Source organism: Strix uralensis, chromosome 5 (genome assembly GCF_047716275.1).
Source record: "Strix uralensis isolate ZFMK-TIS-50842 chromosome 5, bStrUra1, whole genome shotgun sequence".
Taxonomy (NCBI): domain Eukaryota; kingdom Metazoa; phylum Chordata; class Aves; order Strigiformes; family Strigidae; genus Strix; species Strix uralensis.
This window is the reverse complement of record NC_133976.1, coordinates 51640101-51761996: the sequence shown is the minus strand read 5'-3', so window position 1 is coordinate 51761996 and position 121896 is coordinate 51640101. Positions and strand designations below refer to the sequence as shown.

Here is a 121896-nt window from a genome sequence, read left to right as displayed (position 1 = left end):
GGTCACATGTGCCAAAAATGTAATACTGACATGCCTAATAGTTAACATAGCTGACATAAAGCAAAACATTTTCATTTATTTTACACAAAGCAGAGGCCTTGTCAGCTGGCACTGGCAGCCATTGGGAATGATGCTATTTTTATATCAAGAACAGGGTAGAAACAGCACAGTAACAGCATGTTGCTTTGCAATCATGCTGTTATTTCCTATTTCCTCCTATTCGAGGAAATGGCATACAGCGCCTCCCGTGTCACCTGCAGACTTTCCAAGGTCTTGTGCAGAGTTTCACGTGGGTACCTGGAACTCGGTCTCTACTAAGGCTAACTCTGTTCACAAACAGCAGGTTCCCCCCCACTCCCAGGAGATAACTTTTGCCTGCTTCTGGCATGGGCTGAATAACCCCTGCTAACACATTGGCAAACCAGACATAAAAAAAGACATCTCACTCATCATCACTTCTCTCAGTTGTTCATAACTCTCATTTTGAAGAGTGTATAACACACCCTGGCAACTGTTTTAGCACCCCAAAATAGAAAGGCAGAGAGGAAAATACAATGGTGCTGTTTAACTTAGCACAGAAAGAGAAGCGTCACTCCCAGCCAAGCAGTGGTCACTATGCGGTGTTAGCAATCACCGCGTGAGACAAACGACCCTTACCAGCAGCGTACACTGAAAATACTTTGTGTTGGTGCTCCCAATACCTCCGAGAACCAAAGTTGTACGAATGTGCCAGAAACTGGCTGGAGGCATCCAAGACTTCATCTGCTACTGCACTGCAACTCATTTTGCAACACGAAAACCTGCTTTGAACTAGCTAGTTCAGACACTGCTAGCTGTGCAGTTTAAACGTGCTGGTAAATGCTTCCTGGGTGTGTGTGTGCCCTTGCTCTACTTGTGCTACTCCAGAAGAGAACCGCAATCAAACAGCAGGTTCAGCTGCCTGTGGCAACTAGCACAGAGTTGATGTAATTGAAAGGAGAAATTTCCATTCCGTATCCTCCTCAGTTCCTGTTTGGACTGTGGCCTTAGGTGACAACTCATTCATTTTGTGAAGTTACCTAGTGGATCGATGCTACGTTACCTTTTCTGTGCAGCCTACCAGATTCAGACAGCAGTAAAGCAGAGAGGCTGAGCTCCCCTGCCTTAGGACAAGCTTGAAACTGGCCAGCACTAAGCTGCTGAAAGCCGCATTGACACACTTTTGACAGAAACTTTAGAAATTGAGCTTGCGTTTGATGTAGTTGTGATCCCTTCAGTTGCTGAGTGTGTGGTTCTACCTGTCTGTGTTTGTCAATCTGGAAAAACTCTTTAGTTAGTGTGGCTAGAATGGAGTCAATCTAATGGAAATGAAAGCGAGTCAGGACTGAAGCCTAAATATATGAGAACAATATACATAAATGTAAAATCTCCTTGTAGCCCAATCAATTCCCTCTGTATTTTTCTGTTGAATACCATTTTAACAAGTTGGTACTGGTCTGGGAAACATCCTTTTTCCCCATTGCCACAGACACATGGTTAAAGGGGAAGGACACAGAAGATCAGTATTATAAGTACGAGATGCTTTATGTATGTACGTGCTGAACAAATAGAGAACACGCCTCTGTGATCAGCAGTCGCATACAACACCTTTGCCCAAGTAGTAGCTTCACAAACTGCCTCAGGCTTTATATCTACTGATGTCCTATGTGCTAAAAATTACATTCCGGCCCTACTGAGCTCAATGGTAAAAACCCCTCTGAGTTTAACCAGGGAAGACTCTTCTCACAGCACTATGGCACTTAAAAGCAATATCATCTTCTGATTTTGCAATGCCAGAAATATTATTTTTCTCAGGCAATCTACACACAGCAATGTATGGTTTTAATTCTCCACCACAAATAGCACACTGGTCGGTCACAGGCATCTCTGCTGCAATTGTATGAGATGATGAAACTATCTGGATGCTTTCAGGCTCTGTGGACTCAAAGGCTGAACAGAGCTTGTACTCCCAACACCAATTTCCCCACTTGGCCTCTATCCTGCTAGGTTGGATTCAGGTCAAGGTGACATAAACTAAGCATGGATTAAACTACAGGTATGACGAGCAGCATGTGTGTATAACAGCAAAACCCTTCTCTAAAGATATGCCACTGGGCTACAGGAGCTTGAGGATTTCTCTAATCTAGCAACTATTTTCAGCTTGCTCAACTGAGGCAGCAAGGAGGTCTACACGAGCTTTCAAACTCATCAAGACATTTTCTGACCATTCTTACACAGTATCTTCCTCCAAAGAGTTTATCTGCAAAATGCATTGAAATATTTTCCTGGGCTTCCTTATGTATTTTACAGCTCTTTGTATGCTATTTTCTTTGTGTGAGGATGAACCTTGCTGCTCTGTGAAATGCTGATCTACCCAGAACTAATATAAGATGACATTTAAAGAGACATAAATAATCTCTAATATTGTCAACCAAAAACCTTGAGGTCTCTGAATAAAATCTCTTTACTTTTACTTGAGCCCCATGGTGAATTTAAATAGTGTACCTTAAAGTGACTTTACTTTTTTGTAAAATAAACTACTGGGATCTGTAGCTGAATATCTATTTCTACAAAAAACCTGTGTTGTGGAAGATGTTTCAAAAAGGGGAATTTGCCACTGTTGGAATAATCCAACATATTATAAAGGTAGTATACCCGCTCCCTTTGGGTACTGACTTAATTAGAAGAGTAAGACTGACATAACAAAGAGAAAACAAGTAAACAAACCCCAGTATGTGTTTCCCCTCTCTCCTCAACAGGACGGCTTCTTTTCATATTTACTTTTTTTTTTTTTTTTTTTAAAAATTCATCTTCTAATATTTATAGACTTTATTCTGTAGCTGTTTCTCCCTCTTGCTCTCTAGGCTCATCTCTTGATTGACCCGCTTCTCTCTCTGCTGTGTCCATAAGCCCCACATACCTGCTTTCTATTCCGCCCCACATACCTGCTTTCTATTCCTCCTTCCTTCAGCCATCTCGTCCTTGTACCCTTGAACTCCATCTTGCCTGTTGCTTTTTCTCTCTCTTTCCTTGTTCTCTACCAGATTCCCAGGTCTAGCCCATCGCTACAGCAGGTCTATTTTTAAAGCAAGCAGAGGTAGGAGCAGGTTTTCAGCACTGCTTCTCACATTGCTGTGAGACATGGATAGAGATGGTCACTGTGACAAAGAGCATCATTACCACCCATACTTCAAAAATGTTAGCTATCAGGTGAGTAACTGGAATTACCTGACTCAGTGGGCCTCAGAGGGAAACAAGTACCCTTTTTTGATCAATGTGAAAAACAGAGGCAAAAATAAAGTAACACAATTTCCACCATCTTGAGTCATCCTCTTAGAACAAGATTCCACACTGGAAATGATTCCACAAAAATCGCACCATTACTCAAGTTAGCTGGCAAGAGACACCCAACCCTGTCTGTTGATTTTAGTTACCTAAATAATTTGAGATTTTCTAATTATTTTTTATTACCCCCCCAGAGCTCACATTGAGCGACCTAGATTCTGGACATCATGTTTCATATGTAAATTAATTGTTTTCCAATAGATTATAGCTGTGTAATCCTGATGTGAACAGACATTAACAGAACCAAAGAAAGAATCTGTGCCATGTTTCCATTCCTGTTAATGAGGATGTACAGGGGAGGAAAATTTCTGTTTGATCTTAGTTAGCATTAATATTTGTAGAGCTGATAGGGAAAAAATAATTTAAAAGTGAGCAAATCTGATACAGAAAATGAGTCAGGTATGGAACTTCATAAAACTATTTTAAAAGATTTTTTGCATTGTAAAGCTGTGTAGAACTACAGGTTGGTTTTTTTTTTTCATCAAATTTTAGTTCATTTTTGAAGGTGAACTTTTAAGTTGTAACATAACTCATTTCAGTATAGGTATACATTGATATAGATTGACTAGACTGTTGCTATTTCACTTCTAATATTGCAAAGGTATTGGCCACAAGCACAACATACATGTAAAACCGTACAGCAACATCAGTCTGCACAGTCAGACTTCCAGTGAAGTACTGAACTCTTGTCACTGTAGCTATGGAAGTGGCTGTAGAACGTTTTAGACATCTTCTTATTAACTGAGTTTACAACCACCCCTAGGGGAGCTAACTGTAATTGTAATCTCCAGATCTGTACAAAACTACTGGCAAATGTAACATTTGGCTTTTTTTCTTTTTCCTTGGGGATATGTGTGTGTCATCAGCAACATCCACCTTCTAATCTACTAATCGAAGCCAATTTTAACCCTTATTAAAGGATTGTTAATCGTATTAGGGGAGTGTCAATAGCAGTCTGGATGATCATTCTCCCGCTCTAGTCAAAGAGATTTTAGAGAGAAATTGAGGAAGTTTACAAGATCACATTTACAGTATTTCAACTGCTCTTACAAGCCGATTTCTGTCAGAAAACAGCGACCATTGCCAAGGACGTTGTTTTCCTTCGTGCATGGCATTGTAAGCCTGAGCGTTCCGCTTGGCATTAGCAACTGGACAACAGCTCCCTAGTACCGCTGAACACAGAGCAGAACGCGCACTTTTCCCCTCAGTACAAGGCGCCGGACTGCCATCAGACATTAACGCACCATCGCGCTTTCGTTTCCGTCGGCGCCGCGGGGTCTCCTGTTTTCCTCTCTCCTTCCGGAGCGAAACGGCAACGGCCGGCACAGAACTTCATGAATCCGGTACAGAAGCTTAAAGCCGCTATACAAAACCCGCATTTTAAATACGGACGTCCACCGGAAGGAGGTGGCTTTGCCGCGGCAGCCTACAAACCGCCCGCCTCACCGACACGGCCCAGCCGCCGCCGCCCTCCGGCACCGCCCCGCGGAGGGCGGGGCAGAGGGCGCGGGGGCGGGGCACGCGCACGCGCACGCGGGGCGCGGAGGTGGCGCGAGCCCGTTTCCCCGGCAACACTGCACCGCCTCTCTCCCCCCCCCACCCCCCGCTCGCCTCCGCCTTCCCCGACCGCTCCTGCGCTCCCAGGATGCTCCGCGCCCCGCGGGACCCCGGCGGGCGGAGGCGCCGGCGAGAGGTGAGGCGCCATTTTTAAATTCCTCGAACCGGTGGCGGCCGCTGCCGGCTGAGCGGACTGGGCTGTGAGGGGCAGGGCGTCGTTGAGGAGAAGGCGGGCAGGCGGACTGGGGCCTTCCTGCTTGGGCTTCCTCTCGCGGTGTACGGTCTGGGAGGCTCTTCGGCCTTTGCTCCGGCCCGCTTTGCTCCTCCCCTGTGCCGTTACCGAGCAGAGAGCTGCAAAGCCGGGAAGAGAGGTCGGCAGCCCGTCTCAGAGTGCGATCGTCGTTGTCTTGTGTCCCGTCTGGTGGTAAGAGCCTGCTGCGGCCTCTGTTGGGTGGTGGGTTTGGGAATCGCCCGGCACAAGTCCAGGATGGTGACGTTCAGGGGTGGGAAGAGCCCGCTCACCGCCAGACTTTCAAATGTTAACGTTTGCATGCTTTCCACCAGTGAACTTCAGCCATGTGCAGTTTGAGAGTAGTGATTATTTTTCTGTGCTTCGGGATGTGTGACACCCGTATTAGTATTGTATCTCTGACCAAGCCCCTATGTCCATAAGTCATAGGAAAATTAAAAATGTCATGGTGACTTAGCTTGCTTTGCCTCTCACTGGCTTTGTCCACATACTGTAAGGTGTATATAATCATATTTCTGCCTACAGGAGGTGTAGGATATTTATGCTAACATGAGACCTATGCCCTGTCTGAACATCTCTATTTTTAAGTCAATATGAAAGGGAAGTGATTTTTCAGAAGAGTTTTGGTTATGGGCTATAGAATTATTTGTTACAAGCAGCCATCCATATGCCCAAGTAAAACTTTGAATGAGATTCTAGTGACTAAAAGTTTATCATGTGTGCTTGAAGCTCTCTTGTCATGAGAAAACAGTGGAAAACCTACATGGCATATGTAGACTAGTGTTGTGGTTTAAACCCGGCCGGCAGTCAAGCACCACACAGCTGCTCGTTCACCCTCCCTCACCGTGGGGAATGGGGGAGAGAGTTGGAGGGGTAAAGGTAAGAAGACTCATAGTTTGAGATAAAAGCAATTTAATATTTGAAATAAAATTACAATAATAATAGAAAATACAAAAAAGTAATGCACAGTGTGATTGCTCACCACACACCCACCGATGCTCAGCCCGTTCCTGGTCAGCAATTCCAGAGAAGCAAGAATCCCAAAACCACAATCTCAGAAGTGAGCACAAGCTTCCTGGTCAACCCTCCTCTATATACTGAGCATGACATTGTATGATACAGAATATCCTGTCGGCCAATTCGGGTCTGTTGCTCTGGCTGTGCTCCCTCCCAGCTTGTACACCTGTGCACTAGCAGGACATGGGAAGTTGAAAAGTGTTTGCTTTCTTTAGCAACAACTGAAAACATCAGTGCATTATCAACGTTCTTCTCATACCAAATCCCATGCTGAATCCAAAACAGAGCACTATTCTAGCTACTAAGAAGAAAAAATTAGCTCCATCCTAACCAAAATCAGGACAACTAGCTGTTCTTGAATACAACTAGATTTACTAATTGTAGCTCCCATACAAAATTTCAGTTTGGTCAGTAACTGCTGTCAGTTTGACTTAGTAGTGTATGTTGCTAAAGGAAAAAATTTCCTTTATCCTAAATTAAGATATAGTCTTGTTTGTTGCTTTTCACCTAATGATTAACCATATGTCTAGTATAAGACAGAAATTGAAAGCGTGATACTGTGCGCCATGTAAAGGGATAGGCACTGAAATAATGAATGCTTAATTGTTGTTGGAATTGGTACTTTGAACAGTGTTGTGAAGGAAGTGATAGTAGTTTGAGTGAGATTAACGTCTTCCGTAATGTAGACGTCGTACAGATGTTCTCCAAAATTTCTGCACTGAGGTAGGCAAAGATATTAAGTGTTTATTTTCACTGGATTCTCTACAGTGACATCTGAGCAGTATCCAGATTATGGAATTTCCTATAATAAAGGTTTTCATGTTTCTCTTTGATATTTTCTCTCCTATATATATATTTATTATATTTTTAAGGTGATTACTTTGACTATTGCAAATTGCTGATGGTGGATTAGTAGACTGTTAAAGTAGTGAGAGATATGCTCTCATATTTCTCAAATTATCTATTTTTTTTAATTCATTTGATGTTCATAGGAAATCTGATCTCTCATGTGCTGCATAGTCATTTAAGATAGGATTTGTTTCACTTAACTTTGGCTGTCTAAAAGCTAGGTATCTACTCCAAGGTTATGATTTTGAGAACATCTGAGCTCATGATGTGACAGCTCTGCTCCTGAAAGGAGAAAGCCTTGCTCCTCCTCCTGCCTATTTACTTGGCTCTTTGTTCCTTTCTCCTAGCCAGTACCAGCTGCCTGCTTTCACTGGTGATGTAGTTTGTTGGATTTTTCCATGAGCTAGCATGACTCACTGACCTCACAGAAAAACTATTGAGTGTTTTCTGCTTGTTTAAGTGTGTTGGCTTCTTGAGCTAAATCAGTTCATGGGAGGTTCTGATGAATGTCAAATCTAGAAATGGGGATGAAGGAAGGAGGAGTGGAACCTCCCCATTCCTGGTAACAGTAAGCTCTTGTATTGGATTACACTTTTTCATTAGTTCATTATCTAGTCTTACTGTAGACTCTTAAGCAGGGAGGAGAAGGGGTAGTGTTTGAAGAGTCACTTTCATGAGGCTGTGTTTCACTTCTCACTTATTCTTTCAGGCAAATAGTTTATTTGCTCGCAAGACCTTGGCTGATTCGATTAGAAAAATAGAAAAGAAAGACTATATGAAGAGGTCTAGAGTTCTGACAGAAGCAGGCAAATGGATTAAACCGTACATTGTGTGGAACAGCTGTTTGGCTTTCAACAGATTTTACTGATAATTTTACTGCTTGAACAAAACACGGCACAAGGCTAAATACTGTTATTTTTTTCATCAACAGTTGCAAAATTACATTAATTGTATCACCTAACTGTTTAAAACAGTGCTCAAATCTGATAAATGTATGTGTTTTAAGTGGCTGTGGTATGGAAAGCAGAGCCGTGAGTGAGTTATAGATGTCACTCAGGTGAATTACCAATACATGCTGAAATCATGTAATTTGGTTATGCCAGGTAAGCTAGAAGGAAGCCTTGCTGTTGTAAATAACATGGAATAAAAATTGTAATATAAATAAATAAAATTATATTGATATCTTCATATTTTTCTCTAAACGCAGGTATTCTTACCATTTTAAATGCTTGTAGAAGACAAAAAGTTAAAATGATATAGCTGAAAAATCTTGTAAAAGAAGAAAAACCCTTTCATGATGTGTGGATATAAAGGAGAGAGATGTGAAGTAGGTCTTTAAGCAATGTTTCTCTCTGTATGAAAATAAACAATTGGAGAAGAAAGGCAAAACAAAGGTGATTCCTGGAAAACTAATAGAGTTGTTTCACTTAGCTAGATATTCTACAATAAATATTGCTATTTTAGCTACTGAGTGTGCATTTTCTAGATTTCAGGGTTCTGCACCAATACCTTTATATGTATACCTGCACAAGATGATGTTAAGATTTCATAGTATGAGTTTGGGGCAACTGATACAAGCTTGCAGTTCTGTAACGTGATAAAATTTGGCAAATATGGAGAATTAATTTTAGATATGATGTGGTTTTAGTTTCTTTAAAGTATGTTTTATGGTTCTTCTACTTCTTGAACAGATCTCCAAGAGAGGAAGAAATTTCAACTAGTGTTCCTTTAAAATATTTCTCAAAAATTATCGGTGTAGTCTTGTGTAATTTTGAAGATTATTTAAGGTCAGTTAAATGGTCAGTTAAGGTCACAGTCAGGACTGTGAGCAAGTACTGTAAGCCATTAGCACAGAAGAAATTCTTCTTAGTAATATACTTATATTTGTAGCCCTAAATGATTTTGACTGTTGACAGTTCACTGCCAGGAATTATTTTATGATTGGGGGGGCGGGAAGTTTTTTATTTGTGAGAATGTGAATAGGCTAAGTATGACAAGTTGCTATTAATGATTTCAAGGAAAGGGCTCTTGTGAAGTGATGAAATCGCTATGTTATTGTAGTTTGTTTCACAGTTGTCACGAGGAATGCAAATCATTAAATTTGCCACTAGATGTCCCTGCAAGCCAAAATAGTTTTGTTTCCTTAAATATATACTGCTTAGATTTTTACAGTCTGAAACAATTGTTTTGTAAGCTACATTTTTTTCCATCTGTTCTTTCCTGTTTTCTTTTTCATTAAGTCTTCATGCAGATGAATACATGACCAGGTGTGTGTCTTGCTTTATAGTTTGTGCACTTTTTGATAGTAGCGAAAGCTGTGAGGAGAGAATAATAGACTTCCCACCAGCAGCAGCTTGGAATTGAGAGTACAAAAGGTTGCACTTCCATTTATCTTTTTCTTTTGATTGATATGTTCTCAGAAAACGCAGTGGGTTTTTGGTGTCTTTGACTTTATATCTGTTATGTCACTTCAGAAATACTTCTTACTCAAGTAGGCTGCAGGATTCAGCCCCACCTTTAAATCCTGTGTTCCTAATTCTGAGCTTTGGCTTACAGTTTGATAGTTACATTTGGTATCTGTAACTCATGAAAGCAATGGTGGGGTGTTCTTTGGTTTTGGGCGTTTGGTTGGGGTTTTTTTTTGGGGGGGGGGGGGAGTGTTTGTTTTTTTGTTGTGTGGGTTTTTTTTTTTTTTTCTTCACAGTGATCATGATAACCCTTGGGTTTTCTCTGTGTACCAAAACTTTCTGTCCTCTCACACCGTTTATTGTCCTTATGATCACTGACCAGTTCTCCTCATACAGCTGTTGGTTTAACAATTGAAAATGTCTTTATATAAAGAGTTTGGAAATTGCTGTTGTGCTTTGTTTCTTAACAACCAACAAAATTCAGGAATAAAAAATAGATATTGTATTGATTAGAAGGTTTTTCAGAACTTGTGCTATTAACATTTGAAATCAGTGTGCATATAAGACACTCACTGAGGAGAGTGTTCTTTATACTGATTTCTTTCCCCTTATTCTCTCAGCAAATTTGGGTAAAGCAGAATGCAAAGCTGCTATTGTCACTTTGCCTATACTAGTGTTGTAACTGGTAGATTTTCCTCTGACCTTTTCTCATCTTAGTGATGGAGGAAGGAAAAATGGGAAAGAAAACTTAAATGTAAGACTTTCTTGATGGTATTATGTCTTTTAGTGGAATGGGCACTGACATGCAATGTTCATTTTCCTGTATGGAAGATAGATTTTCATCTCGCTTATAGTTCAGGGGTTTATAAAATCAAATGATAAGTGTTTAAGATAGATTCATGAAAGATTTAGAGAATGAAATGGTCGAAAACATTATATATTCAACTGTATATGTAAAGAAGGTGTATTTGCAGTGATGGTAGAGATTCAACATTTTTCCTGTCTGAGTTTTACTTTGTACAAAGTTACTTTGTATTACACTTTGTACACCGCAACCATGAAGTTCTTGAGCAGCAGTCCAGTTATGTCAAAAGCTAAAATGGCAGAGTAGTTGGTTTCAAAGCTTTGTAACTTCCCTAAAATTCAGTTACACTCCTCCCTCCCCCAGATCCTTTAGAAATGTCAGTAATGATCAGATTAATACATCTTGCCTCTAATATTGGAAAGAACTAATGAGGCATATTAGAATACTTCCTCATTTCTCAGCATCTGTTGATTTGCAGCTTTCTCACACCAATGTGATACTGTCACATTTAGCAAAACTCTTTCTGGAAAGGTCACAAGAAACCACGAGATAGACTTTGAAAACGAGGAAGTGGCATGTATCAGTGATATATTTCAGGGCTGAATTTTGGGCAGGTATTTTCCAGACTGTCCATGCAACCTTAACTCTTCTCCAGAGAGGGCTTGGTAGGAATTCAACAGTGAGAATTATCTGTTCTCCTTCCAGCCGAAATGGTGGTGTACTGAGTAGTACAACTTGTTAGGACAGCGTGACAGACTGTGACTGTCATAAGTAGTAGTAAAAGCTGTATGTGTCTGATGTCTGTGGCCTCTGTTTGAACTCTGGTTAACAAAGCATGATTAGGGCATTGCTAGCATCACAGTTTGATTTTCAGTGTACAGCATAAGAATAACATTTCGTGTAATCTATCAGATAGAAGTGCTTGTACTTATTCTGTATTGACTTAAATAATCTCCATGTCCAAGTTTATTCTGTGACCCTGGAAGGGCTATTACTTTTCAGGGCAGGCAGAATGAGCAGAGGAGAGTTGCCCTTTCAGTAGAGGTCTCTAACCTAAGTTACAGCAGAGTCCAGATTCTTCTGTACTGAAAGGAAAAGTAGCGTGTGAAATCTTTGAACTGTGAATGTACTTGATTGCTGATTACATGTCCTTGTATTTGTCCAGGTGATTTGATCTTCTGGGATGTCAGCAGAAAAGTGGATGGTGTTGTAGGTTATACATTAATTTCTATTTTGTCCTCTCTATACTCATCGTGAACAGTTGTCATAAAATGGATGCTTTGGGCGATCGCCTTCCTCCCGTGGTTGGAAATGGTGACACGGCTAATTCACAAGAATTACAAAAACTTCTGATTGATGTAAACATGCGATGTGAATACCATAAAGCACATTACGAGAATATAAAGGCAGAACATCTAAGGTACACTAATTCAAACATGTTTCTTCATTTGAGCTGTTAAAAGGTGAAGCTAAATGTTAGGTGGAAGAGATTCGTGTGTGTGTGTGTTAGCTATATCTGTATTTAAGGACAGATTTGAGTGTTGTTCATATTAGAAAATAATTCAGAATACCTTAAGACATTGCAGATTATATTTCTGCAATACTTTTTATCCTTGTAAATATGGGATAACTTTTCAGTATGTTACAGAAAGAAGATATTAATAGCTTAGTTCTAACTTGGTATTTGTATGTTTGCTTCTGCACCTGAGTTTTTTGAGCTTTAAGATATAATTTTAGGGGGTAAATGTAAAATAAGTATGTATTTTATCTTGCAGGTTACAGGAGGAATATACAAACTCACAAGATGAACTGAATCGGTTGTTAGTTGAAAAGCAGACTGTTCATGACAAATTTCAGTTTCTTCTTGCTGAATATCAAGAGGAGTTGCTGGGTAAAACACAAGAGCTGGAAAAACTGAAGATGCAGGTGAGATAATTTACTGGCAGGACTTAATATGAATTTTAATCCTGTAATAGGGCTATGCATATATTTCTGTTTATGTAACATGTATGTACCTAGCCTGAATGTATTTCAGATATCTTGAAATTCACCCAACCTGAGTAATGTTTCTTCTCTAGAATGACTATGGATTGAAATTACTGTTTTCTTGTTTAACTGCATCTTCCGAATCCTGTTGTTATGTGCTATGTTAATAATAAGACTCTCACTCTCTGTGTGTGCTCTTCTGGTATGAGGAGAATCATCTGTCCTGGAGGATAACTTTAATGCCTAAACCTCTTAGGATAAGTGACTGGAAAAACAGCTATTTGTTTCTCTTCATGATGACAGCTTTCTTCATCTTAAACAAAACCCAAAACAAACACAAAACCAAACAAAAACCCTGCAACATTTAAGATAACTTAGATGACACTTTCTGTAACTGCTTGTTTCCTTAAACTAATGGTGAACATGTTCTTAGGAAACAAATATAGCATCTAACAAAGGATCCCAGACTCTGAATGGAGGAGATGTGCCAATGTTCCATAACTAGAATTAGTTTTTAGGGATATAAGGCTACAGATAAGTGGAAAAAAAGTAGGATAAATTAGAATATGTCACAGGTTGTGGATGAAATTTTTTTTAAACAGTTTTTCTTTGTAGATAGTTTGCTGTGTTAACCATATCCAAGAAAACTTAACAAAATACCATGCAGCATGGATTTTGAGGCAGGGATTCCTTCCTGATCTTAGTTTCATTTCAAACCAGTACCCATGTATCTGTTGGAGAACATGTATCTAATGTGTTTTACAAAGAATTGGTTTGGTATTGATTATTTTGATTCTTTGGGCTTGGTTCACTTATTGTTTAAGTTTTCCAGACGCTAATTCTTTATCTTTTATGTGAGACCACTTTTCCTTCCCCCCTTCCCCCACCATGAAGATAAATCTCTTGGCAATTCAGCTTGACATTTCTATTGCTTCTACCAGTAAAAATACTGGCATTCTAAATGCTTCTGTTATCTTCCCAGAATATTTTTAGTTCACTAATATCATGGGGTTTTGCTTCTGTAACTACTACTGAAAATTCTTTAGAAAAACATAGACAATTAAGCAGGATTTCTAAAATCATATTTGAAATACTTTATTCCTGGCTATTTGTCCTATCACAGTGTAAATAAATTAATATGACTAGTTATTCATGATACCTTTCTGTCTTAAGGTGCTAACTCCTCAAAAATTAGAACTGTTAAAAGCACAAATACAGCAGGAATTGGAATCTCCTATGACTGAACATTATCAGAAGCTAGAAAATGTAAGTAGTAAGTATTGAAATTCTATTTAATTTAGAGTAGTGATCACCAGTTCATAGTTGTTCCTAAAACTTTAGGAAATTAAAACTGAAAGGGGAGCAAGGTATGACATTCTTTGTCTGGTACTGTTGCCCCAGGCAGTGAAGGTTGAAAGCCTAGAAGAGGGAGAAGAAGGGATTCAGTTCATCAGATATAACTTGTGAAATGATAGGAACATTGCATGGAAACTTGAAGGAAATAAATCTGAAAACTTCTCTGACTGATGTTTTTTGGTTTTTTGTCTAACTTAGGAAGTGGAAAAATACAGAACAGAATATAACAAACTTCGTTATGAATATACTTTTCTGAAATCAGAATTTGAACATCAAAAGGAAGAACATGCACGTATTTTAGAAGAGAAGAAAATAAAATATGAGGCTGAGGTACATAGAATGTTACGGTAGCTTACAGTGTATCTGATGACAAAGCTGCTTGAACACCATGAAAACGTTGGTACTTGATGGGTTGTCAGTTTGACACCACTTCATAATGTAGTATTTGTTTCCGTTCTCTTAATTCTCAAAATACTTTTGTGACTTAGCCTAAAGCTGTCTCTGTAGGTTTGTTCAGTGATGTGTCGCAATATCATTTGTGCTATTAAAAGTAAGAATAGATTTGCCTTCTGATAAATGACAGCCAGCAGCTTTGCTTAATGCCTTTTTTAATTGCATTTGTGATGGAATTTGAGACATTACAGTAATCTGAAATTAATAAGTTATCTAAGCAGCTGATGTATGTTTAGATTTTAAATTATTTGTGTGACAACTAATCCAAGAAGAAGGCAGCAGAAGATACTGTTAATACCAGACAAGGGTACATTTTTCAATTAAGTTGGATCATGACAGTGGTGGTCAAAAAGGTAATGAAAACTTTAGTAACTTTATTTCAGTTGTATTAACTCTTGAATAAACCATTCATGAATTTTCAGAATTGGACTTTCAAAAGTGTAGCTAAATAAATTGACAGCTTATTTATGTTTTAAATATATGCAGTGGTATAAATGAGTGTTGCATATGTCATTTGCATATTCATTTAAGTATTTGTCTGGGAGCATATATCCTAAGATGCCAGATTGGAATGTATTAGTCTAAACACGAGACACAAATCAAAGCAATCATTGCTTTCAAAATCAATCCAAATTTGCAAATGTATTGCATTGAAAACAGAAGAGTTGTCCTTCCTGGAGTTAAACCCACATGCTGCTCTACAGCCTGCCTCTCTTGTGGGCTTGTTGAGTTTGTGCTAGTCCTGCAGCTAATTAGCACACTTACAGAGAATGAAACTACCTCGAGCCCAGGGTGCAACGTGATCTCGTTTCTCTTTCTTAAAGCCTTTTTAAGTTTCATGCCATTTAGCACACGGAGGCTACAAAAACATCCTAATTCCTAAATGATTCCTTGGGCATGTCATGCAATAAATGTTCGAATCTCCTCATAAAAGGAGTTTGGAGGGCTTTTGCTGCAGAAATTGGCTTTGCTCCGTAGAGATCACTGATGCAAGTTCTAAAAGCTGTGCTGCAGATCAGAGTTTGGACTCTCCAAATACCAAGAAAACTCTTACATACCTTATTTTCTCACTCTTTTGCCCCAATATTACATTCAGTCCATGTAACTCATTTTGAAACACTACAATCTATATATTTATAATCTGTTTGTTAGTTACAGTCTTGAGATTAGTTTGTACCTATCATACTACCTTATAACAAAAAAACTTTTTTTTTTTTTTGCTTTATTTTCTGTCTGGCAGGGCCCAGTCATGTTGGCTGTCTTGAGTTACTAGCAGATTTGAGTTCTGTTGTAGTTATAGAATTGTGGAATCATAATATAAGTTGGAAGAGACCTCTTTCTAGTCCAACATCCTTCTTAAAATATTGGAGTGTAATGAGATTGAGTTGCTCAGGGCCATATAGTCATCTTGAACATCTGTGAGGGTGGAGATTCCACAGCCTTTCTGGGCAAACTATTCCATTATTTAACCATCTTCACGGTAAACCTCTTTCCTAATATCTAATTGGAATTCACATGTTCCAAATTGTGTCCGTTGCCTCTCTTCCCATCACCATGCAACTCCTCCTCTTCTTCAAGCTGAAGAGGCATAGTTCTCCTTATAAGTCACTTTCCCCAACCCCCTGACCATCTTGGTGGCCATCCACTGGACTTGCTCCAGTTTGTCATTATTCTTCATGTACTGGACACAAACTCCAGGTGCAGTCTTACAAGTACTGGAAGGGGACAAAGGATCACTCCCCTGGATCTGCTAGCTATCTTTCTGCCAATCTGCCAGGATGCAGTTGGTCATCTTTGCTGCAAGGTACTCTGCTGACTAATGTTCAACTTGATGTCCACTGGGACCCACAGATCCTTTTCCATGGAGCTGCTTCCTAGACAGTTGCCCCCAACCTGTACTGTTGCGTTGGGTTACTCCATCCCAGATGCATGACTTTCTTTTGTTGAAGAGGTTCCAGTCAGCCCATTCCCTCAGCCTGTCCCGATCCCTCTGAATAGCAGTTCTGCTTTCCAGCACATTCACCATCTTGCCCCAGTTTGGTGTCACCCACAAGCTTGCTGAAAGTGTACTCCATTCCGTCATCCAGGTCATGAGTGAGGACATCAGTAAGTATTGGACCCTGTACTGGTCTCAGAATGACCCCACCAGGTGGTCAACTGGGCTTTGCACCACTGATCATCACTCTGAGCCTGGCAGCCCAGCCAGTTTTCCACTGTCTGGGTTTTGACTGGGTTAGAGTTAATTTTCTTCCTAGTAGTTGGTACAGTGCTGTGGTTTGAATTTAGTGTGAGAATAATGTTGGTAACACACTGGTGTTTTAGTTGTGGCTAAGGACCGCTGATCCTAAGTTAAGGATTTTTCCATTTCCCATGCTCTGCCAGTAAGCAGCTGCACAAGAAGCTGGGAGGGAGCCTGGCCAGGACAGCTGACCCAAACTAGCCAAAGGGTTATAGCCATAGAGCATCATGCTCAGTATAGAAACTGGGGGGAGTTGGCCAGGAGGGCAGATCACTGCTCCAGCATCGGTCGGTGGGTAGTGAGCAACTGCATTGTGCATCACTTGTCTTTTCTGGGTTTTATTTCTCTCTCTTTTTGTTATATTCCTTTTCATTACTGTTGTTGTTATCATGTATTATAATAATATTTTATTTTAGTTATTAAACTGTTCTTGTCTCAACCCATGAGTTTTACTTTTTTTTGATTCTCCTCCCTATCCCGCTGGGAGGGGTGAGGAGTGAGCAAGAGGCTGCATGGTGCCTAGTTGCTGGCTGGGGTTAAACCATGACATCCACCCACTTTATCATCCACTTTTCCAGCCCATGTTTCACCAATTTGGTAAGAGAGAAGATTATGGGGGACTGTATGTATCAAAGACCTTGTTAAAATCAAGGTATACAAGATCTACTTCTCCTTGTCTGCAGTGCCAGTCACCTCTTTCTAGAAAGCAGAGAAGTAGGTCAGGCACGCTTTGCCCTTGGTAAGCCCTGCTTTCCATCACCTTGTCTTTCATGTGTTTAGAAATGGCTTTTAAGAGATTTTGCTTCATAACCTTCACAGAGACTGATGTGAAGCTGACTATCCCATAGTTATCTGGATTCTTCTTCTTGATCTTTTTACTGCCCTTGATGATGGGTGTGCTGTCTACCTCTTTCCAGTAATCAGGAACCTTCTCTGATCACCATGACTTTTCAAAGATGATAAAGAATAGCCTTGTGATACCAGTGAACTCCTTGAAAATGCTTGGATCCATCCATTCCAAGGACTTGTGTGTGTCCAGTGGATTAAATGAACCCTAACATTTTCCTCCTCTACTCTGAATACTGCTTTACTCCACAGACTGCTAGGGGGCCTTATCAGTGAAAACTGAAGCAAAAAAGGCATGGAAGAATGGGTCTGTTGGTTTTCCTACTATAAGAAAGAAAATAAATGTGAATGTAATTTCTTAATATTTTAAATGCACACGGCTTGTCTTTCCTGAATTGTCAACTGCTGTATTTGTTGCCTGACACCTAAACAATGTAAAAGCTTTTGTTTTTCTGATTAACAACTATCAGATTGCAAGGCTGGATAAAGATAAAGAAGAACTCCATAATCAGCTGCTTAGTGTTGATCCCACGAGGGACAGTAAACGCGTGGAGGCACTCTCTAGAGAAAAGGCACAACTATATCAGAAATTAAAAGGCTTAGAAGCAGAAGTAGCAGAACTAAGAGCAGAAAGAGACAATTGTGGTGTGCAAGCAGAAAATGCTCAAAGAGTACAAGTACGACAGTTAGCTGAGATGCAGGCTATGACAAGGTCTCTAGAGGTAAGATTTTGTGGGGTTTTTTTGTTTGGTTGGTTGGTTGGGTTTTTTTAATTTTGCCTCCTTGTAGAGTGTAGTAAGAATAATGCTTGGCCTGATAGAACTGTCACTGAAGTGACTGATAATTTTGTCATTGACTCCACAATTTGAATTTGTACATTTCAGATTTAAAACCAAATTCTAAGTACATTGGGAGTCATGTACTACCAAGTCAGCTTTGAAAAGGTGGGGAGCTCAACCAAGAGATTCTGTTGAATGATCTCTGTTCTAAAAATGCAAGTGATACCCATGTTTGCAATCAGTAAGATGCACATGTCAGCACTTGTCTGGAGTTAGAAACTGATGATATATTAATAATCTGCTACAGTAAATTTTTTATTCTTTTCAAAAATGTCATATGATGCTCCCCTATTTCTTTAATCCCTTTCTCATGTGTCATCTTCTTTCTTGCCTACCCCTGTCTCTCCTTTCTCGAACACATTACTGCAATTGTTTAGTTCTTGGCTGTTGCTGTCCCTTAAAAAAACTTTGGTATTTCTGGCCTGTTGTACATTTTCCTAGGGTTCCACTGTATTCTTCATCTGTGGTCTTCAGTCCTCCTGTCAGTACTTGCTTTCTCTCTAGGTAGTGAATCTTTCCACGCAGATTTCTTGCACAGTTGCAGCATATGGGTAGATGGTTCATTTTCCTTTTTACTATTATCAGTGCTGTATACCTTTGTTATAAAATGCTCTGATCACAACTTAATAAGAAAAGTGCTGTAATATTCTTAATTTAGAAAACTTAAGAAGTCCTGCTGGAAATAGGCCAGTTCAGAAAAGGGAAGGTGAAATTGTAGGTTAGATTACCTTTTTGATGCTTACTAGAGCTCAGGATCTTGAGTCTATAAAACTCACAGTAATTGCATTTTATTTCCTCTCCATGATGTTAATTCTTCAGTTAGTGTAACTGCATAGGCCAACATATAACAATTTTTGAGCACCGCTTATAATCATACTGGTGTTTACAGCCCAGTAATTTACTGATAGGAATACCTGCTGCCTCCGAACCAAGTCAGATTACCTCAGCCTCTTGTGAAGTAGGACTGAAAATGTGTGTGATTCTGTGCAGGCAGTGTTAGTAAAAACAGTTGTGGCTTTTGAGTAAAATTCAGGACCTTTGTTGTATTGGAACATATTGTTGAGCAAAGATAACTATTTATATATTACATTATTATTATATAATATATAAGGTCAGTAAAATCTGAAAGCCCAGATCAATTGAACCTTTCAAGTGAATAGCAAGAGACAGCCCTGCTCCAAACATCTTACTAATACCTCCTTTATTCAAGGCAGAAAAGAAGTCTGCTGAGCTACAGATTGATCGAATTGAGAAAGAACTGCAGATGAGTCATGAGCAAAACATTCTCTTAACCAGCAAACTTCACAAATCTGAACGAGAAGTCAATTCCTTAGCTGCTAAAGTAAGTGCTTTTTGGTATCAGAAGTACATTTTTCATATCCTGTTATGTTTAAGTTTTTCTGTTTCTGTTTTACAATAAGAATAAAGTAACTGTCTTCTGCTGTGACTTAAAATAGGTTTGGATTTTTTTCCCAATTTCAGTTGGAAGATACAGAATATGTGACTTTACAGGAAAAGCATCATCCCTAAAAGTATCTCTAGAGATTGAGGTTATGTTCTTTTTACTCAAGAAGGATACACTACAGGAAGAAAACTTTAACTTCTACCATAGTTGTTCTTTAACAATCTCAGATTTAGTTCAAAACAGGCTTTACAGTGCACATTTATGAGTGTGAAATATTTCATTTTGGTCCTTAATCCAAAAAAGTTCTAATTTACTATAAGAATAGGATATACCTATACCAGTATTTAAAGCCTCTTTATACAATGTGTAATACTTGTCTCACATGAACAATAAATAGGAGGGGAAACTTCTGTTAAAGTCTTTTTAAATTAATTGTCTATCAGAATATATAGAAGATTGTTACAGTCTTTACTTTTTATATCAACTGGTGTTCTCTGCTCACCTCCAGAAGCAGGAGAAAATTAAAATGTTCAGTGTGTTTCTTGTAGGGAAGAAAGTAGAAACTAATTTCTAAACTAACCTCCACCCCCTTCTGCACCCATTCAAACTTATTCCTGAGCACAGGTGCATGCATTCATCTTCCGGATTTTATGCCTTAAAAAAGCCACCTTAAATCTTTGCAAGTTGCCCCGAAATGTTCTCAACTTAGTATTTAAGCAACCAAATCCACTGTGTAGTTACTTAATAAGCTACTATGTCATTCTTAACCTTTTGCCACTTGCATATGCTAGCAGGTTGTAATTACATTGTCATTGTGAATGGATTTTCATTATAAGTCCTTTCCTCTAGATACTTAATTCTCATTGACCATGTAATTACTGCGTACAAATGCCTAAACTATAGAAAGTTTCCATGCAAGCCATAATTGTCTTTGATTTGATGTTCTTAAAGCTCCTGCTTTTATGAGGCCATTTGATGTGTATGTCACAGTTGTAGAGAAGTATTTGAATTTAAATGCACTTTTAAAACTATGAAGACCCGGATTTTGAGAAAGTTGTGTAGCATTCCAGGAGGTCAGGGGTTAAAGTAAGTAGTTACCAAATTGAAATTACTTGGGAGAGCAATTGATAATCTGGTTTTGCACATCACTGTTTTGTTTTACTTAGGGAAATTAAATGTAAGTTTATTTTAGCTTGACTCTGAAGGATCTTTAGTCAGAAGTGAAGTATGTGTAAACTGACACGCTAATGCTTGAGTTAGCAAGGCATCAGGGTCTTAGCAGTTTGGATCAGTGTCATAGCAAGATATTTCCAAGGAGTAGTCTTTTCAGAAATACCCCAATATTTGGAAGCTAGGTTGTAGAATGTGTAGTATTTACTCAGAAACCAAGCTTTCACAGGCAATCCTGTGCATATATCACCAAGGCTTCTTAAAAGAGTAACTTTTATACATTGTAGCTTGTAATAACTGGCTGGTTAAAGATGAAATACATGTCACTAGTCAGACAGCCTGGTTCCTGGAATATACATTGTGTTTGAGCCACTTCAATTGGTGCTCAATAACATGGAATATATAAAACTTGCATTTCAAGATGACTGACAACTCATTCAATAATCTTCAGTGTGTGACTTGAGGAATTAATAAAAACCTGTAATAGCACTGATTATGATTTAGAAAATCAGATCATGCCAATACAGTTAGTGTTACAGTATCTATATAATCACCATTAAAAATTACCGACAAGAGTGGATATTCTAGATTGGCTTCAGGAAAGCAGTGGATGAAAAGAAAAAATTTAGGGTATGTTTAAAGTAAGTGTAGTCCATGATTATTTGGCAGATTTTCTTGTTAGCAAAGTATCACATGAAAAACATACAGTGAAGCTGCAAATATATATATATATTTATTTTAGTTGATTTGGGTTTTTTTTCTAATTCATAGGTAGAAGAACTTAAACATTCACATAAACTGGAAATAACAAATGTCAAACTGGAGGCAGCAAGAACAAAGAGTGAGGTAGAAAGAGAGAGAAACAAGATTCAAAGTGAAATGGATGGTAAAACGTGCAATTAATTTCTAATTATTTCTTTTGTAACTTCTAATTAGAATACTACAATTATTTTTCCTCCAAACGTTCCCCAGCAGCCTTCACCTTCTACTTCTGGTCTAGGTCATAGAACTGACAGTTCATTTTATACCTGAAATAACGGTGTTGTTTCACTTGATCTACTAGGTCAAGAAGAACAGTTACAGAACAATTTTGCATTTATATAAATTAGTGAATTTGTGACACAGTTTGAGGGTAATCTGTTTCAAATTGTGTACTTCATATGTTTTTTTTTTTTCTATTATTGCCAAATTCTCAAGTCTTTCACACTCTGCTTGAAACCTTAAAGTACCATAGGGCTTCAGTGGTTGTTTTGTTTTCTGATTCTGTGTCTGTGGAATTGATAACAATTGGGTAAGGCTGCCATGTGAAACAAAATACAATTTCTAGCTTTATGCTTTGAAGAAAATAGGCAGTGTTCTAAGCTACCTAATACAGCTGAGTATGTAGGCAACTTGAAGTAGCTTTCTGGAATGAAAAGGCCAAAGCTTTCCAGTACTAGTTATATGTTGATTTAAATCACTACACATCTTTTGAGGGGACTGTCCTCTCTGATTTGCCATAACCCCAAAACAGTACCTTCATCTTCCTGGAATAGTTGTTTCTGTTCACTTGCTTTAGTATTAAGTTCTCTAAGAGCAACTAAAAAGTGGTGTTTTCTTTATTGACTTACGGTATATTGTGAACTAAAAGTGTTGGACCCTATGAAATATGAAACTAATTGCTGACAAGGTTTAAGCTAACCTGAACTTGCTGTGGAATTCAATTTGTATCGCTGAATTAGCTAAATAACCAGGAATCATTGTTAATGCATGTTGGCTTATTTGCCAGTGAACACAGGTGTCTTGATCACACACTTTTAATTTTCATCTTTTGTCCCTGCCTATAGAGTCATAATTTTGGAATTGCCTCATTTGGTAATACGAGTGGATTAAAATGCAAGATTTATTGCAGCCAGGTTACTATGGTTTCACTGGTAACCAGTTACTGTTTACCATAAACTTTTCCATTAAAAAAATAACAGATTTTCTCGCTTGACCTTTTCGTAGCTATTGTGGAACACTTCTAGACAGTGATTCCAGTGTAATGCTTACTCTTCAGAAGTTTTTGAAATGTTACTGTTACACTAAGAAAGGCCATGTCTCTTCTGTTTTTCTTGGCTTTTTTCCCCATACATTCATTTTAACATGTGACTTGTGATTTTTAGCTCCCTTCTATCAATTTATAAAGTTATTACTGGATTTCATCAGGTTGATATGAATAATGACATTTTAACTTTTTTTAATGTATAATGCAGGATTGCTGTCAGACAAGGAAATTCTTAAGGCAGCTGTTGAACGTCATAAGGTGCTTTTAGTAGAAAAGGATCGGGAGCTAATTCGTAAAGTGCAAGCTGCCAAAGAGGAAGTTTTTGAAAAAATTGCAGCCTTACAGGATGAAAAGTATGTTTGTTGATTTACTGCTCAACTTCTAAAAGAGGAGTGTTTTGAGTAACTTTTAAAAATATCATTCTTAGCAACTAAACACTTCTGGCATTTTGTCATGATTCTTGTGTGCATGTTGAATGATGTCTCAGGTTAGAACTCGAGAACCGATTAGCTGATCTAGAGAAGATGAAACTGGAACAAGATACTTGGAGACAATCTGAAAAGGATCAGTATGAAGAGAAACTACGTGTTGTACAGATGGCAGAAGAATCTAGCAAAAAGGAACTTCAGTGTTTGCGGTAGTGTGGCTTTTCTAACCTTAACACAAATTTCTCTTTTTTTTTTCCCCTCCTAATTTCTTTACAGTAGTCAGTATAAAAGTTTGCTATTCATAGATACATAAATGTTCATTATGGTAAATTAAACAAAACTATCTTTTGCATTGTGTAAAAAGAGGGAAGAATTAAAAATGTGCCATTTAAAAAAATTGACATTTTTCATCCAAACCTTTAAAAATTATATGACTTTTATGAATATTTTAAAGACAAAATTTTGTAATACTCAGTTTTGTTAAAATTGGGTCCATGTTGGCTGCTGGCATAGCATCAGTGTTAGAGTAAACCATTTCTCTTTCCACAATGGCACCATATCAGCAGCTGGCAAACTGGGACCCTAATACAATATTTCTTTGAGTTGGTTATTATAATAATTCTCAGTGAAGTTGTTTTACTCTAGTATTTGTATGAAGGTCTGTATGATAAAATGAGCAGAAGTCATACTCCAAAAGCAAACACATCAGTGTATTTCTTACTCCCATATGAATTCGAATAATCAATAAAAATATATTTTTAATCATTGTTTACTTAAATATTTGTCAGCCTTTCAAATTATGCAATATAATCTATTGTCAGATTGATTTGTCCTAACTTCTAACATCTATATTTTAATTAGATAAAAATAAGGATGTCTTATACAATTTTAGATTAAAAATTCAACAGCAAGCTATTCAGACAGAGGAGCTGGAAGAAAAGAAATGTGAAAGTGCTGATCTGAAACAGGTAAGGTTATATTGCATTGTAATGTTTTATAGAGAAATACAATCCTTCCTGCAGTTACCATGTCCAGTGTTTGAAGATTAGATTGAATTTTTAAGGCTTTTTCTTCCCGAGGGACAAAATGCATGCAACAAATATTTAAAAGGGAAGGTGTTCAGAAATCAGTCATGGTTTCCTAGACCTTTATAAATGGATTACAGCTTTTTGCTTCATGCGTGTTGTTGGGTACCAAGGATTTCAAAGCTGAATGTTTATAGACTGGTATATTGAATACGCTTATGCACTGTTTAGCTAGAGATTCAGTTTCCATGGAGACTTATAAATTGTTTCTAGGTAATGCTTTGCATTTACACTGCATCTCTCATCTGAGGTTCTTCAAGTGCTTAACAGATGTTTCATAAATGAATAAACTAGTGTAAAGAGGTATATTTCTATTGCAGAGTGAATTGATGGCAGTGTTGAAAATAAACCCTAATTCTTTTAACTCCTGCTTGCCCATGATGTTATTTAGTAGGTAAGAACACAGCTGTTCATCGAAGTAGTCTGCAATCTGCGTGCACTTGGAAGTTCAAGGAAATATTTTTTTTCTCCAGAAATTGGGGTATCTGTGTGTCCATGTGGGGAGAGGAAGAGGAAAGGGAAACCATCCTTTCTATGTACTGGTGGCAGAGGTTGGACTTTTCAGACTCTGTACTTGTTTTTGCTAACTGGTTGGTACAGCCGCTGTTGGCTGTAACGCATTGTGCGTTATGAGAGAGAGTGAGTCTGGGTAGCTCCACAGCTCTGTTACTAAATGTTGTGTGGTGCTCGAGTTCTGTTCAGCTCTGGGGCTTAATGTTGGATTTGTTAAGTTCTGGGGGACACATCAATGACTGAAGACTCCTGCCTCCCTTTCTCTTTCTCATTTTAACTACAATAGAAAACCTTCTTTGTCTAGTAGCGATTTACTGTCAAGCTTCTGGAGAAGCTGTTGAGTAAGGAGAAAAGGGACAAATAAGAAAGGCTCATGGAAAGCTACCGCAGCCTGTTGGTGTCTGCGTTTTGCTCTATCTCAGTATCTCAAAATTAATTGTTAGTTATTTGCATACCTTCTCAAATGGAAAAATTTATCTTTTTTGTAGCAAGTTCATGACATGCAACTCCAGCTTGCCTCACTTTCTCAATCAGAAAATGATTTGCTGGAGTCTAATCAGAAGCTGAAGGAAGTAATCGAGAGATTGAAACAAGAATGTCAACATGCAAGGACTCAGGCAGAAAAAGCTCAACTGGAAACAGAGAAGTAATTTTTTTTCTTCCTTTTGGCTTTACTTTTCCTTTTCATACTGCTTGTGTTCCTTTCATGCGGATTACTTAACTATGGATTATAGATTCTGAATAAAGTCAGAAATTAAAAATGTACAGGAAATATTTGACAATTGTAAAAAATGGCTATACCTTCTGTTATGCAGTATGTATAAAAGCTTTGCTTGTGGTTACTTCAAAAACAGGAGTTTGTTTCCATTCATGGCTGTTACAGTTAAAATTATTGACTAGTGAAATACACTATTTGTATAAAATGAAATCCTATTTATACTGAAGTGAATGTCAAACTTATATTACTTTAAGAGGATCTAGAGTTTCACACACAGCTCTTTTAAGAGTGTTTAAGCATTAAGGGTGAAAAAAGCATTTAAGCATTGTATTATGCTTTGATAAGGTTTTGAGGCAAATAAAGCCTTAATGGGTATCTTCTAGTTCCTCTCATCAAAATTAAAAATAATCACTTTCCTTTTTTGCTCAACCTTGACCACATACCATCAAAATATGCTGATAAATGCTGAAGGAAACCAAATTTTGTTCAGACTCCATATAGCAATGAAATTTAAAGATTATTTTGTTAGTCTGAAATGGCTCTTTCATATTTCCTAGCCTAATAACCAAATACATGTCTAATGTGTACTGGATTATTGTGTGGTGGGTTTTTTAAAAAGTCGAGTCCCAGATTAAATAGAAAACTTCCAAAAGATATAATCTAGCATTGTTTGTTTTAACTTCTCATTTGCTGCAAATTGGTACTGCAGTTGGTTTGTTGTCATTAGTTTAAGTATTGCTTTTCAGTTTAACATTTGAAGAAATTATTGCATTGGGACTGCAGAATATATTCAGTTGTCCATAGCATGTTAAAATACTTTGGATGTTTACTTTTGGAAGGTGTATTCATGTTTTGAGTGAGATTGTCACTGTTATTTGAGTGAGACTGTCAATGTCACTTACATATTTATGGACCATAGACCAGTCAGGAGTAGGTTTTCCTGGAAAGGCAGTGGAAGGAACTTGGCAGTCCTCAGAGATTGTAGTATAAGTCTGTAGATAACGGGAGATGCTCCAAAGCTAAACCTGCAGAAATTAAGCATCTTTGCAGCCTACAGGTAAGTCCTTCAGGTCTTACTGTCCTACTGTTACCCTGGGAGCCTTGGGACACGTTTCCATTCTTCTTCTGACTTTGTGGGTGATGGGACTTTCTTCCTCAGTTCAGCAATTCTCATGAGTTTGAACTCCAAGAGTTAAGTTGCACCAAAGCAACCTAGCTTAAAGAGGAAGTGGAATAAGGATCAAAAGATAAGAAAGAGTAAGATAAAAAGTTTCAGATAAATGAAATAATGCCGGTTGAGCCATAAGTAGGCAAAGCAGCTGCCTGCCTGGCTGCGTCAATCTTAGGCTTGGAAATGAAAATGTGAAATGAGAAAAAGGGCTGAAGGCAAACTGTGAGACTGATACAGATCAGAGATGAGCTCAAACAGGCACTTGTTAAGCATTTCAGGAACAGCATTAGTGGCATTTAAAAAAAAACCAAAGAACAAAACACCTCATGGTATTTTTAACCACTGTCTCAATTGAAACTCCTTTCCTGTTAAGTAGTGCTTTTCAAGAAAAGTCTTTGGTTCCTGGGTAGTAGTAATTATTTACAGACAATAGCAAGGTACAAACCACACTGTGTCTACTAAAAGAACTGTGACAGGTACCAAGTGGGCCAGGATCCCGGTTCTGATATGAGAGTGGATGATTCCCAATACTGCTACTGTGGGGAAGGGAAAGGCTGTTTGGTGAGAAATTTATGGAGATTCATTCCAAGTCCCTGTGGGGAAACTGAATCAGCCCAGGACTGGAGTGGTATGTATGCATTTCTTAAAAGAAGAAGTGGCTTGGCTTAGGCTGCATTTCTTAAAAACTGCTGCACAGAATCTCAACTTCTGATTTTTACTTTTTTTTTACATTAATGTAGTTAAATATGCAGTTAGTTCTTGTCTACTTTGACCCATAATGCAGATAGCCCAAACAAACAAGGCAACAGAGAGAAACTGTCTCCTTTCCTATCCACTGCTAGAGAACTCAGCCTAATTTTAGTATGTTTTAACCATGCAAAGGCCTAAACAGATAACATATGCTGTTGGTGGTGTGTGTTTGGCTGGAATGTTGTCTAGGAACCGTATCAAGTAGGAGCTCCCTGTTGTGTTGATGTTTGTTCTGGTCGGGAGCACATACTAGTCAAGTCTGTACTTCTCTGTTACAAAGGCGTAGTAGTCTGTGCAAGGCAGCAACCTATTCTCTTAACCTTACCTCCCAAAAGGAGAAGGTAGTTGTCAGATCCTCTGACAATGGATGTTTGGCATAGGTGTCTACTGTTGTGTTCCAGTGTGATTGTTCTGAAATTTTCCGTGGATGGTTTGGCAGCATGCCAAATGAACAAGCAGCTAACAATTAACTAGCTTACTGGAATCAGTTTTCAAAATTTGCCTCATAGTTGAACAAAACCTAGGATGATGTTAATGCACAGGCTTGAATGTTGTTAGTCATAATTAGATTGTTAGCACAATCAAATTTAAACCAGATCCTTCAAGTATATAAAGGTAGGAGTTGTGAAAAGATGTGCATCTGTTTTATGAGCCTTATGAGCCTGTTTGGTCTGTATAGCCTCTTAATCTTTTAACTTGATTTTTTCAAAGGACTTTAGAATACAAACGTATAGAATGGCTGGAGGAGAAGCATGTGCTCACTCAGTGCATCACAGAGAAAGAAGAGAAATACAACCAAGTGAAGAACAAGTTATGTCGAGCTGCCATTGCTCAGAAAAAGGCACGTTGACTTCTCCTTTATGAATGATCCAGCTTATGAAAAGTTCAGCTTTACTTTGGCCAGCTACAGTTGTTTTAGTATTAAGATCTTATTTGCAGTCTACTGTATATAATAACAAAATATATCCAGTTCTTCAAGATTAGCACAGAAATAGGTTGAAGTGATATGCAAAAGAATATTACAGGTAACAACTTTGTTATAATGCCATCGAAGATTTTTGTGAGCCTTTTTTTGCACATGCGTGCGCACACGTGTGTATACGGTTATTTAAGAGGTGGGCTCCTTGGTGAGTAAGGATGATGTTTCGGATACTAGACAAATGATGTTCTACTTTTCCTTGATGGAATATTAATTTTTTTTTATCTTCTCCTAAGCTTGCTTTTTATGAAATAACTTGAAAGGAAAAGCTAATTAATTGTTTATAAAAGCTCAAGATTAACTGGCAGTTTTATACATTAGATGTATACAGGCTATGAAATCTACCAGTAGCTTTTAAGGTTGTAAAAAGTTGAGGTCAACATGAGCAAAAAAAACCCCAAGCAAGAATACATTTTTTTTTTTCATGTTTATACTTATATATACATGGTCATTTGAAGAATGAGTTTTGTAATTCTCAAATACAGTTAGTGTTTGTTAGTAGAGTTAGTCACTGACCAATGAGTGACTGACATCTGTGCACCTTCCAGGCGCAGCTATGGAGCATTTCCATCTCTTCTCTTTCCCATCAAGGGAATTCAGAACCCTCAAACAACACAGCACCTCTTCTTAAGGAAGGAAAATCCTAAAAACTGTCACAGCTTGAAACCATGGACAGTGTAGATTTAATAGGATCCAATCTATCAAGGTTTTACTTACCTGTTTGAAATATCTGTTTTACAGAGAAAGACTCTCAATGATAATAAACAAAGGAGGATGCAAGAGAAACTAGAACTTTTGGAAGCCAAGATGGAAGAATTAGAAAAAGAAAATCAGGTGTTAAATAGGTAATAAACTTTGCTTTTTCTTAACTTGAAAAATGATATATGCCCAAGATCAGACTTACAAATATGAAGTATTTTTGAAGATACATGATACTTAATTTAGTAACTGGAGTCCAGTCTACTGGCATTTTCCACACTAGAATTCTTGGAATGGAGTTCTTTTAGGATGGGCAGCTGAGAGCTTATAAAACAACTGCAGGGCTGCCTCTTTGGGAAGAAATAGAGGCAAAATATCTGATAGATGCAGTTGCGGGAATCTTTTCAAAAGAAGGGAGTGAAAAAGACTTCAGAATTGCAAAAGAAACAGACTTAACATCCTCTTTAAAAGACAAACTCCTATTTTTTTCTCTTCATTGAGCACCTATGGAGGGCTTGATTCAAATAATTAATTTAATGTGGGTCCTGTGGCTCACTGCTGTGAATGCTATTAAAAGCTTAATCTATTCCATGTAAATTCTAATCTGTAATACAGCAGATAGCTTAATATGTAGAGGGACTTTCAGATATTTAGGCAGAAGAATATACACAGGTCTTCTACCTTCCAGTTCTTCTAGTATATAGTTTTCCTTCATAGGGATAGTAAACAGCTTCTGTGGTGGGATAATAAAGATTCTGAGCAATAAGAAATCTCATTTCTTAGGCAGAATGTTTCCTATGAAGAACATGCACGGCTCCAGAAGAGACTAAAGGATTTGCAACGTAGGCACAATGAATTCCGGAGTTTAATTCTGAATCCTAACATACCATCTCTCAATCCAGTCAGTATGATGTCATCATCTGCCTTGCCTCCTGGGCCTGAAGTGTCCTTCCCCCTTCTTCAGGTGGTGATGTATTACAAGTTGTGAAAGTAGTACAACAAAAGAGGGTACTGGAACAGACCTTAGTATTAAGGAAGGAGTATTTGATCTTTGAACAGAGAAAGGAAGCTTTGAGGAATGCTTCTAGTGATGTTCCCTTCCTCGCAATAGGAAGGAGTTCTTGAAAGACAAACAATATGTTACAGAATGTAACAAATGGGCAGTTTTAACCTGGTTCTTTGTACTTTAACCTTCTCCTGAGAGGCTTTAAATGGCTCCTTCTGGGTGAGAAATACCATAGTGGTGTTCTCACACCATGGTTTCATTATTAAAAAGCAGTATTGCATTATACGTACTCCGGTGAGCTTCTGCAGGTGAAAGTCTCTCTGGCTGAGGTTGACCAGGCTGACTTTACACATTCGTGGTAATTGGGACCTCAGGTCTGTGTGCCTCTTCATCTGAGGAGTATTTCTTGCTGATGGTGTGCATCGTGAGTGACAGAACAAAACACTGAAGAGTAAAATTTAATGAATAAGGGTATTTTGGACTTCACAATTTGTATTTTAAAATCATTAATTAAAATAAATTATTGCTCGTTTTGGTCCCTTGTAGGTGTGCAAAATGTAATAGAGCCACTTTTTTTTTTTTTTTTTTAACACATTTCAAGGAGGAACAGCATCAAAGAGAGCTCTCCCTGCTTCGCAAGCAGTTGGAAGAACTAGAAACCACACAGAGAAAACAGCTGCAAGATCTTGGGCCATCTAGAGAGCAAGTAACAGTGGGTGTATACGGGGACTTGGCTAGAATCAAGATCACTGGAGAAGGTGATGTACAAAATGAGGACTCCAAATAAAATCTGTGAACTCTACATGCTATTAGTTTTCAGTAGCTTATCCTTTGTACATGCTTTTCATATTTTGCCAAAAACATGCTTGTATGTGCCTGAATAGCATAAAATATATTCTGCATAGTTTTGTATTTTTGATAGACTGTCATAAATTATCAACTATAATGGTGCAAAACAAAAGCATTGAAAGAATAACTACATTTTGAAATGTTTTTGTATAAATGATGTAAAATTATTTGGAAGTCAAAACATATGAAATAATCTCCTCACACGACACTTTAAAAAACATATATCAAGGTTTGGGTTGTGCTGACATTTAAAATGAAAGCAAATTTTTTTGATAAGTCCTTAATACTTACTTGATAATATCCTCTTACACTAACTTCTACACTGAAGGAGTATCAGTGTGGAGTTTTGCTGGGTTGCTGTTTTGATTGTTAACAATGCTGTAATCCACAGTGTTGGGATTGTTATTTTGAAGTTCCCATGCAGATAGAGAGGATGAAGTGAAATGGAAGAAGGGCTGAAAATGTTTACTTGCTACCCCTGACAATGTGCCTCTTGTATTTTTATAACTGGAGTAAGCAATAATTGGGTTTTTTAATATGATGTAGTAGAGCTGAAGTATAACAAATTGCCTTCACATTATGAAAATGTAAGTTTCTATTTGTTGCTACTGTAATTTTTTACTTAACTAGAATAAAATTATTTATCCAAGGTTGAACGTATTTTAAAAAATGATCAGTTTAGTAACAGAAGCTTTAAACGGATCAACTTTTTTTTTGGACTTCTTAGTGAAAACTTCCCTGGAAGTGTTTTATCTGGTTTTTGGGGTATTTTTTTCAAAATACTGCAGTGAAAGTATGAGAGAGTGAGATATGCAGACACTTGATAACTACAGTGCATATGATGAAGTTGTCAAGGATTCAACTTTTCTCTCCAGAGGCTCCTTTTTTGATTTTCCATACAGTATGTAAGTATAAGGATCGTATTGCACTTTCTTGGGAATTTGCTAGATTTCTCTGAGGAAAACAGTGTAACTGTTAGAAATAGCTTCTGTTACTTCTACTGTCTCCTGCAGGGTTAATTTGGAAAAAGTAACTGTCTGTGCCTGAGCCAGCTCTGCCAAATGTAATGTTCACTGAGGTACATAATGGCTGCAAAGAGCCAGCTCTCGGCAGCCTCGAGTTTCTGTCCCTGGCGCGTGGCCTTCAGCAAGGCTTTATCTGATGTCGGGGGGCAGGGAGGGTAGTTCATACAAACTGGGGCAGCCTCGGAGGGCAGAAAAAGGGCAATAGCAGGAGGAAGAATGATGGTTATCTACTGGTTCTTGGGCTCCCTTTCCCAGTCCATCTCTGGCTCTTTGCCCAAGAGTTTATTTCCTGTCCCTGCAGCACCTTCTCCTGAAAGAACGCTTATCAGGTTATCCTTGGTTTTAACGTTTTTAGTTTTTTAGAAGTATCGTCGTAGTGCGGCTCCTGAAGGCTGGCTGGAGGCGTAGCGGGCACTGCACCCCCAGCCTGGCTCCAGCCTGCGCCACTTTCCAGGGCGGGGAAGGCTGCCAGGAATCCCCCACCCAGGGTTCCCCCTGTCCACCAGCTCCCTGCCCGGGCCGGGTGGCCGCTCTGCAGCGCCTGGGTTTCAGGCCAGAACCTCTGCGGCCCCAGCATCCCCCAGTGTGGCACCACACCTTCTTTTTTTAAGTACTTCCTGACTTCAGCGTGATGGAAAGGGTCAGTGCTGCTCCCTCCTCAGCTGATGCCAGCCACTGTCTTACACACCATTCCTTGTGTGGCCTTGGCACTGCTATGAGCTGCACGTGCTTTCTTTTAAAGTACACAAATTAGTCAAAGTAACCTCCAAATGCGTTTTATTCTAGATAAACCCATAAAAACACCAACATGTATTTGTCATTTGCACCTTTTTTAACCATTCATTTTAAACAACAGGTTAACTTCTGTACAACAGGAATTACTTTACACATTAGTAAGATTTGACTTTAAACTAGATGACTGCAAAATAATGCTCTGTAAGCTAGTGTTAGAAAATATGCTGTTTGCTGTAGCAGTTTGCCTGTAAACATGTGAAAATAAGTTAAAGAGAAGTTTGCTTTCATTTCAGAGAATGCTATTAGATTTGTTGGGTTGCCGTAATACAGCTTTAGTCAGAGGTGGTTCTTTTTGTCCGTGTAAGAATTGCAGATGTGGAAGGTGTGCCAATGTTTTGTGTGCTGACCCAAACCTACCAAAAGAGCCACAATCACTTAATTATACTTCACATCACTTCGTGAGATCCACTTGATGGGTTACAAAGTCCCAGCATGACTTTAAATGGTTTACTAACAGAGTGACGCTGTTTAGGAGGCTTGAATAAAAGGCAATAATCCTATTCCAGGCTGTAGGCTAAAGCTACGGTGCCTGCTTCAACACATACTTAATCTCTAGAAATCATTAAAGCTATTGTAGCAAACAAGCAGTAGTACAAATACAGAATAGGACTGATTTTTCATTTCCTCATCATATAAACACATATATTGAAGTTCACAGGATCAGACCCACGCAAACAGATTATATTTTACAGCTTTTTCAAGCAGAAATGTTGGTTGGTTTGTTGTGGTTTTTTTTTTTTTTTTTTTCTGCCTGTACAGAAGGTTACTGTTGAACAAAACTATCACAGTTCATTCAAATGCACTGCCAGCAAACACCTAAAGTGGAACGGAACTGCTGAGATGTCTGTCTGACCGCAAAGAGTAATCTGCTCATGCCCCTCCTTTAATATTAATTACTGTGCTTTTTTTTTGTTGTTTACTTGATGCTGCTTTAAAATGTTAGGTTAAGAATGATAAAAATCAAGCCCTTAAGTACAGGTATTCTAAGCTTAAGTGCTACTCAAGCCACGGTCCACTCCTTTAGGACAGAGGGCAAGATAGGTTAGGGTTGGGGTGTTTTTTTTCTAATTAAAATTAAACATCACAATATATTGTGCCAGGCAGCGAAGAGAACTGCTGAAAGTACTGCAACGTTGTAGTGCAGTTTCCTGAACAAAGCCATACATTCCATCAAGTATAAAGTGTAAACTTAATAGCAAGTGTAAGACTTGAATTAAACAAAAAAAAAGCCATCACAGTATGGGTTGGTGGCTGCCCTCTCTGATACGCAAGAGGTACAACTTGTGCAATCACACGGTAGGGAGGGAGCAGACCAGTAGGCAACATGCTTTTATGTTTGCTTTTTTCCACGTTAACGGGTGACCTTTGCTTCTGCCAACACATGGTTGGTGTTCACCAGCGCTGGCTGGCCGCGAGCCGTGGGCTTGTGCCCGGTACCAGCTTCTGGCAGCCTTTGCAACCAAACCGGCCAGCTCTGGGGCTGCTCTGCTGCAGCCTCTGGGCTCTTCAAAGCAGCAACAGCACACAGCAGTAAATGGTTTGAACACTTCGCTGCCTGGGAGTCCCACATAGGTGTCTCTGGCTGGTCACAGCCCCAGCACAGACTTTTTATACTAAACTTGGGCCATCTGTGCCGGTTGCAGCGCCTGGCACCCTCGCCACTGCCAAGGCAGGGAACGGCTCCTCCCTCTCCTGTGGGACACTGTGCTACCCCACTCGCCTCCGGTGGTGGATCCCTCTGGAGATGTGTGGAAATGTATCTCCATTCATCCATGCCTCACCTCAATCGTAAGGGCAGGTGGTAGCCTTAGTAAGTGCCTCTGTGTGGTTGGAGCAGAGCCCACGACAACAGAACCTTTCAGCTCTGTAGCGGAGGGTAGGACTGTGCTGGTGCGGTAGCACAGCCAGAGCCACGGCTGCTCCTCCGTGGCTTTGCACGGTAGCCACTGCACCAGCCTCGTCTCAGCAGCATAGCCACGCATCTGCTTTCCAGCTGGGCTGTTAGCCACCAGTGCAAATGGAATGGATGCCCTCCTTTCAAAATGGCCAAGCCTCAGCAAACACCCTATCAGGACTAAGGCAGACAGTTGCCCCCCTCCCCACCCTCAGCCCCAGCTACCATGTTTGTATCTGTTTCTCACCAGAGATTACACCAGCCTTCCTGTTCTTACCTATGATGAAACTAGCCCTCTTTTGACAAAGCCTTTGTGTGGACAACCTGAAAAAAAAATATGCTGGCTTTAGATTTGTGAGGCCCTTGTACACGGACGGCAAGACTGGCCAGGAATGTCAGCACTGATGCGTGGGCCGATCATGCACCTGAGTACAGGTTTGTGCACCAAAGTGCAGCCATCGTCAGCTGCTTCATCAAATCACAACAGTGTTCCGATGCGGTGCAGCTGCACGGAGGTTTCACACGTGAAGCTGCTCACAAGTGTTTCACAGCTTATTTAAGGATGGAAAGGTAGAAATGTAAACACAGACTGATGCCTGTCTAGCGCCGTTCTCCAAAAGCCTCCTCCCCTGCTCGGTGGTGGGCTTCACTTTGCATGTGGAATTTCTAACCTAAGGAAGGTAAGTCCTGCCATGTGGCATTTGGCCTTCAAACAGACCCACTTTTTCTGCTAAACACACTTGTGCTAAGTGTCACTTTGGTGCTGTTTTTTGTTTTGTTTTGTTTTTTTTTCCCAAACAGGAACCAGTGTACATTTGTCTGGAAGGAAGGAAACTGCAGCTGACCCGTATTCTGAAGCCGGAGCTCATACTCACAGTTTGCCAAGGCTGCTGAAAAGATGTGGCAAAACATCATCTTTCTCTCTTTAAAAAAAAGAGCTAAGCAACTTACAAGTTCACACAGGCAACTCTGAACTTGCAATGTGTTTTGTGCATCTCCTGCAAGCTTGTTTTTATGTAAGCAAAAAGCTTACTTAGGCAGTATTATTGAATCAAAAGGTACATGTGTTCAGGTACCTAAAAATGCTGGCCCTGCCAACACTAGACTCACTTTCACATGCCCACGTTTGAATATCTACCCCTGCCCATACTTCATTCCCAAATGTAGATATTACTTGGAATGGTCAGAGTGGAGAAGAGTGTCCAAATGTTTCAAACCCTGTACATATAGTCAGTCAAAACAGTTTTGGAAGCAGCAGCTCTTATTTAAAATCCCCCACAGCAATGCTGTGAGTCAGTGTTCTGCTCAAAGCCATTTGCATTTTTTCTTTTCATCAAATAGGGCTTTTACTTGCTGGAGCTGTTTCTGGACTTCTTCAAACCCCCGTTCTCGCTCGAGTTTGCTGACAATCTGTTAACAATTAGCAAAAAAGAGAATAATTTTTTTAGTGCTTATTTTACTTGATGTTTTTTAAAGTCTGCTTTTCTGCATTCCAACAACTACTGGCAGAAAAATCCATCTGAATGCCTGCCTATATGTAAACATTCTTTTCTGACTTTAACACTTTATTTTGGTAGTTTTCCTTTCAAGTCATTATGATTACAGGATTTGCAACACTTCCACAAAAGAATGACAGAGCCAAGCAAAAAAACCCAAACCAAATCCAACACATGTTCATCTCTTGAAGTGTGAGGCAAAGCCAGCGCTCCAGTTTTACCCTAGAGCAGATTTGCGCGTTAAATTTTATTTCTCTTCCTCTGCCCTATAAACTGGGGGCAGTAAACTGCCTCTCTTCCTCTAACTGGCCCACTTGGCACTGGCCCAGGTGATAGGAAGGAGCACTACTGCTGTCTGAAAACTCTTTGCTGGCAGCTCTACAAAGCAACTGAGGTCTTAATAAACAATGAATGAGGTTTAGATGCTCCCAGTCAAAAGCCAGAGGGGGAAGAGCAGAGGGAGTGTTTCCTTCTAAGGATGGGGTAAATTTAGCCAGTACTAGCTTCAAAAAAGAAAAAACGTGCACTAAGATTAGAAAGTATTCTGAAGTCTCCTTTGTCAACAATTGTAATGAGCTTAATAAAGCGTAGTGCTGTTCTGAGTATCATCCCAAGCTTCTTTTAAGAGGCAAAGATTTGGTGCCGAACCCACATAATTTGAGATGTTAGAGATCAGAAGTGGTAAGCTGGCTAACAGGTGACTGAGAGTTGGATGATTACAGCAAGTGCTGATGCTGCGCTGCTGGGGATGAAAGAGAGAAAGGTCTGGTTGCTGGGAGACCCAGACAACCTGCTGGAAGTGGTAAGGAGGCCTTCAGGCAACACACCCCAGCTGGCTCTTATCTTCCTCCCTGCGCAGGCACACACAGCCTCTGTTAGGATGCAGAGCAAGATGGAGTGGAGAATCCTATCATGCAAAGCAGAGGGCAGGGATTTTCTTACAAAGCAGCTTAGCCTGTGACTAAGTGCTTTCAGCTGAGAAAAGATTTCTTTTGTTAGCAATAGCAGGGAATGGAAGCTATAGCATCTTTTCTTTAACAGAAAGACTTTCAGAACAGAGTGTAAGAGGGCTACGATGGGAAAGGAGCAGACAGCTCTTGCTTTAAGGCTGAGTGTGCTCCACTGAGGTGTTTGTACTGTTATGTCGAGATCCTTGGTGCTACAGTCTAATCTGATTTCTGAATCTCCAGGGAAATGGAGTGCATGCACAGGAGTTGTGACAGGCATTAGCAGATAGTCTGCAAACACAGTTAAAACAAGAAGTCTAGACTACATAGGAACTTTCTCAAAACTGCAGGGAGAATTTTATTGCTACCGTCTGTGTGAAATGCAGTGGTGACAGTAAAGCTGCGTTTATGAACCTTTGGCCTGTGACTCCTCCAAGAGAGGGGGCTCCAGCCACCCTGGGGGCTGCACCGCTCTGGCCCCACACAGCTGAGCAGGAGGAGCAGCCCCAGCTGCCCCACTGAGGGGCTGTCTCTGGAGGGGCACCCGGCAAGTCACAGGCCAGGCCAGCCCTTGGTTACTTTGTCAGGCTCAACTTTCAAGCCTGAGGTAGCGAAGTTAACATTAAGGGGTTAAGTAGGAATAGCAGAAGTGCTTACCTCATCATAATATTTCACTATGTATCTGTAGATTTCAATCAAGGCCACTTTCTCATTAAATTCATTTTCATGTTTCTAAAAGAGAAAACAGTTCTGGTCAGACAGTTCTCCTTTTTTAAAACTTAACATGAAAGCAAACGGAGTAGCTGCTTCTCAACCATACCTTAGATTCCTGAGTTAGAAATTCTTCAACCTCTGAAGTGGTCAATGGAGGCAGATCCCTGATGGCTTTATAGTACGCTTTCACCTCCTTCTTGTAGAGTGGAATGTCCTTAGCATAGAGAAGTTTATTTGTTGGTGCTTCCTTAAAAGAAAATATTTGAAGCCTTGTCAATTTTCACAGCACAGATTTCCTAAGGTTCCACCTCCAGACAGTTAATTGCATCTAATTGTATCTATTCTCTGTGTGACTCACTTCTCTTTGCAGTGGTTACACGCAAGGAATCAAGGTTATGAAATCAAGATGAAGAACAGGCGCAGGACCTCAGTAATAGTGCATTGTGTTTCACGACAGTTGCCGTAAAATTATTTCTACTGGCATCAGGAGGGATGAATATTGTCCCTTAGACATATTTTTCTTTCTTGCTTCCTTCTCACCCCTCCCCAGACCTGAAAGATTGTGAAAGCTGATCCAAAGGGCTTAAGGCTGATACCCTATTTACATACAGGATACAGCAGTGCTGTGGAAAGTTCCCCTGGGGTAACATGCCAGAGAGCCTTGCTAGGTCCTGTCCTGGCAGAGGTTCCCCTAAAACTCTCCTTCCGCTCAGGGGCTCCAGGGCATGGAGAGCTGACTGCCAGGAATGCACAGCCAAAGGGATTTATTTTTTTTCCCTGGGGCTTCCACAACCCAGGCCAGCACTGACCTACCAGGCAGCTTCTGAGGAAATAAATGCTGATTGTGGTAGAAGCCGAAGCCCCACCTGGAAACCATGTTTTCAGAATGTAAAAGTGGGGGCTGGTAGTTTCCTGTCACTGCTCTAGTTTAAATTCTGGGGAATAAATGACACAACCATGTGATATCTTGTCACTACTGTTTCCACTGTGTGATGAAATGATTTCAATGTTTGTTTTCTAAGTGGCTAAAAATGTTTTAAGATAAGAGGCTAAAAATCATGAAATACATTTTAGTACTAAAATGCCACAAGAGCTTTACTGCATTACAAACCTTTACCAGCTTTCAACACCCCTTTTCAAATGGCTAATGGGAGCTGTTGTAACAACAGTACTTCACAATGGACGTTAAGCATAGAAACCTAACAGACCGCACTCACTTGCAGCTTTTCCATCAAGTAAGTAATATAATCAGATTTAATTCATGACACTTCACCTCTAAAATAAGATAAATAAGCACATTATTTATCTTTAAATAGGTTAGCAGTTGGTTCACATCACATAGGAAATTAATCCATTTTTATACAAAATTTTTAGGCTACAAAATCTCTAGTCTGTTTTTCTAGGTAGTATGAGCCTGAACAAATGCTTACTACTTTGGTCCAAAAAAAAAAAGGAAAATATCTTCAGGAAAAATGACGTATTTCTGATCCCCAGAGTTCTGGACACTGTACTAAAGAGCTTTTGAATGTAAGATTTCTGGACTTGTTACTCCAGCAAATAATTTTGCATATAAAAGGGAGCAGCTAATACATGTGAAAGGAACTGTTTGAAACTTCAGAGCTCTTTCAAGTATTCTTACAGCTCCCAGTAGCTAACTGTGTGTGTTTTCTGCACACTGGTGTGTGGCAGACAAAATTTGGACTACTTATCAAATAATGTTAATACTTTTAAGACCTTTGTTAAAAAAATCTTTAAAACTTCATTAAAACCTTACAATTTCCACCCTCTTCCACATATTCTATGAACACACTGGGCAGAAACTAACTGCAGAGAAGACAAGATGCAGGTAATTATAAATATGGCATTCTAGTAGCTGTATCTGTCTACTCTAGTGAATTCTTCAAAGTCTTGTGAGACAGAGCAACAAGGAATGGAAACCCAGCTTAATTAGGCCACTGACAGTTTTGCCGCTGATGTCAGCAGATCCAGGACTTCATCCCCTAAATCATTACACAGTTGAAAAAGACACTAGCTGAGAAGTTAGCAAAAGACTGGAAGGGCACCATTACCTTTCCCAGTGTCTGTTCTGCTAGAGAAAAGGCATCCATGAAAGCTTGTGCGATTACAGACAAACAGCCATCTATATGTGAAGTCTTCTTAATATCAAAGACAAATTGGGGATTCTTCAGGATGTTCACCCAGAAGCGAAGAGGAAGACTAGACAGAGAAAGAACAAGCATCTTTAAAATTAACCACTCGGGTAGCACAACTGCTTTAAAATGGTGGTTTAATTGCACTGCACTCATGGAAAGAAGCACATTTCTGGACCGCTTATTCATGTTAAAAAAGGGATTAGGAACAAAGGCTACAGAGCAAACACATCAGTCAGTCACCCTGCCATCTTCAAATAATGCTCTCAACCTGCAGATACTTTTTTCTGAGTGTGAAATCAGTATACTGACTTAGAAGTCCTGGAAGCTATGGTGGTTTGTACTGGTATCCAATCAGTATACTAAAATTACTGGGATCCACAAAGCCAACCACATCTTCACCCAGACATACCAAAATCTTATTCTTCTCATCACAGGTGACATGTTCCATCTTTGCAACTACATTTTCAGAGACTGCATGCACTCCTGTGCAGATCATATGGGCATACCTGTTGGTTTTCCATATATGGACCACATCAGGGTCAGTAATTTTTTTGCTCTCAGCCTGGGCATCCAGAAAGTCAAAAAAGTACTTGATGGCAACAGGTGCTTTATTGTTGGGTAAACTCCAAATGCTCCTGAAGAGCTTTTCAACAACTGAATGAATTGCAACCTGAAAAGTAAGAAAATGAACAGTGCTATTATTACACAAGAAAATAATAGGATTTCTTGTCTCAGAGAGCTGAACGTGCCCCAGGGCAACCACACAAAGAAACTACAATACACTTGCATCACAGGTTATTGGCAAACAAGACAGTCAATAACAAAAACAAAACTACAAATACACCATAAGGAGCTGCTGTCAAATGTCACATGTCCTATCACTTTACTGACAGGAGATTTGCGGTGAACTCTGTGATAAATCGTAGGTGGAAGGAATCACTCCTTCCAACAAAGACAACATCAGCTCTCTGGATACTACTGACACCATTGCTAAAGGCATTTGGAACTTGTGACTGGAAGTAAGAGAAAGGTGAGCAAAAGGAGTTTAACCAGTTTTCTAGGGCACTGGTCTTCACAGTGCCATCTGCGACACATGTTGAACATGTGCTCATCAACACTTCACAAACAAGTGACTGTGGTGCTTGAATCTAATTCTAGGATAACAGCTTTGGGTGGCATATGAAGACACTAATATTAGAGAGAAGAACTGAAAACTGGGTTTTTCTGGTCCAGAAGTGAAGCTATTTGGCCCACAAAAGCAAGGATTTGGTTGCTGATGGACTCGCTGACATCATCACAGAGTACTCATAAGTAGAAGCAAACAAAGCAAAATGCTGTTTTGTGCTTTTTTTCTTCACATCTGTCCTGAAGCTTGATTAAGCCCAATCTTCTCTCAACAAGAAGAATTTAAGTGTATCCCAGGGCCTTGATATGCCACACTGGCCAGTTCATTTCACATGCCAAACAGTTTTTCACATGCCACAGTTGTGTCTGTGTGTGTGTATGGGTGAGAGAGAGGGAGAGAGACATGGTTCAATGCAATTTCCTTTAGTGCACAGCCTATCATGGGTGGAATTTCGCAGTGAAGGATATCATGGCACTGTTGTTCAGAGCACTATCCTACTTTGGAGAAGGAGATGATATAAAATTTAAATTTAAAGCCCTTTAAAAGGACTATTTCTTAAGAGTCTGATCTCTTCTTTTGTACTTCAGTCTTCCACCATAAGATACTACTGGTTTACTCCAGCAGTTCCTAAGGACTTATGTTAGTTTCCACAGCTAATGAGAAATGACCAGTCTTCATTTTCACTTTGGGTAGTGTCCCAAATTACTTCAGAAGCTATCAACAATCTAATTAAATAATGATTGATCGATTTTTAAATGCAAGAAGGCCATGATCATCATCCCTTCAGGCCTCTTGTATCGCACAGCTCTCAGTGTTGTGCACTGATTAATATTTTAAATAATACGCCGTGGCAAAGAGTTTTATAACCCTTCTGAGTAAGTCAGAAACAAGATGACATTACTGGAGGGAGGGAGTAGGCTTATGCCTAAGGAATGCGCATTGTATAAATTAGGTAATTGTATTATAAATCCTAAGGACTTTGTTTTTAAAATTAATCTAGTTATTTTGGATGCTTCATTTGAGACCCTAAAAGGTTATTTCATTTCATGGGCAGTATTCTGTGAAACTCAGGCCTTGGAAGTTGTTTCTAAGCTGGGCAAACTCTAGGAGAGAGTGAGGAGATTGTTGACTGAAAGCTGTCTCTCCAGAAGGGATCATTCTCACTCTATGGGACTCAGTGGCAAAACTCACTTTCTATAAGCTCAATAACTACCTTCTTTCTCTAACCTGAGAAAAAAGGTTGTGCTTACTGAGGAGATAGAGAGTGTTAGTAACAGACAATTTCAGAACTCTAGTGTTAGAAAACCTGAAACGTGTCCATCTTTGCAAATGGTCAAAATCCATAGCTAGCACAGTGACTTTTAGGCTACCTTTTTATTTAACATTTGATATACAAGCAGGAAGTCTGCGTAATTTCTGCTTTAATTTCTATTTCTGTTGTGCCAAACTAGCCAAGCCTAACATCAGCACTCCCTCAAAATAAGGCCTTTACAGTTTACCTTGGTTGACAGAAGCTTTGTCAGATACATTTCTTTCACTTTGAATTTTTGCTTTCCTTTGTGACCTGCTCCTTTCACATCTTTGTTTGCTTCGGAGTCTGGTAAAATCTGTTGTGAAGAGATTAGAGAGATTACACAGATACAAATACAGCTCAGAATTAGATCTACCACTTAACAGGGTAATGACAGAACTCACCAAATGACAGTGTTCATCCGAGTAGTCCACATCTAAACAACAGAAGGCAGAGAGCAAACAGGCATTAATGAAACACACAGCTACAAGTCTGTGACTTCTGCTGGGGCTCTGGGCTGTGCAGCAGGGTGCATGCCAGGATGCCGAGCAAGCAGACTCGGTGTTGTGCTTTCCTGCCTGCAGTGTGGGGAAGCCTCTGAGAAATGCACAGGTCCTGGCTCACCTCCCCAGTGCCAACCTGTACTTCGGACCACTAAGCTAGGGCATCATCATCTGCTGCTGGGGTAAGCTGGCAGCAAATTGCAGCTCCTCTGAAAGGAGGACAACAGACAGTGGATGAGATGACTGCATTGGTTTAGTCTCTAAGAGTACTCAGTGCAGGCAGGTTGAGGTCAGGCTTGAAAGCAATGGCTGAGAACAGACAACCCTGCTCTTGCTGAGGGAGAGCAATGCCATTCCAGTGACTTTCACCTCAGGGACACATCTCTCCTAACTTCACATGTCCACTTTGACGGTGAGGTGAATCGCATGCTAGAAGTGTGTTTCTCCCCATGGACTACAGAAAGTCCACCTCCCCCGAGGCACCAGCTGGGCTGGAGCAACCTGCATCACAGGGGTAGGTCAGATGAACTGACCCTTGTAAGCACCCTTTAACTCCTGACCTGCTGTTGAGACAGCTGAATCACAGCTTTAGAAACATAGTCAAGAGAATAAAGAAAATTCCAAAACTGTGGGTTTTTTTGTTATGCCTGTCTCTGGACAATGCACTACTATGTCCACGATGCACAACGCTGGGCACTGGAGCAGGGCATGTTCCCTGTGTTGGCCTCACTGGTCAGCACTTTGTGTCACACAGGCTTCCCTGCCCTGATTTCCTGCCTATGAGTCTGTATCTTTAAGCATTCATTTGCTGAGGAGTGTAAGTCCTTCTGTCCTCCTTTCCTTTGCCTTCTTCCCTCCTCTGAGGTCCACTGTGCCTGCCAGAGGCCCAGGGCCAGGGTTCTTCACTTGGTTCTTCACTTGGTTCTTCACTTGGCTCAGCTACATCAAAGTGCCAATTTTTCTGACCTCCTATTGACCAAGATACAACCTGTCATAGCTCAGCTCTCTGCATTCCCAGCCCATTCTCCACCAAAGATTACCTGATCGGGTATTTGCCTTCTTTTTAAAGACTTTTATGGTTGCTCCATTTGAAATCTGAAAGCAAAAACAAACATATCATGCTCAAACGAAAGCTTCTAGAATTCAGGAAACCCTCAGTTTCATTTCCTCTGTCCTTAAGTCTGTGGCAGCACAGGAGCACGCCAGCCCGCTTTGTTCTCACCACCGTGTGCACAGACAGCTCTCAGCAGGCAGCCAGGGCTGGGCCTTCTGGCACTGCAGCTTGTTAGCCTTACCTGACAAGGTGGGAAGGCAGATCTTCCGACAAACCGGCCTTTAAGACCTTTACCCTTCTTTGATTTTTCTGGTTCAGCCCCTATTTGTACGTTCTCATTTTCATGTACTGCTGTGCTGCTTCTTGCACCCATCTTTCTACAGATTGCCCAGGTTGAATTCTCTGGCTCCAGTGCAACAGGATGTTACGGAAAGGTGAGGCAGAGAAGGGAACACAAGGATAATTTCTCTTCTGGCTCCCCTTTTTCCAGCTCAGCCCAGTCCCGCCATGCCCTACAGATGGGCCATGCTGAGGGTCTAGCCTGGTGCTTCCAAGAACTATTTTCAAACTGAGCAAAATAATTATGCCCTGTGGACCGTAAGGTCAAGATCCGTATCTAGCTACCTTGGGATTTCTAGGAAAAATCCACCCTGCTCCTTCTCTGAATTTATAGTGCTGCCAGGATGATAAGTATTGTCTTTCTTTAGAAGAAACTGGCAAGTCATGCTTTTATTGTCAAAGAGTAACTCAAAAACGGCTCCCACTGAGAGCTACACCACTGTTCTGCTGTCAAGTGTTGCATCTTGCCAAGTGCTAGTGTACTTCTCTCTATAATTACAAAAACAACTGGCCAGTTCTAGGAAGGGATCTCTGCCAAAATAATTTAAGTCTTTTTTAAACCTTGGCAGCCAGCCTGCTGTGCAAAACCAGTTTAAACATCAAGATACTCTATCAAAAGCTGTGTCTTATGCCAAAGAAATCTGCACTTATACTTGCTCCTGTAAAGTAAATGCAATCTATTTTATAAGTATGATTTTTTTTCAGGGTTTCCATTTATCATACTGTGTTTCAGAGCTCTTTCAGATAACACAGAGCACTTTAAAACCACACTACAAGTGGGAATATGCTCTAAGGCTAGCTTGTGAGGTGGCACAAACACCCAGAGTCCTTCTACTTGACCCTGAAGATAGGTAAAGGGCAACAGTGCTACCCAGCAGCTCACCCCCTCCCAGAGCGTGGTGGGCAATACGCTGCCTCCACTCCCTCTCCAAGAAGCAAGAGAGCAACTCAATGCTGGAATGTGTTGGCTCCTGTCCTGAGGGAGATGGACAGAGCTCAGAGGGAGAAACGTGCTTCCCTCCAGGAACCAGAGGCGTTGGTGCAGTGCAGCCATGGTCCAGGTCCCCACTTCAGGTTTTATTTCTGGGTCAAATGATGCTTTTAGCATTAAGTGGAATATGATTTCCCTTCTTTATCATTACTGCAGCAGTCATACTTGCTGTTTCTTTCAGTATGATTCAATTTTTTTCAAAAAAAAAGCTCTTCTTTTTTGTGTTCTGCTGCCTAAATCATTTTTCATGGTGGGCTGCTCCCATGGCACCTCAAAACATCTTTGCTTTGTCAGGTGTGTTACTGAGGGGGACAAACAGGGAGGGGGGAGATCTGTTGAGATCCACACAACATGGAGTACAGCTACTTTGCAAAACAGAAGATGTAGTAGTGTGGCTGTATGACTCCTTGTTCTCCAGGCCTCCTGTCCTCCCTATAACCAGTTCTTGCCAGTAAGCTCCCTGGATCACACATTCAGATTCGCTCTCTGGGGCTGTGCCTGCTCCTGGAATGTGCAATGCTGCTACAGGTTGAGAATCTGGGGATCTGTGACTGGACAGAAGATCTGAAAGTGGTTCTCTAGCTCTCTTCTTGCATGGGAAATAGCACATCATGATAATCAGCAACTTTCTTGCCAAGGCTTGTGGTTATTCTCACGCAAACAATAGTGCAGACCTCATAAATAATCACATCAATAACCCTACTAGGAGAAAAAAAATTAGAGGAAAAGGAGCACAGAAGTCTAATAAGAGTACAGTGGATTTTTTGAAACACCACACAGAAATGCAAACATCCCCTACTTGTGCATTTTAAAAATCAGTGTAGAAACTAAGTCTGCTTTTTCAAGAGTGACTGGTGATTCTGGGACCTTTACAACACAACCCTCATGCTCCAGTATCTCTAAAAGATTTGACGGTACTTCCCATTTTCAAAAATCTGGTTACTTTCTAGCATTTAAGGCTGGCAAACAAAAAGAAAAATTCAGGCTTGCCACAAAACTCTAGGCACAAGTGGGAATTCCTCAGGCAACATCACTGCCCTCACACTGTGCACACAATGTTCCTTTTTCTTGCTAACTAGACACCTTTACATTTGTTTTTGCATTAATATGGATACAAGAAAATAAACTAGATATGCTAATGGCTGATACTTGCCACTAAGCCACTGCCTAAAATGCCACTAAGCTTCTGCCTAAAATGTACATTATTTTGTTAGTGTCAGAAAAAGTGAACTAAAATATCTGAGACACCCAGCACAATTTCCATAAGGCAGCTGCTAAGCTATAATTAGTGTAGTTACAGCTTTGCAAAAACAACTGAACCTCCAACCTAACTTGCATTTGCCTGCAGAAACTTCAGACCAAATCATGGGCTGGGACAAAGATACCCAGGAATGATAGCGAACAACTGGAGCAGGCTCATTTGCACGAGGTATGGCATCCATGAGCCACGGCATGCCATGAGCTCTGGAAGTGTAAAAAGCTTCCAGATAAAATCAGGGAGCACTTGCATTAGCTCCCTGTAGTAAAGAAAGCAGGTACTATCACATTAGACAGAAGTTCAAATATTTAATCAGATTCAAATCTACGTTGACCTTTGCTGCATAGTCTCTGACTGCAACACTACAATGTCCTAATTTCTACAAAATCTTTACAAGTGGAGTGGAGGAAGTCCCACGTTAATCTACAGACTGGATTCAAGAGAGGCACAGGAAAAGCTGTATTTAAGACTGGATGGTGACTCAGGACATCTGGGTTCATTGCTGCCTCCCCAGGAGGTAAGGAGAGCAGCAACTGCCTACAGAAATCTGTAAAGTGACTCCAAATGAGCTTGCTCCAGATCTGAGCAGCCTTGTGCTCTGCCCAAGCTACAAACAGTCCTGCTGGGAGTCCTCGTTTCTCTCAGTGGATGACACTGTATTTGCTCATGCAGACAGCAATGTGTTCAGCGTTGACTCAGGTTTCTCAGCACCACACTGCACTGCATGGCACAGACCTACACTCATCAGCAAAACTTCTAAATAAAAATTATCATGTCAAGAGCCAGACTTTCAAATTCAACGACAAGGCATGAAGAAAGCTCACTGAAAGCACTCAGCATACTAACCTAATTTCCAAAATCTATCTGTAAGCATCAAAATGTGAGCTACCATAACACCTGAGGCCCATCATCTGTTGCACATTTTACCCCAGACTCTCACCCTCTATTTTGACTAGTGTCAGTGGAAACTCCTTAGACAGGCAATGCTGCTTGCTATGCTTTTGCAGTGTGCTACACCCAGAAGGGTTCTGTCACCAGTTGCAGCCTTGTGTGTGTCCCGTTTAGATGAGATGTTGGTGGATATGGTGTAGGAGAGAACTTTGTAGAGTAGGGCTGATGGTTGGACTCAATGATCCCAAGGGTCTTTTCCAACCTGAATGATTCTGTGATTCTGTGAATGATGGACAGATTATCGCAGCATTGAAAACGACTGGTTTATAGGTGCAATTGGAAGCGGAGGGGAAAACTTATGGTACAAGTGGCAACAGTAGATGAAGCAGAAACAGAGAGAAAAGGGGGAGGAGACTTACACAGGAGGTCTCAAGAGAAGAGTGAGCAAACTCATCAGTCCTTTTTATTCTGACTCTCAATGAGCTTCCACAAGTATCACTACCGCTTGTTCAGATAATCAAAATATGAGGTGGGAAGAGGTATAAACAATTGCTCATGGTGCAACAAAACTCAGCAGCAGAGACTAGAAGAGGCTCAAGGCAATGTTCATAGCTGGAAATCAGATGCTGTTTTAACTGCAATGCTCAACAGAAGTAAGAGTTTACGTGGTATGCTTGAACCAAGCAACCCTGCAACAAGCAAACCTCTGAAAAGTAACAGAAAACATATGACTCACTGGCAAGAAAGGTGTGTCATATGTTTCCTTCCTTCTGTTGACGATGCTCAGCTATCTCTTCAAGATTTTAATCAATCAAGATACTTCTGTGCAGGCAGAATTTGGGAGTTGGGGAGAAACTGCTTCTCTATTCATTGGTATGGCTTCCATGCTTACCTCGTAATGGCTGATGGTATTTAGTTTCCTTATCCCATCCTCCATCACCTCTGAGGAACCATCAATATCTAACAATTCTCTTTGCTGCTCCTCAGACACAAGTTCTGCAGTATGACAGCAACAGAAAACAATTACATCCCAATGACATTTTCACTGTACAGATGTTTGTAAAGAAAAACAACACCTAATTATTTTTGGACTAGTGGCTCCCAAGTGAGCTGTTTCTCTCTGTCCTTGTGCTGGGTCACATGAGAGTGGTTTTGCACTCCTACGCTACAGATTCCTTTTCTGGGGTGATAGCTGGGTGGTTTCCATTACTGCAGGCTATCAGTGCTTCACTTTGTGTTGGTCAAGGCAGAGTTTTTAGAGGTACTTTCACCTAATCTAGCTATTCTGTTGCACAAGAGCACCCTGGTGTTATGGCCATGTTGGGACTCAAAGAAAGGTTTCACAAGACACTTCTAAGAGATCAATAAAATGAACTGTACAAGATTGACATAGTATTTGTGAAGGGTGGTCAGGCACTGGTGGTGGATATAAACATCAGATATGAAAGTAAATTATCATCCCTTGCTGACATAGTGTCTGAGAAGGTGAGGAAATATCAACATCTTAGGGAGCAAGTCCGGGAGGTGACAAATGCCAACAATGTAGAGTTTGTTAGCTTTCCTACTGGAGCATGTGAGAAGTGATATGGTGGCAACTGTAGGCTTTTATCTGACCCTGGGCTCTTGAAAACCCGACAAGAAAAGGTGACCCAACTCATCTGCTGGAACGGTGTTATTTACATCTCTAGATATTGTACATATCTTTGTGAGTCACAGGTGAACTATTGTATAAACCTAATCTGACAGTAAATAAACTATATTTGTGGGTTCTCCTGATCAAGGGAAACGTAGGCCCGTTGGAAGTAAGGGTGGTAAGAGGGATAGTAGATAAGGACTACAGTACTTGATCATGACATTTCAACCTACCCGCTGTAGTTAGGTGGATGTGTCACCTTAGTTAAGCCAGAAAAGGAATATAAATTATACGTGTTCAATAAATACCATGATTGTTTACTGCATGCTGAAGTCCTTGCAGAAGCAAAGCAGATGTGGTTCCAGTGTTCTAACTGGTAGCATAAATGACCTAGTATTTCCCTAGAAATTCCTTACAAAAGCTATGTTCTGCCTAAATGCTAAAAAAAATCAAAGCCAAAGGTAGAAATTCCTAACAAAAAAACTCCACAGAGCAGTGAACTCTATGAAAATATAACACAGTGACACTCTCTTACCAAGACCAATTTCATCCAGCTGAAGACCATAGAGAAAGCCATTTTTATTAAGGAAAGCCTGAAGGCTCTTCTCCTTGGCTTGGCCTATGGTGTCGCAGTCCAGAACATTAACTTGGATAGTTTGACAGGCATCTTCACTCTCATTTTCCGGGATTTTTTCAAAGATAATGTTCACTGTCTGTAGAAAGAAACATGTTATTCTGATTTATAGGGAACTCCTGGCGTGGGAAACCTGCAAACTCCTGACAGCAAACCTGAGAGATTTTCAGCACATTTATTATTAAAGCTATTTCAAACAAAGATTATTTGAAGGAATTACACAATGAAGCATTTATAATTCCTCATGTCTGAAGAATCAAAGATACATAGCTATATATTTCCAAAAGTGTATTTTGTATTCTGCTTTTGTGCAAATCTATTTCAGTGAATTACCAAAAAAAGACAGGAGATCAGGAAAAATTGCAATGCACGTTCTAAAAAAAGCAGATCTTTTATTTAAAATGAATGCCTTAAAAGCAAAACTGCAAGTGACTAGAGATCTGATAAGGTTGCTAAGTAAGTCGTCATGGTAAGCATAATTGATTTTGAGTGGATAGGAAGCAATGTTAAAATGCGTATTTACATCAGCAGATTATGCTGAGTGCCTTATATCGTACAAAAAAATACACCTCCCCTGGGGACGTCAGTCAGTGTTTGTCTGCATACAGTCCTGTCTCTAGAGACAGCAGAGACAAGGTTACTGCAGAAGCAGTGGAAAGGGAAAAAGCACGTTGCAGCAGACCAAACCCAAAGTGGTCCAGATCTGCACGAAGTGTGGTTTATTCTATCAGTTACTACTGCAGGTCAAATACCCACACAACTTATGCAGTTACAACAGCTGCTCTCAGCTGGGACACAACTCAGCTGCTAGGCTGCATGGTGAGTATGGGCTAGAGGGAGGTGCCAATGAGACTGGGTGACCGTCTCCAGGGAATGTGTTTAGTCAGGTCATACTTCTGGTCAGGTCAGGCAGAATAACTGCCAAAAGGCACGGAAAAAGGGATAAGCACAGAACCGCTAGTGCCAAGTGATAATAGCAATCATTTCCATTGCTGCAGCCTGCTCCTTGCAGAGAAATCGCTGTTCAGCTACATGGATACAGATGTTCTGCTGGAGATGTCTTGGGACAGAATTAAAACAAGTGTTTTAGGTGCTGGCACTTGACTGCAAGTGGAATAAGAAGATCTGTGTACCTGAACCATTCTGGCTGTTGGACACTTCTGGTCTACTATGTATCTTTTGACTGAAATGAGAGGGCTGCAGGTGTGACTGAGTGAAGGAGTGATTATTAAAAGAGGAAGCAACTAAAAAAATTTTTTTTCCCCGCTGTCATGTGAAGGAAAGAACTTCTGTCCAGGTTGCTGGAGGGACAACTTTTCTCTCTTCTTAGAAAAATGGGTAGTTATTAATAGTTGTAGAATGCTCTTTGCTGCTCTATTACCCAGCAAGAGTGGAAACTACAACACACTGGTGGTGAAAAAAAGTAGTCAATGAGATGTAAATTAACTTTACTGTTTCTACAGAAGCAAAAGGAGTATTAAAAGCTGGGTTGCAAAACTATGAAGATCAGGATTTAAGAAAGACTAGGATGTAACTGAAGTAACTGAGAATAACTTAATCATGACACTGAGATGTTTAATTGTGAGGAAAATGAATCCATGGAAAGGACAGACGGAATGGAAAAGGAGGAAATGTGGGAATGATGCCTGCAGAAGGAGAAGCAGACTGGATGCCATGCCTCAGGTTGGGATTTCATGCGGAAAATTAGTAAAAAATATATTGGCACAGAAATGAGAGAGTCATGCTTGGTTAGGCTCACAGACCAACTGAACAGACAGCAGTCCTGTCCTTGACTTTGACTGCCCTGAGGTCATGGTCTTGTAGGATAAAAATGTGGACATGGACTAACTGTATTTTGTCTTTGGAAAACTAATTTTAATCAGTCTTTGTCTCTTCTAGTCTCCAAAGTGACCTTTCTGGAGTAGCTACTCACACTTTAACTGATGCTGATTTGTCTTTACATCCTTGGAAGCATTTCTGCCTTTAGTTGATCCTTTCCTCCTAACATTATTCCTACACTGCAATATTCATGTTCCTGCTTCTCCTTCGCTTCCTCTTCCTTTCAGACTGTCAAGAGAAACTGTCTTTTTTCTCTGTTGAATTTCCTTTTCAGCAAATGCTCTCACACAGATTGCACATAAATGTGAAGCCTCTTCAGTTATTAGCATGTAATGGAAAAAGGACTGTAAAAAGAGAGTAGTCATCCTTTATGTAGGTGGAATACAAGTCATTTATGGACTCCTTAATTGAAAATATCCACAATATGAGGATAATAATGACACTTCATGACTTAAAGAAGTGGTCAGATGGAAAGAAATATTTAAACACATATGACTTTCTAAACCAAGAGAGCCAGACAGTTTTGTTGATATGATTCCCTACAGAAGTTAATCTTAAGTGATGAAGCAATTGATGGGGAGCTAGGAAAGCCAATTATTATTAAGTCTTCCCTCTGTAGCTGAAGTTTTCATAAATCAGATTCAACCTGTCTGACAGCACAATCCCTGGCTTTAGAAATCATTAATCAGAAGCTGACAGTCACAATCACTGCATTTAGACACACAGTGTAGAACTGGAAAAAGAATCAGAAATGACTGTAAAATTATGAAAAAGCCCTTTTATGATCAGCTCTGAAGGTCAGAAAACATTTAAGAGAAATCACAGGTGGACACATGGGAGTCACAAAGAAACATCACTAGGCCCTTTTCTAAGCTCTCTTACTTTGCAAAGGAAACAAAAACACAAGTTAACTTTGGAAAAGATTCAGCATGAAATTACAGGACATGCGGTTCAACTTAGGAACATCTAGAGTTGAGACTTCATGCACTAGAAATTAGTGATTAGCAACACAGTCACAGCGCTCTTCAGCAAAGGCCTAACACAGGTTGCTAGAATCATTAAAGGCTACTTAAGGAGAACAAGGCAAGCATCTGCGACTACTTGTATAGGAACTAGCTTGGAACCTAGGTAAAAGACAGAAACAAATTTTTAAAACATTTTTTCACTCGTGCAGTGACAGAAATAATGGCATTTGAAGACAACATTTACAGATGCTTCTTCAGATTTGTAGTTTTCCTGAAAATGAATTTCAAACAAGGAATTATTTAGTAAAGCTATTAATAACCATAGCAGATAATAAATGAGACGTGGTTTAATAAAGAAATGTGATAATACCATATTTTCTTAGAAGTAAAGAAAAATCATCTGGGATATTCAAGGGCTCTTATTCATTACCCTGTTCTCTATTCAGCTATGCATCTGAACAAAACATATTTCCATTATCAGACAGCCAAGAAAAACTTTTGATTGGTAAACGTTAGAGAATTTATGTAAAGGAGACAGTACCATGACATACAGCACAATGAAACTGCCTTAAACCTACTCCCCTGTCTCCGAGACTATGAAATACAACAAACAGGAAAAATCAGACTTATTGTATGATCCTTCTGTAGCAGCCAAAACGGTTACCCATGAAGAGGTTATAGAACAGCTCACAAATTGGCATAGAAAATATTACAGGAGTTAAATTTAGGCTAGATGGCACTATGCAAAGCAAGGGTTGTACTCTCAATGCTACAGTATGGCACTCAATCTGTATCTAATTCAGAAGACTCTCCTATAGCCAACATCTGCACTGCTCGCTTCCTAGCAAGAGGGCTGTTGTGTCCTTTTCTGCTGATGAAAATCCCCATATGTCACATGTTTTTAATAGCTTCCTTATTTCTCACAAAGTTTGCCTAATAATACCACAGTCATGGTGTCTTATTAGGAAATTGGGTTCCCTGTCTCTGCTTTACTCCCTTACAGCCATCCCACTTCTTTTAACTCATAAAGCAGTTGAACATTTTAAACAACCTTCCACCACGTGACTTTGCTTCACTTTCAATAAAAGGCTGTTGGCTGAACAGGTGAATCAGATAATTTCTTCCCATCTAAAAATACAAACTCATTTCAGCAAAGAATTCAACAGCCCAAATCCCTTTTTTAAAATAAGCAGCAACTATTCAAAAGAATGTTGAAGCACCAAGTCTACCCCATGAAGAAGTCTCCCCTGGTTTTCCACAGGTGAGATTCCACCAAGAACCTCTCTCATGCCGGGTTGGCATTGTGTAGCTTTTCTATTTAAAATGAAACATTTGAGTGAAATGCTAACACTCAGCTGTGCACCGTGCTTCTTCATCAATCATCGAGCAAATTATCCACCGAGGGGTGCAGCTGCTTGTCTGCCTGTGAGAAAGCAGGCTTGCTTCCTCAGCCTGTGAAAAGGCTCCACAACATCCAAGTCTCTTTCAAGGCAGTTTTATTTCTCAATACTCAAATATAAGCACAGTGTGAAATCACACAACTTCTCAGCTCATACTGGACCAGTGCTCTTAGAAGCATCTTTCCTTCAATTCCTCTGCTTGAGTATTTACTTCAGCAGCCCAGCTCTGTTCAATATCTGATGCTTTCCAGCAGAGAGGGGTAACAGTAGGGGGTTGGCTGGCCCCAATGTCTGTGGCCTTTTTAGGAAAGGCATGGGGCCCAGCCAAGAGACAGCTCTAATATAATTCAAAACCAACATGTTTCTTAGTTCTCTTTTTTTCCTGTTACAAATGGCTGGAATTTTAGAAAATCTCTCCCATTCTTCTTTCTCTATGCCCAGTGCTTCTTCCTTCTCCTGCCCCAAGAATTTATCAGCATAGTGGTGTGTTTAGAAGACCTGTGGAGCTCTCCACTGATTTTTAGGAGCCTGTCTGTATCCTGCTTTTATTGGTTTGGAACTTCAGTTCTGAACTGAAAGATTCACACGCAGAGTGCCTAGACCCTTGTTTGTGCTTTGCTGCTGATTTGAGAGTTGAACTCCCTACCAGATGCATCCCTGTGTCTTCGAGTGCCTACATAGCTTAAAAATCTGGACACTGAGTGTCTGCAGATGTGCATCAGTATCTTTCTATCACCCTTTTTTATATTTTGTGGTTTTATACTTTGCTCTGGACAGGTAGGTTTTAATGTATGAATATCGTGGGACTGTGGAAAGGAGCAAAATAAAATACCAACAAAATACTGCAAGACTCAAAATGTAACTGCAGTGAGCAAATGTGCAAATGCAGTTGAAAGCTTAGCTCAGAATTCATTCCACTTAGAAAACAAAATCTGCAATCCTTTAGGCAGAAATTTTCTTCTAAAGGAAGAGAAAATACTTGGTTGCCTGTCTATATGTTCACAGGTTCTGCATGTCATTGCAATACATGTGAAGTGGTGTCAGTGAAAGAAGAAAAGCTGCCTCCTTCCACTTTAGCATCCTTTTAAATGATATTCTTGAAGAGAAAATGTGCACAGCTGGCCTGCTTCCCCAGCCCAGAAAGCCTCACTGTTCCACCTAAATCTCTTTCACAGCATAGTTTTAGTTTCCAGCATAAATCTTAGACAAAACACCAAACAAAACTGTTTCCCTCTCCAGCCAGAACTAGAGTCCTTGGGCTGCATCTCTGTAATGTTACTGCAGGATCCTCTCTCCTCTTCTGATGGTTTTAAAGAGAACATTCAGCCACTTCTCAACTAAGTCCAATAAACCGCTGGACCTTAGTGGGGAAAGCTGACTTATTAACCCTCTAACAGTATCATTATCTCCTAAAGCTGACTTATTAACCCTCTAACAGTATCATTATCCACTATTTAAAAGCAGGAATACAAAGTACAAAGGCAACAAACAACGTCTGAGAAAGGCTATCTGCTCTCTCACTTCCTCATCCATGCCCAGACAGCCTTCCCCACTGATACCAAGTCCTTCAGACCACTTCCTCTCTCTCCTCTTCACTGCAGGCTACCCACAAGACCCTATCAGCGACTGCATGCATAGAAGTAGCACTAGGAAAAGTATTTAAGGCAGTGTTCAGTAGTTTCAGAGTCATCTCTTCCCCCAAAGGTGCTCTCAATTTGAATTTGTGCTATAAATATGAAAAGTCAATCAATTCCACAGAACCAGATGTTCCTGCACAGTGTACTAGTAACAGGCATATAGAGCTCGCTTGAAAATTGTTGCTCTGCGTTAACTACTGGGTTTTGCATCCTATGGCTATATATAGCAATATATTTAAACTTACCCTGGATCCCAAATGCATGCCAGAATGCAGCGCACAAACAAGAAAACCAAAGATACAGTATTATATGTTTAATTTTTAGTCACAAACTTCCCTTCCAAATGCGCACTGTGGTAACTTAGCTCAAAGTACCTTCAAATGAAGCTTCCAACCACAGCTTTGTAAATACCTACAAGAAGACTTGACTATAAATTTGTCAGTCCAAGAACTTTCAGCAGAAAATGACAATTCAGAAATGTTTCACAGAAAGGTTGTCATTTCAATGAGCATCCTACGTGACCCAGTGACCTAAGTTCAACAGATTGCTGACCAGCTAAAATTTCTAGGGTCATGTAGTCTACTCCAGTATGTGACATCTTAGGACCTCCAGGTTCTTGGTGAAAAAATGGAAGATGGGCAGACCTGGAAGCTCCAGCCCTACCTGAGGCTCAGGATATGGGCTCTGAAAAGCACTGAATTCTCCAAAGCCACCAGCACTTGCAGTGTCCCTGCCACGGCAGTTGCTGCCCTGGCAGTTTCTGCTCCCAGGCTCTGAACTATTCAGTCGCACTTCTCATATTCCTAAGTATGTCTGGTAACTCTAAAAGGAAGCCAGGAGTTAAGAAGTAAGGAAGCAAGCTATGGAAATGACTGGAAATGCAGATTTTTGAGTTCTCAGACTCAAAATCACTTGGAAATTCTGGACAAAAAAGTGGTCTGGTTATTCTGAAAACCTTTTTCAGACCTCCCACTCAAAAAGTCACCATTTTTACATGCTCCAAATTGCAGTAATCCTTGCTTTCCTTTCTCCCCTCAGTGTCAGAATGACAATCAGTAATTCCAGCTTTCAAAGAATTCTGGGTGTAACTGTAAAATAAGAAGCACTTTGTAGTTGCTTTGAGAAAGGCAAGAAATCTGTGGTGAAGTTCAGAAACTTAGCTAGACTACCCATGTTTTTAACCGAGCAACTCATTAAAATCCACCACACTGTAACCTTGATAATTTGGAGCTAATAACATGAAAACTCTCAGCAAATTACTGCTGCCTGAAGATTAGCCACAAGTAAACACAATAGAAAAATAAAACCTCTGCATTCCATTCTGTCACTCATCGGAAAAGTGTAATTTAGTTTAAACTCTAAGCATATGTTTATATTTTTGTAGTACACTTTAAAGTAAGAAAGAATTTTAATACCCTGAGACTTCATTAAACCTAACCTTTGGTGATTAAAGCATGCTGTGAAGTAAGGAGTGAGTGCTATTTGTGAAATGTATACTGGTGAAACATCAGCTAGTTAAAACTCTATTGTGTTTTGAAACTTTGTCAGCAATAACAATTTTATTATATAGATACTTAACCATCACCATAGTGTCTAAGAGCCTTAATTTAGCTTCCTAGAAAAAGAGAAAACATTGTAGTTGTCCACGTTTGGAGGGAACACAAACTGGCAAACATACCACTGTTTTGAATTCAGACACTTGCCACAGCAGCCAGTCTTCGTTAAGCGTGTACAGAGCTTTGCAAGTGATTGCGTCAACAGGTCCTTTGTTTATCCTCTGATTGAGAGTTGTCACTAGCAAATAGAAAGGTTCACCGATTGTCTCCTAGAACATGAAACAAATGCGAGGAATGTGTTTATTTTTGTAATCATTAAATGGGCATGAATAACTAGAAAAAAATCAAGTGTAACAAATTAAGTTATCTCCTTTTAACTAACTTGTTATCTTGCAATTAGAAAAGAAAATCCCTCTGAGCAGATTTATCTAGTTATTTGTTTAACCTCCATCCTTTGCTTTTGAGTGTGGAAGTCTCATGCAAATAGCAAGGGACAGCTGGAGTGTGCAGCAAGATAGCTCACAGTCCCTTGCTGTGCACAAAGCACGCTACAGACAAGCTGCTCCTACTCCACCTGCCAGATGCTTCCTAGTTCCACCAAAGAGCTGGTCGGGGGTGACACGTGCATACGTTCACACACATAGTTCAGCTAATGTTTCCTTTCTCGGTCTTGTGAGAAAGCAAGCTAACGACTAGTTTCCTTTTGAATTGGTGTCTCCCCTTGTCCCTGAAAAAAAGCCTTGGGAGCAAGGTGGTGGCACACACACTGGTGTATCAGCAAAAGAGGGGATGAAACTGGGGCTTCCTCTCCTGCTTGAACCCCAGGCTTCAGGAAAGCACCTGAGAACAGAATGACGGATCTGTGTTTCCACATGACACCATTCCTGCAGCCTGGCTAAGGCATCTCACTAGCACAGCTCTGCAAAGATGACTGGTGTATGGAGAACAGATCTCTGACAGTTCCTTGGGTCTCTCCTGGGTTTCAGGAAACCAGTGCGAGCTGCTGAGCCTCAAACAATTCTGCTGCTGTATTAATGCAAGGACTGATATGAGTGATACCAACAGCGCAATACCATCACGCTGGTAAGAGAGTCAGGAAGCACAATGAAGCATTGAAACCAAGAACGAAGTGGTACCAAGTGGGCTGAACTAAACAAACAGTAAATGAAAGAAAATGCTTATTTTGTTTCCACTTGAAGTCATTTAGTTCTTGAAATCTGCAACGTTGTTTGGAGGTTAAAAAGTTTGGAAAGAAGCTTAGTTTTCCAAAAGATCGTATTCCCTAAATCTCCATTATGTGGTAGCTTTCCAACAGCTTGCATAGAAAGGTACAGCTGCATTTTAACAAGTGTGTCACTCTTTTAGTATGATCGCAACACATCTCATGGAGATGAAATAATGTCTGACATGAGAAAAGGATATGCTAGAATGGCAAAATTACCCAAATTTCAGCCAAATAAATGACATCATCATTCCTTACAGATGCGCTCTTTTCCTACATCCCATTGATGCTAGCTAGCTAAGTCACCTAAACTAGAAGAGTGCACATTAATAATGTTAAATGTTAGATTGGATGATTTAAACCGATCCCTCTAACAATTCCTATGGAAGAAATCAGTTACAAAAATTCTCTGTGTATCTTATGTAGTGAAAAGATGTACACGTACCCGGAGAAATCCAGAAAGGCAGACAGACATCCAGTTTGTCAGCAATTTTTCTACCACAGATTCAGTTCGTCTGAGCAGGAGCTTAGGCTGCACATTGCTTGATTGCTCCATCAAGTCCTTTGTCAACACTTCCAAAATATGGGTTAGATAAACTAGCTTAGTTTGTAGTGCAATAGTCAAGAAGGATGCAAACAAGCACCTGTTAAAAAAAACACCAACTATAATGTTTGGAATTTCTCTTCCCAGTTATCTTTAACAAATTAAACACACTTTAGTGCAGTTCATATCCTAACTTTTTCCTCCTCAGGCACAGAAACTGTCCACTGATCTCTACAAAAATATAAAAAAATGCAAGTCCATCTGCTCTTGTGATTATTTTTTAAACACAGAATTTGTGTCTCTAATTCTGCAGAACAACACCTGCTTCAGTGACAGAACATTTCTAAACTGTAGAACTGTTGATCTAACTGCAGGAAGTGTTTACAGTTTTGAAGTGAGTTTTTCCGCTCCTTTGCCTCTTTGTTTACATGTACAAACATTCTGATTTCTCTTTAATGGCTTGTTTCAATGGCAATGTTTTTTCTTCCTCAGTGTGTGCAGACGGAGATGGAAAAATGCTCTGGAGTAATGCAAGCTTGTTTTGCAAGAACTAGAAAATACATTTGTGTGCTACAATCCATTTTCTTTTTTCCTGCGAATTCTTTGTCTTGAAGATGATAAGCATAATCATACCATACCTGTCTTTCACAGAGAAATTTTTCTGCTTTTCAAGGGTGTGAATGAGAGTAACAAGAAAGTTCTTGTTACAAATTAAAGCATGCAACATGTTGAAGCTTTCATCCTTGCTTGTTTGGTCTCTGCTCTGGAATAGTTAAACAAAAATAAGCAAACTGTAGTTTGGCTATGATGGATTCTTAATGCTCAGAAAAATGGTAAGCAACATATGGGATAAGATCATGGCCTCATTTAAATCAGTGGGAATTTCACATTCATTTCATGGGTCTCAGGATTTTACTGAAGATGCATTTGTGTTTGTGTACAACACAGAATACACACATGCAGACCATACCTTTTCTGAAATATACACAAAGTAGTGCCAATAATTAAGTTTGCCTGTTATTTCCCATGACTAGATTCTGTTTATTGTATTTAAGCCATAATAAACATTGGGTAACAGCATCTTACATATCAATTTTTTTTTTATATAAATCCATGTAACCCTCCTCATGGGGGAAAGGGAACATATTGAAAATGCAATCTGATGTGTTCTAGGACAACATTGAGATAAGGGATACAATCACCCTTGAAAAAATATTTATCAATTAAGGCATATCACATGACATCAACTTACCTGTGGCATGTCTTCACTGAAGATGGTTGCAAAGCCTCCTGACTAAAATATAAGACAGGTGACATTTATCATTCTTACATATACCAAAAGTTTCTAACACATGTATGTTAAACACGCCAAGCATGTTCCTGATGTCATACAACTTGAAATAAAACAATGGAAATGCTGGCTTCTAATGTGGCTACAATATAAAAACTCTGTACAGTAACTTCTGCAAAGGTGTTGCCAAGGTTCACTGAAAAGTGAACTCTCAAAGATAACCTGGTATTGACTTCAGTGTTACTGTGTGCCTTACTCCACGCTGCTGTAGTTAGCAGGCAACTAACACCACAGGAAAAGCTGTTTATCACCCTCATCTGCAAATGTGCTGCTGTGCAAGGGGTGCTGCAGGCTGCATCCTTCTTGGACAGCAATGACAGCCTTTGGTATATGGGGTTTCTGTAACAGAGCGACACTTGAGTTCATCTGCCTCCATTCATTTCAAGGCACTTTATGAATGTTCACTAATGAACTCTCCAGGAGGTCCATGCTCTCAGTCCCCAGAGAGGCACAGGTGCCACCACACATCCAGTCCTAGAGAAAGCTGTCACAACAAAGGGAAGCCCCCAGTTCTCAAATACCTCTTGTTTAACTCTTACAGCCTGTAAGGTCTCAACACAGCTGCGTGTTCCCAAAGCAGCACTCTTGAGCCACAAATTCACACTAGTAACATTTACTGTCATCTGCTTTATCTCTGATGCTGGCAGACCCTGTTTTCCTTACAGAATCATAAAATCACAGGATGGTTTGGGTTCGAAGGGACCTTCAAAGATCATCTAGCTCAACCCCTTGCCATGGGCAGGGACATCTTTCAGTAGATCAGGTCCTGGCAAACCTGACCTTGAACGCTTCCAGGGAGGGGGCATCCACAACTTCTCTGGGCAACCTGTTCAGTATCTCACCACCCTCAGAGTAAAGAATTTCTTCCTTATGTCCAATCTGAATCTATCTTTTTTCAGTTTAAAACCATCACTCCTCGTTCTGTCACTACAGGCTCTGGTCTCTCTCCATCTTTCTTATAAGCCTCCTTTACGTCGAAAGGCTGCAATAAGGTCTCCCTGGAGTCTTCTCCATGCTGAATAACCCCAACTTACTCAGGCTTTCTTTGTAGGAGAGGTGTCCCACCCCTCTGACCAGTTTTGTAGCCTTCCTCTGGACCCACTCTAACAGGTAGGTCCATGCCTTTCTTTTTCTGGTGGCCCCAGAGCTGGATGCAGTACTGCAGGTAGAGTCTCATGAGAGCAGAGTAGCGGGGCACAATCACCTCCCTTGACCTGCTGGCCACACTTCTTTTTATGCAGCCGAGGGTATGATTGCCCTTCTGGGCTACAAGTGCACATTGCTGGCTCAAATCTAATTTTTCATCTACATATCTGATTTTTCATCCCTCCCTTTCTTCATGCTTCCTGTTCTCTTCTCCCCTACCATACTCTTCTTCCTCTTCCTCCACTGGTTATTCCCATTTTTCCAGAACTTCTTCCGCACCCCTAACACCACCTACCAATAAAACACACACACACAGTGAAACAACCAGAACCATGTTAAAGGTTAAAAATGCTTGTGAACAGGGAATAAGTGTGGTAGCATTCCAACAAACGTGGGAAATTGAGGGAAAACAGAAATAATAATCTAAATTTAACATGTAAAGCAAAATTCAAGCTGAACATAAGGAAATTTTAAGAATAGATGTAATACCCATTTAACACCTACAAGCACTAAGCACAAAACAAAAGGTATCAAGCCAGACTAAATATAGAAAATTGAAGCAGCAGGAAGTGAGAAGCTCAAAATGAAGATGGGGTCCATCACTCTTAATTTTAGGTATCTGACTCCCTCTTTAAGCAACCCATCCTATCCTGAGACAGATGTCTCAGGCAAGTGGGACGAATCACTTTCTTCAGCTGCCTGTCTCTGCACTGACTATAGAAGGTGCTCAGTGAACAGCTTTGATGTCTGTGTTTAAACAGCTTAGATTAGATGAGACAAAGACCATTGAACACACTGGAAGGCAGAGAGTACAATATGGACATAATTCAAGCACATGGGGTTAGTGAGGGAAGTGGTGGTTTGTCACCTCGACCCTTCTGTCAACTCTTCTGACACTCGGTTGCAACCTACCACCCTGTTGCCATTTTTGTTCACCTGTAATATTTGTTTAGCAGAGCGCTGCTCTCCTACCACATTCATACAGTGCAAGGCATGTTTGGACACTCCTGCAATGTAAACAGTAAGTACTTAGCAGGAAAAATTAGTACACAATATATTAAATAACTTGCCTGACACTGTATGTCTGTAAAGAGCTAAGAGTGGCAAGCTTACCTTTGTGGTATCAGTATTTGAAACTGAGATTAAAATCTAACTGGAATAATTTCCAGGATGCGCAGTGGCACAAGACTCGCCAAGGCAAAACAGGAGCCCTTCCTTTTCTGACCTCACATAATGCAACAGAGTGGCAGACTTCGTGCCTTTTTTTCTTTCCTTTTTATATGCATAAAGCAAAGCATTTCCATCCAGACAGCTTCTACAGATTGTTACTGTTTTGACAGGGGACTATCACTAGGAAAAGATATATTCCTAAAAATAAAAACACTATTTTAATGCTAATATGCCTGGCAACAAAACAAACTGAAAGGAAAGAGATGCAGAAAGTAAGGTTTTCCTTGGTTCACTTTCTTCACACCTCCTAATGACCCCATACGAATTAGACTGGGGGCATCACAGCAGTACCAGAAGAGATATTCCCAGTTTCCTTTCATGAGAGAACAGGACTCAAAAGTGTACAAAGATTATACATATGTAATTTTTAAGCATTTGACCTGCACTCCTTTGAATCAAGGTCTTACCATTTCTGTCAGCAGCTTGGAGCAGAAAGTCAGCACAACCTTAGAGCCATTTCTTCATCCCACAAGTCTAATTAGGAAGTGTCATGATATTAGCTAGCATGTTAGCTAGCCTGACTGTTACTTTAATTAGCATGGAAAGTGAAAGCATGATAACAAAAAAAGCAATGGATAAATTATAGCTTTGTTAGGATGGCCTGAAAGGCAAGCAGCTTAGTGTGGCTGGGCAAAAAAAAAATGGATGCACACACAACCCTTGAAAATTCAACGGTGCTTTATCTAATGCATCTAGGCTTGTTTAAATATAGAGATGTACAGTCTTAAGTGTTCTTTGGTAATTCTTGATTTAAGAGAAGTTTCTTGTGAAAACAATGTGCAATTGCTGTGTAGTATTTACTTCAGCTATTTGATCTTGACCTTCCTAGCTTGTTCATTATTAGGCAGGGCGGACAACTGAAAGACTTGTAAAAATTTACCTCTGGAAAGAAAGTTCTAAGAGCAAAGTGTTTGTAGTCAAGGAAGGGAACAGTTCCAAAACTATCCACCACATCTAATTCATCCATCTGCAGTTCAGCAAATCCTGAAAAAGCACACATCCCCCCACCCAGAGAGTTAGTTTAGCTGATACAAAATCATCTTCACAATTATAACTTGGCCCCAATAGATGTTCCTTAAAAAACAGTGTTCAGGGAAGAGGGCTTGTTCTTCTAGCTGAAGCCCTTATGAGCAGGAAAGTACCAATCCATTTTTTTCCTCACTTTTGTTGAAGGAAATATTACATGCAATCCTATTACCTCGGTGCTATCTGCTACTGCAGTGCACATCAACATTAAAGAGGAACTCTGATACAACACAAAAATATTCTAACAGCTATGAAATGAAAATTTATATAATATGAGGTTCTTGATAGTTTCTGTTCAGAAATTATGCTGTACTTAAGCTCTATAAAGCTCTTTAGACCTACCCTCACGTATTTCCTTCCGAATCTCATATTCCAGCAGTTCAAGTTGCTGACTCTGTTTACGAGTTAACTCTTTGGATTTGTATCTAGTAACTATGAATGCCGCTAAAAAGGAAGAAAAAAAGATTCTGAGTACAGAAACTGCAGAACAGACAACCCCTATACAAGATATATTTTAATATTATTTTAAGAAACAGAAAGTTTAATATACAATTGCACTCTCCAGGAGGATTACTGTTTCTACCGTTGTCAGTGTTCTGGTGCCCATGAGCCCTAGTTATCTGGATCTAAACCCCAATGTTTAATAAAAACCATTCCTTTTAACAAGGTCTTAGAACTGTCAATCCAACTTTATTTGAAAGTACAGCACACCCTGCTACGTACAACCTGCACAGTGAGACATAGAATCTAACCACCACTTCTACTACTAGAAACTACTTAAAGGAGCACCGAATAAACAGGAAAACAGTTGTTTTGAATGGGAAATCCACTTCCAAATTGTTAACTTCTCTAAAGCTTATTTTGAGAGAGTAAAGGCATGAGAGATGGATCCTGTAAAGGTAATACACTTTTTAAAAAGAAATCCAACCAAACAAAAGAACAAACCCCTAAACTTCTTACAGTAAATGGAAATTTATCAAATATATAACCAGGTCAAAACATTCAAAAAAAAGGAGTCACAAAAAGAGGAGGGCACAACTATTTACTCCCCTCAGTTTAGCAATGATCTACAAATTCATGAATGATCCAGACAAATGAGACTGAGCAGAAACACCACAAACACTGCTTGAGGATAAGCAGTCTGTTAGGGAACATCTGCCCCAGGGACAGGAGGGGAGCCCAGCTCTGGCTGCTGGAAGGGCCCAAGTTGTGACACACGGATGTCAGTCCTATGGCTTCCCTCAGGAAATGATGGTGAGTAACTCCAGCAGAACAGCCAAAACTACTGTCTTGATGTAGTCTGACAAGATGGACTTCACCACCAGCCCAGAATTAACTCTGTCCACTCCTACTGAGAACAGAGGAAAACCACCAGACTGTTTGTGACAGTCCCAAACATGTATGTGTGTACATGTACATATGTTTATGTGTTCTGATTATATCCTTCAGAAAATCAAAAACTGAAAACACATTTTACTTACCTATAATGACACCCACTACAATAGGCAGCAAAATAAGAACATACAAATAGATGTGTGATGATGTTGGCTTGACTTCATGCTCAAAATTTCCTAATTTGACCTGAAGAAAAATAATGGCTGTGTTAACAGATGACAAATACAAGTGGTTAAAATTACATTTATTGTATTTAAAAAAAAATAAATCTGTATTTGAGGCACATGAAGGACTCTGGTTCTGCAGATTATTGGGAAGACAGCAATTCAGGAAAACATATGTGAACCAAAACAAACTTAACTTTTATTGTATTTGATGTTTAAGCAGGATAACAGAGCAGTGACAAGAGAAAAATCTGGAGGTCCTCATGCAGCACCAAATTTTGCTATTGCACCCGCTGCAAACTAGAGCCTTCAAACGACTGGAAAGATCTGGCCTCCAGCTGGCCAAGTGGATCATGCACTTCAGAATTGCTGCTAAACATTCTGGCATTTTGAAGCGAGGAAGGCGAGTGTTGATAGTTAAAAACAGTCCTTTGCACTTACAGTGTTACTCTGCTGAGCAGAAAAGATAAGACTCATGCTAATAAAGAGAGAAGTACAATTTTTGATAGATGCCTGGCCCACAGCCCTCTTCCCTATTTCTTTGCAGAAGTTTCAACCTCTTTATGTAGGCATTCCTGAAGGTTCGCTTAAGAACAAATGCAACATACAATACATGTACAGCATTGCCCAACAGCCATGGGCTTGTTAAAGGCAGGACAGGCATTAATTCTCAGGAATACACAAAGTGCTGAACTCTGCCAGATGCCAAACTGAGGCATTCACCACTGATAATTATGGCAGAAGAAATTTCACAAAGGAGGATCTCAGAGAGGACTGTGAAAACACATAAATAAAGGGTAGCTAAGACTATAAACAGACTAGAATTAAAAATATGCTTTGATACAGAAAAAGAATACCACCAAGTGCCAGGGATAGACACGAGCCTGAGATAATTGAAACGGAGAGCTGGGTTGGAATTATTTTGGGTTACAGCAGGGAAGGCAGAGATCTGGTGATCTCAGTCACAGGCTTGTCACAGGAGGTGAGCAGCCAGGGCAGCTGGAGACTGCCAACCTGATAGTCACGTCGCAGCTACACAGACACGAGCAAGCAAAGAAACCCCACTGAGCTGGAAGGACACAGCCTTTGTATTTCTGGGGCTACAAAGAACAAAAGACAAAGCAGACCTATTTCCTCCATCAAATGATATTTTTCCTCAGTTGTTTATATGTTTTCACAATTCCTATACTAAGCACTTTTGGTCTGAGCCTTCCTATGATAGCATTTGCCTTTTCCAAGGCTGAAATGCATTGGTGGCTAAAGATATTAATCATCCTGTGACTAACATACCTGCCTTTCTCCACTTGTCATGTCCAACCAAAGCATTCCTAAACCAGAAACTTCTGTTACTCATCCCTGCTTATTGAAAACTGAGACAAAGCATCCATTTAATTTTCTGCTTATATTTAGATTATCTTTAATCTTCACCACAACCTTCTTATTCAGTGTCCCTGTTTCTTTCCTTATCTTTTATTTATCTTGCTTATGAATCACGGACTAAATAAGCCATACTTGAACTCATCCAATTCCTATTCCTAAATTAATTTCATTCTTCCTGCATGACATTATAAAACCTCCTCTGGACTGGTAATGTCTCTGAGCTTTATGTGATCAGCAGATGTTTTTAGCACATGTCTTATTTTTGTGCTCAAGTCACTAGTGATATTAAATAATATCTGTATGAAAATCAACATTGCCCAGAGTCAGCTCCCCATACACAGCATCCAGTTTTCCTAATCCCTAGCGTCTTCATAATCACCACATTAAGTAGTTTACTGAATGACTTCCGGGTACAAGTGATCTACCACTTTTTTGTTGTTGAGGAAATCACTCATCTTATGAAATGAAGATATCTAGCATAATCTGCCTTTATTAAAAAGGAGTTGACAATTATCCCATTTTCCATTTACCTCCAGGTCTTTCATGAGTCCCTCATTCAAAACCCATTATAAAGCTTTACACAGAGCTAGGATTAAATCAGCAAGCCTCCATTTGCCTAGCTGTTTTTTTTTCTTTTAAATACTGGTTTTATATTTGCTGCTCTCCAGTCATACAGTATGTCTCTTGACTGCAGTTTTATTTAAAATCTTTCCTACTATGCCTAAAATATCATGTGCCAGTTCTTAGTGCTATGATAGGAATGATCCTGTTCCTGCTGTCTTGACTCCCTTGATCTATCTGAATCTTGCTTCTGTCACAAGGATGGCATTTTCTTTGACACCTCCACTCAGACTGATCATCCTGTCTTTGACCCCACACTCGATATCCTCTTTCTTCCTGAAAACTAAGGCAAGAGATACATTTATTCTTGGGCCATGCTTACCTTTATACGTAGCTTATCCCTTCTTCAGAGTGGCCCTACTTCTTCTATGATGATTTATTTATAAGATTGAAAAAACATGCGATGATTTCCTACTTTTATATTTTCTTGATGTCAGAAAAAATAATTTTTAAGAAGTGGAATGTTACATTATAACTACTGCATTTGATTTGCCTTAGCAAAGTGGTGACCTTTCTACGACAGTCATTCCTACGAAGCTTGCAGGATGAGCATGTGATTTTGCAAGGCAATGTTAATATTTAAATGCAACACCAATCTCAGAAAGGCTTTTCCATGCCATAACTGGCTCAGACGGCAGGATCCACAGATGGGGGATCAGTTAACAGTGATATGAAATTGAGAATAGCTTCGTTAATCTTTACTATGAGCCATATGCCTTGAAGTCAATAGAGTTATTTCAGTTTCATACCACCATACACTGCAATAAGAGTCTGGCATCATTTTTTCTCCCTCATAAATGGTGATGATTGCATTTTAAAAAATTCATATCTTCATCTTATTCATGGAGCGAATATCTTTAAGCTGCCATTTAGCTTTGATATCCATGCTAATGTTCTTATATTTGGGCCTGGCTTTGTGCCATATGTTCAAAGCATTTTGGCCTTCCCAGAGCACATTGAATTTCACCCCCTTTTTCATCCGGAAACGCCTTCTCCTCTGTCTCAGTGGTGATCCCTATGTACTGTTCCAGATCCTCATCTACTTGAGTAGGAAAAAGTGAATGGGAGGACACAATCCTTTTCCTCACAGCCACACTGCAGGAGCAGATTGCTTACATATCTAAGATGAGGGGCTCTCCTGGAGCCAGCAATGCTGTACCAGTGAAGTCTGTGCTGCAGCTAGAGGTGTGACAAGCTACTGCTCTCCTGGACCTCAGCAGCAGTAAGCTCAGTTGGGCTGCAAAGTCTACCTCTGACACCACAGCAGTAACCAGACAGTAAATTAACTCAGTACTGTTAGTGGTACCTAAGTTAGGCAGGCATGCTTAGATAAGAGGAAGATAACTGTACTACCAAGTACAAGGAGAGCAGAAAATGTATCCAGTTCCTCCCTCTATAAAGAGCATTCATGGCAAGAGCATTAATGCTACATTTTACTACATTTGTATAAACATCCAAACACTGTTGAATTGCAACAAAAGGGAATTCTACTTACAAAAACTTTCACTGTGGAAAAGTCAATCTTGTCTGTTCCTTCCCTTTTGAATTTGCACAGTATGGTGCTGCGGTCTGGCTTTTTGGTAATATTTTGGACACTGAACCAGATCTTTCTGGTCTGTGCACCATTCATGTATGACAGATAAACCTCTACCTCAGTTTTAGAAATATTCAAGTTGTCATTTTCTTTCTAGAGGAAAAAATTGAAGAAAATAAACAGTCACTAAATACAGTAAGAAATAAAATGATCCCCAACAACTATTTTAAATGAGGAATTATAGTTTATTACTTTCAAACTTACATATATTTTTAATTCCAGATCAGGATCCAGCTCAGTGTGCAGCTGGTAGTTAATGAACACCGGGTCAGGGTGATAGTGTAATTTGACACATGGTATAAAGGTAGTTTCCACTTTTAACATCATATCAACAACTTTACCCTCTGTTGCATGGCTCAGGCTTGGTGTTAAGTAATAATATTCAGATTCATTTCCAGGACACCTGGAGACCTAGAAATGCAATAGCAAAGTTGTAACAGTCATTAAGTACTCAACAGTGGGTACAATTACAGAGGCACTCAAAATCATTTGATAATGTCTTCCTGACTTTACACAGATATTTGCTAAACCTCTGAGATCAGGGCTGCATGCAGAGCACCTGGGAAAATTTCTGCGTTGAGCCTATGTCTACCTTTAAGCACATTTATCACACACTCTGCACGCTGCTTTAAGGCTGATTGCACACTGCTAAGGCAGCTATTTCCTGCAGTGAGACAGGAATAGTGACAGTGATTTCTCCTTCCTTCCCCTCAATGCAGGTGACAAGAGAAGAGCAGGAGGAACTCTCCAGCACCCCTGGGCATTGGCTCTCCTCAATTTAGCTCCCGAGAGAGGGGTGCTGCTACAGTCACACCACTGTTTACTCCATGGGGTGGTGCTGCTGTTTGCCAATCTCTGTGCTCCAAGCCCAGGAGTCAACAGGGTGCCTACCTCCTCACAGCCTCGGAGAAAGTGTTTCATCCCCACATCAGCTCCAGTCTGCCACCCCTTGCTGAGGCAGTGACACCATTTGGGTTCTCAACACAAAGCCAGAGAAGTACACCACCCTCTCCTCCCATATAAGGAGGTTGGGGAGACTCAGAAAGGACAGATTTGGAACAAGTCTCCGGAGCACAGAAAAAAGGCTCAGGGAATTATGCAGAAGAGTAGCTTATGTGTATCCATAATCTTGTACTGAGAATGTCTACAACTGTGATCCTACAAGTGGTCATATTTATTTCAGTAGGGTGACTGATGTGTGCCTGCAAGTGTTTGAAAAATATTGAGATTCTCCTGAAACCTTAGGAACAAAACCTAATCCCTCAAGAGACCTCTATTTGGTATTGTAAAGAAGATTCAGACTTACAGTAAGGTTTGATCTCTGGTCATCTGAAATAATCACACTGTCCACCACATTAAAATTTCTACCAATTGTAGTAATTTTGCGACCACCACTGTAAAAAAAAAAAGGGGAAGGTGAAAGGAAGGGAGATTAATATTGCCTGTTTCCCACAGATCAGTCCTGCATTAAGGCTTCAGCTGTGAATAAACTGCTCATGTGCATTTTGCTTCGGTAGCAGCCAATATAATAAAGTCAAACTGCAGGACAAGATCATTTGAGCTATACGGTGTATTTCCATTCTTTCCTCATAATGTAATGGCAGAGACTTTTGCTACCACAAAACCAAATGACTTGATAGCATACAGATGCATCTTCCTTTTCAGGGACTCTCCACCTCATTTTCTATTCACACAGCCAAAGAACTAGACTGTGACTTAATATTCTGTCTTGAAGGAAAAGCATCATGGTATTTTACTGTCCCAGAGCAGCCCTGCCTGTACTTAATTCTTGCCTTCTTCAGGACAAACCAGTGGTGCCAGGCACCTCACAGGAAAGATGTTCGGCAGTGTTCAGACCATCTGTCTCAGCACACACAATGGTGCTTGTGTCTGAGGGCTCTGGCTCACAATCTCTGTTGAACACAGTTGGAGTGGTTTAAGGTATTATTAATTTCCAGCTGTCTGAGCTGCCTCTCACCTGGAGATGAGGGCATGCATCCTAGCCGCTCAGCTGCTGCAGCTGCCAGCCCAACTCATTACCTCAAATCCACATTTGCCAGTGCTTGACGCCAAGATATCAGATTAAGAACATGTAAGAGAGTAAAAACTCTGCAGGCAGAGGGACAGGTAGAAAGCTGCGCCTAAGAATATCTTAAAACCACCCTGTAAGTCCTTCATCAGAGCTGTGAGTCTCCCACAGAACACAGCAGAGGCTTGAAAATGGCTGTTTTGGAATTAGGGAACCCACTCCTAAAGCAAGTCTGTATGTATCACTCCAGTCGTTATTACTTTAACTTCATTTCCAATTCACTGATACTTTATACTGTTTTGGAGGTGAAGGATGTATTAGTATCAAGAAATCAAAGTTAATTGGAGTTTGAATTTATGCATGTTACCCATATTTTGGATTTAGTTTTAGTATGAGGAGATAATTTTTGACTTCTACAGAGACCTGGGGTGGGCAGGAAGGAGTTTACAGAATCCTGCAGAATACAGAATCCATCTTGCAGCTATCATAACCCTATCTGTATGTTAAATCAGTTCACCAGCATAAATTCATTCTCCACAACAGGTTACAGCAGTCATCTGAGTTTATATCAGCTGCCGTCTGGCCAAGGAAGGAGGCTCATATCAGCTCAGTGGGACTACATTTTAATAAATACATAAGAAGTATAGAAAGACAAATTTACCTGATCCAGGAGGTATTTGGTGTGATTCCAAAACATGATGGCAGTGAAACATAATGCAGGGTCATTGGTGGTGAACACTTTTTCCCATTAGCCTGTATACATATACTTTTGGCCTCTTTACGTGTTGGTGGGAGAGCAAATGTCATTTGCGTATCATTTAGCACATTTCTAACTTTAATGCTGGAGGAGAAAGAAAACAGTCAGATGCTGAAACACAGATGCCACTATGCCATTTGCTGGTGTTACTACACGAATCCTGTAACCTAAAGCAAAGGATAAGGAGAAAATAGAAATGAACCTCCCTTTGAGCTGTGGGATGGAGGTGGAAAGACAGAGCAGGAAGTTGAAAAGACAGAGTAGGGTATCTTTTGAATGAAGTTGCTATGTGTCACAATAATCACAGCAGACAGTACAGATATTGGTCTTATGGCCTTGTGAGGCTATGTAATGCAATGTGTGATTTTGCTCTTTACTGTGTACTTCCCTGTGCTATCAGCATGGTCCATGAGCTAGTAAAGAATGAGAATATTCAGCTTCCTTTTCCTTCTTCTTTTTCTTTTCCTCTTTCCCCCCTCCTTCCTCCCTTTCACTCCTTCCTCCTTCTACTTCTTCTGTCTCCCTCCTTCCCATCTCTCCCTCCTTCTCTCCTTTTGTTTTCTGTGGTCCCCATGAAATTCATGGTTGAAGTAAAAACAGAACAGTACCATATGAACACTTTTTCAAGTGTTCATATGTAAAATGGACTTGGTAATCACAGACAGCCATTGCAGCTGCACCTAAAAATGACTGATTTAGAATAAGATAGCCTCATTATCTAGGGGGTTACACTGTGCAATCATCAACAGAGAAAAGTACAAGCTGTTGCATGAGAGATTCCCTTCCCCGGCACGGTGTTTGCGCTTTGACAAGCAGAGTCCTAGAATATATGGGGAATATTTTGAAGCAGAGGAGAGTCAAACAAAAGCTGAGACTTTCCTGTGACCTATCTTTTTGTTGCCTGCTGCAAGGTACAGAGGCCACAGGTACAGAACTGTCCTACTACTGCTGAGAGAACTGTCCACCTACCCATCCATTCCTTGTACTGTACCCAAACATCAAATTAATTTCCATCCTTTGGGAATTTAAAGTGGAATATAACTAAAGGAGTGAAAAGCATCCCCCTCTCTGCTGGGAAGAGGTCCATGACAGCTGTTCACACAACTGTATTGCTAGGGAAAAATGGGCATAATTTTCACCATGCAAAGTACATAGTATTATTTTTCAGAGCTTAACTCACATGTCTGGTTTACAGCCAGTGATTCCAGTCAGTATCAGTTTTATGCCTGATGCACGTGTAAAGTTTTCTCCTTTGACTGTTATTTCACTTTTGCCTAGTGTAGAAATCCACAAAGGTTCAATGGAATGAATGCTGATATGCTATTAGAAAACAAAGCAAAACAAAATCTGGTTACAAAAAAAGCTAGGCAGTTAAACAACAGCTGCAAAAACAACCACCACTCAGGAATGCGGGTTTTATGGCACTGGGATACATTTTTCTTATTAATTTCAAATCCTGTTAAGCTCGATCTTGGGAAGTACTGTCAGTCACAACTTCCTTACAAGCCAACTATTTCTACCTATATATTTTATATTTCAATTTATCTCATAACAAAGTTGCTCAAAGGAATCACAATCTGACATACTGGAAGGTAAGTAACATAAAAACCCAGCTTGAAATGATACATTTTGTGTGACCCTTGAAGAACTAAGAAACAACACAAGACAAAACCCATGGTGCTGTCACTATGAGAGATCAGTGAAACAAATGAAGGCATCTCTTGTGACCTGAAAAGGGGAAGCAGGGTCAAATCCTAGAATGAAAAGTCAAGAAAGAGCCCGAGAATTAGCTTTACTAGAAAGTCCTTTCAGTCATACATAGAGCTAAAGGTACAACACAACTGCGGTGATTTTTTTGGTATCCTATTTTGGTGCTAAGAAGTTTACAAATCTATTTTCCAGCATTTAAGAATAATCCTAGTTTGCTCTGATGCTGTCACAATCTTGCAGAAACATGGCCAATTTTAAAACTGTTTTTCTTTGTGTATCTTTATATTTACTTATTCTAACTTACTAACACTACCAAGCGAGAAAAGAGATTTTTTCCCCTAGCATATTTACTTGATACATTTGACAGCATCTCATGTTTAATCAGTTTTGCTGCTTCCCCAGTTTTATAACCACACAGACGGTTTCCTCTCTGTGTATCTTTCAGACAACAAACTCCAAACATTCAAAAAAACAAGAAAATACACATGTGAAAACACAAAGTGTTTGGTACCTTCTCAGGCAAACAATTTCTAGCTTGCTTTTAGACTGTCTGTAATACCAGTGAGTATTTAGAGTATTGTGATTATCCTGATCTCTGCTGGGCACTTGTGGACACATTCACTGGGCAGTTCATCCTTTCCAACCCTGAGAAGGGTGCTGGTGCAAAACCTCTAGGGAAGTCCTTCCCACAGGGTTTTTCTCCCCTCTAATCTTTTCCGGTACCCAGAGCAGCACCAAGACTTTGGGCTGGTGGCCTGAGGGGACCGCCAGGGTCACACTGCCATCCTCTGCAAACACAGCCTTTGCTCATTTCAGAAATGTCCCTGGAACGTTGTCCCCACATGCTACCATGGCCCACTGAATGTCGGAGCACTCCGGAGAAAATGTGAGACCTGTCACAACTGATTGAAAGCTGCAACTTATGCCTTAGGAAAGGGCAAGAGAGTGTAAAGTCTGGGGCCAGAGGGGCCCCATCAAAAGGGCCTCCAAGATGACCTCTGGTATGGATAATGCAGGAGGGCAAAGGAAACTCCTGACAAACAGCCTGAGGGGGAAAATTCACTCCCACCCTGACCTGGGGATCAGTTTAACCCTTAGTATGTGAGCAGGACAGCTGAAGCAGAAATCTGAGAGATTAAAGCCAGCGAAGGACCAGTGGCTTTCTCTATCTGCATCCTGCCCCTCTGCTTGTGCCCAGCCTCCAGTACACCAAGGACAGTCAACATCCTCATGCAAATCCAGAAGCTAAATACTACAGAAGGGAGTAAAACACTACTTTGGGACTCTCACTGGTAACCATCAGGAAGCCCTGAAGCATGGGAATAACACAGTATCGTACAAACACAGGGAGATCCCCCAGAGCTGCATCAGGGCTGTGAGCCCTGGTGAGGGAAACGCCAGGCATCCCCTGCCCAGGGGTGCAGCAGGACACTGTGGTGCTTCAGGGCTCCCGTTGCCAGGCACCACACACCACGGCGCACCTCAGCTTAGCTTGCCTTGTTTTTCTTACACCAAGAAGAAATCACGGGAAGAACGGCTCACTCTGGAAGTTTCAGTCCTCCTTGAAATCATGCCTTCCCTGCGGCTACACAACACGGACTCCCTCGCTGCATCCTGCCTCGGACTCATGGCATCAGCACAGTCACTTGCAGCGCTAAGGCAAGTTGGCCTTGGCGGCTTGACCACCGTGGTTTGTGACACTTTCCTCAGCAGCAAAAGAATCTGTAGGGAACTGAATGTGGGAGGGATCAAGCGTCCTCGCTGGGGTCTGCGGTGCTCATTTCCCCAGCATCAGAGAGCCACTGACCTTCCAGTCGCTGCACGGCAGGGAGAGAGACACCCAGCAGCAAGAGGGAGGGGAGACAGCGGAGAGGCAGGATATTTATAAACATCACTAGTTGTGAGGCATGCAATGAAAGCAGTGTAAACATGGAGAGAGACATAGAGAAAGCGTGCGCCAGGTCCTCAGGTAACATAAATCAGCACAGCCCTGTCAACTTCAATAGAGCTCCATGTTTCTGAGCTGCAGCACCCACCCCCCGCATTCCCTGGACAGCCTAATGCTTCCCTGGGGCTGCGTAAACAGTGGCACCCACATCCTCAGAGGTGTGGTTAGCATAGCTGCAGGTCCCAGAGAATTATCTGGCAGCGGCCCAGATTAAGCAGCCTCTGCCACTCCAAGGAGTTTGTCCCTGCTTCAGCACAGCCTTTCCTGCGGTGCTAGCATGGGGCCCCAAGGCCGCGGGAAGAACTGGATTGGGGAACTGGCCCAGATGAAGCCCAGACCTGCTGAAAGACAACGGTTATTTCCAGCCAAATCAGTTCCCCAGTCAAGCATACTTGTGCAACCACTCCAACTGCTGCTCTGGCACAGGGAGGGGGAAGGTGCATGCACGGAAACCAGCAGCTGGAGTCAGGAGGAGGGCTGGGGCTGCCACTGAAAAAAGAGTTTATTAATGCTCAGCTAGGGTTGTGGGAAAACACAAATCCTCTTTCTCAGCTCCAGTATGTTCTCCTTAAAGCACCAGCAGTCAAAGGAGAGCAGGATTTCAAATGCAATTTCGAGCCCTCTGAATGGATCAATCACTTCTAAATAAACATCTGCCTTTGGACTGCCTCTAGCGCTTTCACTGCCTTGTCCATCACTGTCTTTCTGAGATAAGGCGTGTGGAAGAAAGCCATCTCCCAGGCAATTCTAACTATTTACCAATGTCAAATTAATGCACTTGGAAGCAGAGCAAAGAAGAAATTCCTCTGTTCTTTCACCAGCCGCAATGCTTTATATGCAGACCAAATCCAGAATATTAATGCTCAGAAGCGCAAGTATTACAATCCCACTCATCTCTGTGAAAAACAAAACGGATTTTGTGATTTTATTTAAGAAACCTCAGCTGAACAGCTGAATTTAAGAGGTAATTCATGTCTTCACAGGTAGAAGTTTGGGTAGTTCTAATGAAACGTTCAGAGATAAGAACACAGTTGCTATTTATACTAACCATGCTATCACTCACAGAAAAGCAGAAACCAAAAAGTGTAGGCAGCAAATCTCTATGTACTTACTCATCAGTCAAATTTCTCTTCACTACTCATTTCTTTCCTAACACCCACATGTCAGAAGCAACCACTGATGACAAGATCACTCAGTTTTATGAGAAAATAAAAGCATTTTGGCACCATAAAGAATGAAGGAATAACCTCGTGGTTAAAGGGCTGGCCTACGAGGCAAATTGTATAGACTGTATGGTCACATACAGTCTATATGATTTCAATAGAGAACTCAACAACCAGATTCAGAAGGTATTTTGGTACCAGTGACACTCTTTCCTTTCCAGTGATCCAGCTGGAGTAGGATGGATGGAGAGTAGCTCCATCTCCAGTTTTGTCTACAGCCTGGAAGCAAGGAAAATTTTTCTGGAAGTCTGAACCAGGGATTTACTAACACCCAGGGTTTTCAGTTCCTGGATGCATCCTCTAGCCACTTGTCTGTTATGCAGAAATGGGGTGGCACATCCTCCCCTTCCTCTGCTCCCCTAGCAGCTATGTTTCAGGAGAAGCTGTGATCTGGCTGCATAAAATGAGGAAGAGGTTTGAGACTCTGAAACCTAGTTTCACAGAGTCGCCTGTGCCAGCAGAACTCAAACATGCATTTAAGTATAGGTAAGAGATTAAGTCTGAGATGTTCTCCTTTGGGTTTTTTTGTTGTTGGTCAGCTTACACGTCCCAGCCCTCAGCACGCTGGCTCCTGGGGAGTGACTAAATACAGCATACAGAGACTTTGCCATTTAAAGCAGTATTGTAAATACTGCATCTAGAGGTACGCATATGACTATTGCAGTGTTCACTGTCTCAATGCCTGGATTTGAAACACAAATCTTTGTGGGTACCTTTAAGCACCAACAAAGCACTAAGAAAAAATAGTATCAATCCAAGTTCTGCATTACCTTTCTATGTAACCGACTGCCTCCTCATCCATATCTCTGTTCTTCCTGCAAAGTCCTCTCATTCTAAATAAATTTCTCCCCAGCCCACAGAATCTCAGTAATGCCGATCTTAAAATGCTAACTAACCTCTGTTTTCTGCGCAGTGGCGATCCCCTTGGAAGCAGCTGCACTACAGCTATCCTGAAAAAAAATCAGCATTTCTTCACGTCAGGACAAGGAAGAAACAAATTGCTGCTCAGATATAAAAAATACAAGGAAAAGGCGTCACAGAGGATTCCAGTCCTCCCCAACAAAATTCACCTGGCAGGTGGTGGCAGGAGAGACACGCGTCCATTTACAGCTGTCACAGTCACCCTTGTGTATACACCGAGAGCAGCTGGTAACACACAAAACAGAGTTTTTGTAAGACATGGGAACTCAATCTAGATTCAACCATGAATGTAAAATTTCAAGTGACAGAAAAAAGCACAAACTCAAGAGAACAACCTGGCAAACATGTAATGAAATGCATAAAACACGTAACCTACGTTTACCCTCCAAGACTATTGTTCTGCTGTGCTTGTTCTGAGGACAAATTCTGTATGAAATACAACCTGAGCTGAGATGCTGAGTCTCATAAATTTTCAAAAAGCATGAAGCAGATGGAACACTTTGGGTTTCACTTTGCTGTGGTTCTCTCCAGTACGTAAGTGGCCAAATAGTACTTTTTAAGCAGAAAAGGGCAGAAAACTATCACTGATTCTCTCACAGCTTTCCTGAATTTCTGTTCTGTGTGTGTAGTGCTAGCAAGTATTGCTAGTTTGCTACTGCCTTCCCCTACCAAAAAATATACCTGTTGGAGACTACTTTGCCCCTATCTTGCTTTGCAATGCGTCCATCAGCATGGAGGAGAGCCAAGAGCAGCACAGGCCCTCTCCATGCATGCTTAGAAACGCTCTGATTTAGAGAAAGACAGCTCCTTCCCTGTGTTGCTCCAGGGAGAGGAAAGTGATGTGCCACTTCCCAAAAAGCAGGAGCTCAGTTTCATTCCAGGTGCCTATGAATTAGTCTCTTTGTATAGGGGAGGAGCATTCTGAATGGGAATACTGTAGTTACCTACAGCATAGGTTAGCCAAATCTTAAGTTTTAACAACCATATATCATACAGGGTTAGACCACATACTGGGTACAAATGCTTTCTACCGCGAGCTCTCAACAAAGAGAGTGGCTCTGAAAAAGAATGTGTACAGGAAAATAGGTGTTCATTATTCCTATTAGCAGATTAGATGTAACTTTCCAGTTTAATTGTATTCACGTTACTCATTGACCATATTTAAATTGCACCTGGCTCTATTAAAAAACAGCTCTATAAAGTGACTTTTACAGAATCTCTTCACTCCTCTGATCTAAGCCTTACCAGGGGCCCACCTATTTCACAAGGACAAAAAGGATTTTAATGTCATTGTGACATCCTCTGTTATCTCTTCAAGCACTTGTCATAAATTCAGTCATTGTAATGACTTGCCTACAGCTAGGTGCCAGGGTCCCACTAAATAAGAGTCATCCGAAGAAGTAGCTTTCTGAGGACAATAAAAAAAGAGAAGGAAATAGGCCAAGAAAAGAGATGTGACTATCTTTAGCAAAATGTATTTCCTTAATAAATACACAAAAAGAATGATCATACTTCAGACCCCCTCCCCCACACACACATAAACCCCTCAATGAAGTCAGTAGGAACGAGGCTCTTACTTTTTCAGCTGAAATGTTTGTGTGATATTCCAAGAGCTTGAGGACAGCGATGCTTCAAGAACTAGACAATCTGGAAAAATGTGACTGTTAGACACATGATAGATACTACATGAAATAACTGTAAAAAAATAGTTGAGTTGAAAGCTCATGTGCCTTCCACTGTTCTCTACATGGTACGCACCTTCTCTCATACATTCACTCACACTTTTGACTGATAAAGATAACTAGATTTTGTCCTTCCGTAGCACCCTTCAGCTGAGTTATTCCAAGACTTTATACACACTCATCAATTAAGCTTGATGCCACCAATGCATGACATACAAAAGTAATGTTATTGTCAGGATACAGATAAGGAAATGCTACCTTAGAGCAGGGATATAAAATCATCTCCTGAAGAGCACACAGTGGTATGCTGGGTACAGACAGACCCCAACTTCAAGCTTTCTAACACAACAGACTGTTCTAATGCAAGAGACCCCAACATACCATATGTACTTCTCTCTCTCTCTGTCTCAGAGACTTGGTTTCAGAGTCTTCTTTTGTAATCTATGCAGTAGCAATTTTCATCCTATTTAAATCTTTTATGATTGCATGAGTCAATTTGCCATTATTTCAGCTAGCAATTACTATACCGACAATTCACTGGCAGCTGTGGAATGAAAGAGTATCTCCTCCTATGAGCAGAATACCACATCGAAAAAGTAGAGTTAGATATATACCACTTAAACCATGGTCCCTTTCATCTGTGTGCCTGCAGATGTGTATGTCTGTGAAATGAATGACTGTCTGAGATCAAATGAAACCCATGTGTGCAGACTTTTCTGGCTTCTCTACGCTAGGAAGTAGATAGCTTTTTAATCCGGGAAAGTTATACAGATTTAAAGTATACCTGCCTTGCAAAGGTAGAGAAAGCTTTGTCTTTATCACAGGCTGGCTTGTTCAGATGAAAACCAGCTTTGGCTACATCTACATTGTTAAATCAGAAGTATCTCCTACCTCCGTGTGTCAGCATGGCACTTGGGTGCTCACTGCAAAGGTCACCTGCACTGCTTGATAGAAACAGCCCTTGGGATTGTTCGTATGCTTAAATACCTTACTAAACAGATACCAAAGAGTCTGATTTTTTAATGCTTGAAGATGTGGATGACATTCTGAAATCCTTCAGCAATCACCTATTTGCATCTCCAGAAATCTGTGTATCTGCAGAAATCTGACACGTTGGGCACAAATTTCCTAAATCATTTGCTTAGGTCATTATATGAGAAGGGTCTCAACACATAGCTACTGAAAAATAGTATTTTACTAGGAGTAGTAAGTAAAAGCAAGGAATTTATCTGCTTCTGGTAGAGCTTGTCTTCTCTTTTAAGTTTGTATAAATACTTTAAGGACAACACTGTCAAATACAGTTCCCTGTTTTTTTCTGTTTTGAAATTAATGGAACCTATTATTTTTTGTATGGCCTGGGCTGACCTTTCAAAATGCACCAGACTGCACTGAGTAGCAGGTATTTTCAAAATGTTTTTTTCCAGAAATGATACCTGAAGGAGTTTTGCAAGTGCATCTTCTTGTGAGACTGAGGTCACTTTACATGCGGTACCATAAATACTCAACGTAACTCCCACACTTGCATTATCTACTAATATATCTCAGCTCGTAGGAGCATGTGAGTGGCAGTAATACTGGTGGGCACAAGCTAAGCTCACAGCCTTCTGGTTAACACTGTCAAGGGGCTCATCTTTGGCACAAAGCACAGGCAAGGCGAGCTGGCATTTGTAACACTATACTCTGAAAACCTGCTAACAGAGTAAGAGAAACCCCTAGTCCGAGAAGACAGAGCACCAAAACAATGTACTCCATAATTATAAAAAAGCACAGGTTTTGGTACTGGGTCAATACAGGACCTTTTTTTTTCTTCTCTAATGTATTTTCCCCTCTTAAAAATCCACTAATAGTATTTATTAAAGACTGCTTAATAGATCAGAATGCTCATGGATATCACCCTAGTTGTCACCCGCTAGTGACAAAGTCTTTTATTCTCGATTCCCAAATCAATATTAGACAGGAACTTGACACAACACTTGTATGATGCCAGAGATGCTTTTCCCTTACAAAGGCCATCAGATGAGCTCCTGAGATCCCAGTATTGCAAGGAACCTCCTTCAGAGCAAGGGTCTCTCAAAGAGAGAGCTTTTTGCAGCACTGAGCTCTTCAGAACAACAAGTCTTTGTAAGTTCTGGTTAACATTTCATTCCTCTTTCTACACAAAGGTATTATAAGAGAATCAGATTCATGCAGAGTATTACATGTCTTTTGGGCTATATTATCTAGGAAAAGACAAAGGCAGCATTTATCTGAATTTTCTGTTTCCTCTTCAAGTCACTTAAGAGCACATACTATCCTTGAGCTTGCTATCTTTGTCCCTCAGTTTAGATTAAAACTCTCTTTTGTATTCTATCATAAGCAACTTAAAAAAGGTACAAGGTTGACCTGTATTTAAAAAGCTTTGTGCTTCTATACAGACCTTTGAAACAATGCAAGGGGGATGTTTTCCTTCTATTAGTCAAGTAAGACTACTGTGAAGGATTATGATCTGATCTTTGAGACCAAAGCCCAGAGGTCAGCTGAAATGTCTAGACATTCAGTAATTTACCACCTCATTCTAAAACTTGTAGTTGCCCATAAGATGCACAAAACAGATCACGTGCAACATGCGTTCCATACAAACGACTCAGGTCTCTAATTCTGAGAACTACTGGTGAACAAAGTAGTATAAGAATTACTGCAAAATGATTCAACCAATAATTCAGAAAGATGAATGAAATCAAGTCAAAAAGATGTACCAGACAAATTACCCTTGAACCATGTATTTTTCTGCTAATCTTCTGCATGGGACAATCACTTTCTCACAAGTGTCTAAGTTAGGTTGAAACAATTAATTGAATGTTAAGATTATTTATTGTACAGATATTCATAGTCAGATTCTTCTCTTATTTATGCTAGTACAGTTTCCTACAAAACCAAACTCTGTTTGCAGATGAGAGAAGGGTTAAGATGGGTTAATTTGTCAAGGCAGAGCACGGGACCAACACTGCTTCCATAGCTCCAGCCAGCTTGATGTTCTCTGAAGCTATCTTAAGTTTCTTTAGACAGTAATTAATGGCACCACGTAAATATACTCTTAAGGCTAAAACACCGCACTGCTACAGGCCAGACTGAAGAAGCTGCTTCTAGCCATAGGTTGACATGTTTTATTACTTCTAGAAAGGATTCCATATTAACAAATCTTTAATTATCAAGAATAGTGTGAGTATACTCAAATCACTTGACAAAACATGAATATTTTTTTAAACGACATTTAATAAAAAGCATTATCTGCTCTCACACTCATTAGGCCTGTATTTATCCTCAGTTCTCCTTGGTAATAAAGGACAGTGAATAAGCATTAAATACGTGTAATAGTAAAACATACCATTATCAGTTATCACCAGAGCGGTTAGATTGCAGAAACAGGATGAATTTTTCAGCACTACATTTTCATAAAATATTTCAACAGGTTTTACAATTTTTATCACACAGGAAGTAAGGACTTTGCTTATGTTTGCAGCCACAGCAACCTATAGAACGATAAAAACAAGAATACAACAGATTTCTTGTAATACTTGTTAAGTTGTCACCTTGTCTTTACAGAAAACTACAAATGATGAAATGTATAAAATGAAAATTTTTGTGGCAGAAGCAGACAATTCACTAGGTAGCCTCTCAAAGGAAAGGGCACCTCCCAACTGAAAAAGCAATACAGAAGGACTCCTGAAAGGAACAACATTGCTTACTTCCAGAAATTAAATGGATCTGTAAGGCATGTTAGGGGAGCAATCTGGAATAATTTTGGATTTTAAAACAAGAGTCTTGCTATAACAGTGTTATATACTGTTATAGTCCCTTAAAAATATTTGAGCAAGGATGTACAAATCCTCAGAGAGAGACAACATTTGCATCCATAACCAGTGCACTTAATTATGAAACAGAATTTGTCTTGTAATGAATTATCCTTTGTTTCTGGCTGAGAGCGCTTTACAAATATGATCACATTAGTGCATTCAATCGGGAAACCAGAAACAATAGCATGCAGATTAAGTGGCCAGTCACAATACTTGATAATCAAACACTCAAGGCTGTGTGTGCTGTGAACAGATACTGAGTAAATACTAATATCAAACACTTAAAGACACATTTGTGTTAGCATATGTGTCCCACTGAATGTTTTGTAACTTGTTACAAAGCTCAGAACTTACATAATGCACTTGATATATAGTCACTGGAAATATTAAAATAGCTGATAAAGTGATACAATGGAAACGTTGCTTTTGTCAGCACAGTGAATTTTTGACCCAATATCATGAAGTATAGCGTCAGGATACATTTTATAGGAGAGGAAGAGAACATCCATTCAGCTTACTGGGATTTCCAATACATTTGCCAATTGTTGAGATAAGAGGGACTAGTATATGAAACAGAGTGACAAAAGAAGGGAAGCTGCAATAAGCGACAAAATGACAGATTTCAAGTCACAACAAACAAACAGGCATAAAACTGGGTGCACATACCTGATTTTTGGCAGGGAAATCTAGCAGGATTTTCAGATCTTTATCAGGTGCATGCGAAATGTTATACCAACCCTTTAAGCTGTTTGAACGTGTACAATTTTCTTTTAATGTGCACCTAGAAGTATACATAAAATTATACTAGCCTCCTTATTGTGGCTATGACTTCAGACACTGTACTTCAACTTATTTAATGTTATTGATTTTTTACAGGAACACTATTGATTTTTTACAGGAGTATGGTTATAACTGCAAAAAGCTTCAGGAAAACAATCAGTAAAATCTTCTGTTTATCAAAATAAATTACAATGCATTGATATATGCTCTAGGGTCCCATTTAAGTCAATGGGACTCAAGCAAGTATTAGAAGCTTGGCCAATAACAGTGGGCTTGGTAGCCTGGGATGGAATTCATCACCCCCAACTTGATTGCTTCATTGTACAGCTCTAGATCTGACCCCCCCAGTTCCCTCTACACTCAGTGGGGAGAAATATGCTCTTTCAGGGTTCAATTCGCCTAACATATTTTAGATATTCATACAAAAATGAAATAAATCACACCATAGAAGCTGCTTGTTCTCTCCAAAGAGTGTAAGAGGAGATGGGGGTGAAGCTCAGATGTAGAGCTATGCTATGAATGTGTATAGTTGATGAGATGCATCCTCCTTTCTAATCTCCTCTGTTGACCACTGATGTGAATAGTAATCTTTCCCTTTTATGTCAGTGCACTTGGTTAAAACCACTGGGTTTGAAAAGGTAGTTCAAAATAGATTTCTCTGTCTTCAAGAATAAAATCTATTTCAGAAGTAGGATGGCACGAAGTAAACAAAAATGTTATAGATGCCATATTGTAGGAAACATAAACTACACAAAAGAAAATGAAGAAAGAATGAGGAAACACTGGGATATACAAGTACTACAAAGATTATACATATTAAGAACATGATAAAATGAGAACATAGGCATACAAATTTAGATAGACAATCACCATATTTGAAAGGTGAATTCTTAAAATACTGTCTGCTGTGAACAGTTAATGAACAATCCATAGATTAACTCCAAGTAATTTCATAGAGCTAGCAATTAAAGACAAGTGCTAACTGCATATAGCTTAATATTTTAATATTAAGGTTGAATATATATAAATAAATGCAACATTTAATATAGTTTTAATAATACTACTTTTCTACCAAACGTAGAAGCACGTATAGCTTCAATCATGTGATCAGTGATATGTGCCTTGATGAACTATTCCCTCACTAAAAACTAGAAATGAGTACTACTTTCAAGGCAGGGGCCTTTTTCATGAGGAGCTCACTGTATAAATGTATTTCACAAACAATGTGTTTTCTCTCCAGAAGGAATAACACAAGAATGACTTTCAACAAAATGTCCAAAATAACCCCACAAACCATGGAAACCATAAAGCCATCTTCTCTGTAGATCAAGACACTGGCAACTGGAATGCAGTTAAGCACAAGGTCACTTCCTTTGTGGTCTAACTCAGGAAACTTGAGTTCCTGCTGCACAAGAACCTGGTGGGGCTTTGCATCTGAATATATTCAGATCATAACTCTATTGTAAGAAATTGGGACTATGCCTGACATATTTCAAACTGTTTGAACTAGGACAAATTTCAGTCTCATTTATCTCTCCCTTCACCTTACTGAGATCACAAAGGTCCATTAGCATCACAGTTTTAGAACCACAGAGGACGGGATCTGTCATCAACAGATGTGCATAAACCAGATGCTCGGATATGCACACATAGGTACATCACTGGCAGTGACGCATGGGAGAGAATCACAGAATCAACTAGGTTGGAAAGGACCTTGAAGATCATCTAGTCCAACCATTAACCTAACACTGCCAGTTCCCATCTACACCATATCTCTCAGCGCTATGTCGACCCTACTCTTAAACACCTCCAGGGATGGGAACTCCACCACCTCCCTGGGCAATCCATTCCACTGCCTAACAACCCATTCTGTAAAGAAATGCTTCCTAATATCTAGTCTAAACCTTCCCTGGTGCAACTTGAGGCCATTCCCTCTTGTCCTATCGCTTGTTACTTGGTTAAAGATGCTCATCCCCAGCTCTCTGCAACCTCCTTTCAGACAGCTGTAGATGGCGATGAGGTCTCCCCTCAGCCTCCTCTTCTCCAGACTAAACAACCCCAGTTCCCTCAGCCGCTCCTCGTACGACACGTGCTCCAGACCCTGCACCAGCTTCGTTGCCCTTCTCTGGACACGCTCGAGTAATTCAATGTCCTTTTTGTAGTGAGGGGCCCAAAACTGAACACAGTCATCAAGGTGCCGCCTCACCAGTGTCAAGTACAGGGATAAGATCACTTCCCTGTCCCTGCTATTTCTGATACAAGCCAGGATACCATTGGCCTTCTTGGCCACCTGGGCACACTGCTGGCTCATGTTCAGCCGGCTGCCAATCAACACCCCCAGGTCCCTCTCTGACTGGCAGCTCTCCAGCCACTCCTCCCCAAGCCTGTAGCGCTGCTGGGGGTTGTTGTGACCCAAGTGCAGCACCCGGCATTTGGCCTTATTGAACCTCATATAGTTGGCCTTAGCCCATCGCTCCAGCCTGTCCAGATCTCTCTGCAGAGCCTCCCTACCCTCAAGCAGATCAACACTCCCACCCAGCTTGGTGTCGTCTGCAAACTTACTGAGGGTGCATTAGATCCCATCGTCTAGATCATCAATGAAGATGTTAAACAAGAGTGGCCCCAAAACCGAGCCCTGGGGGACACCACTCGTGACCGGCCTCCAACTGGATTTAACTCCGTTCACCACAACTCTTTGGGCCCGGCCATCCAGCCAGTTTTTTACCCAGCAAAGTGTGCAATCATCTAAGCCTCGAGCAGCCAGTTTCGCCAGGAGAATGCTGTGGGAAACGGTGTCAAAGGCCTTGCTAAAGTCAAGGTAAACTACATCCACAGCCTTTGAGAGACAGCCTATAGTTTCTGACAGGTTGAAGATCATAATGCTGAAGATGCAAGGCAACACACTTGCAATACCTGGCACTAAATAAGTGTATGCATTTCAGTGACACTAATATTAAAATATTAAAAAATAAAACTGTTTATAAAGCTGAATATTTAAAACTGTCCTAGGACAAAGTTATTTGCCTTCCTAGACTGCCTGAGGAATGCAAGCAGTGAACATGTTTCCTTCATCTACGATGAAGAATCTAAGAGTTTAATTGCAAAAAAAGGAGTGCCATCCAGGACCCAGGGTCGTGCTTGTCTTCATGCCAGGGAAAGATGTGTCCTGTGTTGCTCTAAACACTGACCTTTAACACTCAAATAATGTGTTCTGGAGAACGGTCATTTCGTAGGAAGCAGTCACAGAGAGGGCAGTAGAGCATCTGAAGACCCTCAGCATAAATTCTCACACCTGCCCTGCACAGGCCAGAAGTAACATGAATTCCACTCATCTAAAGGTGAGGTTATTTTGTTATATCCCTATTTCTACACAACTGATATTGTTTGAAAACACATCAGAATGAATATAACTGATAAATACTATTTGTAAACCACATGGTTCTGAAAATTAACATACAGACTCAGACGACTACTAAGGCTGGCTTTCTTGGAAAGGTGGACTGGACCGGACCCTATACAAGAATGAAGCTATAAGGTATGAAACTCTACAATCAGATTTCAGACATGCATAGATATGTGTACAGAGAAAAGCAGAGTCAATATTTTTTTAAAATCTTTCACAGCAAGCTAGTTCTTTATACTACTAAAGATTTCTCTTCACAATTGGAATCAAGTTCCTCTTATTTCATTATGATAACATGATACCTATGAATACCAGTTCATTCGTATTTACTTAAGTCTCTGTTTCACTAATCTTGTATTAACTACAGATCCTCCTGAGTTTGCCCTCTCTGCCTTGCTAAAGCATACTGATTTCCTCATGAATGAGAACGTGGCTTCCGAGGAAGTTTTGGCTTCCTTTTCCACGGTATTAGCCCCTGAATGAAGTCCACAGATATCACATACACTGACCAAATTAAAAAGTAAATCTGGTCATGTCAGATAACTACGACATATTGTGTTACTTCTGTATGGAAAATAAATGTAAAATATCAGTGCCTTGTACTGGAATAATTTCAGCATACTTCAGGTAAATCTGATTCATCTATAGAAAATCTATAAAACTTAAGAGAAATCACACAATGCTATAACTAATCGTTTTGAATGATTGTAAGTGAAAAGAAGAATTTATATATTTGTCCCTATAGAAGAAAGAGCACAAATAGGAACAGTAGAAACATTTTGTTTCATTTTGTTTTCACTTGTAATAGGATGTGCAGGCTTTTTCATCAAAATACTGGATTTGAGTTCACACTGTCTTTAAAATGAAGCACTGCTGGTAAATTTTATTTTAAAAATGGAGTGCATACTTAATATAAAATTTATTTCCCAGTAAGAGTATAAAAGATATCATCGATCTCAAAATTATTACAAAATATATTGCTTTAGCGGACATGTATAGACTTTGATTAAAATACCGGGTAAAAACATGTCTTCCTCTTTTTCTAAAGCTTCACTCAGAGCTCTCTCTTCACAAAACCAAATACTTAATGATGCTAAATGTTTAACAGAGAAAAATTGTGTGGGTGTTGACCAGGATCCATATTATAGTAATTCACTTCTTCTCCAAAAGAGTAAATTATTTCTGTTTCAACCAGATGGAAACTTTTGGTGATTCACCTCATAAACAGGGGGTTTACTGACTAATAACTGTTACTCGAAAACTCTTTATAAGGTAACTAGAAGCCTGAAAAGCTTAGCACTGAAATATACACAGTTTCTAATAAGGTAGCAAAAGAGAGTTTGAAGAAAACATGTTACAGAACAAACACCTACTCTCTTCTAATAGCTACCTTTGCAAACACAAAGTAGCAGGTCGTCAGCAAAATCACCTTAACTTGAAACAAACCAAATTGGGTAGTATTAACCTTCTAAAAGGTGACCCAGTGGAATTCCTTAAAAAAATCAATCTTATAACTACTTTTGTTTAATGTTTTAATGACTGATAAAATGGCATAAAAGAAGGTTTACACTGTCAACATCTGCTGATGATACAAAGTTGGGAACATTACCATGCAGAGGAAGATGACAATATCACACAGGAAAACTTGGATAACCTCGAAATGGGATGACATTTCAAAGCATAAAGTACAAGAACATGTACCTAGAGGAACAAAAATCTCACAACCCATATGTGTTATAGACTGGAAACTCATCAGTTGGAAAGAAAACAAAGAAAGAGAAGGACCTGGGGGCACTATTTGATCATGGATGATTGTGGCCCATCAATGTGAGACTGTCATGAAAAAGACATTTGTGATCCCAGGACACACTACATAAGGTGCTTCCCGGACAGACTGATTAAACACCACTGAGCAAGGCACAGCTGAAACCTATTCTGTAATACTGTGACAGTCCTGGCCATCCTTATTTTAAAAGGATGCATAAACTTCACAGAAGGACTACTGGAGTGGAGTTAAGAAAGGAGTGTCTTATGTGAGAGTGTCTTAGTGAAGTTAGCTGTTTTAGCACACCAAAATGAAAGTGAAAAAAGACTGCTTTCACAAAAACATTGAGGAAGTAAATGTGAGGGAGAGAGGAAAACCTATTTAAGCCAAGGTGATGTGAGCACCAGAACAAATGAGTATAACCTGTCCGTGAACACATGTGACGAAAAGGAGGAGACAGATTTTAACCAGCAGAAAACATGAGACTCTCAGATAGCCACACAATCAGGGCATGGAAGACAAAAAGCATGTCTAAATTTAGGATGGTCCTTGATTACTTTATGAGTAGTGTTTACATGATGTGGTTGCTTGCAACTGCCAAGACTAGGCTTGATGATCCAGGAATTTCTCCAGTCCGGGCCAAAGACGTACAATAGCTTTCAAACCTGCTTCAAAGAAAGCAGCAAAACTAATGACTCAATGTCATCCCCAAATGTGAGGATGAAGTGTTTAAAAAGAAATTCTCCTCTAGCCTAAACCAAAGGCAGTGGTTCCAAAGCAAGGAACTATGAATACTGAAGACAACTGAGCACTCTTTCCCCATTCTAGCATGCAAGATGACTCCAGCTATTAAGAGGCTTCAAGTATGAGTATACAATTTTATCTCTCAATCAATCTGTAAAGCAAAAACATCTGTTCTAAAACCAAAATAATTTCTTTTTCTTAGCCCAACATATATTTTATGGGTAGGACTTAAAAATCTGAGGGTTAACACGGTCTTTAAAAGCTGCAGAGCTCCTTTTCACATGACAATAAAGTGTCTCGCATTTATGGCTATGACTTAAAAATTCAGTAGATACAATCTTGATGCTGAATAGCCCCAAGCCAGTCAAAATGTACACTGACTAATAATGCATTGCTTTTATATCAAAGTCTAAAATACAAAAAATACCTTCGATTCAAAGAACACCACCCACAGTAGGGATCCTTTGCAGATAAGCATTCTTGCTCGGAAACGTATCTACTGCAATTTGCAACTGGTATTCTTCTCACCTAAAACCAAAGAATGCAATAACACGCTGAATTAAAATAGCCTCCATAAACAGGGAAATTTAGGGTTACCATTAAAAATCTGACAGCAACCAAGCACAATCCCTTTGGGGAAGTTTCTTTATGGAGTTCACTCTGCCAGAAGACCTTTGGATAGAAATATGCAGCCTGTTTAACACACGCTGTATTTTGCCATCAGATGATGAAACGCCTCTGACAATGACAGTTTGGTTCTAGGACTCAAAGGCCAGCATGAACAGATTAATGCAAGAAAGACTGGTTAGCATAGTGAATAGATAACAATAGAAAGGAGGTATATTTTACAAATAATGCTCTGATTAGCAGAATACCATTTTCCTCTATCAGGACTGACATTTTTAAATGATTGATGAAGGTGCATCCAAAAATGCATGCGCAAACCAAAATGCATCTGTGTTTGCATCACCATGTCAGGTTACTGCATGTGCACACTAGAACAAACACATGCAACTACTTAGCATGCATGAAAATGCCATTTCAATAAGTAAATGTAGATAATTGTGGCTATATTATATGTAGCTATACTTGTACATTCAGCTCGAATATCCTAGCCAGCCATTTTCAGAAAAGGAAAGGAAAAAGAAAAAGAGAAAGCTGATTACAAATACTGAATACAAATACAAATAATTTTATTAATAACAATGTTAATTAATAATCTTAGTAAGAAAGATATTCCTAATTCAAACCATTTTACCAAATTTGCAAGAATTAGAAGTTCCTGTATTTTGTGAACAGATACAAGAATACATGACTTTCTGCAAAACTGTATGTACCATTTTTTCCAGTCATATCTTGTAAAATTCAATTTATCTGAAGGTGTGTGAGGTAATCAGTTCAGAAAACAGCCGACATCATAGACTACTAGCAAGTTAAAAAAAACAGCGTAGAGGCTTATTTAAGCTCCAAGAGATGATCAGAGAGAGACATTTATTCCTAAAAAGCTGTTGTTCCTCTATAACAACTTGCTCTTTTACCAAAGGTCAAGAAAATTCAAATCTTTACTTTGAATATCTACATATACTTTTGTCAGAAATTTTGATTCCTTCTGCTTTTGTAATAGACGGTTTATATCAGCCAGGAATTCTCCTACCAACTTACACACTCTTTCAGACAGCAGGCTACAATGCTATGTTCGCCGCTGAAAAGTGATTTTATTGTAAATGAAGTGCTAGGTGAAATCCCGTCCAGCTAGAGATGGACAGCCAATCCTTATGTTTTCACTGCCATCTTCCCTGCTGCTGGCGAGACAAAGGAATTTGCTGAGTTGATGCTCAATAGCCCTGCTGCAGGACGCGCTGCAACAACTGCACCGGCACCTGGGAGCTGCTTTCTGCTTGACATGCAGCTCTGATGTGTTTGTGCAGTAGCTCCCAGTGATTGCTGAACTTCTTAGCCTCACTATGCATACACATTAATCACTTCTGATTGTGTTTTTGTTTGGGTTTTTTTTTTAGTCTATGCCTAACTGAAGACAATGAGAATTTTATGACTGATTTCAGCAGAACCAAGACTTCAAACCCATCTCTCAAATTAAGAGATTTCTCCACATTAGAAACTCCATAATTGACTAGCAAACCCTGGCCTATCAATACCTGGATTGCTAATTCAGAGGAAGTCAGTCTCCAAAGAGTCTACAAGTTTTGTTTGCTATCTCCAAGCTTGATTCTCCATGATGCCTCCAGGAAAAAGAGAAACAGAGACTCTCTCAACAGAATGACATAAAATAAGTATGGGATTAAGAGTGTTGCTGGATCATAGCAAGTGGGCAGCACCATGACAGTGGAAGCTCTTCCAAGCTCTGCAGAAGTGCAGGCCAAACTTAGACAACATAACCAGATATTAAATGTAAAGCTGGTAACTGCAGTTTGCATATTTAAGGTCTAACTCTGACCCAAACTGATGCTTCACTTACAAAATCTTGGCAGAAATCCTTAAAGCAGCAGTTTATTTTATTGTTTTATTTAATATTGTGCTTACCTTATTGGCAGAGGACAGATAGATGTAGTTATTATCTACTGGATCAAGTCGAAGTTTGGGGAAAATGGAGGTTTCTTCCTTAATTTCATATAAAACCTCTGGGCAATTAGATTCCATATCCTCATTAAGAATAGCCTAAAACACATGAAATTAAATTATTCACAAGTCCTTTTATTGATCAGTCAGCACTTTAAACAAAAGCCTAATCCAAATAAAAGCCTACATCAGAGCTTCTGAGATGATTTACTGTGCCCTGATTCAATTCACCTACTGCACTGGTTCTCACACTGCAGAGATAAAGACCGCCAGAACAGAATTTCAACAAAATCCCTGTCAGATACATTTTGCACTGAATCTGGCACTGGTTTAGTGTATGAAACATCTCTCCCACCGAGTATCTTCCTGACTGACGCAGAAACTGAATGTGGAAGAGATGCCTATATCCCAAAGTCATGTGTTAAGTACTCCTATGAATGAAGAGGAAAGTATTAGCCTTCAGAAAACAAATTAACATTCAGACACCCATAATGTAAAAAGGAACCTACACAAGTTACTGACTACTGTCTTAGGATACAAGTTTCTTTGTGGCTTCTTTGTGAGCACACATCTGAGGTGGTATTCCTTTTCTTACCTTGCCCAACTCTACAGTTTTCTGTCACCCTTTGCACAGAATTCAAGAGAACCAGACACCACAGAAACTTTATTTTGCAACTTAATAAGCACACCAACCTTGATATAAGGTTTTCCATAAACATAACTAAACAAGGGAGATATGTTCATGATCTCCACTGTGCTAAGGAGACATGGAAGACTACAATTTCATTTTTCATTATCAAAAGCATAGTGAAATCAAATGGGCAAAAACTTTCCAAGCTCTCTGCTATATTCCTCTCCAACTGCCTGCTTAATAAAAACCAAAAATGAGAGTCATCCTTTGCAGCGTAGACAGGAAATGCACATTCTTGCAAAACCCAGAAAAAACCTGAAACATAAAAGACTGAAGGGTTGAAAAGTTTGATAATGAGATAAGATGACTTTCACTTCCAGGTGATTGATTTAAGCTAGCATAGGTCAACTATTCAGAAGCTAAGGCAAAATGAATCTTGACTTTTCTCTCTAACAGACAGCTATTCACATCACACAGATAGGCTAACAAACAAATAAATATGCTTCCAAAATCTAACAATATTTAATATTACTACTAGAAAATCAAAGCAAGGAAGGAAACAAAAGACAGAGTAACTGAGAACTCCACAGTACATAAATTGATACTGTGGGCATTAGCAGTTTAATGAAATGTTTCCATGAATTTTAAGCAGGGTACATAATTGTTTTTGAAAGTTATCTTGTTCTCCAAGTAATGATACAGCAGTTACTTCACAAATAAACAAAAAACCAACAGAGATTCAGGGGATTATATCTGTTTATAATACAGTGCCTAAACCAGGAAACATTTACCCATTTGAACACAGCAGCAGCTGATGGATAAAGGAAGAACTGCCACATTCAGCTTACCTTCAGTAACTGTCCATCATCTGTTCCCAGAAAGAGAACTATCTGATTCAAAACAACTGTGCCATAAACAGCCACTAATCCAGAGTGAATCAAGGTAGGTAATTTCTTGATTGATTGTGCCTCCTGAAAATCAGATATAAGAGAAAGCTATTACAAAATCATTCACCTATACTGCAAAACATTAAGAAAAATAAGAATCCCTGGAAAGATTCTCAGAGAACTCAATTTTAGACAATACTTGGGTAACACTTTAATTCTGACACAATTTCAGAGCAACATATCATTGGAAATGGCACGTGAAATGTGAAACTAGTTTTTTATACATGGCAACTGTTCACATCAGTGACAAAGATTACATTTACTGCAGCTAAATCACTAACTTTAGTAGGACACAGATTTGGTCTAACAGCAACAAGATACTTTGCAACAGAATTTCTCCTTCCTGGGACATCATGCCCTGGGCTTATTCTGAATTGCCTGTTCCTCTCAATGAAGACATGCTTTGCCATCACCTGGCTGCACCTACCACAAAGGCTACAGATACACTCAGCAGCCACTTTTAAAGGCATGCAAGTATTCTGGAGAAAGGAGGCACTTCAAACACACAACCCCCTTTGTGTGTGTGAGTGTGTGTGTGTGTGTGTAAAAAAATGTGGTTCTTCATCCTCCCCTTTCTGGTTTCCTGCTTTACACTACAGGAAGTTGAGACTTGTGTATTACGTAAATACAAAAATGAGATAAAGCACTGTAAAGTTCATGTTAGGGAGAACATAAATGTACCTGTGTGAACTTTAAAATCAACATGTTACCTACAATTCTCCATCTAAGTTGGAGGAAGTTGAGTGACAAACACGTGTAAACAGCTCATGAAAGAAAACATCATGCAGGAAATCCCTGTATCTTGCGGAAAGAAAAACCAAACCAAATAACCCCAACTGCAGACAATCGAGTGCTGAAAGTAAACCCTGATGTGTGAGAATAAGGTGAGAGATGTTCTCTGCCCTGAACTACCTACAAGCCCAGATATCTCCCTAGCAAGCAGTAACTCAGTTTTGCAGTCCCGTAATTGCCTTAAGTCAATCTCCATGGCAGATACTGCCAAAGGTGTGATCCCGCCTGCTCTCCAAACAGGTGCAATTACAGCCAAGCATTACCTCCCTTTCCCCTCTAGTAGTATAATGCTTTGCAGTGAGCTTAGTTAAGGAAATGATGTGCCTAGAAAATGGTCTGTAAATCCATCTACCTACCTACCTAAATTGTCATTTGAGTCATTCCCCTCATCACATGAACATGTGGCTGCACAGACACCAGTGCTGGCACAAAGGAGCAGCAGGCATGGAGAGGTGGGGGGCAAGAGCTCAGGTGGGACCAGGTCCTTGGGAACAAGCCCCATAGGTCAGCCCAGAAACTCAGGTCAAGGATGGATTCCTAAACCTACAGGAACGCTCTGAGTGCAGGAATCTATTTCGCTTTAATGCACAACACAAAGTGTGAGAATGGACCATTAAAACTGACATTTTGTAGAAAGGTGAAGGCATTTCTCAAAGTTATGAAGCAAATCCATAACACAGTAACAGCTGAATTCAAGTCTCTTGCATGCTAGGATGCTGGCTTAAACCCAAAAAGCATTTCCACATAGAAATACATTTTTTCTGAACTGCAATCCTAAATCAATTAAAATCTTCTTCAGTCATCTGAATTATTTTAATTAGCTTGCAAGAACAGCCACTTGGAGTAAAAGAAGACTTGATTAACTTTCATATTTAAAGATACTATTTTTTTTTTCATGCAGCAGGAAGACACGGGAACTGTCATGTACTGGCACAGAACTTCAGTAAAACCCACTTAGGCATGAGACTGCAGTACCATGGAGGTCTGTTTTAGATTATGGGGTGGGGAGGGAATGATTGCAAGCATTTTAAGGTGAAAAGAAGTTAACTCAGTTTTTTATTAGATCAGAGGGTAACGAAATTCCAGCACTGGTGCACACAATGAACCTTCACTCAGGCTGAGGAGTGAGGAGAGGAAGCTTCCAGGCTTTCATTTCCACCAGAATTAGGATTTTTTTTTTCCTGCAGTGCACCATGCAGTAATGCAAGAAAATGAACCACCCTAGGTTCCTCACAGACTCTGTACAATAAGATCACAGAAGAGGAGAGGACTCACCCAGTCTCTGAAAAGCTTTGCTGCCAGATTTTATTTTGACCCACATACCAGTAAAATAACTAGTGTCATATCAGTGCATCCTCCTCATCTGACTGAAGAACCAGTACTGACAAGTGTGGAAGCCTCCTCCCCTTGCTCTGCTTGCTAGAGGAAGGGTCAATGCAACATTGAGCTAATACAGATAAGAGGGGGAATTTAGATGGTGGGCAGTCACAACAAAAATTGTCTTCTCTTTTTTGCAACCTATTTCTCCAGCTTGCCCGTTCTCTCCAGGGTGCAGCTGCTGCTTTCACCCTTCTATCGTCCCTTTTCCATGTGCATTTATTTTTTTAACAAGCCCTTTTACCTCTTCCACTGTGACTAATGGTGCTACAGCACTGTAGGGCCTTCGCAAGCTTTTTCTTTCATAGCTAAATCCATCCTTAAAATGCTTTTACAGTCTAAACTTCCTTTATACTTGAAGAACCACTCATCTCCATGTTCATCTATCTGTCTATCCTGTAACATTTCCAGGGTCATATAAAAACAAGAAAAGCAAAAGAAAAGACAATACTACTCTAGGAGACTTTTCTTTTCTTTTAGTTCTTCAGTTCCACCCTTTGTTCTGTTCTATAATCCCCCCAGATCTTCAAGTGCATAGGTAAACCTAGAGATCTCCCTAATTAACTTGCATTTTGCTTTTAAGTTCACCCCACTATGCTGTTTGGTTATTGGCATGAAAGGTATTTATACTCATTTTCTATTTTGCATCTCATTTTCAGATTTATCTCTGCATGATTCCAGCTGCAGCAACCATATTCACACTTCTACTTTCTGTCTTGATTTCCTTCTGATTATTTCACATTGCGTGCCTCAGAGGGAAGGGCAACATTTTTAGCTCACGCAGCACTCATCATATTGCAGCTGGCCAAAAAGTAAAAAAAAAACCGTTTGAGCATCAGAGTGAATGAACAGATGCAGCTATACAAAAGGACACAAGACTTGTGCGAAGCATATAGCAATAGTCAACACTGGCACAATACATAGATGTTTTTCCTAGAGGGAAAAAAAATCTGGAATCTCATTCTTCTTTCTTAACTTCACCACCCATCAACCACCTGCATCAATTTTTATTATATCAGAGGGTAACTGGTACAAGCAGCAAGCCCTTATTAGAGCTAAGGAATAAGGAGATGAACTGTTCCAAAATTTTATTTCCATGAGATTTTTTAATTTGTGCACTGCATAGCAATGCTAGGTGGACAAACCATCCCAGGCAATCAGGCTGCAAAAAATCAGGGAGGATGACCAGGAAACGAGAGGGTCTTCACAGAGACCTTGCAGAGGCAAGATTCCGAGCCTCATGATGCAAGGCATGAGGGACAGTCAGAGGCTATGCTTGAGCAAGAGGTTGATGGAGATTCCTGAGATGGGGGAAGCTAGAAATTTGTGACTTCTTGCAGCATCAGAAACACTCCTTCTCCGCCCTCAGATCTGAGTTTACAGAATTCATAAAGTGTCCTAATAACCAATGAGGGAGAACAAGCTCCATTAAGGGAGGCTTTGAAACCAGCTGAGCTTGAACAGAGTATTAGCAGAAAGCAAGAGAAAGTGGTGGGTGACCATGGTTGGAGACTCCCTCCTGTAAAAACTGCTAAACCGTCATGCTATTACAACAGGTTTCTTTTTTTTTCTCAGGGGCCCCAACCCATTACGTTGCAGAGAGACTGACAATGACTTTCCATTCCTTGGATCACTACCCATTGTTGCACATCCACATCAACACCAAAGACATTGCCTAGTGCAGACCAGAACTACAGAGCTCTGGGGGCAAAGCGAAGGGGATGGGACCCCAGGCTTTGTTAACCCTACGGGGTCAGTGAAGCGTGATGCTCTTCTGGATTTGTGACTCACAAACAAGGAAGAACTGCCTGGAGATGTGATAATCAATGGCAGCCTTCACTATAGTAAGTATTAACTGAGTTGAGGATCCTGAGGGCAGTGAGGAAAAAACAGCAGAGCACAGAGCTGAAGAGCAGGCTCCAGCTTGTTCAGGGAACTGGTTAATGGGATCCCCCCGAGAGGCAGCTTTGAAGGAAAATGAAGCTCACGAAAGCTAGTAGGTCTTTTAGGACAACCTCCTCCAAGCACAAAACTCAGGGAAACAGACAGATGTATCAGCAGATGGCTCCTAGTTAAGCAGAGAAGTCATGATTGAACAACAATGCAGAAAAACAGTATGGAGGTGGAAGCAGGAACAAGCAACTAAGGAGGAACTACCTGGACGTGTAGGGATGGTGTTAGGAAAGTCCAAGCTCACCTGATGTTGAAACTGGCATGGAATGTTATGGGCAACAAGAAGAGCTTCTACCACCACATGAGCAACAAAAGAATAAACAATGAAACTGCACGCCAGCTGATTAATAGGTCAGGTGATTTACTGACAGTGGATGCAGATAAGGCTCTGACTTCACCGGCAATGTCTTATGGTCCTTTGTACCTACAGAGTTCAAAGAGGAGAGAAACTACCAGTACTGGAAGAGGATTAAGCCAGGCATCTCTTAAGAAATCTCAGCTTACAGAAATCTCAAGGAAACCAGATGGGATCTGTAGGAAGAAGCTGAGAGACTGTCTGATGACACTGCGAGGCCATTCTCTCATATTTCAAAAGTTGTGGAGATGAGGGGAAGTCTCCAACAACTGAATAAAGGCAAATATTGCACCCATCTTCGAAAAAAGACAAGAAGGATGACCTGGGGAACTACACATTGGTCAATCTCACTTTCTCCCTGGGAAAATCATGGAGCAAATCCTCTTGGAAGCCATTTCTAGGCACAAGAAGAAAGTGACTGGGAAAAGCCAGCATGGATTAACCAAGGGTAAATCATGCCTGACCAACCTGATTGCCTTCTGTGATGAAATGACCCAGTTTGTGGAGGAGGGGAGAACAGTGGATGTCATTGACTTTAGCAAGGCTTTTGACACCACTTCCCGCAGCACCCTTGTATCCAAGTTGAGATGTTACAATTTAGACAGGGAGACTACTGGGTGGGTGGAAAAACTGGATTGATCATCAAGCTCAAAGAGTATTGGCTAATGGTTTTTACTCTACCTAGACACTAGTTACAGATGGAGTTCCTCGGGGAACCTATCCTGGGACATGTCCTGCTCAGTACCTTTATCAATGACCTGGAAGAAGACACTGTAAGCTTCTGGGTTAAGCTTGTGGATGACATCAAAATGAGCTGTCATGCTTGAGAGCAGGGCTGCCATTCAGAGGGACCTAGATAGGCTGTAGGAATGGGCCAACAGGAATCCCAAGAAATTCAGCAAGGACAAATGCAAAGTTCTGCACCTGGGATGGACTAACCCCCTGTGATGGTACAGACTGGGGAACAGCTCTGCTGAAAAGGACACAAGGGTCCTGGAGGGCAGTAGGCTAAACAGTGTATCCAGGCAGCAGTGAAGGTTAACAGTATCCTGGGCTATATCAACAGCAGCATAGCCAGATCGAGTGATTATTCTCCTTTATCTGGCATGTGTTCAACTGTGTCTAGGATACTGTGCTCAGTTCTGGGACCCTCAGTACAGCACTGGTCTTGATTAATCAGTGGGTTCAGTGGTGGGCCACTGTGATGGTCAGAGCCTGGAGCACCTGCCCTATGAGAGAAGACTGAGGGAACTGGCTGGTTCAGCCTACAGAAGAGACAATTTCAGAGGGGCCAGAGAAACAGAGATAATGACACAAACTGAAACAGGGGAGGTTTCTAGTGGACAGGAGATTTAAAAACATCACTATGAGGACAACTAAGCAGAAGAGGTTGTCCAGAGAACTTGTTTAGTCTCCATCCCTGGAGGTTTTAAGATCTGACAGGACAAAGACCAGAGCAACCTCATCTGATCTCAGAGCCGACCCTGCTGTGAGCAGGGGCCTGGACTGGAGACCTCCTCCTCTGAGGAGGCCTCCTTCCAACCTGAACAATTCTGTAATCCCAAGGAAGCAAATCCTCTGTTCAAGAGCCCCCAGGCTCTCCAAAGTTTCCGCTAAAAACACCTGGTGAAGCCAGATGACTAAAAGCAATTCTTTTTCTTACCGACAATGTAAGAGTTTGCAAGTCTCCTATGGCTTACTTCCCACACCAAACAGGGCTAAACTGAAAATTCATTGTAACTGGATAGAAATATTCACTCTAGAAATCTGTCAAGCATCAGATGAAATACTAGCAGTCTGGTAATACACAGGAGATGACTTTACTACTAGCAAATTAATTACAGGATCAATTTTGATACCAAATGATATTTAGAAGTCTGTAATTCTTTCCTTAAATAAAAGACCATGAATCATTTTGGAATTAGTTACAACACAAATTCAAATGTCATTCCTGTAAATTAATGGCCATGATTAAACTGATGTGACTGTTGACTTCAAAATCTCATTTCAGTAGAGCTTATACCAGCTAAGATTTGTCCTAGGATTCCAAACGATGCTTGATAAATTAAGGGGCATATACCAACCCACATATTTATCACCCACTGAAAAATGCAAAAATTCAAGGAACAGACTGTTATATATCTTTACTTGCATTAAATGGCAGATGAAAAAACAACCAAGATAGCTTAGCATTCAGTAGCCATCACACCTACTTAGCCTTTACACATCATAAAATAAACACCTTAACATAAATTATGGCAACTTCTCTCTGTCTTACAGGTATATGTCTAACACTTTTTTGGATTTTCTCCCTGAAAAAATTGTAGAATCCTTTCCTTCCCATGCAACTTTTTTCAATGGCAAACCTAATTTCCAGATTTGTCACTGTGGTTTAGGTGACACCCTACAGCTCTCCTGCTGATGTTCTCTAATTTGAGCACTTCTCCAACTCATCTGCTTGGCTGTGATCCATAAGATCCTGGGATCTCAGAGGAAGATCTGAGATTCTAGTAGCTCCTGTTCAGCCGCAGAATAGAAGGAAAGGCCTTCTTAAAGCTCACTAGCTACTGGAGCAAGTTTGTGACAAATTCCAGCATTCCTCCTATGTACTGGCTAAGGAGCTTTGATTTCATAATTGTGATCCACCAAAAATGTTTGTTAGTGCTCAGTCAGGTTTCTGAAAAGAAAAGGAGAATGAGATTTGGCAAATTCACAATTATTAACTCAGGAAATTGTGAAGAAGATACTCTTACGTACATGCAGGTTATGCTAGCAAGTCCATTAATGCATGTACCTTGACAATACATGTAAGTAGATATAATCAAAACTAAGAGACTGGTGGATCAGAGGAAAACAAGCTGAATATAAAACTACAAAATGTTTTCAGAGTAGTTCCATCTATGACACCACTTGCCTCTTGCTAGTTAGGTATCATGTCTCTGCGAATCCAGTATTATATGTGTCCAGAATAAACACATCCAACTAGGAAAAAATGCTTTGTGCACACTGCTGCACAGAACGAAAACAGAACAAACTAGTTGTCATAGCCAGCGACTCCACAGAATTTGTAGCAGTCATATACTTTTTGATAAAGCTGGTAAGCAAGGATCTTAAAAATGACTAATTTTCAAAGACTCAAATCCAGCATTAAAACTTAATGAAAATGTCAGCGTTGGCCTAAGTAGCAATGTGAGGCTAAAGAGGTTACACACCTACAATGAGTTCTTACAGGATCCAGAGCAATTTGGTTCCAATCCAGTGAAGTACTCAAGTTCATGCTTAACTTTAAATGCACGGGCATGAAGATGATGGGACTGCTTATATGCCTAATGTTAAATATGCCCCTAAGTGCTTTACTGGGTTAGGGCCAGAAAGCTCGGTACCTTACAGGAATGAGCTTAGAGTAGAACATGCAGCAGTAGCATAGCAGGGAATTCAAGACCACAAATACCTTGGGCTAAGTCCCTCTTGCAGTGTACTATTGAGAAGCACAGTGCCAACACAGTGCCAATACAAGCAGCTGTGTGAGTGGAGACAGGTAAGAGGATGTCTTGACTAAAGGTAATCAGAATAACGACAGAAATCTGAAGAATTACAAGATCAGAAGGAGAACAAACTGCCAGTACTTCCTAACATATACTCTAACTATAAATTGTATTCCTGCAGTGAAAAAAAATTTGTATTTTCAATTCCTACATAAACTGACAGACTGTGTCCATGATCCATGTACCTCATAACATCACACCTGAGCTCCAGAATTCAAGTGTACCTAACAAAGAGGACTAAGACCCACAGCACCCTACAACACATGGAATCTGCAATGCAGAAGTCAGGCTAACGTTCAGCATGGTCCACCCACCACAAACACCATACAGGTCTTGCACTCCAGGCAACCATAACACTGCAACACATTCATTTGCTCAGTACCAACAGTGTCTTTAAAAGACTGGACTTTAAAGCAGATGCTAAGTACTGTTGCTTGCTGCCATTCCCACACATTGTACTACAATGCACTTGTGACAGCTCCGTGCTACAAGGCACTCCTTTCTGGCCAGAGTCACTGCTAGCTATTGCACATCCTTCTCCTACAAGCTGCGCGCTGAGGGACACGCTGAGCACCATCTTCCTGCCAGTTCTGAAGCCTGCGCACTTCTGTGTCCAAGAAGTGCATGTTCCACACTTGCAGGGACTCCCATGATTTGGTGAGAGACAGTAGAAGGATCCGGTCTAAAACAACCCAGAAGCAGCAACATATGGGCCTGTCATCTCCAAACCTACTCTGCAACAGCATAGCCTAACCTTCTGTAGTACAAAAAAAAATATTAAAGCTGAACTACTTGCATTTATTTCTATGTTTATACACCATAAGCACATATAATTAGCTAAAAAAAGGAGCCTAATTAGCCATGTAATGTTACAGGTCATATTACTAAACAAGACCCAGATGTCCTGCTATCTCACAAAATATTAAAATACCACTTTCCTATCAGTGGTAAACTGTAGTTATTGTGCCAAAATATCATGAGTAATAACATCACCATAGTTAGGGACATAATGTTAAGCAAACAATCCTTTTAATCATTTTTAAAGTTGGGAATTCTTCAGCATTGTACCCAAATTTACATACATTTCCAGGAGGGATGAGCCTTTCAGCACATGAAAGTAACTTTGGAGTCACAAGAGTCTGACTGGAATCTGACCAACCCTTAAACAAGTGGATCGTTGATTTTTCATATTCAGGCACTGGGAGGCAATGGGGACGGGGGATTGAGAGGAACACCGGTCAGACTGCCTCACCTTACCTGCATTATGTCACTCTATGAAATCCATGAGACTCTTCTGGAATTTCTAGCATGGAAAGTGGCTTTGGAAAGTGTTTATAAAGGATCTGCTGCCCAGGGAGGTTTCTTTTTTTTTTTTTTTTTGTCTTGTTTTGCAGGCTCAGAAAGCACCTCACAAAGAAACTCCACAAGTAATTAGGAACAAAGAATACAAATTAAAAATCCAACTAGCAAATAGGTATGTTGGGATGAGGATGAAATTTCAAATTCATTCATCAAGTTTGCCTTGTGAGAGCACAGTAATCATGCAGTAAGCTACAAACTGGCACTGGAAATCAGAAGATTGGCTCCAGCTCCGTTGCGAGAGTTTCTCTATTTACTTCAGCACAGTTGTTTCACCCACATACGGGGTTCTCATTCATAACTACATCCTCTAACACTGGCAATAGTCTTGCAGCTCAACAGGGAGATGAGCAGACTGAATCAGATGTGCCCTCCTGTAGTTTGGATTTGGAAGAATCTCGGCACTGCACTCTGCTACAGGCTCGATTTGGGAAGCCAAGAAGCAACAGTAAATCTACCGCACTTCTTTCAAGGAGCTTCCAACAAACTCCCAAAGTAACACAGCAAGGATTCAGGGGTTAAGCTGCAAAGTCCCTGGATGGTGAGGGAACTGAAAAAGGCCAGGCCTTGCTTTACAGTGGCTTGCTTGATCCCCTATAGTTCTCCCTGATACTTTCAGTGTTGTTCCTTTTGCCACAGTTCTGAAAACACTTCTTGAGTGTGACTTGAAAGCATGGATGGGCTTTGCAAAAACACCTTCTTCACCTGAGTTACATTTTAAGCTTCTTGAATTTCATTTTTAGTTCATTTCTTTACTAGCTACCAAGGCCACAGCAAAGCTGGTAGCCTTGCCCATCCTGCCCTCCATGTGCCCAGCTCACCCTCAAAAGGAGGAAGGAGCTGAAGAGAGAGTGTTACAGAAGTAGGTGACCAGGGGATCTCCATGGGATACCACTGCCTGTGAAAATGTAACCACTGCAACAACAAAAACATATTGCTGTCTGCTGCACATACGGGTTTGGGGGGGTGGCTGTGAGCCCTCTCGAGCAAGGCCAATCCTGGGAGGTTTGGGAAACACCTACCACCAAACAAGCAACCATAAATAACTAGTAAGCAATGGGGATAACCACGCACACAGCCCGGTGCACAGGAGTCAATTTGATGGGCTTTTTTTCAGTTCTGTTGTAGCTGCAATGACATGAGATGTGAATGCACAGAATAAGATAGGAGATGCTTTATCTAGGTTGTATGGAAAATACAATGAAGTTCAACTAATCCTTGGCAGAAAAGGGTGCCCTGAGTGAGGAGCCTGAGACTCAGGCCTGACCCAGGATGCCCTCAGCTGTCCCCTCAGACACGTCTTTCCCGAGAGGTAGGTGGGAAGGACACTGCAGGATCTGCTAAGGGATCAGCTTTTTAGAAACAGAAAGTGCTGGAGAAATCATCAGGGCTGATGGAGCCAGGGCTGATGCGCAAAGCCTGGCGCAGCTCTGAAGTTCCCGATGAACTTCATGTGCCTTCAGGTCAGGGACACCCCATAAGTCATGCACAGCAACACCAGCCACAACAACAACAGCGTCAACAACGGTGTGCAGGAGGAAAGCTTAGCAAAACGATGCCCAGACTTACACAGCTCTTCCCGTTCATGATGAAGTGCGTGGATGCACAGGCTTGCTCCTTCATCTCCTCCATCTCGAAGATGCAGACGGCGGTGGCGTTCCAGGCCTTGGCACTGTGGCTGTGGTTGAAAACACCCACCCACCAGCCCCGCTCGCCCTGGCGGACGAGGCTGGAGGAAACGATGAGGCTCCTGCACCCGCAGTCCAAATACACGTGCCCTTGCAAAGTAAGGCCACCCTCTGAGGGGTGCAGCTGGTGCAGGACAGCCATGCTCGGTGGCTCCATGTTGTTGCCCAACCTGGCCTTCAACGTGTAGTAGGGAAAGAAGAGGTGATCCCCCCACTGGAGCGCGTCAACAAAGTGCAAAGGCTCCTGCTTGCGCTTGATGATGCCCAGCTCCTCCTTGGACTCCAGGTTGTCCATGCTGCGCACCGTGATGACGGTCGTCTCATCCGACTGGGAGGGCTCGCAGCCCAGGCGTTTCTTGGGGTCGCTGGCCGAGTAGGTGGCCGCCACGGCCAGGTACCAGGCGCCGGCCAGCTGGAAGACGACGCCGGCGGTGGAGCCGTCGGGCAGGCAGCTGACCACCTCGCTGCGGTTAAAGCGCTGCCGGTAGGCCGGCCGCTCCCACACCTCGCAGGTGCCGTCCTTCTGGGTCCAGCCCGCCAGCAGCACGCCCTTCCCGCCGGCCTCCTCGTAGGGCAGCAGCAGGTTGCTGCGCACCCCGGGGGGCTCCCCGCAGCCCTGCCCCGCCGCCGCCGGCACGACGCGGCGGCGGGGCCGCAGCTCGGGCCGCAGCTCGTAGAGGCAGCTGCCGCCCGCCACCAGCACGCCGCTGCCGCTCACCTCGATGTTGTCGATGGGGGCCCCCGGCAGCTCGAAGCTCTGGGGGCCGCCGGCGCCCGCCAGCGCCGCCAGCAGGGGCAGCGCCCAGCTGAGGGCGGGCGGCGGCGCCGCCATGGGCGCGGGCTCGGCTCGGCGCCGCGGGGCGCCTCAGGCGGCGGCGGCGGCGGCGGGCGGCGGGCAGTGCTGCGCCATGCTGCGCGGAGGGGCCGGGCGCGCCGCTGCCGCTGCCGCCGCCGCCGCTTCTCCCTCCGCCGCGGCCGGGCTGCTGCGCGGGCGGGGAGTTCCTCTTTCGGGGCGGGGAGGAGGGGGTGCCGCTACGGGAGAGGTGGGCCGGGCTCCTCCGGGAGGGCTGCCGAGCCACCTCGCCGCCGTGCAGCCGCCGCTCCCCCCCGCCCCCGGCCCCGCCGGCCCGCCTCGCCGCGGACGGGGGGCGGCGGCGGCGCGGGAGCCCACCTCGGCCGCCGGGGCTGGGGCTGGGGGCGGCCCCTTCGCCGCGGCGTGGCGGGACGCGGAGGGGGGCGAGACCCGCCTCGCCTCCGGCGGGCCACCGCGCCTGGCCGCCTCCCCCGGCGGCGCCCGGTCCCTCACGGGGACCCCTCCGGGGCAGGGCGGCCCCCGCGCACCCCGCTCCGCTTCGGCAGCGGGCGGAGAAGGGAGGCGGCGCGGCCGGGGGTGAAGGTGCCAAGCGGGGGCAGGCTGGGGAGCGGCCCGCGGGTGGGTGCGCGGGTGGGCGCGGGGTCAGACTCTGCCGGGCGCCGGCAGCGCCCGCCGCTGCACGCGGCGAGCTCGGAGCGCCGGCTTACCCCCCCGCCCCCTCCGCACAACCGTCTGCTAAACAACACCCCCGGAGCCCAGCCGGTGGCCACACGGCGAGCAGGAAAACTGAGGTGTCAGATCTCTCGTTAGAGATCTCGGGGTCTGGCCGGGGGTAGAACAAAGGCTGCCGGCTCTCTCCCGCGCTCAGCAGGGTGGGCAGTAAAGCCCTGCCCTCTCCGGCCGCGCTGCTGCGGGATGGACACCCGGGCACCGCGCGCGGGGACACGACGGGCCGCATCGAGCGGCGCAGCCCATTCACTTTATTTCCCACTGGGTCGTTACTGGTACAGGCTCAACAAAAAACTGAGAAGTACAGGCTGCGTATGCAGCTCATGGTAAATTACAGTTCTGCTGAATTTTAGATGAAAAATAGGTTTGTGAAAGGTAGCAAGGATGCATTTTAGTGTTCTCTCTTGGGTGCCTCTGGGTGGGGATGGGCATAGGGCCCATTGCCACTCTTACTGAGAAGACGACGTAATGTTCAAAACGGAGAGGCCATCTGACCCTCCATTTACACCGCTTTTATCTTAAAGTAGCTTTACAGCAGGGATAAGTGGAACTGTAAAAACTAGAACAAAAGTAACCTGTATAAGTGAGTCCAGTGCGACATTTTCAAGCAGGAAGTGCGACATAGTTAGCAAATTATTATCTTTCTCCATTACTGTACCCAGCAGCAGTTATTGTGCAAGAATTGATACTGCTCTGGTCAGCAAAAATATTTGACCATCTTGCAGCAATCAGCATCTAGGACAAATATTACTGCGAAATTCGGCACCTTCCACAACTCATCTGCTTATCTCTTATACAGTGACTCAAAAATGTGTCCAGAATCTGCAAAATGTAGCAGAGGATGTGGAACAGAATCATTGCGCAATTTTTCTTCTCATCAGATGCAAAGAGATGTTCTACATACTAACAAATACTGCCTGCAGCTCCCCGTGCAGGACTGAACTTCTAGTCAACATGTAAGCAAAGTAAATCCTCATGCCAATATCACCAAAATAGATTGTGTACAGAAATGCAATTTATACAGCTTTGCGAGGGAGGCTGAACTTGTCACGCTGGAATGCATTATACACTACCTTGCCTTCTAGTTGCTTTCCAGTGCAAGTATTTCCAAAGCTCTTAGTGATTTACATCTTGCTCATCCTATGAGGCTAACCAGGAAAGCACACCAACCTTCTATCTGCAAGACATCTTTGGTCCTGGCCACAGAGCATGTCCAGCAATAGGTTTCCTTCTACAGACATCCCTCCCTTTGCAAAAATCACCAAGCTCTGCGTTTGTTGGCTTTCAGGACTGACCAAACGGCCTGTTTCTCAGGCTTTATGTTTAAAATAAGCCACATGTACTTCACCGAGTGATTGATTTGGTTAAATGGGTGAGGCCAGGCTTGTTTTGTCTTAGAGAACAGCAATGGATCCTAAGGCTGCAGACTTCTCTGACTGCCAAAACAGCAGTGTTCTGCTTCCAATTTTGCTTATTCTAGGACCTGGGAAGGCTGGACTGGGATGGGATAGGATAGGATAGGATAGGATAGGATAGGATAGGGTAGGATAGGATAGGATAGGATAGGATAGGATAGGATAGGATAGGATAGGATGGGATAGGATGGGATAGGATAGGATGGGATAGGATGGGATAGGATAGGATGGGATAGGATAGGATAGGATAGGATAGGATAGGATAGGATAGGATAGGATAGGATAGGATAGGATAGGATAGGATGGGATAGGCTAGGCTAGGCTAGGCTAGGAGGCTGCACCCCACCTGTCCCAGGGACAGCCATCGCAGCCCAATTCTGTAGACTCTTCCCTACCTGTATCACCCTTCTATGTCGGTTCTTTCCTCCCTCTTCCCAGGGAAGCAGTAGCTCAGACCAGAGCTTCATCTTGCAGTGTTTAATTTTGCATACAATTCTGAGAGCCACTGAAGCAGCTTTGCACTGAGAATTAGTGCATGAAGTTTTGGTCATGAGTGGCCCAGTTCTTGAAGTGACAAAGCACACTCCTTTCAAAGCCCCTGAAGTAAATAGGAGCTCCTATCTTCAACCCGTTCTTCCAGAGATACCCATCAGGATATCAGAAGAGTTCAGCTTCTACCGATGTTATGGAAATAGAACAGGAGGTTTATTTTGTAATGCTGCAGAGTATAATATTTGTTATTAATACAGCAGACCAGAAAACAGTGCAATCAGTTCATTGAACTGATTCCAACATGAACCGATGTTCATGTTGGAACTAGATGATCTTCAAAGGTCCCTTCCAACCCAAACCATTCTGTGATACTTTTATAAAAATGAAGCAGACAACAGCGAATCGTCTTGCTGTATTTTCTTGGCTGTCAGTTCCATAGTTGGTATTTTTATCCCATTGTTGCACTGTGTTTTATTTTTCAGGCACTGAAGGAAGAGCGAACAAGGGAGTCTGCCTGTTTAACGTTAGACTTTACAAAGCATTGCTGCCTAACTCTGGCACACCAACCAAAATTTCTAAAAAAGCCAGGGAACCAAATGGAGCTTTCTTTGATATCCTAAGCAAGCTTTATATATTTCAGCGGGGCGTATGAGATCTGAAGTTAGAATGTGAATCACACCAGGACTTGGTTCTACACGTACAATTTAAAGAGCTCTCATTTAGATCTTCATCAGTGTTAGGCAGAACACATCCTGAATTAATTTAGGATTGCTTTCCCACTACAGTTCATCTGTTTGCTTCCCTCCTCCTTACTTTTCATCTGCATGCTAAATTTTTTTGAATGTATGACTCCACAGAGAATCTGACAAAATATTACTCAGTAAATGAGATTTATTTTTTATGTTTAATTTATTTAGCTTAACTTTGATATTTTCTGTTTTGAAGCTCCAAGCCCAATTAGGGTTTGATTTGATTTGTTTATTTAATGCGTGTTGTTACCTTACCTTGGTTCTGAAATGTCTTTTCTCAAAGGATAAATAACCTTCCGTTTACAAAGTAATAATAGGTAACATTAATGTTAACATGCATTTTATCCTCAGTTATTACTTGAAATAACTGCTTTTCTCATTATATAGTTAAGTCAATTTTGTACTGTAACTAAATGTTGACAAAATAAAAAGGAAATGCTGGGCAGTTTTTCAAAAGGCTTTGCTGAGGAGGATTCCCTTCCTGGCAAAGTAAGTGCATTTTAACACCGAAATGCAGTTTCCAGATTTGGATTTTAGTTCTGCCTTTCAGTTTTGTTTCTATGCATCATTTAATCTAAAAGTTACTGACCCCTCTGCATTTTTTTTTGGTGGTCTTCACAATGAGGAAATGGAAGATTCAAAAGCAGGCACTTCTGTGACCCTGGAGAGGAAATACCAGTCGCTATTGCAAAAAATGAGCAATTAACTGTGAAAGGTCTGCAACTAATGCAGTTGAACCTAGAGGACATTGACCTGAATTCATGAATGTACTAGTCACATATCTGCCTATATTAAAATATTCACAGGTACTAGTACTTTCTGTATTGTGGGAGGGAGAGGGAAAGAAGGGAGGAAGAAACAAAGGAAGGTTTTAATCATATCTCCATTATATATGCTATAAAATTTTGGGTAAGAGATCAGGAAACCACAATTATATATGTAAAACACATTTTTTTCAATCCCATTGTTTCCTTTTTTTTCAAATGTGGTAGTTTTGAGATAACAGTAGCAATGTTACAGAAAAGGAACTGGGGAATATACAAAGGAAAAATATAGTTTGCTCTTCTCTACATTGAAAAATGTTCATAATCTAAATTAAAGCAATACTGAACAGGTTGATTTTGTATCAGAAACACAAGTACGATACTTGGGCTCTAGATAATCTGTGCCACAACATTTGTATATAACATTGGACAAGACAGATCCCTCTCTGAACCCCATGTTTGTCTCCTCTGTTCATGAAAGAAATAAACTTACTTACCACTCAATGAAGCTCTGGTAATCCACCCCAGTAAAGGCATTATATGCATCAGAAATAAAATTACAGGATTACAGGAAGGTACACATGCTGTGCCGGTAACATCATAACTGAAAATAATGGGTTTTTATCCTCAGTTTTGCTTAAGTTCCAGAGCTGATACATATCAACAGCTATGTTTTACCTAGGATGTATTTTCTTTTTATTTATTATGAAGGTTTGTCCCATGGCATTCAGCAAAATATACCTCCATGAATTAACTAACCTCTTAGTTATGAGAGTTGAACAATATTGATATCCTTTTTTTTTTCCTTCACAGCTGGTAGGGTTCATGGGTAGTGCTGTCTGGCTTGTACCACAGTGAAGCAGAATGATGGAACTGGGTGGTACTGGTCAAAGCATGGTAATATGCCTGGAACTTGTATTTGCTGGTGTATTTGCATCTGCCATTTGAGTGCACACAAAGAATACCTGGCACAGAAGGACTTCTGGACAGAGAGCTTTGCCTATAGTCACTTGGGGATGGATTTAGTGTATCAGTGTATCTTGCCAACATCCGAGGCAATGCAGAATAAGGAAAGCACAAAGGTGTCTCAAAACCATGGTAGGTCCCTCCATCCTCTGTAGGTATGCACGTTGTTTCATTTTTCTGGTGCTGCCTGTCTGTGAAGGCAAAAAAACCCCAGTTGGAATAAAAGGTGCCAGGGACTGAGCAAAAGAAAAGCTTTGCAGGTGTGGCAAGAGGGAATGCAGAAGAGTATGAGGATAATGCTGGGGATTACTGAGGGAAAGAGGTTAAACCATTAAGGAGCAGAAAGGATGTGAGGCAGATGAGGGGAAGGGAACAATATCTTTTTAGATAAGTATGAGTGAAGTGTAGATAAATCTGGAGAGAAGGCTGATAACAGCCAACGAGGACTATGCTGTTATAACTCCTTGGGGATCTGTGTGGTGTGGTGTCAGCTGTAGCCACCAGTGATATGTCCGTGGGCTCCAGGGAAAATGTTGCTTTGCTGGAGTCCCACTAATGTGTCTGAGCCACTTGCCCAGGGAGATGCTCCTTTCTGATGAAACACTGGAGCAATATGCAACACCTGGGCATCTCTGACCTAGCAGAATGCTCTGGATGCTGGTTAATGCTTCCCTTCACGGGACCAGCACATCATAACTAAGACTCAGCCTCCAACTAACTGGGGCTGGAAATTTAGGGATGGGTTCTGATATCATAATGTGGTCCAGGAAAATGTTTTTAACAGGAGCAGTGAGTACAGGGAGTGGCAATGCTTTTGGAGTGGAACTTCATGACTTTATGGTGGGGGTATATGACAGAGAAACCTGCAGGAATTTATGACCCAGAAGGCTCCTTCCAGTGCTTCATTCTTATGTCAAAGGGTAGTGCCTGGTATTACTCAATGCTTTTAAAAGTGACCCAAGCTCTTGACCTGGCTGTGTCTTCAGTCAGTGATAATAATCACACAGTGAAGGGACTTAACATCTAAAGCGAGGTGTGAAGCAAGAACAATTTTGATTAAATAAGAAAAGGGCAAATGCTGTATGATGTGGCCCTTCCTGTGTGTGTTGAAATACAGAACAGAAACTTCCATATCAAGTCACTTCCTCAGTATTATACAAACATGCCTTGAGTAAAACAAGGGCAAATTTAATCTGCTGCATCTAACTGTGCCAGTAGAAAAGGAAAATTATCAAGAGCCTGTTCTAAACTCCTCTTTTCCCCCTTTGCACCTTTACACCTGCAGAAGAGATACTCATCCAAGGGCTTACTAAACCATTTCAAAGAAAATCTGTTGGGTCAGCATGTTTGCTCTTTAAGCTGTCTAAACCAGAGCTTGTGCAAGTTTTTCTGCTGGCAGATCTGAAGGGATGATAAATTCAAGCAGTGAGTTGTGGTAAACAACTGGGTATGGGCCAAGAAGTGGTAAAGGAAATGGTGGCTGACCCCTCAAGAGTCTGAGTATGTCTCTGTTAGTGTCTTGTTGATGGGAACTGAGGCTGAGATGTGTACATACCCTTCACAGGTGCCTTGAGTGTTTCTTAATTTACCTTCTTATTAAAGACTCATCAGCTGTAATTAAGAGCATCTCAGCATAAAAACACCATAGTACTGTCTTCCATCAGCACAGCCATTTGCAGAGTGACCGCCTGCCTAAATCCTTAATATTTTCTTATCTCTGGCACCCTTCTCTCATTCAGTTTTGTCCTCACCCTATCTGGTTCTAACAAACATAAAAACGATCTTTGATATATAAGTTTAGCAGACCTTTTTAAAAATAGAGGTCTTTGCACCTGGATTCAAGAAATTTTCACTTAGTAGAATTTGAAAACCCTGTCATTCCATTAATAAGAACCTTCAAGTCATAGAAAAGTCTTAAAATGCATGCTAAAATTAATTCATCAAATTTATTTCAAATTAAACTTGGAATGCTCATACAGAATTGAAAAAAGCAAGTGCTCAAAATTGGGGAATAAGATGCTGTAATCTTCTTCAGGGACAAGCAAAATGAATGACTTCTTTCAAGAATAATCATCTCAACTTCAATTACAGACCTGGTGCAAGAGCTGTCGTAGTATTGTACACATTGATATGCTCCAGGTTTAGAATAGGTTCTGAATGGATCAGGTACTATTTGTTTTCATCATTCTTTTCTCTGATTTCCCAAAATGCTACTAATTTTGTGTGATCCCACTGCAGATGTGTGTAAACACACTCATTTTTATTTATAACTCTGGCTTTTGGCTGTGGTTGTTAATCTGGTCACAGCCAGAGTTTCATAATCTGACACAGACATCGCTCGGGAATTGAGTCAGACTACAGATATATGCTGCTGCATAGATAGACAGGACTATTTGTTAACTTTAAGAGAAAGGTACTAAAGGCTATTATATACAAAGGATCAATTATATATAGTTTCCAAAGTATTCAAATATCCTTCTACTAATCCTGACAGTCACTTACAATATGAAGTGTTACTTTTGCTTGCCACTTGTATCAGCTGGATCTTAAAGATAATATTCCAAGTCCACCCTTCAGCACTGTAACACTGACACTGCATCCTTTACTTTCCAGTGTATGAACTAAAAGATGACAGCATACCAAACCTGCTTTGCCAGGGCAGTTTGGGAAAAGGATCCTCCAATATCTCTCACCGTGCCATAAATTCCAGTTCCCTCTAAGAGCCTTTCCTCCTTTGGCGTGGGAGTCCTACCATGCTACAGTCCTACCATCCTACAACCCAGATGCTAACTGTGGGAGAGATCCCATCTGAAACACTGGCTACAGCATCCTGTCATTACCAAGTATACAGGCCTCCACATACCCAGTTCAACAAATTAAAATACTTACCTGTGTTCGAGAAAGGTCCAACAAGTCTGCAGAAAAGCATCCTGGATTTTTCTTTTGTAATTAAAGATGTAAACAACACACAGGTGCTAGATAAGTTAATAGAGAGATGCATGGAATTATAGTTGATTTTGGAATAGAAACCAAAATGTTTTTCTAAATGCGTGTTCATTTAAGGGACTGTATAACTAAGCACCTATTTATGTATGTATCTACTTCTCCTTGCATACTGACCTTCATCTTTTGAAATACTATTGGTGAGAGAAAGAAAAATAACTGTATTGTTTCCCAAAGTTAAAGATCTATGCAATTATGCTGTGAAATGAGTGGCTTATCAGGAAAAAGTAACTTTGAAATTAGCTGTGCGTAGGAAGGCAATGAAAGATGTTAACTCCACTCGGGGGGTAACCTGAAAACTATTCTGGTGTTGAGTCCAATCTTGATCTCTCACTGCTGGTGCTTGACCTTTCTTCCCTGACTCCATGGCTGGTTTCCACAAGCAAGCCTTTAAGGAAAGGTAGAAGTTGACCCAAGTTTAACTCCTTATTCATCATTCTGGCAATTGTTTTTTATGTATCCCAGTCTCACTTCCCCCTTTTTGTTTGTGTTGAAGAAACTTTTGCATGGAAACAGGACGTTAGAGGCAGACAAGCTAGCCCAATGTTGCAGGTATTCAGTGCCTGCAGGGTGTGATCTGCAAGCTGGTATTTTTTTTCTTCTACATTCATCTAAGAGGAATCAAAAAGACAACAGAGTGAAAGACAAGCTTAGCACATAAAAAAACCCCAATATTTTTCAAAGTTGTCTGGGTATGAACAATCTTTTAATGGGCATTTTTTGAAAAACCGTTATCAACACAAAAACAGTACTTGTTTTTTTCATTGGTTTTAATGAAAGTCTGATTAAATTAGCCAAATTAATTAAGCTAATGGTATTGACCAAGAGAACTTTCAGTTTTGTGTCCAGAGGCTAAAAAGATAGTTTTTGCCAAATAATCTCCTCAGTGTTCCCACTCTGAGCTAATAGAAAGACCCAAGATATACACTACCTTTGCCACCAGAGAGCAGTGGAATTAAGTATTTTAATTACAACAATAATTGTTTTTAATTAGTTACGTGCACTAAATGCAAGAGCTTGTCTTTCCTTGAATGCTGTTGAATAGTGGTGTCTGAAGGAAACAAGGACAAACCCCTTAGTTCGATATGCATTTGCTTGAAATTTTTTCTTTTTTTTCCTAATATTTCCCTTTACTATGTTCATTCTGAGCAGGATCTGATTGGATTGTCACTGTCTCTGATGATTCACCAACAAATTTACCCAGAAGAGCTTGTTAGTTGATGGTTGTACCCTCAGTACATTACTCTGGAATACCATTTGGAAAGCCTGCCTCCAGTCTTTTCATTGTTGCCACTTTTGCAATGAAGAGGCTAACAGGCAGATTACTTTGCCTGTTTCACTTCCTTCCTTCCTTCCTTCCTTCCTTCCTTCCTTCCTTCCTTCCTTCCTTCCTTCCTTCCTTCCTTCCTTCCTTCCTTCCTTCCTTCCTTCCTTCCTTCCTTCCTTCCTTCCTTCCCTCCTTCCTTCCTTCCCTCCTTCCTTCCTTCCCTCCTTCCTTCCTTCTTCCTTCCTTCCTTCCTCCCTTCCTCCCTCCCTCCCTTCCTCCCTCCCTTCCTTCCTCCCTTCCTTCCTTCCTTCCTTCCTTCCTTCCTTCCTTCCTTCCTTCCTTCCTTCCTTCCTCCTTCCTTCCTTCCTTCCTTCCTTCCTTCCTTCCTTCCTTCCTTCCTTCCTTCCTTCCTTCCTTCCTTCCTCCTTCCTTCCTTCCTTCCTTCCTTCCTTCCTTCCTTCCTTCCTTCCTTCCTTCCTTCCTTCCTTCCTTCCTTCCTTCCTTCCTTCCTTCCTTCCTTCCTTCCTTCCTTCCTTCCTTTTCTTTTCTCCCACTCTCCTGCTTGTTCTTTCTCTATTTCTATTTCTTCTCTTATTTTTCCCTTCCTAATCACCCCATATTTCAGGCATGTTTGTCTTCATGCTTCTAAAAGTGCTGTGTGCTCCTTGCAAATTCACAGTCTCAGGGGAGTTTTTTACACCCAAATACATGAGCATGTTCTCACAGGTTCCCCCTCTGTTCCTCTCAGTCTGGGATGTTTTCAGTGGCAGATCTGGGCGACAAACCTGTCCTGCATGCCCTATTTGCCCTCTTGCTTGAATGAAATCCACATTGTGAATATGAAGCCAGGGGATTCTGGATTGCCAGAGGAAAACAGGGATGGTGGGTTCTATACCTGAATGAAGGTCAGTGGAAGTAGGAAACCTTGGTGTATATGAGATCAGTCAGCTTCCCTATTACAAATGCCATTGAACTTATTTATTATCTGCAGAAATATCCTGATTCTTTTTTATCTTGTTACAAATACCTGTGGCTTTTCTCATCACCTGCAAACGCATCCAAGATCCCTTTTGTTCCCCGTATCCTCCAACTTCAGTAATGCACCACATAATTGACTAGATCTCCTATCCAAATAACCCTCTAGGTATTATAATGACACCAGTTATATGAAATGAAATGTTTATTGTAAAGTCTGAAACTGAAATAGAGCTTAAATTACTGAAGCATACCATGCTTTAAAACCTTCCATGACTTAATCTACACAAAAGGATACCAGATACAGGGGTTTTTTTGTTTATGTGAACAGTGTATTGCTTTTAATATTCTTGTTGAAGTATAACAGAGGCAGGTCCTCAGCTGGTATAAAATGTCACAAGTCTGTTGTGGTCAATGAAGCAATAGCAGTTTATCCCAAAGGGGGATCTGAAACAGAGGAGAATATTCCATCTGACTTAAAAGAAAAAAAAAAAGCCATAATTTGTTTGTCAGCAAAATCAAAGCCTGAAAGTTGATAGTGTTCTCTATATCTCTATATTCTCTATATACTTATAATTTTATCTCATAACCTTTATATTCATTAATTCACCAAATAATCTATTATGAGACCTCTCATCAAAATCATCCTCCAGATAACATGACACAGCCAAAAATACACATTGAAAAAAGTGCTACTCTGTGATAGTATAAAATATGAAATAATGATCCAAAATTTACCCTAATGAGAACTAGTTTTCTGCATGAACATTTCTGTTAAGTATTTCTGTGAACATTCAACATGTACAAAAGGCCTTTGAATCATTATCTTAAAAAAAAAAAAAAAAGAATTAATAGACATATATGCAGTTAGGCCTGGATTCAAAAAGGCAGTTCAAGAATTAGATCTGTTACAGAAGTATGTGGAGGCCAGACAGTGGCTCAAAGAGCAAAGCAAGAAGCTTGCTTTTTACACAGGGCAGAGCCGCAAGAAATAGAATCTTTGCAGGACTGCTCTGGATTAACATAGATTGTCAGCCCAGATGTCTTTTCTTTAAAGAGTAGCAGTAAATAAAATCTCCCCCTTTTCAAGGTACTCAGAGTCTCTTAATCCAGGCTAAGGAAAACACTTTCTAAACTGACCCATAGGTGATGCAGCTCAGCAAAAAGTCAACATTTAACAGCTGTGTTCAGAAGTCTCCTGGGATCATTGTTTGCAATGAGTGTTGGCAGCCACCAGGCTGGGAGGGGCTTCAAACATTTTGGAGGACAGGATTATAATTCAAAATGATCTTTACAAATTGGAGAAGTAGCCTGGGGAAAAATAGAATTAAATTCAATAAAGAAAAAGAAAACCCACACAATTTGTCCAGTCATAAAACCCATGGCTAGAAAGATGATGCAAGTTCCTTGAAAGTAGAAGGTTCCACATGTAACTGAAAGAACCAGTGTCACAGACACAAGGGTGGAAGAAGCAAGGTAACCCACAGTTTTACTGAAAAGGATCCATGGGGTATCCTATCACAAGCTGGAATATGAGTCAACAGCATCATGCTTTTTGTGCAAAGTTGCTTGGAGATGAAACTTCTGTATAAGCAGAAACATTGTCTGCCAGAGAGAGCATGAAGCAATCCTTCTGCTCTGCTCAGCAGTGGCAAGGCTGCAGCTGATGTGTTGCCTCTGGTTTTGGGCATCACCCTTCAAGGAGGAGGAGAACCAGTGGAAAGCAACAAAAACCAGAACAGGCCTTTGAAGACAACACTGGATTAATTAAAAGTGTTTTGAATTTATTTTTTTCCAGAGAAAAAGAGAAAAGGGTAAAGAGGGAAGGGTTGCAATGATCTTCAACTGCGTAACAGGAAAAGAAACTGTTTGTTCCCCTGTCTGTGGTTGATTGCATGACCGGAAAACTAGAGTGAGTAAGGTTCAGATTTGACATTAGGAAATGTCAGGAAAGTGAAGTCTCAAAGGGTCAATTGCTGGGCAGTATTTAAGAACATAAACCTTTGTCAGGAATAACAGGCAGAGTTGGTCTTGCCTGGGTGGTTCCACAGCATCTCACCAAATTTGCAATTGATGATCTGACTCTGTCTTGTTGAAAATAACTGAGCCTGAGCAGACGTGAATAATGAATAACTGGAAGAGGGAAATGTATGTGTGTGTATAGGGATGACACTATTTATTGGGGAAGATGTGTTATGCATTCATGTTTCATATCTTCATCCCAAACTCAGGCCAATAACATTCTGTAAGATGATAGGATGGCATTTACTTCTATCTCTCATTCTCTATCAGTCTCCTGTGTTTATCATTCCTTCTCCCCCTTCAAACTGTTTTTGTTTGGGGGAAAGTGGGGAAAGGGGTTCTCACTCTCTCATCCTGTTGGAACATCCTGCATTTTACAGGGGTTAGGAAAAAGCTCTGCAAGTTCACCTGGGGACGCTGACCTCTCTATTCCCACTCTGAGAAAAGGGAAGGTCCCTCATATCTGACAGCTGCGGAGGCCACTAAGCTTGAGCAAGGCAAAATAAGGTCAAGATTTTGCAGGCAGAGCATTTTCAAAGTATTGCCTGGGAAAACTGATGAGAAAATATCTCACTAATACATATTTATTAAAGGTAGAAAAATTATCTCAGATATCAAAGACAGCAATTACTGAAGCATGAAAAAGAGATGTGGATCCTCTTTAAAGTACAATTTTAAATGCAACACAAACTTTATGTCATGTATTAATCAGTACTTTTTTAATTGACCACAACTAATCAGCAAATATTTTTGTGCATTTAATGGACTTTAGACAGAATAAGATTTTATGTTTCCTACAAAGATGTATTACTGCTCTTGGGGTACTGGAGTTTTTTTGTTCTTTGTTCTTTTTTTTTTTTTTTAGGATTGTAATCAGTGTAGAAAGTCCCTTCATGTTAGTCAGCGATCTCTAGAGAATGAAAATTTCAGCCACAACTAGAAATCGTAGAAAATAGGGCAGAGCAGTACCTTAAGAGATCCTCCAGTCCATCCTCTCTCTCATAATGGAGGAAGAACTACAAGTAAATAATTCTCAAGAGACTTTTGTCTCTCCCATTTGTAAGAGTTATCAGTGGTGGAGAGTCCTCCGCCTCCCAAGACGAGCTATTCCTGTGCTTCATTAATCATATGGGCAGAGCCTGAATGGATAAGCTGAACAAGGTCTTCTCCAGCTATTTATGAAACTATCACTAAAGGTTTCCTGTCCCATTCTGCTGCCTGAGCTGTCTGCCCAGCATCTGGAGAGTGAAAATGGAGAAAGCCCCAGTGCGTCAAGCTCATGGTCCAGCCTGTGAAAGTGCCTGCGGCTGAGACAAATTTGCTTCTGCGGTGGGTAGAGGAAACCTTGAAGAGGGGTGGAAGTTGGAGATGGGGATTTCTCCAGCTGTTTGCTTCTTCCTCACTCTAACACCTTCGACTTAGAAGTGAGCGTTGGTATGTCAGGATGCTCCCTTGGCCAGTGGTTCCTAAAGGAGGAACAACTCATGAAAGCAAGGATCACATCTGTAACTAGTTAAGCAGTAGGTGTGTTCCTCTCTGGTGCTTAAAGTCTGGCATGGCAGGAGGGAGACTTAGAACTAGGAGAAACAGCTAGAATAGAAACCAGTTTGGAAACTGTCCCGCCAGGCATTTATCTTGGTGCACAAGGGACAGAAAAACGTGGCGCCTGCTGGTGCCTGTTTTTAAAGCTTGGCAGCTTCCCCTTATGCTTCACAGATGGCTTTGCGAGGGCAGCGGTGATCTGTAGTTACGACCACAAGCCGGCAGGCGAGATCTGGGCTGTGGTGAGCCCTCAGCAAGGGCTCACTCTCACTGCCTCTCTGCATCAACCAGCTTTCCCCGTTTTTTAACAGCTCATGGCGCTCTCTGCTGCTCCTTCCCAGCTTTTCCACACACCAGTTTCTCTCTCTGAACCACCACGGGTGGCCACATATTTGTAACCGCCTGCACCTCACAACACCTGTGTTTATTATCTCTTGTCAAGGGCGTGTTGGTGGTTTTCATATTAGTACTGATTTTACACTGACTTGAAAATGTTATTTTACTTTTATGTGGTGCACTAAGTGCTTTGACTGAGTATTTAGAAATGCATTTATTATTATAGCAAGATGTTTCTGGCTGCTACTGTCAGAGTAGGTGCTCCTCTGTGGAAAGGCACCCCAGGGTTCAGCCCTAAGGGTTCCTGAACGGGTCCTGGAGCTCAGTCCAAAGGCCCAAGGCCATGCAGTGAGAAACCCATGTCTCAGGGAAGTCCATGAGAGTTTTGCCAGCAGCATGGGAAGGTATGGCAGCAGAAGCCTTCCTATGCACACTTAAGGGATGCTCAGCACATCTCCAGTTAACACAGGTCATGGCCATGCCGTTGCAGCTCTGCTGCTCCTGTTACCCAGCCAGGGGAATGAAGCCTGCAGGGGAGTGTGAGCATCAGCTGCCCTCATGCCTATGTGGGACAGATGCATTCAGGAGGCCAGTATTTCAGCCCTGGTGTTTCCAGGGTTACTCAATGCCAAACTCAATACCAAACACTGATTCATGAAGTGTTGATACTGCACAACTTCATGTCAGCTTTTAAATCGTGAGCAACAGGGACCAGCAGACAGTGGACTCTTGGTATTGATATTCTGAGTCTGCCTATTTGTTTTCCTACAAAATAAGTGTGCACACACACACATATATAATTATATGTAACACATATATATAGTTATATGTAACACGCACATACATGTGTAAATAGAAATATATGTAATGTCAAAGGCAGGGAATATTATAGTGTGCTATAGCACAGACTATACATAGCCAGGAGCTCACTGCAGGTATTTTGCTTCCTATTTGAAATTACATGGATCACATCCCTTCCCACAAACCATTATATAACTCTTCCATGGCAACTGCAGCAGTTGCACAGGAAAATAATGTTAGGAAAATATGTATATTTAGCTGTTTCAGTGAAAAAGGGTGTATTCCAAGGGTGATTAGATCTCAATGCCTAACTCTTTCAGTACTCATGAGGGAGGCTGGAAACAGTTTCTCCTTGCTAGGACCTCCCTGAGTTTAGCTGGAAGCTTTTTACCTGGCGGACACGAGTACATTGGAGTTGGGAAATCTTTGGGCTAGTAAAATTTGCAGTCTATATTTTAGCCACTGGGTGCCGCTACCAATTCAGTTGACAAAAACAGTTTCTCCAGCAAATATGAGACTGTAATTTTAACAGCATGCCTTGTTCCAACTCAGCCTGTGACACTAGGTTTTGTGGGCTGCCTGTTGTCCAAAGGTTCATACAATAACCCTTTTTTTTGCAGTCACCAATGGGCTTCAGTTCAGTTGCAGTCAAGATGTTTCTTCACAACAGAATGGCTTTTTATTAAAGTGCACAAGCGAAAGGTGAGCAGAATTAATAATAAAAGGGTCTAAAAGAGAACTTTAAGAGGTATTTCATAAACATCATATGGTTATAGAAGGTTAAAAAACCTGATTCTTACCATATGATCTGAGATGAAGCCACTGAAAATAAGCTATGCATCTCTGCTCTTATACAAACTCATAAAAAGTATTAGTGAAACAAGATGATTAATTAATCCTATTCCAGTCTTCAAACATCTCCTCCATCATCATTAGAAAAGTTCTGTTTCAGATATTTTTTAAATCAACTGCAGATTTTTTTCAACTGCTTCCTCACATTATCCTCACTATTTTAGTGATCTTTGTTCTGTTGGGAACTGCTGGATGTAAATGCAATACCATCACGGTACTCTAATGATACATTCAGACCTGAGAAAACTTATTTGTAGTCCTCAGTGGTTAGGAAAATGCGTATTTTCTAACATAGGAAAAAGCCCATCACCATTTTGCAGCAACTTTAGGTAGATGGAGAAAATGTGATGCTGTCGAGTCATCTCTCTAACAACCGCTGGGCAGATGCCAGCTGAAAAAGACTGACAGAGCACTCACCTGGGTCTCCTCTGAGAGGCAATTACAAAAGGCAGAGAGAGGAGGATGTGGTGGGAATCCTGTGTTGGGTGACCAGAGAGTAAGAGGGGAGTGGGTAGCAGCAGCATTAAGGACAAGTGGCAGGAGTAAAAGGAGCAGGATTTGGGGGAAGG

At 40.9% G+C, this 121896-nt stretch overlaps 2 protein-coding genes across 9 annotated transcripts; one reads left to right on the top strand and one right to left on the bottom strand.

Annotated features, from left to right (window-relative positions):
* The first annotated feature begins 4975 nt into the window (after positions 1-4975).
* CEP83 (centrosomal protein 83) lies at positions 4976-31420 on the top strand. 8 transcript variants are annotated; one of them, XM_074870755.1, is made up of 16 exons: positions 4976-5056; positions 11511-11669; positions 12025-12175; positions 13409-13501; positions 13790-13921; positions 17600-17851; positions 19179-19310; positions 21315-21429; positions 22778-22922; positions 23057-23206; positions 23890-23965; positions 25084-25241; positions 27946-28075; positions 28955-29058; positions 29696-29876; positions 30520-31420. In XM_074870755.1, the coding sequence occupies exons 2-16, from the start codon at positions 11521-11523 to the stop codon at positions 30703-30705; spliced, it is 2154 nt and encodes a 717-aa protein (XP_074726856.1). In that variant the 5' UTR covers positions 4976-5056; positions 11511-11520; the 3' UTR covers positions 30706-31420. The 8 variants fall into 8 exon arrangements, 7 of the variants coding, with proteins under 7 accessions (XP_074726856.1, XP_074726855.1, XP_074726858.1 ...); XM_074870754.1 differs by lacking the exon at positions 4976-5056 and adding an exon at positions 5133-5344; XM_074870757.1 differs by lacking the exon at positions 4976-5056 and adding an exon at positions 5139-5291.
* A 1132-nt stretch (positions 31421-32552) lies between these two features.
* Positions 32553-105432, bottom strand: PLXNC1 (plexin C1). Its single transcript, XM_074870760.1, has 31 exons — positions 104482-105432; positions 93433-93555; positions 91918-92052; positions 89804-89904; positions 83351-83465; positions 82216-82360; positions 78747-78816; positions 77319-77394; positions 77145-77198; positions 72548-72687; positions 71272-71451; positions 69888-69975; positions 68786-68992; positions 68483-68674; positions 64909-65008; positions 63770-63871; positions 63282-63385; positions 59927-59968; positions 59313-59437; positions 58576-58774; positions 57031-57177; positions 49413-49590; positions 48137-48240; positions 43752-43806; positions 42613-42644; positions 42417-42524; positions 40298-40461; positions 39708-39855; positions 37745-37885; positions 37582-37656; positions 32553-35891 (listed from the first exon to the last, which is right to left on the bottom strand). Exons 1-31 carry the CDS (start codon positions 105430-105432, stop codon positions 35787-35789), a joined length of 4506 nt encoding a protein of 1501 aa, XP_074726861.1. The 3' UTR covers positions 32553-35786.
* Between the last annotated feature and the right edge of the window lie 16464 nt (positions 105433-121896).

Bases quoted from the DNA above. Each gene is read 5' to 3' on its own strand.
- CEP83 (XM_074870753.1), top strand. From the start codon at position 7,558: ATGGGGATGAAGGAAGGAGGAGTGGAACCTCCCCATTCCTG. The intron at 13,502-13,789 runs GTAAGTAGTAAG...TGTCTAACTTAG, and splicing joins ATTATCAGAAGCTAGAAAAT to GAAGTGGAAAAATACAGAAC. The intron at 22,923-23,056 runs GTATGTTTGTTG...ATGATGTCTCAG, and splicing joins GCAGCCTTACAGGATGAAAA to GTTAGAACTCGAGAACCGAT.
- PLXNC1 (XM_074870760.1), bottom strand. From the start codon at position 105,432: ATGGCGGCGCCGCCGCCCGCCCTCAGCTGGGCGCTGCCCCTGCTGGCG. The intron at 71,452-72,547 runs GTGAGTTAAGCT...TTTCTCCTCCAG, and splicing joins ACTGGCTGTAAACCAGACAT to CATTAAAGTTAGAAATGTGC. The intron at 63,872-64,908 runs GTAAGTAAAATG...CTTCCTTTTTAG, and splicing joins TGTAGTGGGTGTCATTATAG to CGGCATTCATAGTTACTAGA.